The sequence below is a fragment of the Oncorhynchus nerka genome, linkage group LG25 (assembly GCF_034236695.1).
Source record: "Oncorhynchus nerka isolate Pitt River linkage group LG25, Oner_Uvic_2.0, whole genome shotgun sequence".
NCBI lineage: Eukaryota > Metazoa > Chordata > Actinopteri > Salmoniformes > Salmonidae > Oncorhynchus > Oncorhynchus nerka.
Window position 1 is genome coordinate 27015800 of NC_088420.1, and position 121776 is coordinate 27137575.

Here is a 121776-nt window from a genome sequence, read left to right on the forward strand (position 1 = left end):
CCTCCTCCACGTCACCTGATGTACTGGCCTGTCTCCTGGTAGCGCCTCCATGCTCTGGACACTACGCTGACAGACACAGCAAACCTTCTTGCCACAGCTCGCATTGATGTGCCATCCTGGATGAGCTGCACTACCTGAGCCACTTGTGTGGGTTGTAGACTCCATCTCATGCTACCACTAGAGTGAAAGCACCGCCAGCTTTCAAAAGTGACCAAAACATCAGCCAGGAAGCATAGGAACTGATAAGTGGTCTGTGGTTATCACCTGCAGAACCACTCCTTTATTGGGGGTGTCTTGCTAATTGCCTATCATTTCCACCTGTTGTCTATTCCATTTGCACAACAGCATGTGAAATTTATTGTCAATCAGTGTTGCTTCCTAAGTGGACAGTTTAATTTCACAGAAGTGTGATTGACTTGGAGTTACATTGTGTTGTTTAAGTGTTCCCTTTATTATTTTGAGCAGTGTATGTCCGCTGAATCGGTCATATCTCCAAATAGATGTAAACAGGCGTGTACGCAGTGGATGTGGATTAATGTAGTTTACAATCAAATTTACCTGCTCCCGTATATCCCCGATGTATGTGCTCAACTCTTTTTCCGACAGTTGCTCTCGGCATATCATACAACGCATCCATATGGCAGAGGGAGACACATTCATAACTAGAGTGCAAACGCCTGCATGTCCTCCCGCCATGGATGGAGCCCAATCTGTGCAAAAGCCCACCATTCGATTCCATGGATTCGTTTTTTCGTCAAAATAGCCACGCAGCTCACTTAACACCCCCTGTGCTGTTTCATGCTCGGGAATAATGAGACGGAACAATATGTCCTTGTGAATAGTACCCCACGTTATGTACAGCAAACAACAGCCAATGCATAGGCGTCTTAGCCCTCACAGCTAACATCCATTTGGAGAGCATAAGCTGGATAATATTTGAGTCATTCAGTCAGTTTCCTCGTGATTGCTAGCAATAGCATTCATTATTTTTTAACAGTGTTATCTGACAAATGTAAATAATGTAATGTAAATTTCTGTGTCCCACACATTGTTTTCATAATATCAATTTTAGCTGGTGATATCAAAGTCTGCAATAGTGTGTGGTTTCATAGCGTAGCGGACCAAGTCATTCACCGTGTGAATGATTCAAGTGTAATGGTAAAGTTAGGCCTTTTCCCATGATCTAAGGGCATACTGGTTGAATTTTCTTTTAGATTTGATTAATTGTAATTTGGATTTAAGGTTAACCACATTACAATGATTTTGAGATACAAATATGATATTATGACCCTTTTTGGTATATTCAGGATTTTGTCAAATTTTCCTCGACCCCATTTTCAAATCAGGCGAGCCCATATAAGGTCACGATCCCCCTATTTTGGGAACCTCTGGCATATAGCCTATTACTAAGCACACTATTGCAGTGAGGTAACTTTGGTTAACTGAGTCCAACTCGGGGTAACTGGTCATACAAGTTTCTTCTGAACTAACCTGCTCCAGGGCAGGCTAACTCACATTCCACATTTAGTAATGGCAGGATGAATTTGAAAGTTCACTGACAGTAAAACGTTTGTGATGATTGCATTGATAACCATGCCAAAGTAATATAGTAATGGTCTGTGTGACCTTGAGAGGGAGTGGAAAGGTATTGACTACTCTGGCATGTTGCCATAATGTTTCAGGGCAGTCACAGCACTATGAGGGTAAGAGAATAGAACCCTACCTGCTGAAATCACTGCCATGGAATGAGGGGGAGTGGAGAAGTGTTGATTAGGCTACTCTCTGTCTGTGACCTTGAGTGGAAGTCGGCTACTGTAAAAGTCTATTTCACACGATAGCCAGGTTGAATTTGTAAGATAACTTTTCTTTCATTTTTGGCACAAATGAAAATGTGGCACTGACTTGCCCATGGGTTGATGTTTCAGCATTGTCCCAATGAAGAGTTTGGTGTTAGACTAGCCATGTGTGACATGCACATGTAGTTAAGCCTGCAGGCGGATGACCAATCGTTTTCTATCTTGCTTTGCAGTATACCCCTCTGGTCTGCGCACCACATGTGTTGCCTAAATGCCCATTTGGGGATGTTATCATTAGTTCTGTTTTAGTAAAGGGAGGGTGCATTTGACCCTGCTTACACCCCACCTGTGTCTTGTATGGTTAAGAACAGGTTTAGCCTGTTATAGGCTTTTTTCTTTTGAAGACTGAAATATTCAACGGAAGTTTGTATGTCATTGTAAATATATCCACATTCTTGGAAACTCACCAGCGCTGTGTAAATAAAATCAACACGTTCACATACAGTAGACCTATTTGCATTTCTACCTGGCTGCCTCCCCCAAATCCTACCCCATAGGGTTAATGCACAGGAAGGGTTAAGAAAATAAGATGAAAAAAGCCCCACCTTCAGGGCTTTGCAGGGATGTGCCCTGCAAGGAATGTCATTTGTCTGGAGCTCAGAGGGACAAATATTACCCCACTCAGACAATTTCCTGCCGTTTTCCACCGAAGAGGAGGACATGGGAAAAGAATAGTGGACAAATGTACCTCCTAAGGTCTTCAAGTGTTTGGCTCCTCATTCAACACAGCAAAAAAAAAGCTATTTCAGACATACACAAGCTTAGTTTTTCATCTATAGTCTGAATAGTTGTTTTTTTCCTAATTACCAAACCCGGGTCACTGCAGAGAGCATTGTGAAGAAATACACTAGATATACAAAAGTATGTGGACACCCTTTTAAATTAGTGGATTCGGCTATTTCGGCCACAACCGTTGCTGACAGGTGTATAGAATCGAGCAGGCCACCATGCAATCTCCACAGACAAACATTGGCAGTAGAATGGCCTTACTGAAGAGCTCAATGACATTCAACGTGACACCGTCATACGATGTCACCTTTCCAACAAGTCAGTTTGTCAAATATCTGCCCTGCTAGAGCTGCCCCGGTCAACTGTAAGTGCTGTTATTGTGAAGTGGAAACGTCTAGGATCAACAACATCTCAGCCGCGAAGTGGTAGGCCGCACAAGCTCACTCACTACCAAGTTCTAAACTGCTCTCTGGAAGCAACGTCAGCATCAGGACTCTTCATCGGGAGCTTAATGAAATGGCTTTCCATGGCCGAGCAGCCGCACACAATCCTAAGAGCACTATGCTCAATGCCAAGCGTTGGCTGGAGTGGTGTGAAGCTCGCCGACATTGGACTCTGGAGCAGTGGAAACACGTTCTCTGGAGTGATGAATCGCGCTTCACCATCTGGCAGTCCGACGGACAAATCTGGGTTTGGCGGATGCCAGAAACATTCTACCTGCCCGAATGCTCAGTGCCAACTGTACATTTTGGTGAAGGAGGAATAATGGTCTGTGGCTGTTTTTCATGGTTTGGGCCAGGCCCCTTAGTTCCAGTGCAGGCATTTTAACGCTACAGCCTGCAATGACATTCTTGACAAAAATGGAAAGCCCTTTCCTGTTGCAGCATGACAATACCCCTGTGCACAAAGCGAGATCCATACAGAAATGGTTTGTTGAGATTGGTGTGGAAGAACTTGACTGGTCTGCACAGAGCCCCAACCTCAACCCCATCGAACACCTTTCGGATGAATTGGAACACCGACTCCGAGCCAGGCCTATTTGCCCGACCTCACTAATACTCTTGTGGCTGAATGGAAGCAAGTCCCAGCAGGAATGCTAAAACATCCAGTGGAAAGCCTTCCCAGAAGAGTGGAGGCTGTCACCGTAGCAAAGGGGGTCCAACTCTATATTGATGCCCATGATATTGGAATGAGATGTTTGACGAGCAGGTGTCCACATACTTCTGGTCATGTAGTGTACCTTGGTGTCTGACTATACCCTCTACTTGTGTAACTCCTGATCATTTATTTAGAATCCGGCCCTACGATTCAGTGGCGGTCGGTGCCATTTAAGATGAGGGAGGACGATACATTTTTTTATCTCAAATTACAGCATATTGTATGACTGTCATTCATATTGCATTCACTCAACTCAATATAACATCTAAGTTTAGGCTACTACATGATTCTCACATTTTCCGTATACCCATCATGCGGTTGCTACAACCTAGCCTATGAATGAAAGTGCACAAAGTATGTCCACAGTTCGAGAGAAATTGACATATTCAATACCGCCTTTACACACTTTTGCCTGCATCTAGCTGATCTAGGGTGTAATCATTAGCCCATCAGTTGCAAACAAGAGTTTCTATTGGACAAATTCAGATATGTTTATATATTTTTCGTTTATTTCCGTTTTGAGAAACGTTTTTCAACAGATTACAGCAATTGGTGACGTGAATATATTTAGTATAGTTTAATCTATAAAGGATAACTTTTTAAATGTTTCACTTTTTATGAAATTTACTGAGGATGGTCCACCCCATCCTCCTCTGAGGAGCTTCCACTGCTACGATCTCATATTGCACAATATGACATTCCACACCCTAAGTTTAGTCAGTCACAAGAACACAAATGTTAACGCACATGGGGAGACTTATTTCCCCTAATTTATTTCACAGTTCTCTATTTGTCTTCTTCCCTCATGATGTCCAGATGTTTTAATACCTACTGATATACTCCACTGAATGTGGGACTCATCATTCGTTAACCCAGGTATCAGAGTACTAAGCACGATGGTGGTTGGGCAGTTTGTGTGCATCGTGGCTAGGTGAAGTGGTGATCATCATTGACAGAGTGATGAAGGTACTGCTGCCTCCAGATGTGGAGGTTCTGCTTTCTCTCCCGGCAGGTGATCTAAGGGTGGGACTGACCTCTAATACAGGGTTGGTCAACATAAGGAAGTTAAAACAATCAACCATCCTCTGAATGCAGCCCACAGAGGGCCTGCCAGCGGGGGCGCAGGGAGGATCTGAGGCTGTTGCTGAGATTGCATGGAACATATGTTTGTACATAGTGTGGCTATTAGGATAAGGAGTCCCTTGAACAGCAATCCTTAAAACAATGAGAATAAGTAAATACAGTGACGCAACAAAATGAATGCTATACAAGCTCTGGGATGTAGGCTCACATTGTCTGAGGTGAGAAACTTACTCAGAAGTAGCCTAACATTCACTGCATCTTGAACAATTCAGCAAGTCCATTGAAAAATCAAGATAACAGAAGTCCCTATGGTCTCTGTGTGATGTGATTTGGACTGAGATCAATAAAGACATTTGATATTGCATTTTCTGATTGACAAAACAATGAACACAGGTTATTTTCTTCAGTTCAAAACAACATCTGAAGATCCTGTGAACAAAACATACTGGCATAAGAAGTGCCCAATCTACTGCCAACCATTCTCATAACCAAAGAGCCTGGACTATCCTCCTTTCATGTTTCAAGGAGCCAATTTCAGTTGAAGCTTCCATTCACATCAGAGGGGACTTCTAGTTCTCAAACCCTATTTATGAGAAACAGATTGAAATATCTGATAAACTAAACAAACTTTTGAGTTGAGGGGGAGAAAGAGCAGCTGGATGGGAGTTCTGAGAATGTCCTGAAGCTGCAAGTTCCTGTTTACAGTCCTAGTATGTGGGCTTTGGGAGACTGGTGGCTCATCTTTTGTTCTAAAAATATCCTCTTCAAACAAAGAACAAAAACCAAGAGTAGAAATTCTTTAATTAGACATTTTCTTTCATCTTCTAACTGCCATTCATCTTGTAACTTAAGGTCAGTGGAAAGAGGTCAGCTCAAGCATGAGGACCACAGACGGACATGATGCTTATTCCCATACTCTGAATGATAGCCATGTAGTCACAGAAATATTCACTCTGATCGCCTGTTCGTTTAACTTTGCCATTTGTTTTTACACCGTTCAAAGAACAGCTTCTCAAACTCTCCCACACAATAATGGGAAACCATGCAGCCTTTTGGGAGATATCACATCCCACTTTTATATCCCCTGTGGCGAACCATAATAAACACGAATAGGGGTCTGTTTGAATCAAGTTGAGACAACTCAAACCAGGTTTTCTAACATTTATAAACACCCACACCCCATTTCTCTGTTGTCTTCAAAGGTGCCGTTTAGCTCTTCTGTGGCGTTATCAGCCCTGGTCCAGGTCCTTATTGAATGTCTGGGCCTAGGCTCTTGTCTGATAGGGAACAATGGAGTGCAGCACAATTATTGTGGACAAACCTTTAAGAACCCAGAGCTCTGTGACATTGTTTCTGTTGCAGACCCTCAGCTTAGTTCATGTGTACTGCGTTCTGGCTTGAAATTGCAGCGAAGCATTACATGAGTGCATAACAGTGAAGAGGAACCTTCATGTAATTGTCTCTGGCCCCCTCCCAATTAGGGGGAGTGATGAGCTCTATAGCAGTCTCACAACTCAATCGCTGGTTGAAAACTGTTTTCTGCCCCTCCCAAAAGATAGTATTTGTAGATAATTGGCCCTCTTTCTGGGACTCACCCACAAACAGGACCAAGCCTGGCTTGCTGAGGAGTGACGGACTCCATCCTAGCTGGAGGGGTGCTCTCATCTTATCTACCAACATAGACAGGGCTCTAACTCCTCTAGCTCCACAATGAAATAGGGTGCAGGCCAGGCAGCAGGCTGTTAGCCAGCCTGCCAAAATAGTGGAGTCTGCATCTAGCACACAGTCAGTGTAGTCAGCTCAGCTATCCCCATTGAGACCGTATCTGTGCCTCGACCTAGGTTGGGAAAAACAAAACATGGCGGTGTTCGCCTTAGCAATCTCACTAGGATATAGACCTTCTCCATTCCTGCCATTATTGAAAGAGATCGTGATACCTCACAGCTCAAAATAGGGCTACTTAATGTTAGATCCCTGACTTCAAAGGCAGTTATAGTCAATGAACTAATCACTGATCATAATCTTGATGTGATTGGCCTGACTGAGACATGGCTTAAGCCTGATGAATTTGCTGTGTTAAATGAGGCCTCATCTCCTGGTTACACTAGTGACCACACGGTGACCACTGTGCATCCCGCAAAGGCGGAGGTTTTGCTAACCTTTACAACACAAAAAATGACTTTCGTCTTTTGAGCTTCTAGTCATGAAATCTATGCAGCCTACTCAATCACTTTTTTATAGCTACTGTTTACAGGCCTCCTGGGCCATATACTGAGTTCCCTGAATTGGACCTTGTAGTCATAGCAGATAATATTCAAATTTTTGGTGATTTTAATATTCACATGGAAAAGTCCACAGACTTACTCCAAAGGGCTTTCGGAGCCTTCGAGTGGGGTTTGTCCAACATGTCTCTGGACCTACTCACTGTCAGTCATACTCTGGACCTAGTTTTGTCCCATGGAATAAATGTTGTGGATCTTAATGTTTTTCCTCATAATCCTGGACTATCGGACCACCATTTGATTACGTTTGCAATCGCAACAAATAATCTGCTCAGACCCCAACCAAGGAGCATTAAAAGACTTGCTATAAATTCTCAGACAACCCAAAGATTCCTTGATGCCCTTCCAAACTCCCTCTGCCTACCCGAGGACGTCAGAGGACACAAATCAGTTAACCACCTAACTGAGGAACTCAATTTAACCTCGCGCAATACCCTAGATGCAGTTGCACTCCTAAAAACTAAAACATTTCTCATATGAAACTAGCTCCTTGGTATACAGAAAATATCCGAGCTCTGAAGCAAGCTTCCAGAAAATTGGAACGGAAATGGCGCCACACCAAACTGGAAGTCTTCCGACTAGCTTGGAAAGACAGTACAGTGGAGTATCAAAGAGCCCTCACTGCTGCTCGATCATCCTATTTTTCCAACTTAATTGAGGAAAATAAGAACAATCTGAAATGTATTTTTGATACTGTCGCAAAACTAACTAAAAAGCAGCATTCCCCAAGAGAGGATAGGATGGCTTTCACTTCAGCAGTAATGAATTCATGAACTTCTTTGAGGAAAAGATCATGATCATTAGAAAGCAAATTACGAACTCTTTAAATCTGCGTATTCCTCCAAATCTCAGTTGTCCTGAGTCTGCACAACTCTGCCAGTGCCTAGTATCAAGAGAGACACTCAAGTGTTTTAGTACTATATCTCTTGACACAATGATGAAAATAATCATGACCTCTAAACCTTGAAGCTGCATACTGGACCCTATTCCAACTATACTGAAAGAGCTGCTTCCTGTGCTTGGCCCTCCTATGTTGAACATAATAAACGGCTCTCTATCCACCGGATGTGTACCAAACTCACTAAAAGTGGCAGTAATAAAGCCTCTTGAAAAAGCCAAACCTTGACCCAGAAAATATAAAAAACTATTGGCCTATATTGAATCTTCCATTCCTCTCAAAAAATTTAGCGAAAGCTGTTGCAGCAACTCACTGCCTTCCTGAAGACAAACAATGTATATGAAATGCTTCAGTCTGGTTTTAGACCCCATCATAGCACTGAGACTGCACTTGTGAAGGTGGTAAATTACCTTTTAATGGCGTCAGACCGAGGCTCTGCATCTGTCCTCGTGCTCCTAGATCTTAGTGCTGCTTTTGATACCATCGATTACCACATTATTTTGGAGAGATTGGAAACCAAAATTGGTCTACACGGACAAATTCTGGCCTGGTTTAGATCTTATCTGTCGGAGAGATATCAGTTTGTCTCTGAATAGTTTGTCCTCTGACTAATCAACTGTACATTTCGGTGTTCCTCAAGGTTCTGTTTTAGGACCACTATTGTTTTCACTATATATTTTACCTCTTGGGGATGTCATTTGAAAACATAATGTTAACTTTCACTGCTATGCGGATGACACACAGCTGTACATTTCAATGAAACATGGTGAAGCCCCAAAATTGCCCTCGCTAGAAGCCTGTGTTTCAGACATAAGGAAGTGGATGGCTGCAAACTTTCTACTTTTAAACTCGGACAAAACAGAGATGCTTGTTCAAGGTCCTAAGAAACAAAGAGATCTTTTGTTGATTCTGACAATTCATCTTGACGGTTGTACAGTCGTCTCAAATAAAACTGTGAAGGACCTCGGCGTTACTCTGGACCTTGATATCTCTTTTGACCAACATATCAAGACTGTTTCAGGGACAGCTTTTTTCCATCTACGTAACATTGCAAAAATCAGAAAATTTCTGTCCAAACATTATGCTGAAAAATTAATCCATGCTTTTGTTACTTCTATGTTAGACTACTGCAATGCTCTACTTTCCGGCTACCCGGATAAAGCACTAAATAAACTTCAGTTAGTGCTAAATACGGCTGCTAGAATCCTGACTAGAACCAAAACAATGTATCATATTACTCCAGTGCTAGCCTCCTTACACTGGCTTCCTGTTAAGGCAAGGGCTGATTTCAAGGTTTTACTGCTAACCTACAAAGCATTACATGGGCTTGCTCTTACCTATCTTTCCAATTTGGTCCTGCCGTACATACCTACACATACGCTACGGTCACAAGACGCAGGCCTCCTGAAATGTCCCTAGAATTTCTAAGCAAACAGCTGGAGGTAGGGCTTTCTCCTATAGAGCTCAATTTTTATGGAATGGTCTGCCTACCCATGTGAGAGACACAGACTCGGTCTCAACCTTTAAGTCCTTATTGAAGACACATCTCTTCAGTGGGTCTGTGATTGAGTGTAGTCTGGCCCAGGAGTGTGAAGGTGAACGGAAAGGCTCTGGAGCAACGAACCGCCCTTGCTGTCTCTGCCTGGCCGGTTCCCCTCTCTCCACTGGGATTCTCAGCCTCTAACCCTATTACAGGGGCTGAGTCACTGGCTTACTGGCTTACTGGTGCATGGTCCATGCCGTCCCTAGGAGGGGTGCGTCACTTGAGTGAGTTGAGTCACTGACGTGATCTGCCTGTCCGGGTGGACCCCCCCCTCCCCCTAGGGTTGTGCCGTGGCGGAGATCTTTGTGGGCTATACTCGGCCTTGTCTCAGGATGGTAAGTTGGTGGTAGATAACCCTCCAGTGGTGTGGGGGCTGTGCTCTGTCAAAATGGGTGGGGGTATATCTTACCTGTTTGGCCCTGTCCGGGGGTATCATCGGACGGAGCCACAGTGTCTCCCGAACCCTCCTGTCTCAGCCTTTATGCTGCAGTAGTTTGTGTTGGGGGGCTAGGGTCAGTCTGTTATATCTGGAGTACTTCTCCTGTCTTATCCGGTGTCCTGTGTGAATTTAAGTATGCTCTCTCTAATTCCCTCTTTCTTTCCCTCTCTCGGAGGACCAGAGCCCTAGGACCATGCCTCAGGACTACCTGGCATGATGACACCTTGCTGTCCCCAGTCCACCTGGCCGTGCTGCTGCTCCAGTTTCACCTGTTCTGCCTGCGGCTATGGAACCCTGACCTGTTCACCGAACGTGCTACCTGTCCCAGACCTGCTGTTTTCAACTCTCTAGAGACAGCAGGAGCGGTAGAGATACTCTTAATGATCGGCTGTGAAAAGCCAACTGATATTTACTCCTGAGGTGCTGACATGCTGCACCCTCGACAACTACTGTGATTATTATTATTTGACCATGCTGGTCATTTATGAACATTTGAACATCTTGGCCATGTTCTGTTATAATCTCCACCTGGCACAGCCAGAAGAGGACTGGCCACCCCTCATAGCCTGGTTCCTCTCTAGGTTTCTTCCTAGGTTTTGGCCTTTCTATGGAGTTTTTCCTAAGCACTGTGCTTCTACACCTACATTGCTTGTTGTTTAGGGTTTTAGGCTGAGTTTCTGTACAGCACTTTGAGATATCAGCTGATTTAAGAAGGGCTATATAAATACATTTGAAATTTGATTTGATGTAATTCAAAGTGTTTGGTGTATTGAAGTGCTTCATAGGTACAAGCCCTGTAACTTCAGCATATTCTGCTACTTCAGTGCCTACTACTGCCCCGCATATCTCATAGCATGACAAGCCCAATGCTGAGTAACGACTAAAGACAAGTACCTTGTTCCACAGACAAACCATCTTTCTGCAATATTGACTATTGTACCCTCCCTCCTTTTCCCACCCTATTGAGGACATCATAAGAGACACATTCAACACGCCCCAATATGACCATCCTATAACATAACCACATGGGCTCACAAAATCAAATCAAAGACAAAGTCCAAAAAAAGTAAAAGGTGATGGCATGTCCCATAAAAGACTTGTGGTATTATATGGGAGATACAATCACCCTTACTTTAACTACATGACTTGGCCCAGATGAGTAACCCATTCCATAGTTTTCAAAAAGAAAGGAGGACCAAGGCACTCTTCATATAATTAATTAAAATGCTGTACTGCAGCGCCAGCTGTGCCACCAGAGACTCTGGGTTCGCACCCAGGCTCTGTCGTAACCGGCCGCGACCGGGAGGTCCGTGGGGCGATGCACAATTGGCCTAGCGTCGTCTGGGTTAGGGAGGGCTTGGCTGGTAGGGGACGCATGACTTTCAACCTGTGTCTCTCCCGGGCCCGTACAGGAGTTGTAGCGATGGGACAAGATAGTAGCTACTAAAGCAATTGGATACCATGAAATTGGGGGAAGGGGTCAAATTCACAAAAACTTTATTATTATTATTTTTTTAATGATGTGTTTCGGCTGCATGGACTTCATCAGGGAGTACAAAATAAAAATACAATGTCCTCTTTTGAACAGCTTTTCCAATTAGCCCTAATTGAAAGGAGTGGTTACAAAATTGATTGGGCACACCTAGTAAGCAATAATATACACATTAAAAGGTGAAATGCTGTAGCTATGTTATCATAAAGATACAACTCCAGGGCCTCCTGGGTGGCGCAATGGTCTAGGGCGCTGCATTACAGTGCCAGCTGTGCCACCAGAGACTCTGGGTTCGTGCCCAGGCTCTGTCGCAGCCGGCCGCGACCGGGAGGTCCGTAGGGTGACGCACAATTGGCCTAGTGTAACGGATGTGAAACGCTAGCTTAGTTAGCGGTGGTGCGCGCTAAATAGTGTTTCAATGGGTGACGTCACTTGCTCTGAGACCTTGAAGTAGTAGTTCCCCTTGCTCTGCAAGGGCCGCGGCTTTTGTGGAGCGATGGGTAACGATGCTGCTTGGGTGACTGTTGTTGATGTGTGCAGAGGGTCCCTGGTTCGCGCCCGGGTATGGGCGAGGGGACGGTCTAAAGTTATACTGTTACACTAGCGTCGTCCAGGTTAGGGAGGGTTTGGCCGGTAGGGATATCCTTGTCTCATCGCGCACCAGCGACTCCTGTGGCGGGCCGGGTGCAGTGCACGCTAACCAGGTCGCCAGGTGCACTGTGTTTCCTCCGACACATTGGTGCGGCTGGCTTCCGCGTTGGATGCGCGCTGTGTTAAAGAAGCAGCGCGGCTTGGTTGGGTTGTGTTTCGGAGGACGCATGGCTTTCGACCTTCGTCTCTCCCGAGCCCGTACGGGAGTTGTAGCGATGAGACAAGATAGTAACTACTAACAATTGGATACCATGAAATTGGGGAGAAAAGGGGATAAAAAAAAAAATGTAAACATTAAAAAAAAGATAACTCCAAGCTAGTTTTTTGAGAGTCACCCGGAAGATAGCTGTGGACTAATTTGTCATTTAGGGTAGGACATCTCTTAAAGCTTATGAATTATGACTTATGAATTCATTGTCTCACTGACTGAATGGACTCTTAATCATAACATCTTTATCTTTCAGGACCGTATTAAACAGGTCAAAGGGTGTGCCATGGGAGCTATACAGCCCTTCCTACGCTGGTTTGTACTTGGATAAATGGGAAAATAACTTCATTTTGGATCCTTCTAATAACCATTTCTTTGACCGGATTATATGGTGGGGACGCTATATTGATGATGTTTGCCTGTTTTGGTCCGGCTTTGAAGATGAACTTATTTCCTTCCACCAATACCTTAACAACATTAAACCTAACATCAAACTTACTATGGAGTACAGCAAGGATAACATTCATTAACCCTCACATCAAACTAACTATGGAGTACAGCAAGGATAACATTCATTTTTTGGACCTCGACATTAGTAAAAATGACAGGTTATTTGCACACATCAATCTTTAGGAAGCCTACAGATGGGAATACCATTCTGAGGGCAGACAGCTTTCACCCCAAAAGGCTAATATTCCATATGGCCAATTCCAAAGAGTCCGCAGAATTTGCGATTAGGAAACGGACTACAGTGTCAAATCTGCTGAATTGGAGAATCGCTTCTTGAATCGAGGCTACAGCGTTCAGGTCCTGAAAGATGCAGGTATAAGGGCTGGATTACTTGACAGAGAGAACTTGTTGCGAAGGGGAGTGCCTCATGACACATCAGAGAGAGTGTATTTTGTTACAAAATATAGCACTGAAGCAGAGAACATTAAAATAATCATTAAAAATAATTGGGGAATCATCCAAAGTGATATGCTTCTACGCCAAGTCTTTCCTGAGCCACCAGTCATAAGCTTTAAGAGATGTCCTACCCTAAATAATAAATTAGTCCACAGTTATCTTCCGGGTGACTCTCAAAAAACTTGGCTTGACCAAGTCTTTTAAATGTAACCATTGCAGAAATATTGCACAGAAGTATTTTGTTGACACAGCTTCCAAATTTGAGTTATTACGTCAAGCATTTAATTAACTGCAAAACCACTCATGTCAACACAGTGCAAGGTGTTCTACATTGGATGGACAAAGAGATGCCTTCAAGACCGTTTAGCGCAGGGGTCCCCAAACTTTTTCCTGTGAGGGCCACATAACTTTTCCCTTCTCTGATGGGGGGCCGGTGTCAGTTTGTAACAGAAAAAGTGTGACGATCGTAGGGGAGCTTAAAAAATTTATTGTTTTCCAGAAAGCCACACATAACCAAATAACCCTTTCCAGGTTCTTTACAGAAAAAAAGTCAGGAAACAAATAATAACACTATTAATGAAATAAATAATGACTAAATAACCCTCTCTGAGTTCTTCACAGAAAAAACAGGAAATAAATAATAACTAATTAACTCTCTCTGGGTTCTTCATAGAAAAAAAAGCCATGGAACATTAACTTTCTGTCGTGCCATGCACAATCTTAACAGATAAAAGTTCAGCTCAGTTGTCAGAGCAGAATCTCTCTGACACATATGAGCAGTCTCTTAAAGTTCTTGTGTTCCTTCCTTATAATCCTTTTGTAGGTTCCAGTAGGCTTGTAGACACCGCTGTTTGCAGCTCTCTCTCATCAACTTCCCTGTGAAAACCACAAAAGAAGCAGGTTGAGAAACTGAACTAAGTGATACAGCACAATACATTTCACTACCAGTATGGTTGTAAAGATGGATTTTATCCCAGTAGATTTTATTATGATTATATTTGTTTATGCTCAGAATTACTCATTCAAGTCAGAAAAGTGAGCTTACCTATGTATGTTCATCAGTGTGAACTGTGGGCCTGCATCTGGCTGGTGAGAAGTTGAATATCAGGTTCCATTCTAGTTATAGCCAGTCTCAAGCACTGATGCAAATGTTCATCTGTCAATCTTGATCTCATCGGGGTTTTCAGCAGTTTCATGCGAGAAAAGGTTTTCTCGCAGATATACGTGCTGCCAAAAACTGTGGACATTTTCATTGCGTGTTTTTTGATGTTTGGATATGTGTCGTTTGGGAGGGCGGCATAGAAGTCAATGAGACTGTTGGGCTTGAATGCGTCTTTCAGAACATCACAGTTCTGTAACTCAGCCAACTCAAACTGATATGAAGGCTGGGCTTCATCAATGTCGGCAACAAAGGGGTTCTGAAAAAGACGGATTTCTTTTGCATGAACATGTAGTTCACTGAATCGCACACCGAACTCTGCCTTCAGCATTTCCAGTGCTTCCACGCACTTTTCAGCTGGGAACGGGACCGCTGGGTTCTCTGTCGACAGGTTTTGGGTAGCAGGAAGATGGACGAAGTTGCGCTTTTTCACTTGTTCCAAAAGCAGCGCTAATTTCACCTCAAATGCTTTTATGTGTGAATACATGTCGCAAATGAGTTTCCCCTCCCCTTGTAGCTGCAAGTTAAGGCTGTTAAGTATTTCTGTCACGTCTGTTAAAAATGCGAGGTGCCATTTCCATTCTGGGTCGATCAGCTCTGGGACCGTTTTGTCTTTTAAATGAAGAAATGCGTTAATTTCGGGTAGCAGCTCGTAAAAACGCCTCAAAACTCTGCCCCGGCTCAGCCATCGGACCTCTGTAGCACATCTCCGTGCGTAGACTCCAGTTCAGACAGGAATTCTTGGAACTGCCTGTGTTTAAGTCCCTTTGCTCTGATGAAGTTTATGCACGACACCACAACCTTCATTACAGAATCCCACTTCAACACTTTGCAGCACAGTGCTTGCTGGTGAATTAGGCAGTGGACTCGTAGCGGGGCGGTGAGACCCCTTTTTTCCAACTCCCGGTTCATGCGTCCTATTAGACCGCGAGTTTCGCCCACCATGCTAGGAGCCCCGTCAGTCGTGATGCTAGCTAGCTTTGACCAGTCCAGGTCCAACTTCTCCATGGTTTGGCACACTTTGTCAAAAATATCCTCTCCAGTTGTAGTCCCTTTGAGACTTTGGAGGGCTGCCAGCTCCTCGCATATCTCAAAGTTTGCGCTAACTCCACGAATAAAAATGAGCAGTTGCGCTGTGTCTTGCACATCCGTGCTCTCATCCAGTGCTAATGAAAAAAAGTCAAATTCTTTCGTCTTCTGCTGCAGCTGGGCATATACATTACTCCCGATTTCTTCAACGTGTCTGGTGATTGTACTCGCCGACAGACTTACGGCATTAAATGCATCTTTCTTCTCGGGACACACCTCCTCCGCGACAGCATCCATACATTTCTTAACAAACTCTCCGTCAGTGAAAGGCTTACCGCTTCTTGCTATCAGTTTAGCAACCCGAAAGCTGGCCCGAACGGATGCCTGGTTCAGCTGAGCTTGGCGTACAAATGTATTCTGCTGAGATAGTAGTCCACTTTTTAGCTTTGAGAGTTTGTCTGCTCGTATTTGGCCTTGCAAGCTATCGTACTTGTCTTTGTGACGGGATTCATAGTGTCGGCGAAGATTGTATTCTTCGAATACCGCCACCGTCTCTTGACAGATGAGACAAACAGCCTTTTCTTTGCATTGAACAAAAAAAATTGTTTGTCCACTGCAGGTTAAATACCCTGCATTCTGAATCAATTTTTCTCTTACCTAACCTTTTCGCCATTATTCCGTTCTCTCTTTGACAGGGCCGGGCCTAGGATTTTTTTTCTGGAGGCCAAATAGGAAAAAAATTCGATAGCGTCTCTGGTATTGTTCAGAGGGCCGGGCCAAATGTGCTGACGGGCCGTATCCGGCCCGCAGTTTGGTGACCACTGGTTTAGCGGAACACAAGTACGCCATACGGGTAGGCAATGAAGACTACCCCATGGCATGGCACTACAGGTCCTTACACCATGGCAACCCTGCCTCCCTACAAGCTATGGGTATTGATTATGTTTCGGCCTCTATTAGAAAAGGGGACCGTCTTAAACAGTTAAACCAAAGGGAACGTTTTTGGATTTACAAACTACAGGCCACTAAATACCCTGATTTAAATGAAGATATGGATTTCTCACCCTTCCTGTAGGGTCGTGATGGGTCCATTTGCTGTCATCTAGTGGACATTTTGCTCAATTGCCATCAGCTATGTTTAGACTGTTGTTGTTCATGTTTTGCTGTGTTCTAGTGTACTATGGAATATATAGCTTTCTTATTCTTGACAATTCTCCCAGTCATATTTAAGGTTAGAACTACCTTTCTAAGTGTTCTGATACTTCTAGCTTGGAGTTGTATCTTTATGATAACATAGCTACAGCATTTCACCTTTTAATGTGTATATTATTGCTTACTAGGTGTGTCCAATCCATTTTGTAACCACTCCTTTCAATTAGGGCTAATTGGAAAAGCTGTTCAAAAGAGGACATTGTATTCTTTTATTTTGGTACTCCCTGATGAAGGCCATGCAGCCGAAACACGCCGGTTTTTAAAAAACTTTGTTTCTATTGAACATTCCATATTAAAGGCATTTTAATGAATTATATGAAGTGCCTTGGTCCTCCTTTCTTTTTTGATGACCAATTTAGCCCTTTTACCAAGGGGCACCTTATATCTACCAAAATGTACTATTGTGTACCTTAGTAGCGTTTCCCTTTCTTCCATTCCATAGTTTTTTTTAATAGCACCTGCACATCAAAATAAAATAGGCATTTCTTTATTATTAATCTTATATATAAACATTCTGTCAGCAAAGGATGTAAGGTCCATCCCTGTGGTGTTTTAGGCCTGTGGGACATGATAGTAGCACCACTTCCTGGTTGCCCAGCTGGACTGGGCCAATCCGGCACCTGGTGCAATAACAGGCCTGTTGGAAGAGGGGCCCCAACTTATCCCTTGAACCACAGCTCCTCAAGGCCCATGGGGCAGGAATGTGGCTGCCCGACGATCAAACAAATACAACATGTACTACAGCATACTCCTCTAGCCTCAGGAAAACACCTGCCAAGTAGCAAACAAAGAAAGGGGAAGTACTGCAAGTCGTATTTATGTAAAACATGTACACAGTGTACAAAACATTAAGAACACATGCTCTTTCCATGACAGACTGACCAGGTGAATGATAGGATCCCTAATTGATGTCACTTGACAAATCCACTTCAAATCAGTGTAGATGCAGGGGAGACAGGTAAAAAAAATATTTTTAAGCCTTGACACATGGATTGTGTGTGTGTCAGAGGGTGAATGGGCTAGACAAAAGATTGAAGTGTCTTTGAACAGGGTATGGTAGTATGTGCCAGGCGCACCGGTTTGCATCAAGAACTGCAACGCTGCTGGGTTTTTCACAGTTTCCCTTGTATCAAGAATGGTCCACTACCCAAAGGACGTCCAGCCAACTTCACACAACTGTGGGAAGCATTGGCGTCAACATCGGCCAGCAATATTAGGAAGGTGTTAATGTTTTGTACACATTGTATATCGATCGAGATCATTGTGCATACTAACTTTTACACGTTTAAAATAGGCATTGATGGCAGACACATTAAAATACAGCAGTTCACCAGAGGACATATTAACCAAGACTAATGATCAATTTTTAAAGTACATAGTCATTATAGTACAACAACATTTGTGTCCGTTTAGTATTTATCATTTGAAAACTATAAAAATACAGTTAAACGAATGGAAACCTCCCACTGGAGAGTATCATTTCAAATATTTAAAAAGGCAGATCATAACTAAACAGACCAAGACAAATGGAAGCTTGAAAAATAGGCCTCGTACCAGTTACAACAGAAAATAAAATCTCTCTACTTACCATCAAACCAATCAGCACCCATAAAAATGCCCACATGAAATGTATAACCATTCAGAACTGTGTTCAAATCCTCCCTGTACCCCAACATTGTTCCCCTAAACTCTGGTGTAACAAAATGCCATCTTTAATTTCATAGTGAACGCAGTGAAACAGGCAAGTGTCATTTGGGTATAGAGGGCAAGAGTCTTACGGTTCCTGTGTTTGGACAGTGCTGTACAGTTTTCAAAACAGGTTAGTGTCAAGCTACTTCTTCTCTGCAATTGACCTAGTGGGGAGAGGGCCAGGTGGCTCTTTCAAGGGAGAGGCCCCACAAGGGACAGTTTATACAGGAACATTGTTATTGAATGATCACAAAGACAACCATTCACTCACGTAATGCTTTATAGAACAAACAATACCAATGTTGCCTCAATGTCTGCTCCCTTTTCATTCCCTGTTTATAGAACAAACCAATCAATCCCTTTCTCCTCCAATCTTTTTAGCACCTAGTTCACATTCTCTGAACACTGCAAACTTAAGACCCTCCCCCCTCTCTTTATTCAATCACTCCCTTTCTTTGATGAAAATAGTGAAGCACTGGAAGGCACACCCAGAATACTGCAACTAGAAGTAGGCTAATGGAAAATAGGCAGCAAGGTATTACAATTGCTGTATCATGTTTCATGGTTTTGTGTCAACATGGGGAATAGCAGTGCTTATATTACAGTTAACCTTTTGGAACGCTATTAAAGCATAACATTAAGTGTAGTTATGTTTTAAAGTTGATGCATGTAGTTGGTTCCACTGTAATCCCTGTCCAGTTCTGCTGGGAACTTTAACATCTCAAATTTTATATATATAGAGAGATATAAAGTACAGAAAAAGCTTAAGTCTCAAGAAATTAAATACAAATATCAGGAGAATGATTCCTGTCTGTGTGCTTCTAAAAAGGCAAGTAAAAACCTACCGACCTCCACCAATAAATAAATAAATACAGAACCAACAAGAAACAGGTTAATGATGCATGATGTGATACCCTCTCTTAACTCTCCCAGCGCCTAAACCAGAAACGGGCAAACATACAAATTGACCGACTGTTAAGCTTGGTAGGGGCAGAATATTATCGATATGCGTTAGACCAGTAAGCCCCAACAGAATAGACACACTGCCATGAGCAATTGATCTATGAGAACAGAGGTGACCGCAATGTGTCAGTATGATGCATGAAATAGAAGGCACTATGGTAGATTCCTGTTTAGTAGAACAGAACAATTTGATTACAAGAGGAAATATGCTTAGACACCCATGCTAAAATACAGATGTTTGCTATATCAACAAAATAGTTCAGCATATTAGTTGTAACAAATGTCCCTGTGCTTATAAGGCCTTATAAAAGATGTCGATCCTACACATATGATTTTTACCTCTAAGTTACAGATAGTGAGATGTACATTCTAGTCCATTCAATAGACTATGTAATAAAATCAATCACAACTGCATCTAAAACATCTTTCAAAGCAATGAGCAACACTCATTTGTGCAGTTTGGAGCCTTAGCTAGGCCCAAATACAATGAACCAAATCTCTTCGGCTGTGTGCAGTAAACAAGTTCAGAGCTTAAAACCTTCAAACTAAACCCCACATCCATATATGGAGCCCCTTCACCTCAAATACTTTGTCAAGGAAGGAGAACAATTACTGCAAGAGTACTGCTCATACACAAGGGTGATATTCTTATGCTTGAGATTATTAAATCGGTGATAGTATAAAAGTACAGGTAACTGACAAAATAATGGAAACACTTGAGTAAATGAGGGAAACAAAGTATATTGAAAGCAGATGCTTCCACGGGTGCACTTCCTGAGTTAATTAAGCAGGTAACAGCCCATCATGCTTACTTAGGGTGATGTATTATTTTGGCTACGCCCCCATAGGATGACAATAACCCCATCCACAGGGCACGAGTGGTCACTGAATGTTTTGAGCATAAAAACGATGTAAGCCATATGCCATAGCCATCTCAGTAACCCGATCTCAACTCAATTAAACACTTATGGGAGATCCTGGAGGAAAACAAACAATTCTGGAATTTCTCATGGAAGAATGGTGTCGCATCCCTCCAAGACTTCCAGACACTTGTACATTAAAGCTGTGGTGGCCCAACACCCTCTTAAAGACAATACATGTTGGTGTTTTCCTTTATTTTGACAGTTACCTCTATTTCAGCATAATCCCTCATTGGTTTCTGGAAGCATTTCAAGTGGGACTGTTAAGGACTGAATAAAAAAAGGTTTACAACTTAAACATTCAGAGCATCTAGAAAAAAAAAATTCACCTAAGAGACAGGGGTTTAAAAAAATCTGTTAGCATAGACTACAGCAATACACTTGCCCTGTGTTGATGATGCCTTTCACTTATTGATAGGACAGCAGGCAGTGAGACAGCTGTCTAGTGCCAAGGATGGTCAACAAAACAGCTTTTAGATGGTGACATTGGAATTATAAAATCCCTGGCACTTAAGTGAAATCAGAGTGCTTTCTGAATGCATAAGCGTTTGGAAAGATGCCAGCAGTATGACTTCTGTAGAGTCAAACGTAAGACTTTGTTAGCTAAAAATGTGCTTCCCAGGGTATTGCATTATTTTGGTTTGAAGAGTCCAAGTTAGTCTCTGAGTAAAGGTCAGTGGCCTGTGTGTGGACCCTTTGCCGGTTGCTCCTCCTTCAGGAAGGGGGTAAACGAAGAACGCACAGTGCGGCCCTGCAGCGACTGCTGCACACGGAAGTTGTTGACCATGCTCTTCTGCACCTCCTCCTCTGCTGAGGTGAAGAGAAGGCTCCGAAACACAGCCAGCTGAGGAAGAGACCGGACAGGGAGAGAATGTGTTAAGCAGACATGGAACAGCCGAGTGAAGTCACTAAAGTGTAGTCCACCAGTAGTTCTAACATTCCTTCCCTTTTTACCACACACGCTCTCACTCACACACTAACCTGGTCATGGCTGACTTCGATGTGCTGCTTCATGATAATCCAGGTCACTGCTTCGGTCAGAGGAGGCGTGGTCAGTGACCCTGCATACGTCCAGTAATCATCAATGTTAGTGGGCAGTAGGCAGGCTGGGTCGAACCTAGTGAACTCAACAACACTGTCCTAAGGTGTAAAAAGGGAAAGAGGAAAGGGTTACATGGTGCTGCCAACCGTGTCATAAGTTATAATAATAATTGCCATTTTCCAACCTTAATGTGTGATGTATTGTTGTCTACCTTCTTGACCATTGTGCTGTTGACTGTGCCCTGTTTTCTGCTGCTACCATGCGGTGTTGTCATGTGTTGCTGCCTTGCTATGTTGTCGTCTTAGGTCTCTCTTTATGTAGTGTCGCTTGTGATGTGTGTTTTGGCCTAGATTTATATTGTATTTATTTATTTGAATCCCAGGCCCCAGTCCCTGCAGGAGGCCTTTTGGTAGGCCGTCATTGTAAATAAGAATTTGTTCTTAACTGACTTGCCTAGTTAAATAAAGGTTAAAAAAAAAAGAAAATAAATTGTAGAGGCATGTAATTTGACTCATGGCCACTAGACCGCAGTTAAAGTTGACAGTCTCCCCATCTCAGATCATACAGTAAGTTCCTTTGCAGTAATACTTCTGGAAGGTAACAAGGGGTGTGTGTGTGTGAGGGGGGGGGGGGGCTCTAAATAATGCTAATTTAACCATTCTCCTATGTGTTTAAAATGCAGTGGTAAATATGAAACGTACACCCCCAACTCTGTCATGGTTTAAACCATTTATTTCTGTGGCGGTGCTGTCCATCCAGTAGGCTAGTGCTGAATTTCAGCTTCAGCCGAGCTCCTTTCAGCATAGATACTTTGTCATTTTTCGCCATGAAGCCTTGATAAAAATAGCACATGTCTTTATTCCAATGCATTAGATTTATCCATTGATTTATCATTGTTTGCTTTTGTCAGTCAGCTGCTTAAAGCTCTCATTGCTGTTTTTTAGGTGTGCGCAGGTCCTGGTGTTCTCCCTGCCAACCGTGGCCAGAAGTACCAGACCATTTATTATTTTCTATCAATATTAGTTTTCTTTACTGGATCACCTGATGGTCGACAATATCACTAGACAACTAGCCTACAGCTAGACACCAATGCGCATCCAATCCAGCCAACAAGTTTACCTTAATAACAGTAGTTGACTCTTTCGGTTAAAAGCATTCGGTTTTGCAATGGCATAGGCCTACATTACTTTGGATTTGTGTGCCCATGAAAACTGTTTTCACTGTGAAACATCACATAATGAAATGTTAGACTTAGTGGACTTTCCCAGATCTCCAAGATCCATTATTTGTACAGGGTTTAAGTTCAATATTCTAATCCAATTGTTAAATACTTAATAAATAACAACACTGTCAAATGTCATTAACATAAGGAAAGGTACTGTTTTATGTCCCATTATCTGTGAAGACTCCAAACATTAACTCATGACAATTCATGAACTAGGGTGCAAAACATGTTTTGATTCAACTGTATTATATTGAATGTAAGCTACCTATTCTGCGTGTGTTTGAAATGGCCTTGGCTGAGGGGGTAGGCTACCGGTAGGGGTGTAGGCCTAGTGAAGGATAAACGCAAGTAAATGTTGTTTACCCACCTTTTTTTTTATTTTATGCATTGAGTGTGTTACTTTTTTTTCAATTTTAAACACTACATCACTGACTACTGGTAGGCATATTTGAAAATCATGCTAATACACATTACATTGTGTGACCATCCCATTTTTCCCGGGACAGTTTCAGCCCCATTTCAAGTGTCCCAACTTTTCAGGCTACAAAAAAATATCAATTTGTCAGCAAGACGCATCAATTAATGTAAGAATAATCAATGGAAATCGCAGAATGACACTAGGAACAATTTTGGTGCTTTGTAACAAATCTATTAACAGTCAAACAGCACAAGTATACATGCAGTTTGGATTAGAGGTCGACCGAGTAAAATCGGAATGGCCGATTAATTTGGGCCGATATCAAGTTTTCATAATAAATCGGAAATCGGTATTTTTGGACACCGATTATTATTATTATTTTTTTACACCTTTATTTAATCTTTATTTAACTAGGCAAGTCAGTTAAGAACACTTTATTTTCAATGACGGCCTAGGAACGGTGGGTTAACTGCCTTGTTCAGGGGCAGAACGACAGACCTTATCAGCTCGGGGATTCAATCTTGCAACCTTACAGTTAACTAGTCCAACGCTCTAACCACCTGCCTCTCATTGCACTCCACGAGGAGCCTGCCTGTTATGCGAATGCAGTAAGCCAAGGTAAGTTGCTAGATAGCGTTAAACTTATCTTATAAAAAAAACAATCAAAATCACTAGTTAACTACACATGGTTGATGATATTACTAGTTTATCTAGCGTGTCCTGCGTTGCATATAATCGATGCGGTGCGTATTCGCGAAAAAGGACTGTCGTTGCTCCAATGTGTACCTAACCATAAACATCAATGCCTTTCTTAAAATCAATACGCAGAAGTATATATTTTTTAAACCTGCATATTTAGCTAAAAGAAATCCAGGTTAGCAGGCAATATTAACCAGGTGAAAATGTGTCACTTCTCTTGCGTTCATTGCACGCAGAGTCAGGATATATGCAACAGTTTGGGCAGCCTAATTTGCCAGAATTTTATATAATTATGACATAACATTGAGGGTTGTGCAATTTAACAGGAATATTTAGACTTATGGATGCCACCCGTTAGATAAAATACGGAACGGTTCCGTATTTCAATGAAAGAATAAAAGTCTTGTTTTCGAGATGATAGTTTCCGGATTCGACCATATTAATGACCTACGGCTCGTATTTCTGCGTGTTATTATGTTATAACTAAGTCTATGATTTGATAGAGTAGTCTAACTGAGCGATGGTAGGCACCAGCAGGCTCATAAGCATTCATTCAAACAGCACTTTTGTGCGTTTTTGCTGTGCTTCAAGCATTGCGCTGTTTATGACTTCAAGCCCATCAACTCCCGAGGTAAGGCTGGTGTAACCGATGTGAAATGGCTAACTAGTTAGCGGGGTGCGCGCTAATAGCGTTTCAAACGTCACTCGCTCTGAGACTCGGAGTGGTTGTTCCCCTTGCTCTGCATGGGTAACGCTGCTTCGAGGGTGGCTGTTGTCGATGTGTTCCTGGTTCAAGCCCAGGTAGGGGCGAGGAGAGGGACGGAAGCTATACTGTTACACTGGCAATACTAAAGTGCCTATAAGAACATCCAATAGTCAAAGGTTAATGAAATACAAATGGTAGACAGAAATAGTCCTATAATTCCTAGAATAACTACAACCTAAAACTTCTTACCTGGGAATGTTGACGACTCATGTTAAAAGGAACCACCAGCTTTCATATGTTCTCATGTTCTGAGCAAGGAACTTAAACGTTAACTTTCTTACATGGCACATATTGCACTTTTACTTTCTTCTCCAACACTTTGTTTTTGCATTATTTAAACCAAATTGAACATGTTTCATTATTTATTTGAGGCTAAATTGATGTATTAAGTTAAAATAAGTGTTTATTCAGTATTGTTGTAATTGTCATTATTACAAATACATTAAAAAAATAATAATAATGAAAAAAAAAAATTAAAAGCCGATTAATCGGTATCTGCTTTTTTTTTGGTCCTCCAATAATCGGGATCGGCGTTGAAAAATCATAATCGGTTGACCTCTAGTTTGGATGCTGGAATTATTTTGGAGTGGACCAACATGCCTACTTTTTGAAGTGATTTGTTTGACAACCAGATGAAAATATGACTGGTTGTGTTCATGCCACATTAAAATGTCATTAAAAGGTAATTTATTAGGCCAATAAATTTGATAGAGAATCCCCCAAATAGCATGGTGTAATTCGCACTCCAATAGTCACACAAATGTCATGTGTGTGCCACCGGAGAGAGGCTTGTCTAGAATACCAACCTGAGTCGTACAGCACTGACTACTTATGTTCTTAAGATTTGGGCGGCCTTCTCAGAAACACAGCGACATATAACCCCTGCTTGAAACGTTCCCTCTGAAACCTTGGCAACAAAATCACCTGCATGGTTTAAGTGGTCAATCATTGAACTCACCTTGTGTCTGACAGCAGGTAGGACATCTACTAGTTTCTGCAGTCCCTCGTGTCTCTTCCCTATCTGAGGAGGAAAATAATCTGTGTCTGAGCACTGAGTCCTTCTGTCAGGCATGTGCTGTGTGTTTACATTCACTGCATGGGGTGTTTACATTTCAATGTCAGTAAATATTGAAATGGTGTGTATATGACGTGTACAGCTGAAGTCTGAAGTTTACATAAACCTTAGTCAAATACATTTAAACTCACTTTTTCACAATTCCTGACATCTAATCATAGTAAAAATTCCCTGTCTTAGGTCAGTTAGGATCACCACTTTATTTTAAGGATGTGAAATGTCAGAATAATAGTAGTGATTTATTTCAGCTTTTATTTCGTTCCTCACATTTCCAGTGGGTCAGAAGATTACATACACTCAATTACTATTTGGTAGCACAAACTTCTTCAGTTCTGCACACACATTTTCATTAGGATTGAGGTCAGGGCTTTGTGATAGACACTCCAATACCTTGACTTTGTTGTCCTTAAGCCATTTTGCCACAACTTTGGAAGTATGCTTGGGGTCCTTGTCCATTTGGAAGACCTATTTGCGACCAAGCTTTAACTTCCTGTCTTGAAATGTTGCTTCAATATATACACATAATTATCCTACCTCATGATGCCATCTATTTTGTGAAGTGCACCAGTCCCTCCTGCAGCAAAGCACCCCCACAAAATGATGCAACCACCCCCGTGCTTCACGGTTGACGTGGTGTTCTTCGACTTGCAAGCCTTCCCCTTTTTCCTCCAAACATAATGATGGTCATTATGGCCAAACAGTTCTATTTTTGTTTCATCAGACTAGAGGACATTTCTCCAAAAAGTACGATCTTTGTCCCCATGTGCAGTTGCAAACCACAGTCTGGCTTTTTAAATGGCATTTTTTGAGCAGTGGCTTCTTCCTTGCTGAGCAGCCTTTCAGGTTATGTCGATATAGGACTCGTTTTACTGTGGATATAGATACTTTTTGTACCGGTTCCTCCAGCATCTTAACAAGGTCCTTTGCAGTTTTTCTGGGATTGATTTGCACGTTTCGCACCAAAGTACGTTCATCTCTAGGAGACAGAACATGCCCCCTTCCTGAGCGGTATGACGGCTGCGTGGTCCCATTGTGTTTATACTTGTGTACTATTGTTTGTACAGATGAACGTGGTACCTTCAGGCATTTGGAAATTCCTACCAAGGATTAACCAGATTTGTGGAGGTCTACAATTTCTTTTCCTGAGGTCTTGGCTGATGTCTTTTGATTTTCCCATGATGTCAAGCAAAGAGGCACTGAGTTTGAAGGTAGGCCTTGAAATACATCCACAGGTACACCTCCAATTGACTCAAATTATGTCAATCAGCCTATCAGAAGCTTCTAAAGCCATTACATAATTTTCTAGAATTTTCCAAACTGTTTAAAGGCATAGTCAACTTTGTGTATGTAAACTTCTGACCCACTGGAATTGTGATACAGTGAATTATAAGTGAAATAATCTGTCTGTAAACAATTGTTGGAAAAATTACTTGTGTCGTCATGCACAAAGTAGATGTCCTAACCGACTTGCCAAAACTATAGTTTGTTGACAATAAATTTGTGGAGTGGTTGGAAAATGAGTTTTAATGACTCCAAACTAAGTGTGTGTAAACTTCCGACTTCAACTGTATATGGTCAAGTATGTATGACAGTGGTGGTGGGTTGCATGTGGTAGGGATGCTTCGCTATGTTAACAAGAAGCAATAAATTACCTTGAGGAAAACCCCGATAACAGCCAGTCCATTCTCCTCCATCACCGCCTCCTCAAACCGGCTGTACTTATCAGAGTTCCAGTGGACCATGTGGAGCTATCAACACAAAAGGCAACGCCATACATTAATTAGAACCTATTTATCCACACACCCAGAGAATTCAAATGCAATGTGTCACAGATTATATTTGCTGCTGGATAATTATGAATCTTTAATATCATTCTCAAGATAAACGGTTACCTTCGTGGTAGAACAATCAATTATCAAAACTGTAACAACAAAAAATTAGCAGATTCTGAATGAAAATCCTCCATCCTGAACAGACGGTTATCAGTAGCTATTAAATGCAGCTGCTCTTTGTTTTACTCCATCGGAGCGTCCAACCCAACCCTACCCATACTCACACCACAGATCCCTATTCACCCTGGGATCTGGGGACATTTCTATAAAGAATGGTACAACCCAATAAGTAAACTGAGAAGGATCCATTATCTCGGTTACCCACGGTGGTGTGCTCCTATTAGGCACACAGAGCGAGTTGTGTGCTGTAATCGTAACTTGAGCCTCTGTACACACACTGCACCTGGGGAGTGTTGAGAACCCTGACATGGTCAGATTCTCACAGCCACTAACACCAGCTTGGCATGGCACCCTCCCCCAGACATACAGTAGTACTCCCTCTATTGCATAAGTATGCTTTAGGTGAGTGGAAAAATATGAAAATAGATCACACATTAAAAGGTGGGCTTTAAGGATAGAACAGAATGCATTCTGTTTCTATACGTAGAGGTTTCCAACAGCACAATCCCCCTGTCACAGAAATTGCATGCCAATGTCGTCATGGATTGGCTAGGGCATCAGCATTGACTTGATAACTAAGCAGTCCCTACTATCTATCGTTCCATGCCACAGTCTCCTGAAGACTATGACTCTATTAGACTTGACATGTTAGGAGGTTCTTACTATAGCATAGCTAGAGTCATTCAACAAAGTTAACATTTAAATACAGACACTCTCTGTTAAGTAAGAGGACGTGCAGTAGCTACCTCAGCAGGGAAGAGGCGGCGGTCCACTGTGTGCTCAGAGCCCCATGCGTTGCTCTCCCCCCAATGGAAGTGGAACTGACACAGCCGGAAGTTGTCCTCCAGAGGACCCCCTTTAAGTGCTGAGAGGGAGAGAGCGACGAGAAGAAATCGACCACTCATCAATGTTGTGTTAGAGACGCATACAATAATGAGAAGAAACCGTAATTAATACACACAACAGCTGTGGCGAGTTAAACATGATTATATAAACATACTTGTTAAAACATATGTATCCTCTTCTTACACAAACACACATGAAAAGCAGAACTAAGAATTAAATGACAGAATAATTAGCCTACTGTTAAAAAAAAAAAGTGCCTCTTGGTATACATATTTATGTAAAGTCTAGCGGTTAATAAAATATACATTTCTGAAATAATATTGGATTGAAAATTAAAGTAATTAGACTGTCTAAACAATAAGTTAAGACCATGATGTTGAGAAATAAGCCAAGAGCAGGGATACCTAAATGTAAATCAAAATCATGTTCCACGTGGCAGGCATTGCAGTTTTAAATCAGGTCACGCAGCAGAACAGAAACTGCTTACTGGATTTGTCAGTGGTGTCATCGTACTCAACCAGGAATGAGTACCCGTTGTTCCATATCTGTGAACATGTCCTGGGGTCGTAATCCGGGGTCAGCGGCTTGAGATGCGGATCAAACACACTCTTGCGCACCCGAATATCGATCGGAGATTGTCTGTTGCCCCCAGGAGCAACAAGTGGTCCCTGCCACATCGGATGCACTGGAGTCAAAAGCATGAGAGAGGGGATTTAAATCTAGTCTGATAGTAAAATGTAAAACAGCAGCTTGTCTTTAGTAAATCACATTAGGTCCTATTGCTTAGCCTACTGTAAGAAATGCTGACACTTACTTTTCATAGTGTACTCTCCAGCTTCCTGCATTCTAAAATAGGCAATAAGTCAAATTCCCAAATAACATAAGATCAAATGTCTCAAAGTAGACAAGCAATTCTGAAAACTTTGTGAGACCAGTAGTCTAAGCCTCCTCCGTTCATTCCGTTTAAGATATGTAAAAAGCAGGAGGAAAAAGAGACACTTCCTTCAGTAACTCCTATTGAAAGGAAATTACAGGATAAGCCAAATGTGGGTAGGCTACAGAAACAGACTCGCGGAATGTATTGGCAGCCCACCAGGTCTACTCCGCAGCAGGAATGGGAGACACTAGTTCAGCTCTGAATGGAACGTTTCATAGATGTACATCTTCTGGCGTTAAAATAAATCTACTACGACTTCCTGGTTTTGCCATTGGGTTGCAAAACAATAACTGCCTATGATGCAATTTACATCAGTCACTGACCGCTCTGCCAATGGGACTGTGAATGCTTAACCTATGTGAATGCTTAACCTACGACAAAGGAAAAGGTTTGGAAAAGGTATTTAATGGAAAAATGTATTAACAATTATCCATTTTGCTACTGTACCTGAAAGAAAAGGGCCTATTCTTACTAGCATTATCTAAATTCGAACGAACCACCTGCAACTGAACACAGACCTATTAGAAGATATGTTTGACCGAATCGAGGACGAAGACAGTGTCGCCAAGTTAAAGTTGATCGAAAATTCTCTGTGATACGCCAAACAGTAGCTATCCTGCAATGACTAATAGATCACATTACTCGTTACAATCTGCTAGATATTCATGAAGTAAGTATGTGGACGGGTGTGGCTATTTCAGCCACACCCGTTGCTGACAGGTGTATAAAATTGAGCACACACCCATGCAATCTCCATAGACAAGCATTGTGTAAAACTTGCCGCCATTGGATTCTGGAGCAGTGAAAACACTTTCTCTGGGGTAATGAGTCACGCTTCACCATCTGGCAGTCCGACAGACGAATCTGGGTTTGGTGAATGCCAAGAGAGCATTACCTGTTCCAATGCATAGTGCCAACTGTAAAGTTTGGTGGAGGAGGAATAATGGTCTGGTGCTGTTTTTCATGGTTCGGGCTAGGCCCTTTTGTTCCAGTTGTGAAATCTTAACGCTACAGTATACAATGACATTCTAGACAATTCTGTGCATCCAACTTTGTGGCAATAGTTTAGGGAAGGCCTTTTCCTGTTTCAGCATGACAATGCCCCACTGCACAAAGCGAGGCTCATACAGAAATGGTTTGTCAGGATCATTGTGGAAGAAGCCCAGCGAACACCTTTGTTAATGCTTGTTTACGGAAGACAGAGGCGACCACCTGTGCTAAGCGTAACTGGGGAGAAGGTGTAGCGGAAGTGTAGTTTGTCAGCTGGATGCACACACAGCCATATGGATCTGTGCAAATCTGCTACATTAAGTGAACATATTTTTAAATATTATTTCTCGCTTATACAGTATGAAATAAATTCCATATGTTTCAAAAAACGTAATGCATGCAATGATTGATGGTTCTAAACATTAAAACAGAGCGCTGGGATTTTAGTTCACATGTTCCCACCGGTATGCAGTGCTTATATCTGAGAACCCTTGGAATAATGCATAATGTCTTGAGTAAAGACAAGACCATAAACCAAACATGCAGTGTAAAATAGGCCAAGTTAGAAAATAAAATACAAAAGATAAACATAAATTGTGATCACAGTTATGATCAAATTGACATGTGTATGTACACACCATAGTTACAATCAAAACCAGTACCCGGCCAGAAGTTTAGAATGAACTATTTCCCCCTGAAAATGTGACGCCAATTCACTCATGCAGAAATCCAGTCCTTGATTTCCATGTATTCTTTGTGCACCCGTTGCTATCAAAACAAGGCCATTAATGAACCCTTTAGTAATGTAGACATTGTGGATTTCGATTACAGCGTAGCCATTTATGTTACTATTGCTTGAGCGATTGAAACGGTCTTATTTCTCATGTAATCTCAGCGGCCAGCTGGACTGAACATTAATGTCATTGTTCTAGTCTTATGAAATGAAGAGCAAACAGCTAGCGAATTCAACTGCAGCTAATGATAATTCAGCTGTAATATGATGAAAGCTACCGTACTTTTAAAGTTTCGACACTTACACGCTGAAAGCACATATTTGCTTGAACATGCAGTGAGGTTGCATCTTCTCACAGGTATCAACCGTTGACCTTTAGTTTGCTTGATGACATGTCTCTGCAGATGCCGGGCAAGTGGGTTCACGATCGATGAGAGAGCCACCATGACCACGGTTCTTCGAATAGGCTACTCGAAGTTTGCGAGAGTCAATTGTGTTATCTTTTCAGGTAAGGCAAAACGTCGAATTAAAACTGCTCCCGTCTCCCGAGTCGTTCGGTTTCATATGTTTTCAGTCAGAAACAACAACAGGAGTTGCGTTATGGCCCCTCTTCTTCCACACTTGACAGTTTCGGATGGCTGCCGGCTGGCTCTCTCCACACTATCGCTTGATCGATCTGGAAAATAGACAAGCTTTCACACGATTGAAACATTCACGTAAATTCCAAAGGTTTACACTTGGCCTGTTGATGCGTGCTTACTTTAACACCGCGGCGGTTTATATTGGCTACCTACTGCTATCGCGCGCTCCGAATCAATGAAGGTGAAATATTGTTTGTAAAGTGTTAGCGATAATGTGGTTCCAAGAGGAAGAGATCGTTGAGTGGGGCTCGTGTAAGACTTTCGACCAATCGGCTTTATCCTCTGAGAGGCGTTTCAAACAACATGCGCTAGATCTAGACCCGTGACATAGATATTTGGTGTACTTTTTGCTTAGTTTTGTTGAAATGTCTGTGTGGTTCTTGTCATATGTCATAACAGCACAATTCATCTGAGCCTCATGATCTTCAATACGATACATTGTCAAATGTGCAGTGCTTTCTCTATAACAAAAACTCACTCATTGACTGTGTCGTTTCCAATTGTGGATGAACACACATGCATCTTTACAAACAGCCCAAGTGTTCTATTCTGATTTAATGTAAATTATTGGATAAGGTTATTTTGAATAACATGGAAGTCTTGCAAATGTTGTGCAAACATTGTGCTACTATGGGACTGAGAATATGTTCAGCTAAAGCTCCTTAGGAATGTCATGTTTATTGTAAACATGCTTATGTTATGGCTTTTCTTGTGTACTCCATTTACTGACAGGGCTGAGATTACTATTTTGGACTTTAATCCCTACACACACCTTCAGTTAGAAAATATTTGCTCTGAAAAATGTTTTTCCTTCAGTCCCAGGACGTTGGAAGACAAACATTAAAGGGATGTTATGAAACTCATTCGCTCTTTCGGCAAACTTGTAATTGCTATAATGAGGCCTTTTCTCAGTCTGAACCCTTTAGAAGACAACTGTGGCAAAAACAGATAATTTATTGTCAAACCAAAACCAAGCAATGAAAGGGCTTCATAGTCCCCCCTCCACCCCCAAAAAAGCACCACAAATAAGTGAGCAAATTGAAATTTGGTGGTGTGTCCAGTAAAAACAAGCCAAAGTACTGATGTTTCAAACAAATACTGTATACCAGTAATGATGTGCATGCTAAAGCTTAAGAAAACAATTTTGCGGTCATTAGATGTGTAAGTGTTTATTGTGTCGTTATCTATTTGGTCCAAAGGGAGGTTGAGGCCTGGATATGATGGCTCCAACTATAAACCACATGAAAGATTTATAAATAAAGTAACAAACTCCAGAACAATTTCTTTTTTAACCAGCTGTGACAAAGCAACTCACCCTGCAAGTGGTCAATGGTTAACAATTACAAAGAAAATTCAGTCAATGCTTGACTCAAAGAAATGATTGGGTTTGATCACTTTTTTTTACATTCCTTCAATGGAGGTGTAAGTTTACTGGATGAAATACACTGAAAAAACATTTGCTATTAAATGTTTCTTTCAGTCTCCCTACAAAAACCACACCCTGACTTGTGACATGACAAATATATTATAAAAAATACAAAAAGCTAAAAGTATTTTATCCACCTATGATGGACCAAAATTTTAAAAAACTGGTACACTTAACAGTTTTGTACAGTTATATTTACACATGTTTGGTAAGAGGAACAGCGTTTCATCCTTCTGAAGAGGGGAGGGGCCAGGAGAGACATACTAGTCTAGTGCAATGATGCCATCATCTTCCTCATCGGCAGCCAAAGGCTGATCAAATCAAATGTATTTATATAGCCCTTCGTACATCAGCTGATATCTCAAAGTGCTGTACAGAAACCCAGCCTAAAACCCCAAACAGCAAGCAATGCAGGTGTAGAAGCACGGTGGCTAGGAAAAACTCCCTAGAAAGGCCAAAACCTAGGAAGAAACCTAGAGAGGAACCAGGCTATGTGGGGTGGCCAGTCCTCTTCTGGCTGTGCCGGGTGGAGATTATAACAACATGGCCAAGATGTTCAAATGTTCATAAATGACCGGCATGGTCCAATAATAATAAGGCAGAACAGTTGAAACTGGAGCAGCAGCACGGCCAGGTGGACTGGGGACAGCAAGGAGTCATCATGTCAGGCAGTCCTGAGGCATGGTCCTAGGGCTCAGGTCCTCCGAGAGAAAGAAAGAGAGAATTAGAGAAAGCACACTTAAATTCACACAGGACACCGAATAGGACAGGAGAAGTACTCCAGATATAACAAACTGACCCTAGCCCCCCGACACATAAACCACTGCAGCATAAATACTGGAGGCTGAGACAGGAGGGGTCAGGAGACACTGTGGCCCCATCCGAGGACACCCCTGGACAGGGCCAAACAGGAAGGATATAAACCCACCCACTTTGCCAAAGCACAGCCCCTACACCACTAGAGGGATATCTTCAACCACCAACTTACCATCCTGAGACAAGGCTGAGTATAGCCCACAAAGCTGATCCAGCTGTATAGCTGATCCAGGCGTTGGCGCTTGGCTGAAGCCTTGCCTGTATCAGCATCATGGAGCTTCCTCTTGTGGCCTCCTGACTCCATGCAGACATCCATAGTGCTGGAGGACGGCTCCTCCTCGTCCGAATCAACTATCAGAACATCGTCCTGCTCAGCAGGGGCTAAGAGAAGAAAGGAAATCGAGAGAAAGTCAGACGAGAGACGATCGACATGTACCATTTTAGAGTTTACGTTCAGCTACAAAATAAACATAGCTACACATGATTCTCAGTACTATAAACAAAATGATTTAAAGGACAGGACCGGTGACTTCTGACCAGGATTTTGATTATTAGACCGTTTAAAACAGTCCATCTCTGTAGTCAATGTCAGTTTTGCTCACCTTTGGAAGAGGTGGACGGTTCTGCAGTCTTTGTTGCCGTTGGCAACATTCTTGTCCTCTTGTACGCTGGGTGGGGTTGGGGCTTTGTCAGGGGCGTCACCCACCACCTCGAACTCCACATCCTTCTCCAAGTCCTCACTTTTACAGACAAGCGCAGAAATACATTTACGTTAAGGAAACAAATTTGGATTAGTCATGCAAATGCAAAGGCCTATACAGCACAGATAAATACATCCTCTCTTACCAGTGAATCACGTTAACCAGGAGTGTGTAATCCTGCAGAAAGTCATCCACTTGCAGACGGCTACCATGTCGTATCCCAAAGTCAGACAGAAACTTGCTGTTGTTTGCTATAAGAAGAGAATGGTGCATGATCATAAATATGTATACCTGATGATAAGAGTATACCGTTGAGTACAATTTTGGGTTTAGCGATATTATGATAGTATCGTATATCGACGATGATCGACAGTCATTGCCAATGGTGACAATATTGTTGTGTGACAGACAACTTTTTTGCCCAGGGGTCTCCAACCCTGTTTCTGGAGAGTTACCGTCCTGTAAGGTTTTTAAACCAACCCTAATACTTGGTTGATAACCTGTACCAGGTTAGTTACAACTGGGGTTGGAGAGAAAATGACAGTGGCTCTCCAGGAACAGGGTTGGAGACCCCTGGTTTAGCGTATTTGAATTTGACTAGCGCCGCGCAATAAATAACGGAGTCGGGCAGGGCAGCTCGGTGACATTCTGAGTAATTTGTCTATTCCTATTTGCTATAATCTTGTTTTATGAAAGGATTCATATTAATAAAGGCTGGCCTGTTTCAATAAATATGTTATACAGAACGCAAGAGGAATGTAGGCTAGACAGAGCAGAGTAGTACACCAAAGCAGCGCAAATTGGCCATTCAGAGAATATTGTCTCTCCCCCCTCTCGCTGTCGGATGCTTGGGGCTGTCGGCCTAAACCATGTTATATATATATATATATATACACAGTGCTTTCAGAAAGTATTCATACCCCTGGACTTATTCCACATTTTGTTGTTTACAGCCCGAATTCAAAATGGATTAAATAGATTTTTTCCCTCTCACCCATCTATACATAATAACCCATACTGACAAGGTGAAAACATGTTTTTAGAAATGTTAGCAAATTTATTGAAGATTAAATATCTCTATTACATAAGTAGTCACACTCGAGTCTATATTTTGTAGAAGCACCTTTGTCGGTGATTACAGCCTTGAGTCGTCTTGGGTATGTCTGTATCAGCTTTGCACATCTGAATTTGGGTATTTTCTCCCATTCTTCCGGTGAACAGCATTCTTCAAGTCTTTCCACAAACTTTCAATAGGATTCAAGTCTGGGTTTTGGCTGGACCACTCAAGGACTTTCACATTCTTGTTCTGAAGCCATTCCAGCATTGCTTTGGCTGTATGCTTGGGCTCATTCGCCCAACCGAAGGTTGTTTGCACTCTGAAGCAGGTTCTCATCTAGGATTTGCCTGTATTTGGCTCCATTCATGTTCCTTCTATCCTTACCAGTCCCACAGTTCCTACCGCTGAAAAGCATCCCCATAGCATGATGCTGCAACCACCATGCTTCACGGTAGGGATTATATTCGAGGGGTGATGAGCTGTGGCCTAGTTCTCCCCAGACGGCGCTTTGCATTCAGGCCAAATATATTGAACAAAAATATGAAACACAACATGTTGGTCCCATCTTTCATGAGCTAAAAAAAAAGATCCCAGAAATGTTCTATGCTCACAAACAAGCTTATTTCTTTAGAATGTTGTGCATGAATTGGTTTACATCCCTGTCAGTGAGCCTAGACAATCCATCCCCCTGACATATCAATAAGTCGATTAAACAGCATGATCATTACACAGATGCATCTTGTGCTGGGGACAATAAAAGGCAACTCTAAAATGTGCCGTTTTGTCACAACACAATGACACAGATGTCTCAAGTTGAGGGAGTGTGCAATAGGCCTGCTGACTGCAGGAATGTCCACCAGAGCTGTTGCCAGATAAGTGAATGTTCATTTTTCAACCATATGCCACCTCCATCATTTTATAGAATTTGGCATAACATCCAACTGCAGACCATGTAACTCCAGCCCAGGACCTCCACATCTGGCTTCTTCACCTGCGGGATCATCTGAAACCAGCCACCCGGACAGCTGATGAAACTGAGGAGTATTTCTATCTGTAATTAAAGCCCTTTTGTGGGGAAAAACTCATTCTGATTGGCTGGACCTGGCTCCCCAGTGGCTGGGCCTATGCCCTCCTAGGCTCACCCATGGCAGTGCCCCTGTCCATTCATGTGAAATCCATAGATTTAGGGCCCAGTGAACTTATTTAAATTGGGTTCCTGGCCAAAGTCCATCAATGCCCGGTTGCTCAGTTTGGTTGGACAGCCACTGTGCTCTTGGAAACTTTCAACACTAGAAATAGTTTCCCAGATATATGCCCCAGCATAATTATATCTCAGTTCCTTGGACTTCATGGTATAGTTTCTGCTCTGACATGCAGCCCAAATGTTCTATTCTGATGTAATGTAAATTATTGGATGAGGTTATTTTGAATAACATGGAAGTCTTGCAAACATTGTGCTACTATGGGACTGAGAATATGTTCAGCTAAAGCTCCTTAGGAATGTCATGTTTATTGTAAACATGCTTATGTTATGGCTTTTGTGTACTCCATTTACTGACAGGACTTTAATCCCTACACACACCTTCAGTTACAAAATATTTGCTCTGAAAAATGTTTTTCCTTCAGTCCAAGGACGTTGGAAGACAAACATTAAAGGGACGTTATGAAACTCATTTGCTCTTTCGGCAAAATTGTAATTGCTATAATGAGGCCTTTTCTCAGTCTGAACCCTTTAGAAGACAACTGTGGCAAAAACAGAATTTATTGTCAAACCAAAACCAAGCAATGAAAGGGCTTCATAGTCCCCCCCACCCCCAAAAAAGCACCACAAATAAGTGAGCAAATTGAAATTTGGTGGTGTCCAGTAAAAACAAGCCAAAGTACTGATGTTTCAAACAAATACTGTATACCAGTAATGATGTGTATGCTAAAGCTTAAGAAAACAATTTTGGGGTCATTAGATGTGTAAGTGTTTATTGTGTCGTTATCTATTTGGTCCAAAGGGAGGTTGAGGCCTGGATATGATGGCTCCAACTATAAACCACATGAAAGATTTATAAATAAAGTAACAAACTCCAGAACAATTTCTTTTTTAACCAGCTGTGACAAAGCAACTCACCCTGCAAGTGGTCAATGGTTAACAATTACAAAGAAAATTCAGTCAACGCTTGACTCAAAGAAATGATTGGGTTTGATCACTTTTTTTTACATTCCTTCAATGGAGGTGTAAGTTTACTGGATGAAATACACTGAAAAAACATTTGCTATTAAATGTTTCTTTCAGTCTCCCTACAAACCACACCCTGACTTGTGACATGACAAATACATTATAAAAAATACAAAAAGCTAAAAGTATTTTATCCATCTGTGATGGACCAAAATAAAAAAAACTGGCACACAACAGTTTTTGTACATTTATATTTACACATGTTTGGTAAGAGGAACAGCGTATGAAAACACAAACACAGAGTTTCATCCTTCTGAAGAGGGGAGGGGCCAGGAGAGACATACTAGTCTAGTGCAATGATGTCATCATCTTCCTCATCAGCAGCCAAAGGCTGATCCAGGCGTTGGCGCTTGGCTGAAGCCTCGCCTGTCTCAGCATCATGGAGCTTCCTCTTGTGGCCTCCTGACTCCATGCGGACATCCATAGTGCTGGAGGACGGCTCCTCCTCGTCCGAATCAACTATCAGAACATCGTCCTGCTCAGCAGGGGCTAAGAGAAGAAAGGAAATCGAGAGAAAGTCAGACGAGAGACGATCGACATGTACCATTTTAGAGTTTACGTTCAGCTACAAAATAAACATAGCTACACATGATTCTCAGTACTATAAACAAAATGATTTAAAGGACAGGACCGGTGACTTCTGACCAGGATTTTGATTATTAGACCGTTTAAAACAGTCCATCTCTGTAGTCAATGTCAGTTTTGCTCACCTTTGGAAGAGGTGGACGGTTCTGCAGAGTCTTTGTTGCCGTTGGCAACATTCTTGTCCTCTTGTGCGCTGGGTGGGGTTGGGGCTTTGTCAGGGGCGTCACCCACCACCTCAAACTCCACATCCTTCTCCAAGTCCTCACTTTTACAGACAAGCGCAGAAATACATTTACGTTAAGGAAACAAATTTGGATTAGTCATGCAAATGCAAAGGCCTATACAGCACAGATAAATACATCCTCTCTTACCAGTGAATCACGTTAACCAGGAGTGTGTAATCCTGCAGAAAGTCATCCACTTGCAGACGGCTACCATGTCGTATCCCAAAGTCAGACAGAAACTTGCTGTTGTTTGCTATAAGAAGAGAATGGTGCATGATCATAAATATGTATACCTGATGATAAGAGTATACCGTTGAGTACAATACAGGATTTAGCGATATTATGATAGTATCGTCTATCGACGATGATCGACAGCCATTGCCAATGGTGACAACATTGATGTGACAAACAACGTTTTTGCCCAGGGGTCTCCAACCCTGTTTCTGGAGAGTTACCGTCCTGTAGGTTTTTACGCCAACCCTAATACTTGGTTGATAACCTGTACCAGGTTAGTTACAACTGGGGTTGGAGAGAAAGGGACAGTGGCTCTCCAGGAACAGGGTTGAGACCCCTGGTTTAGCGTATTTGAACTTGACTAGCGCCGTGCAATAAATAACGGAGTCGGGCAGGGCAGCTCGGTGACATTGAGTAATTTGTCTACTCCTATTTGCTATAATCTTGTTTTATGAAAGGCTTCATATTAATAAAGGCTGGCCTGCTTCAATAAATATGGTATACAGAATGCAAGAGGAATGTAGGCTAGACAGAGCAGAGTAGTACACCAAAGCAGCGCGAATTGGCCATTCAGAAAATATTGTCTCTCCCCCCTCTCGCTGTCGGATGCTTGGGCCTTACGGCCTAAACCAATTTTAATTTTTATACAGTGCCTTCAGAAAGTATTCATGCCGCATGACTTATTCCACATTTTGTTGTTTTTATTTGATTTATTTAACCTTCATTTAACCAGGTAGGCTAGTTAAGAACAAGTTCTCATTTACAACTTCGACCTGACCAAAATAAAGCAAAGCAGTACGACACAAATAACAAAAGTTACACATGGAGTAAACAAAAATACAGTCAATAATACAATAAAGTCTATATACAGTGTGTGCAAATGAGGTAGGATAAGGGGGGGGCAATAAATAGGCCATAGTAGCGAAATTACACTGGGGTGATAGATGTGCAGAAGATCAGTGTGCAAGTAGCGATACTGGGGTACAAAGGAGCAAAATAAATCAAATAAATAACAATATGGTGATGAGGTAGTTGGATGGGCTATTTACAGATTGGCTATGTACAGGTGCAGTGATCTGTGAGCTGCTCTGACAGCTGGTGCTTAAAGCTAGTGAGCGAGATACGAGTCTCCAGCTTCAGTGATAATTTGCAGTTCGTTGCAGTCATTGGCAGCAGAGAACTGTAAGGAAAGGCGGCTGAAGGAGGAATTAGTTTTGCGGGTGACCAGTGAAATATACCTGTTGGAGTGCGTGATGTGGGTGCTGCTATGGTGACCAGCGAGCTGAGATAAGGCGGGGCTTTACCTAGCAACGACTTACAGATGACCTGGGGCCAGTGGGTTTGGCGAGGGATATAAAGTGAGGGCCAGCCAACGAGAGCATACAGGTCGCAGTGGTGGGTATGATATGGGGCTTTGGTGACAAAACGGATGGTACTGTGATAGACTGCATCCAATTTGCTGAGTAGAGTGTTGGAGGCCATTTTGTAAATGACATCGCCGAAGTCAAGGATCGGTAGGATAGTCAGTTTTACGGGGTTATGTTTAGCAATATGAGTGAAGGATGCTTTGTTGCGAAATAGGAAGCCGATTCTAGATTTAATTTTGGATTGGAGATGCTTAATGTGAGTCTGGAAGAAGAGTTTACAGTCTAACCAGACACCTAGAATATGTGGACAACTACAAATACCTAAGTCAGAACCGTCCAGGGTAGTGATGCTGGACGGGTGGGTAGGTGTGGGCAGCGATCAGTTGAAGAGCATGCATTTAGTTTGCATTTAAGAGCAGTTGGAGGCCACGGAAGGAGAGTTGTATGGCATTGAAGCTCGTTTGTAGGTTAATTAACTCAGTGTCCAAAGAAGGGCCAGAAGTATACAGAATGGTGTCGTCTGCGTATAGATGGATCAGACAATCACCAGCAGCAAGAGCGACATCATTGATGAATACAGAGGAAAGAGTCGGCCCAAGGATTGAACCCTGTGGCACCCCCATAGACTGCCAGAGGTCCGGACAACAGGCTCTCCAATTTGACACACTGAACAGGGTCAGGGAAGTAGTTGGTGAACCAGGCGAGGCAGTCATTTGAGAAACCAAGGCTGTTGCGTCTGTCGATAAGAATGTGGTGATTGAGAGTCGAAAGCCTTGGACAGGTCGATGAATACAGCTGCACAGTACTGTCTTTAATAGATGGCGGTTATGTCGTTTAGGACCTTGAGCGTGGCTGAGGTGCACCCATGACCATCTCGGAAACCAGATTGCATAGCGGAGAAGGTACGGTGGGATTCGAAATGGTCGGTGATCTGTTTGTTTAACTTGGTTTTCAAAGACCTTAGAACAGTGGTTCTTAACCTTGTTGGAGGTACTGAACCCCACCAGTTTCATATGCGCATTCACCGAACCCTTCTTAATTGGAAAAATAAAATATGATTTTTTCAAATTCAAAACATAGGTATATATTTTACTGGTGCACAAAATGAACCGTGCATCAACATCACTGTGTTCAAAGAACAAAATCATCAAAACATGATTTTCACACAAAAACAAAAACATAATAATGAATATTTACTGCAAATCAGTGTGACTTCTGCTGTTGCCTTTCAAAGACCAGTTCAGAAATGCGCGGCTTCACCCTGGCAAGTGCCACTCTCATGTCATTTTCGCAACAAAGTCTGTTCCTTTTCTTCGTTTTTATGTCCAGCATCCTCGAAAAGGATTGCTCGCAAAGATATATTGTAACAAACGGTATGAAAATCTCCAGAGCTTTCTTAGCAATAACAGGGTACGTTACCATTTGTTGACACCAAAACGTTGAAAGTGTTGTTGTTCTGAAGAGTTGCTGTTGAACCTGGCTCTGCTGATTTCATTGAGGTATTCATCATTGACATCTGTTGTCTCAACACTAAACGTGAACGGCTGTCTCACCCATGCTGGATATGACTCTCTTGTAGGGAAGTATCCGTCGAGAGACTTTGCAAGCTCATCTAAGTGTGTGGCAATTGCTTGCTTCAGTTCCGCGGGTACAGAAATGTCTCCGATTCCAGATACATCTTTGATCTTACTGACACAGTCGTCCAGCAGGGGAAAGTTTGCGAAGTTGTCGTTCTCTGTTCGTCGTTTCCATAACGGTAGCTTTTTTTGAAAAGCCTTCAGGTTTTCCTCCGCTTCGATGATGTTGACTCCACCGTCCTGCATCTTTTGATTGAGATGATTGAGAGCTGCGCAGATATCAGCCATGTACGCTAAAATGAGAATGAACTCAGAATTTTTGTAGCAATCTGCATGACAATGTTGGTGCTCTTGCAAAAACAGGGCTAATTCCACACGCACGGCAAAAACATGATTCAGCACCTGTCCCCGGGATAACCACCGAACGTTAGAATGGTACAGAAGTACCTCGAATTCAGAGCCCATTTCTTTACACAGCTCACTGAAGATGCGGTGCCTCAGAGCACTAGTTCGCACATAGTTCACGCATTCCACTACAATTTTTAATAGTTCTGCCAGTTTTGGAGGCAAGGTTTTTGTTGCCAACGCATGCCTGTGCAGAATACAATGCGTAATAATGATGTGTGGTGCATCGGCTTTCACTAGCGCACCAAAACCAGACTTTCTTCCCTGCATGACTGGAGCTCCGTCCGAACAAACTGCAGAAACCATATCCCACGAAAGATTGCTGTCTTTGAAGAAGTCATCCACCAGTTTCTTCACATTGGCTGCCTTAGTTGTTGTTGTAAGAGGCTTACAAAATAAAAAATCTTCCTTTATCACGTCGTCTTTCACATAGCGCACGAATACAGCAAGCTGGCTTAGATTGGAAACGTCTGTGGTCTCGTCGAGTTGAAGGCTGAATTTTGCCGGGCTTGAAATCAGATCTGCAACTACTTGAGCAAAGATGTCTTTGCTCATGTCCTCTATTCTGTCGCTGATGGTGTCATTTGAAAGAGGAATTTGGGATAACTTAACTTCAGCCTCTTTTCCCAGCATGATATTCGCCATCTTCAACACAGCTGGTTTTATGAGTGTTTCGCAACTTCATACGATGCTGTGAGGATCTGTTTGTTGATAGGTACAAAGCCGAGAACAGGCAGAGTAGCCTTTTCATCGAATCTGTCTCTCTTCACCTTGAATTCAGCGAGCGTTGCGTTCTTGTATTTTCCATCTCTATGCAGCTTAAGGAAGTGTTCTCTTAGTTTTGCTGGTGCTAGACTAGAATTGCTCAACTTGGCATTGCAAATCATGCAGTTAGGATGCTGACTCCCATCACGTTCCGTTATACATGTGAATCCATATTGTACATATTCGTCCGACCACTTTCTTTTTTTGCTCGACATAGTAAGTATGAAGGGATTAAAATATTAAGAAAGAAATCACAAGACGTACCATCACGACAGTCACAAGTCGACTACTGAACGGACCAAATTCCCTGCAGCACAGATAGGCCAAGCGATGTAGTGTGATCATCTGCAGCCAATGATGGCCAAGCGGGGCGTGTCATCACGAATCATATCAGTCCGATGTGTGTCTTGACCTCCGCCGAACCCCTGAGACTGACTCACCGAACCCCTGGGGTTCGATCGAACCCAGGTTAAGAACCACTGCCTTAGAAAGACAGGGGAGGATAGATATGTCTGTAGCAGTTTGGGTCTAGAGTGTCTCCCCCTTCCAATCTTTGGGGATCTCAGACGATTCGAGAGGTTGAACAAGCTAGTAATAGGGGTTGCAACAATTTCGGCAGATAATTTTAGGAAGAGAGGGTCCAGATTGTCCAGCCTTGCTGATTTGTAGGGGTCCAGATTTTACAGCTCTTTCAGAACCTCTGCTATCTCTATTTGGGTGAAGGAGAAATGGGGGGGCCAGGGCAAGTTGCAGTGAGGGGTGCAGGGCTGTTGACTGGGGTAGCCAGGTGGAAAGCATAGCCAGCCGTAGAAAAATGCTTATTGAAATTCTCTATCACGGATTTATCGGTGGTGACAGGGTTTCCTAGCCTCAGTGCAGTGGGCAGCTGGGAAGTGCTGCTCTTATTCTCCATGGACTTTAGTGTCCCAGAACTTTTTGGACTTAGTGCTACAGGATGCAAATTTCTGTTTGAAAAAGCTAGCCTTAACTTTCCTAACTGACTGTGTATGTTGGTTCCTGACTTAACTGAAAAGTTGCATATCGCGGGGGCTATTCAATGCAGTACGTATGATCAAAATGGATTAAAAATATTTCTCTCTCACCCATCTATACATAATAACCCATAATGACAAGGTGAAAACATGTTTTTACAAATGTTAGCAAATGTATTGAAAATTAATTATCTCTATTACATAAGTAGTCACACCCGAGTCTATATTTTGCAAAAGCAACAGCCTTGAGCCGTCTTGGGTGTCTGTATCAGCTATGCACATCTGAATTTGGGGATTTTCTCCCATTCTTCCAGTGAACAGCATTATTCAACTCTTTCCACATAAGTCTGGGTTTTGATTGGACCACAAGTAATTTCACATTCTTGTTCTGATGCCATTCCAGCATTGCTTTGGCTGTATGCTTGGGCTCATTCGCCCAACCGAAGGTCGTTTGCACTCTGAAGCAGGTTCTCATCTAGGATTTGCCTGTATTTGGCTCCATTCATGTTCCTTCTATCCTTACCAGTCCCACAGTTCCTACCGCTGAAAAGCATCCCCATAGCATGATGCTGCAACCACCATGCTTCATGGTAGGGATTATATTCGACGGGTGATGAGCTGTGGCCTAGTTCTCCCCAGACGGCGCTTTGCATTCAGGCCAAATATATTGAACAAAAATATGAACCGCAACATGTAAGTGTTGGTCCCATCTTTCATGAGCGAAAAAAAAAGATCCCATAAATGTTTCATGCGCACAAAAGCTTATTTCTCTAAAATGTTGTGCATAAGTTTGTTTACATCCCTGTTAGTGAGCATTTCTCCTTTGCCAAGATTATCCATCCACCTGACATAAAGAAGTCGATTAAACAGCATCTTGTGCTGGGGACAATAAAAGGCAACTCAAGTTGAGGGAGCGTGCAATGGGCATGCTGACTGCAGGAATGTCAAACTGTGTGACCTTATATAGACAGGTGTTTTTCTAAATCATGTCCACGCAATTGAATTGGCCACAGGTGGACTCCAATTTAGTTGCATTGGCATCTCAAGGCTGATCAACGGAAATCGGATGCCCTTGACCTCATTTGGAGTGACATAGCAAAGGGGTGTGAATACCAATGTAAATAAGATTTCTGTATTTCATTTTCAATGTGTAGAAATGTCTAAAGACATGTTTACACTTAGTCACTATGGGGTATTGTGTGTAGATGGGTTAGATTTAAAAAAACATTTAATCAATTTTGTATTCTGTTCGCTGCTCTGGCCCCCAATGGTGGAACAAACTCCCTCACGATGCCAGGACAGCGGAGTCAATCACCACCTTCCGGAGACACCTGAAACCCCACCTCTTTCAGGAATACCTAGGATAGGATAAAGTAATCCTTCTCACCCCCCCCCCCCCCCTTAAAAGATTTAGATGCACTATTGTAAAGTGGCTGTTCCACTGGATGTCTTAAGGTGAACGCACCAATTTGTAAGTCGCTCTGGATAAGAGCGTCTGCTAAATGACTTAAATGTAAATGTAATGTATTCAGGCTGTAACACAAATGTAGAATAAGTCAAGGTGTATGAATACTTTCTGAAGGCACTGTAAATACGGACAGTCCTTAACCATCTTGTGGCTAGGCATTTAAAAAAACGTAGGCTATATTCCCGTCTCTCTCGCCATTCGATAGGCTTTGAATATGACTTTGGGTTAGGCTATGCTTTCATCGTTTTATGCATGCATGCCGTTCTCCTGATCAAACAATGAATGCTGAATGCTAGCTGAGTTACATCACAAAGTAGTTTGAATAGCCTAAAAATGTAAGGTAGCCAGAGGACTAATGAGAGATCATCAATAGCCTATAGAAACATTGAATGACAAGTTTAAGCTTATTATGAAATAAATCCCTCCATGTGAATCTGAATGGCCAATAAGCTAAACTCAGCAAAAAAAGAAACATCCTCTCACTGTCAACTGCGTTTATTTTCAGTAAACTTGTATGAACATAAGATTCAACAACTGAGACAAACTGAACAAGTTCCACAGACACGTGACTAACAGAAATGGAATAATGTGTCCCTAAACAAAGGGGGAGGGTCAAAAGTAACAGTCAATCTGGTGTGGCCACCAGCTGAATTAAGTACTGCAGTGCATCTCCTCCTCATGGACTGCACCAGATTTGCCAGTTCTTGCTGTGAGATGTTACCCCACTCTTCCACCAAGGCACCTGCAAGTTCCCGGACATTTCTTGGGGGGAAATGGTCCTAGCCCTCACACTCCAATCCAACAGGTCCCAGACGTGCTCAATGGGATAGAGAGCCGGGCTCTTCACTGGCCATGGCAGAGCACTGACATTCCTGTCTTGCAGGAAATCACGCACAGAACGAGCAGTATGGCTGGTGGAATTGTCATGCTGGAGGGTCATGTCAGGATGAGCCTGCAGGAAGGGTACCACATGACCATGACGGACCCTCCACCTCCAAATCGATCCCGCTCCAGAGGACAGGCCTCGGTGTAACGCTCATTCCTTCGACGATAAATGCAAATCCTACCAGCACCCCCAGTGAGACAAAACCGCGACTCGTCAGTTAAGAGCACTTTTTGCCAGTCCTGTCTGGTCCAGCGATGGTGGGTTTGTGCCCATAGGCAACGTTGTTGCCGGTGATGTCTGGTGAGGACCTGCCTTACAACAGGCCTACAAGCCCTCAGTCCAGCCTCTCTCAGCCTATTGCGGACAGTCTGAGAACTGATGGAGGGATTGTGCGTTCCTGGTGTAACTCAGGCAGTTGTTGTTGCCATCACACCTGCGGGACAGTTACAGGATGTTCGGATGTCCCGATCCGGTGCAGGTGTTGTTACGTGGTCTGCCACTGCGAGGACGATCAGCTGTCCGTTCCGTCTCCCTGTAGTGCTGTCTTCGGCGTCTCACAGTACAGATGTTGCAATTTATTGCCCTGGCCACATCTGCAGTCCTCATGCCCCCTTGCAGCATGCCTGGCACGTTCACACAGATGAGCAGGGACCCTGGGTATCTTTCTTTTGGTGTTTTTCAGAGTCAGTAGAAAGGCCTCTTCAGTGTCCTAAGTTTTCATAACTGTGAACTTAATTGCCTACCGTCTGTAAGCTGTTAGTGTCTTAATGACCATTCCACAAATGCATGTTCATGAATTGTTTATGGTTCATTGAACAAGCATGGGAACATTGTTTAAACCCTTTACAATGAAGATCTGTGAATTTACTTGGATTTTTACAAATTATCTTTGAAAGACAGGGTCCTGAAAAAGTCGAGAACATTATCACTTTTATACAAACAGGTTACCAACATATTCAAATAATGATTGCCATATTTTAATTTAAAAGGTTTTGATTGATTTATTCATACCATTTCATCCTTCGAAAAGATATAGTCCCGACACAAATCTAGGGTTGCTACCCAACCGGCTAGTCGTTCGTTCTATTGGTTCGGTTGCTAGAGACACGACCAAGTCATTCAGTCATTTTGTTCTGTATCTATGGACACGACTCAGTCGTTCGTTATAAATGTTCCATTGCCATACTGGCTGGCAATGTTCTTATCCGCATTTGCATTCGTTTAAGCTGTTTTCCAGTGACATTTATTTGGATACATTCATAACAATGAGCTAATGAGGCACGATTTCGTCTGGCATAGAAAATGTGCTCACTCGTTAGGACACTGTTGTTCAGAGGAGCTAATCAACAACACAGCTAACACAATCACTTCAAACGGAAGCTGGAAAGACTGCAAACTAGCTGCGTGTCGATTCACCTTTTTTCAATTGACATTTCTTTGTATAAATACAAAAATGATGCCAGCTGATTCATGATTTCAACTGGCTGAGAAACGCTACCGGACTGTCTCGTCCCGACACGTTCATTACTATGGGAATGCTGAAGATTGAAATTCTATATTGAGACAATGTTGCAAATGTCGGTTAATACAAATCTCCTCTGTTGAAAACTAAAATGTTAGTCTAAAAGAAATGGGAGATAATGTCTAGATGCTTTTTATAGTAGATATCAAGTTTATAAATTGTCTGGCTGGGCTGATGAGACAGTGGATTGTGCAGTCAGATGGAACAGAGTAAATAGGCATTTTAACGTCAGATTTAGCCGGTGGGAACTTGTGGAATAGACACCGGCTGGGAATTCTGTTTTCACCAATCAGCATTCAGGATTAGACCATTGCCATATATAGATCTGTGCCATTCACTTTGAACTGGACTTTTTGCAGCATCAGCAGTCGAGAATAGATGCACTTGTTTTGAGATCAAAGCAAGAGCTTCATGTAGGGATGTGTGTACATTTGTTCATATCCTTCGCTAGTTAGTGAGTTATTAGCCCAGTTATAGATAATTTGTAGTTAGCAATGGGGAGTGACTGATTCCAAAAAGAGCACAAACGTGTGCATTTCAAGACCTCTTTGAAACGTCATTCAGGTAAAGAGCTTTTTTTTGTCTTAAAGGGGCAACGTATTTTGAGACAGGCTTGAATAAGCTAAGTGGCCAATAGGCAGAGGGTAGAATAATGTCTGATTCACTGTAATAATGGTATGGGAATAATGATGCATTTTATATTGTAAAGTGGTTTCTTGCATCAAACAACATGTTCAGTCACCTTGTCTGAAGGTCACGTGGATAAACAGTTTCTCAATTTTTTGAATTGAACCTTTAACTCTTGCACTGAGATGCAGTGCAGTAGACCGCTGCACCACTCAGGAGTGGCACCGCCCTGGTTAATGTTGCCAAACATACCCTTGTAAAACTGACCATCCTACAGATCCTCGACTTTGGCGATGTCATTTACAAAATAGCCTCCAATACCCTACTCAATAAATTGGATGCAGTCTATCACAGTGCAATCCGTTTTGTCACCAAAGCACCATATACTAACCACCACTGCGACCTGTACGCTCTCGTTGGCTGGCCCTCGCTTCATACTCGTCGCCAAACCCACTGGCTCCAGGCAATCTACAAGACCCTGCTAGGTAAAGTCCCCCTTATCTCAGCTTACTGGTCACCATAGCAGCACCCACCTATAGCACGCGCTCCAGCAGGTATATCTCTCTGGTCACCCCCAAAACCAATTCTTCCTTTGACCACCTCTCCTTCCAGTTCTCTGCTGCCAATGACTGGAACGAACTACAAACATCTCTGAAACTAGAAACACTTATCTCCCTCACTAGCTTTAAGCACCAGCTGTCAGAGCAGCTCACGGATTACTGCACATAGCCCATCTATAATTTAGCACAAACTACCTCTCCCCCTACTGTATTTATTTTGCTCCTTTGCACCCCATTATTTCTCTCTCTACTTTGCACATTCCTCCACTGCAAATCTACCATTCCAGTGTTTTACTTGCTATATTGTATCTACTTCGCCACCATGGCCTTTTTTTGCCTTTACCTCCCTTATCTCACCTCATTTGCTCACATTGTATATAGACTTATTTTTCTACTGTATGTTTGTTTACTCCATGTGTAACTCCGTGTTGTTGTATGTGTCTAACTGCTTTGCTTTGTCTTGGCCAGGTCGCAGTTGTAAATGAGAACTTGTTCTCAACTTGCCTACCTGGTTAAATAAAGGTGAAATGTTTTTTTTTACTTGATCAACATTGTAAGCTAAACAGTCTGATCTGTTGCACCGAACTCATTGCTTTTCGGATTTTTGCTACTCCCGCAATAACATCAGCTAAATAAGTGTATGTGACCAATAAAATGTGATTTTTTTATTTTTACATGTGCAGTGGTTGTATTTTGAACCGTAGACATTGTTTATCGTCCCAGGGACAATGGGACACCCTTAATTTCAAGCCCCGGACGGAATTATTTTATAAACCAAAAACGTATTTGGTTTTACTTGTAATGTTGCATTATTTTATAGGCTACGAAGGGTGGCCAACCATTTTTCAGGAGAGCCTTAAAGAGGCAGAGTGTAGGCTTGACTATGCAAAGAAGCCAATAAGCAGTGTGTAGCTAGCCTACCTTTTTGTCTGATTCTCGAGGTTAAAAAAAGATAGTAATGCATTTTATTTGTAAAGTGGCTAAAAATGTTAATGTCAAGGCCTACAGTCACCATGGGAACAGGTTGGCATCCTCTACTGGTCTCCTTGGGAACAGTCTGATATTATTCTGTGATTGTCTTATACCTTCAGTTTCACCCTCCTCAGAGGAGATGAGGATTGTCCCTTTCCCATCCTCGATCTGCACATCTGGCGCCACCATCCCAAACTTCTCCTTTAATATCTAACAAAGAAACAAGAATCTTTAGCGGAACACAGATATGCTGATCACTTTTCACTGTGTTGTGGTGGTTGCAACAAACAAGCAAACCAGTTTGGTGTTGTATAGATCAACATGCAACTCTCTAAGCAGTCAATATCCATCTGGCTTCATCTCTGCCTCTATGGTCAAAAATGTCCGTACCAGTCTGTGTGTTTGTCTTTATCAGTCTGATTGCAAGCATGGTCACATGCATACAGGAGCCAGAGAGGCATACATTACCTTGTCTTGAAGGGCCAGCACAAGAGTTTTGTGCACATTCAGTTTGACTGTAACCTCTGGCTTGCTGGCGCACACATAACAGTTGGCACTGGGTGGGTCCAAAGCACATGGAACAAGCAGCTTTTTCCTGGGGTTAGGCTGCTTGTTCAGGAAGATCTAAGAAGACCATACAGGAAGGAACATTGGAAAATGTTTCAGAGCACAGTAGGCATACACCAAACATTCATAATCTATTAAATTATTTACAAACATCATGGCTACAATTAGTGAATGAAATGCTGGGCCAAGTAAGTGATATGCTGAATTTTGAAAATAGTGCCGCATTCATACTGTCAAAGCTTCCCCGAATGTGCAGACTAGGGGCAGATGATCAAAGGTAGAGTACCACCCTCTAAGAGTAGAAGGGATCACTCCTGATTTCTCACCGTGCGACACTGCTCCACATCTCCAGACAGGATCTTCAGAGCCTCCAGCACAATGAGGCCAGCAATGACTGCATTGGTTGTGGCGATTGCTGGGATGATGTTTCCTGCCATGGCTGCAAGGAACAATTTACAAAATCAAAACACCTTCATAGGTATCAGACTTAGAAACATTTAAATGCCCAGTGCAGTCAAAAACATGATTTATATACATTTCCACAATATGAAGGTGGAATAATACTGTGAAATTATGAAAATGATCATGCTCTTTTTAGTGTAAGAGCTGTTTGAAAAGACTGCCTACAATTTCTGCCTGTTTTGGTGGGATGGAGTTTTGGCCTGCCTTGTGACATCAAGTGGTACATTAGTTAACAGACCAATAACAAAGAGTTCCAAACCTCTCAGCCAATAACATATAGTTTTCAGTTTCCCCCTGCCCACTCAGACCACTCCCATACAGTCCTAGCCATATTCTTGCTTGAGAAATTGACCGTTTTAATTCAAAACTAACAATCACAGTAAGGTACTTAATTGTTCTTAATTGGTAAGCAGAAATTATTTGATATCAAGATAAAAAAAACAGCAGCATTGGAACTTTAAAGCAAGAAAGTAAAATCAATTGTATGAATCTGTATCAATAATAAATTGTCACAATAAGAACTTAACAGCTCGACATCTTTCACCCAAAATACCCACACTTGATGTCAAAACGGCTCTTCATGTTCATGCTAAAGATGTGCATGCGCAAGTTGGCGGCTGCTGTCACAAAGTCCATCGCTGGAGGGTCATCCTAGCAAAAGGAGGAAAATGTTACTCAAATGCAATGCCAAAAGAGCATAATCTTCCCAGGTCTATTTTCTATCTCCACCACAATATTTTGTTCCAGTGGGGCAGTGTTGATTCTGCAATGTCCCATCCTTAGGTCCTCACCTTGTCCCACACAAGTTCTGCTCCATCCCCTTTGTCAGCCAGCATGGAGCGCAGGGTTTCCACGCTGCGGGAGAAGAGCTGGGAGTAACCTGCCACACCCAACACCTGTTGGTCCTTCAGTCCCGTCCCAGTCACCTCCTGGGGACACGCTATCGCACAACCAGAAAGAGAGAGAGAGAGACAATGACAAAACTAAACTACCACAACAAATCTTCTAAATCAAATTGGTCCACTGCACTCTCCAGAAGCTTGGAGCAATATAATATATACTGAACAAAAATATAAACTCAACCATTTCAAAGATTTTACTGAGTTACAGTTCATATAAAGGAAATCAGTCATTTGAAATAAATAAATTAGGCCCTAATCTATGGATTTCACATGACTGGGAATACAGACATGCATTTGTTGGTCAGATACCTGTTAAAAACGTTTTAATGTAGGGGCATCGATCAGAAAACCAGTCAGTATCTAGTGTGATCCCCATTTGCCTCAAACAGTTCGACATCTCCTTCACAGAGTTGATCAAGCTGTTGATTGTGGCCTGTGGTCCCACTCCTCTTCAATGGGTGTGCTTAGTTGCTGGATATTGGCGGGAACTGGAAAACGCTGTCGTACACGTCAATCCAGAGTATAATTCGACCGATTAAATCGGCATGGCTGATTTCAAGTTCATGACAATCGGTCATCCGCATTTTTGGATGCTGAATATGGCCGATTACATTGCATTCCACGAGGAAACTGCGTGGCAGGCCGACCAACTGTTACGCGAGTGCAGCAAGGAGCCAATGTAAGCTGCTAGCATTAAACTTATCGTATAAAAAACAATCAATCTTAACATAATCACTAGTTAACTACACATGGTTGATGATATTACTAGTTTAACTAGCTTGTCCTGCATTGCATATAATCAATGTGGTGCCTGTTAATTTATCATCGAATCACAGCCTACTTCACCAAACGGGTGATGATTAAACTAAAGCGCATTCATGAAAAAAAGCACAATCGTTGCACGAATATACCTAACCATAAACATCAATGCCTTTCTTAAAATCAATACACAAGTGTATATATATTTTAAACCTGCATATTTAGTTAAAAGAAATTCATGTTAACAGAAAATATTAAGTAGGGAAATTGTGTCACTTCTCGTGAGTTCATTCAGAGACAGGTTAAATACAACAGTTTGGGCCGTCGGGCTCGTTGCGAACTGTGAACTAATTTGCCAGAGTATTACATAATTATGACATAACATTGAAGGTTGTGCAATGTAACAGCAATATTTAGACTTAGGGTTGCTGCCCGTTTCATAAAATACGGAACGGTTCCGTATTTCATTGAGAATAAACGCTTTGTTTACGAAATTAGTATTTCCGGATTTGACCACAATTATAATATTATATTATAATTAAGTCTATGATTTGATAGAGCAGTCTGACTGAGCAGTGGTAGGCGGCAGCAGGCTCGTAAGCATTCGTTCAAACTTTAATGCATTTGTCAGCAGCTCTTAGCAATGCTTGCATCACAGCGCTGTTAATGACTTCAAGCCGGTCAACTCCTGAGATTAGGCTGGAAATACTAAAGTGTCTATTAGAACATCCAATAGTCAAAGGTATATGAAATACAAATGGTATAGAGAGAAATAGTCCTATAATTCCTAGAATAACTACAACCTAAAACTTCTTAACTGGGAATATTGAACCACCAGCTTTCATATGTTCTCATGTTCTGAGCAAGGAACTTAAACGTTAGCTTTTTTACATGGCACGTAGAGCACTCGTAACATCTGCAAATCGCTCTCCCACACGACGCCATGCACGTGGGCTGCCGCTGTGAGGCGAGTTGGACGTACTGCCAAATTATCTAAAACGACGTTGGAGACGGCTTATGGTAGAGAAATTAACATTAAAATCTCTGGCAACAGAGCTGGTAGGCATTCCTTCAGTCAGTATGCCGATTGCATAATCCCTCAATTTGAGACTTCTGTGGCATTTGTGACAAAACTGCACATTTTAGAGAGGCCTTTTATTGTTCCTAGCACATGGTGCACCTGTGTAATGATCATGCTGTTTAATCAGCTTCTTGATATGCCACACCTGTCAGGTGGATGGGTTATCTTGGCAAAGGAGAAATTCTCACTAACAGATTTAAACAAATTTGTGCACAAAATTTGAGAGAAATAAGCTTTCATTTGATTTCTGCTCATGAAACATGGGACCAACATAATACACAATGCGTTTATATTTTTTGTTCAGTGTAGGATGCTAATTTCTTACCAAGTTTCTGAATCTCAAGCCAATCCAGAGGGAGTGGTGCTTTCCTCTTCTTCCACAGCTTGTCCATGGTCAGGAGGTACTGGATGTCATCTTTGAAAAGCTGGAGGACCACACAAAGCAAATGGCTATTAGCCAAAGTCAAGGGGCTAATAAGCTTGTTGACAACAAGACAAGGGGACACTTTCACTTAAGCAGTCCTTTAGTGAATGCTTGTTCACACTAAAGCCTACCTTGTTGAAGAGTTTGACTGCGTCGTAGCCTGTGGATCGTGCCCAGTCCTTGGTGGACACCCGTTTGATGTCTCCATCCTGATCAGACGCTGTGGCCCGGGCTTCAGTGTCTGCAGGGTTCCCTGAGAAAAGGAGACAAGAGACCTCAATGAAAACCAGTGTGTGTACACAGCAGCCTTTTACTGCATACGTGTCAGTGCATCTCACCCCTCTGGTCTATGGAGGGCAGGGAGGTGGCAGTATTAGAATTCTCTAGTGTTGCGCTCTACTCACATGAAAGCTCTGGGTCAGCGGTGTCAGGGGACACCTCCTGATCTGCATCCTCCTCTCCAAAGAGCTGGCTGAGGTGGAGATTAAAATAAAACCGGATTGTCATTATCATGGGCTTAATCTCAACCTCCCAGCAATAAAACATATCTCTGCAAGCAACACCAACACTCACTTAGGATGAAGATAACAATCACAACCTATTCCTCATTGGTTTACAACTAGTGAGATACATAAAAGTTATCTTCCAAGATGGCGCAGCAGTAAGACGCGTTTGTTTTCGGCCCATGTAAATATTCAATATTTTTCTGGGGTTTTGTGTACAATTCAAATCCCTTTTTTCCCCATTTCGAATTAAATATACCTACCGCGATATGCAACTTTTCAGGGAAGTCGGGAACCAATAAACACAGTCAGTTAGGAAAGCAAACAGAAATTTGCATCCTGCAGCACTAAGTCCAAACAGTTTTGGGGCACTGTAAAGTCCATGGGGAATAAGAGTACCTCCTCCCAGCTGCCCACTGCACTGAGACTAGGAAACACTGTCACCACTGATAAATCCACAATAATTGAGAATTTCATTAAGCATTTCTCTATGGCTGGCCATGCTTTCCACCTGGCTACCCCAGCCCCGGCCAACAGCTCTGCACCCTCCGCAGCAACTGGCCCAAGCCCCCCCCCCGGCTTCTCCTTCACCCAAATTCAGACAGCTGATGTTCTGAAAGAGCTGCAAAATCTGGATCCCAACAAATCAGCTGGGCTAGACAATGTGGACCCTCTCTTCCTAAAATTATCTGCCAGCACTAGTCTGTTCAACAACTCTTTCGTATCGTCTGAGATTCCTAAAGATTGGAAAGCGGCTGCAGTCATCCCCTCTTCAAAGGGGAAGACACTCCAGACCCAAACTGTTACATACCTATATCCATCCTGCCCTCCCTTTCTGAAGTCTTCGAAAGCCAAGTGAACAAACAGATCACCGACCATTTCAAATCCCACCGTACCTTCTCCGCTATGCAATCTAGTTTCCGAGCTGGTCACGGGTGCACCTCAGCCACGCTCAAGGTCCTAAACGACATAACCGCCATCGATAAAAGACAGTACTGTGCAGCCGTCTTCATCGACCTGGCCAATGCTTTCGACTCTGTCAATCACCACATTCTTATCGGCAGGCTCAACAGCCTTGGTTTCTCTAATGACTTCCTCGCCTGGTTCACGAACTACTTCTCAGATAGAGTTCAGTGTGTCAAATCGGAGGGCCTGTTGTACAGACCTCTGGCAGTCTATGGGGGTTCTTCTTTGGACACTATTTAACAAACCTCCAAACAAGCTTCAATGCCCTAACAACACTCCTTCCATGGCCTCCAACTGCTCTTAAATGCTAGTAAAATGAAAGGCATGCTCTTCAACCAATCGCTGGCCGCACCCGCTCACCCAGCATCACTACTCTAGACGGTTCTGACTTAGAATATGTGGACAACTATAAATACCTAGGTGTCTGGCTAGACTGTAAACTCTCCTTCCAGACTCATATTAAGCATCTCCAATCCAAAATTAAAATATAGAATCGGCTTCCTATTTCGAACAAAGCCTCCTTCACTCATGCTGCCAAACATATCCCCATAAAACTGACTATCCTACCGATCCTCGACGATGTCATTTACAAAATAGCCTCGAACACTCTACTCAGCAAATTGGATGCAGTCTATCACAGTGCCATCCGTTTTGTCACCAAAGCCCCATATACTACCCACCACTGCGACCTGTATGCTCTCATCGGCTGGCCGTCACTACATATTCGTTGCCAAACCCACTGGCTCCAGGTCATCTATAAGTCTTTGCTAGGTAAAGTTCCACCTTATCTCAGCTCACTGGTCACCATAGCAACACCCACCCGTAGCACGTGCTCCAGCAGGTATATTTCACCGGTCATCCCCAAAGCCAACACCTATTTAGCCACCTTTCCTTCCAGTTCTCTGCTGCCAATAACTGGAATTAATTGCAAAAATCACCGAAGCTGGAGATTCTTATCTTCCTCACTAACTGGAACGTCAGCTGTCAGAGCAGCTTACCGATCGCTGCAGCTGTACACAGCCCATCCAACCAACTACCTACCTCATCCCCATATTTGTTTTTCTGCTCTTTTGCACACCAGTATTTCTACTTGCAAATCCTCATCTGCACATATATCACTCCAGTGTAAATTGCTAAATTGTAATTACTTCGCCACTATTGGCCTATTTATTGCCTTACCTTCTTACCTCATTTGCAGATACTGTATACAGAATTTTCTATTGTGTTATTGACTGTACATTTGTTTATTCAATGTGTAACTCTGTCGCACTGCTTTGCTTTATCTTGGCCAGGTCGCAGTTGTAAATGAGAACTTGTTCTCAACTGGCCTACCTGGTTAAATAAAGGTGATATAAATAAAAAATACATTTTAAAAAGCACTTCAACAACACTTACTTGAACAGGTACTTGGCCCACACAATGCAGTGTATAGGCTCAGAGGGGGTGTTGCGAATGGTACAACCAGGGAAGGTTTTCTGTGTGGGTTTGGGCTGACACTCATAACACTCAGTAAGACCCTATAGTGTGGGAAGTCAAGGAGAGGTGATTATTTCACTCTGTATCTAATGAATTTCCACTGCACTGAACATGTCCATGCTTCTAATTGGCATCCACAGGTTGTTTTCATCCGGGTCTTACCTTCTTAATAACGGTCACCTGCCCAAGGTAGCCAGCTGTGCCACTCTCAATAAGGGGAATGTCAGCTGCAAGACACATCCTGTTCACATGGTTACGAGCCGCTGCAAGGAAGAAAAGATTCAGCTGGCGCTAAGACCAGGACCACACCAGGGAAAAGATACCAAACGTACTCTACAGACAGACTAGGGGTAGGGAAAGCGGGTGTAATTAGGGGGAAGTAGATATTACTATACCTCGATTGTCCAAAGCATTCATGACAAGCATGAAGTTCCTGAAGAATTCCACATTGTACTCTGGGCTGTGAAGGACAAACATACCAAACATTAAACAGGATCAAGGACTAAGTTCTCACACCAGCAACTCACAACACAAGTTGACTTACTTCATGATGCTGTCATGATAGGCTGTAATGTTGGCAGTGGGACAGAATTGGAGCACACTCTCTTTTGCCACCTGCAAGACAGACAGCCGTAAGTTCACAAATAGTATTTAGATTGTGTACAGCATACACTGAGTGTACAAAACATTAGGAACATCTACTCTTTCCAGGTGAAAGCGATGATCCCTTATTGATGTCACTTCTTTAATCCACTTCAAAATCAGTGTAAATGAAGAGGAAGAGACAGGTGAATGAAGGATCTTTAAGCTTTGAGACATGAATTGTGTATGTGTGCCATTCAGAGAGTGAATGGGCAAGAAAACATATTTAAGTGCCTTTGAATTGGCTATGGTTATAGGTGCCAGGCGCACCTGTTTGAGTGTGTCAAGAACTGCAACGCTGCCGGGTTTTTCACACAACAGTTTCCAGTGTATATCAAGAATGGTCCACAATCCAAATGACATCCAGCCAACTTGACACAACTGTGGAAAGCATTGGAGTCAACAAGGTCCTGCATCCCTATGGAATGCTTGACACCTTGTAGAGTCCAATGCCCCGACGAATTGTGACTGAACAGCCTCAGGGCAAAAGGGGGTACAACTTAATATTAGGAAGGTGTTCCTAATGTTTTGTAAACTCAGTGTATTTTAGAATGCAAGACCAAGTGATCTCATGTTTGTGAAAGAACAACAAAGCATCTGTCCCCTACCTGCGCCTTGGACTTTCCCACATGTTTCTTCTGGAACAGGAACTGTCTGTTCAGGTTGCTCACATCAATAGTGTCCAGATCAATCTATAAAAGAGACACAGCAAATCGAAGTTAAAACACAATTACTGATACAAAAATTGCAATTAATAAGATCAAGACAGGTTCACAAAAAAGTTGGACGTGGTATGAAAGACTTTGCTACAAACTGTATAACGTTAGCTACCTACCTACCGTACGTTATTATATATCTAGCTAGCTGCATTGTAGTTTACATTGCTTATCACAAATCACCAGCATTGCTAGCAGCTAGCTAATTAGCCTTCAAGCATACCGGTATGGACAGCTTAGCATTGTCTAGCTAACGTTAGCAGACCACAAAGAGGTCGGGACAACATGGCGCGCAATTGAAATTCTGGACGAAGTGACCTAAATGTTGTGTGTTTTTATATACATGCACGTAACTAGCTAGCTATATAACTACATTGCTAACTCCACCACTTACATATAGCCAGGCTCATGTGAAAATGTTCTAATATATACACTTATTTCAGACTAGCTAGCATGCCAGGCCTTTCACACTTCAGCCTGTAGGCTGCACAAAGACCCAGCAAATGTCCGCCCCCTGCACGACTTACCACTTCTATATTTTTGAAGCCGGTGAGTACAAGATTTTTCAAGAGCTCGCAACCAATTCCTCCAGCTCCGACCACCAGCACCCGGCAAGCGGATAAGGAATCAGCGAGCTCTTTTCGGAGAGACCCCACTAGTTGTACCATTGTTGATCAGAAAAATACAGAAACTGCAGTAGACCAGAAGAGAGAGGAGCTAGCTATGTGGCTAGCAGCAGGCACCACCTCCTCACTCCGATAAGGGGGCCCTTCGATATAAGCGCACAAAGACTGATCAAACACTCTGCCTATAGTGCCGCCTTCTGGACAGGCGAGGTTTAGGCTTTTGAGTTGAGTTCGTTGAGTTTCCTTTGACAGACAGTACAGTGCTGAACTACACACCAAAACCATGACCAAAATAGGCTTTGTTTCTGCCTTTCTCACTATGTGGGTGGGAAAATATTGTGGGATACCAGTTTTGATGATATAGCTAGTTCAAGATGATATAGCTAGTGTTAGCAATTGGATATGTAGATGGGTGAGCCGGTCAAGGATCGATTCAGACTAAGTGGTAAATTTTATGACAAGTAAACAGTTTATTCAGAGTGAAAATATGTATTACAACGTAATTACGGCTCTTCCGTTAGTTCGTGTGGAACGGCAGGCAGAGAGCGTAAACAGTCAGCACAGCTCTTATATACGTCACAGAAAGTAGGTTGACCCTAGGAAGATCGGATCTCCGGATTGGTTCAGCTGGTTGTAGTCTGTAGTCTTCCGCCATTGGCTCAGTTGTCTGTCCATCATCGTAGGATCTTCTTCGGGCAGTGTTCGGTTAAAATTAAAAGGAGATTGTGTGTAATGTGGGAGCTATCCTGTAGGGGACCCCACAGGCTTTACTGTGAGTTGTAGCCATGTAATTAGCAGTAAGTTAGTCACCTGCATACGAAATAGCAATTCCTTACAAAACCCTCTCTTCACGTCTCACCAGAGACGTGACACAACCTAACTGGATCCAGACACAAAGAGAAACTTCTCCCATAAGGACTATGAAATAAGGCACGGTATTAAACAGAAATAGATATTTATGTATTACCATCATGTTCTCCATTCAATCCCACTATGTACTAAGTTGGCTACCAGCCACCTAGGAACTTACAACCCTCATTTAACAGAGCGGAGAACAGCTCAAAATAAAAGTAAAATGATTGTCCACATTAGCCAACTTTTTCCAGCAGGAAAAAGTTTCTGATACCCTCTCTTCACATCTCCTAAGAGATGTGATATAGTCCAGATACATTACTCCAAGCAAAAACGAAGACATAATCCAAAAAGGAAAAATATCCTAAACTAGGTATGTCTATCCGGAAATGGCCCACAAAGAAAAATAATTTCCCCCTCTTCCCATCCCAGATGGGACACGACATACAATGGAGAAGCTTAATCAATAAAAGCAACTGGATCCCCCTTTTTACTCCTGCTAGGGTGTCACTCAATTATCCTTTATTTCAGCAGTCATAGCATTTCATGAAAATAATAAAAAGTTTATTACTAATAACAAGTTATATATGCCTTTGTTGTATGCCTTTGTTCCCCCCAAGGGTGTCACTTATCAAAAACAGGATAAAACTTTATTGTTATTGACATGTAAGATGTAGGATAAAACTTTGGTCATGGAAAACAGAGTAAAGAATTATTAGAAACCATCTGGTCCTCTCAGCTACTTCTATCCTGTACCAAGTGGGCTCCTTGCCACCCAGGGACTCCAAACCATGTGTCATCATCAGTCAGTCCCATCCTCCCCTGAAAGCATGCTTCCGTATCGGCATCGCCAACTGGAGCATCAAGCAAAGGCATCATGCCTGAAGCCCTCACCACATCTGTAACAGACTTGTCAAAACACAGTATGATGCAAGCAGCACATCACATCAATAACAAATAATACAAGAATTAGGGTCAGAAATCCAGTAACCATCCTACCAGTGCACTTACCAAACCAGGCCAAGAGAACAGACTCCTCCCCCCCCGTGGACCTCATCTTAGCAGATAGTGCATCAACCCCGCCTTAGATTGTGAAGTTTAAAAACTATCATCTGGACTGGTATTAGGAATATACGTGCAACATTGTTTACCGAACATCTTGCAGACGTCCCCCTGACTGGCAAGAAGCATATCCAAGGCAAGTCTATTCTGTCTGGAAACCCCAAATGTGGCCTCAAGCTGTTCAGACATACTAGTGAGTGCATCACGGGAGTAATTCACAAAACGCTGTTGATCATAGTAGATATAATTAATCCATGCAGTCTGTCCAGCATCCACCATGGCTGGACCCATAGTAGGTAGTAAGTGCCAGAGTCCATCATTCCTACCCAAGGCCTGAAACTCATGAGGAATCCCCACTGACACTCCCAACAGGTTAGTGTGTATGTCAACTACATCCTCTGTCCATGGAGCACTACTACATCTGTCTCCCATGGGATGGAATGTTTTCAGGTCCCCTGGTTACAGAACTCAGCAGCTGTTCAGCAACAACATCAACAATGGTCAGTGGAATTATCAAACTGGTCAGACCACACGTACCTTGCCATTCTCCTCTAAGAATGGGTCTCAGCCCTCTTTTGGCTTCACTCATCCACCATACATCAGCCAGACCACTAGTTTGGTTTAGGCCTGTAACTGGCCAAGTGGAATTAATGGTTATGTTACTCCTGCAATCAGCTTCAGGCAATCTCCCATAATCAATGCCATTACCTGTACCCGTGATGCACTCGTAATTGCCCCCATATGCCTCAACACCCCAAGAGGCCCGATGAGGAGGTACTGCAGGAAACACAAGGCTCAAAGAGGAACAGAGGGTTGAATTGGGCTTAACCTGGTAAAAACTTCTCAAAATACACAACCACCCCTCTCCTTCTCCTACAGCAAATGGGTGTAGCCAGAACAGGTCTAGCATAACTTCAAATAATACAGTCCTTTCCTCTCAGGGTTTTAGCTGTGTACCTCATATAAGACAGCCACAAATTGTCCCTACTATCAAAACCAGTCTCAGTTTCTAATTAATCAATAGCCGAATAGTCTCTAACATTAATTACCTGAATGGTATTTTTAACACAGTGGTGGTAGAGGAGTGTGTCCGGTTACCTCTGGTCTTGGCAGTACCTTGATAGAAAACACACCCATCATGTCTGTCCTCGTCCTTTGTAGTCCGAGGGTGTGAGTGCCTGCATCAGAGAGCTTAATAGTTTTGATGGTTAGTAGGATTTCATCACCTTTACAAAGTTCAACATTGCTCCCAGGTTTCCCCATATCATGGAAAACCTATCCACCCTTGTGGGATCCTCCATGCTATAAGGATACCCTCTTCTCCAATCCTAGAACTGTCCGAAGTCGGTTATCATGTAATCTCTACTCTAACTTCTTGTCTACCCAGATCTAGGGATTCTTATGCTTATTTTGGAACAAAATACACATCACTTAGCCAGAGCCAGACACATCTTCACTTCTATGAACAAAAACAGGGGTGATAGGACAGGTAGGGTTACTTCATTCGAGAGTTGGCCCCCGGAATTCTGTTAATTCCAGTTCTTCTCCCGAACTCTGTTTATTGTCCGACAGTGAAAAAATGTCTTACCCTTCCGCCGTGCGATATGAATCTGGGTAGCTCTTTCAGCTAGCTGTCACCAGGGGTCTTCTATGGTCCCCAAGCCTCTGGGACTGGATTGAGTGACTTCACCTGTAGTTCACCTGTAATGCATACAATCCTGGACATACAGGCTTGGTTAACAAACAATTTCTCATATGTTTTATCTGATTATATCTTTAACTTCTATTCCCAATTGTTAGCTTACATTTTTTTTTTTTTTTTTTTTTAGTTTCCTATCCAATAAGCCCCATCCTATCCTAGACCACAATTTACCCATCCCCCTTTTGATACCTGACTCTGCCCAGGTATCAACCTTACCTACTCTAAATACTGACTTAGGTAAGATTAGTATATTATCCTTATGTCTGACATCATGAAGGAGCCCCTTTTAGTTTTCCACATGTCCAATTCTCCCTTGGGCGTCAATCCAGTACCAATTCCCTGTCAAGTTTCTTATCTACTTAAGAACTATCTGCGCTACTTATATATTTTCTTAAATATATATTTACCAATTTAAACCTTTTCTCTCATATTTCTCAAATACCACTAAGCTTCTAACTGTTTGACTTTATCCAAAATCATGTCTATGAGTGTCAATCTCTAAAGTCCTTACATTTCCTTAATCCATCTAACAATAATCCTAAATCATCACAGATGTCCTATATACCTGTTAAATTTAATACTATTTTTTTTTTTTTTTTTTTTTTTTTTTTAAACCCCTAATGGTCAAAAAAAAATTCAAAACAAATGCTTATCATATCAAAATCCTTCCTTCAAGGACTCTTAGTATTCTATCTGACAATAACATGAATTTAATATATGTTGCAGAGTGCAGAATTCCTTGTCTACAGTGATTTATCACCCCTAAGAACTGAAACTTATTTTTCTATGTAATTCCCTGCCCTATTGGCTTAATATATATCCTATCCTAACCTCATAACCTAAACTCCTTTATAATGAATTTACCTTAAAACTAGTACTCAATATGACCACATTCATTATACCAATGACTCTCCCCCAAGGCTGATCAGACCTTAGAAGACAGTGATGATAAGGTCCATGAGTCAACCCACCCTTTTATAGTCAAGTTCTATACTACACCAGACATATTAAAGAACCCTTTATCCTTAAAATCCAAATTCACTTGTGTAATTTAAAACTCATAAAATAAAAACTCATAAAGTTCCATATTTGAGCGTGTCTCTTTAAAATACCTTTGCACCAAAACAAATAGTCCTAACAAATGTTTTATGTGTATATATTTGCAAACCTTAATGATTAATCAAAACTTCCAGGCCTTTCCAATTTGGTCGTTTATGGCCTCATTCTCCCAATATTATAATCCCTGATATTTAATAAAAATAACGTATTTTCCCTTGGCTCCTTCAACTCACATTTACATCTCAATAAAACAAAACACCATCTGCGTGCTCCTCAAGGAAAAACAACTTGCCCCTGTTACGTATCAAGGGAAATGTTCAAATAACCAAATTCAACCTCGCTAGTTTACCGAAACATGTACAATTATGTTTTACCATAGAGGTTGCTTTTCACCATTAATACCCTGACACCGTTCCACATAATGGAAACAGTGCTCAAATTCACTGGTGCTATTCAAACGATCAAACCAAAAATCAACAACCATCAGAATCCACCATCACGATGTTTTATGACTCAGACATCCAATCCTCTCTCTCACGGCCCAATTACAGTCCAAATAAACGCCACAAATCAATGATACCCACCCAGCGAATCAGCTGCTAGTTTTTAGCATCTTTCCTGACGATTTACATACTCCTTTTAAAGGACACTAACCATTTTCTCTGTCACCCCCAGTCAAGACATCATTTCCGTGGCGACGGAAACCTCGCTAGTGATGTCATCAACAAGCGCTCAATCTTGACTTATTTCGCAACGATTTTCAACTCATTGTAAATAATGGTTGGCTGTCTGCAACAACAGTATTTCGGGTTCGATAAACCAAACCTAATTTATCACATCTGTTGAATCCTGAATTAGAGTTTACAACATCAATCAACATCTCTCAATTCGCTAATCTTATAAAAACATTTCGATGGACACAAATCTATCGTAATTGTTCCCTCGTTATTATTCAGAATTAATTTGATTCAAGTCACTGTCTTCTCTATTGATACAGTAATTTAAATACGACCCAACTCTCAATACATTATTCCAGCAGATCATCTAGTGAACAGATATCGTCTTGCATCGGAATTCGCTTCGTTATTATTTTAAATTGAAATAGTCTATCAATTTAACCTAAACAATCTATTGAAAATGTTCAATTTATCTCTTATACAACACTAGCGACCATAACTTTCCAGGCAATCATTCAAATAGATTATTTACAATCAAAAACTCTGAATTCAGCCAGCGCCATGACTGGGAATGGAACTCGGGCCTCCCGCGTGGCAGGCGAGAATTCTACCACTGAACCACCAATGCTATTGTGAATATCTAAAATTACTCCGGATATAAACCCCATTTACAAAGTAAAATCTAAACAAGTCACTATCGGTAATTCCCAGAAAAATAATAGCCCAATTTTAATAGTACGAACGTTACTCCAGCTATGATTCTCCAATTCCAAATTGCACATATTAGCAATCAAAGAATAAAATCGACACTAATGACTAGGAAACAGATGCGCCTTTTAATTGAAAGTAGATTGTTTACTTATGCAACGTATTTCAGTTACTTTACTACTTCACATTAATCACGCAATGATAATTAGTTTGATGGAAAACCTTAGGCTTTGTACAACATTATAAATTACATCGAGCATCCCTCGAATTCTCTAACTTTATGGAAAACAGTTTATTCAATAAATCCCGCAACTTCTCTCATACTGGGAAGAAAAATTATTACATGTTCAGACTTTAAGGGCAGTTTAATTTAACATGTTTCACCCAGACGGAGATAATCCAATATGCGTTCTATAGTTACATCGTTAGGGTAAGATAACCAGAAGTGGACACTCTAATCAGTTTCTAGAGCTCAATTTCCCAGATTTTGTAGATTATTTTAATAGTGCTTAAAAACTTCATCTTTACTATAACTTTCTCTGCAAAACAACCAGTTCAATTACAACCAAAAACTCAGATATATATAACTATTCTTTACACCTCAGCTGGGAACCGAACCCCGGCCTCCCACGTGGCAGGCGAGAACTCCACCACTGAGATTCTCCGCAAATAGACCCAATTTTCAGTTATCTGCATGTGTTACTCCGGCATCTGAACAACAGAAAATAGCACTAATTTAAACGCCCAAAGTTTTCCCTCAATTAGTATTCTCATTAATCTCGCTCCTTCGTATCTGACCCTTCTTTCTTAAATACGTGAATTTTGTTCTTTTCTGCCTCTTTCTCTCTTAACCCACATTCCATTGTTTTCAGCTGAACTGCGGATGGCGGTTCCCCTCCTAAATGACCTTCCTGTGTCCATTTTAGCTTTAATCCCTCCCAAACTTTCTTCATGTGCTTCCATTGTTTCTTTCCCCCTGATCTATATTCTATTTTTTTGTTCTAGGAACTCAGTAAACCTCAGCTTTGGAGTATTGAGGGTCGCCATTGTGAATTTTTAATCGTGATTTTATTTAATTCAATCGGAATTTAATCGTAGTTTTAATCGGAATTCTCTCCTTCTATCTGAATATAGTTAGCATATACTTCGCCCGACGTTGATTAATACCCACGATGTACTCGAAGAGACACTGCTGCACGTGCTCTGTCTTATCTCTGAACCTCTCCTTTGTATGTTTTAGTTCGAGAAAAACGCATGAGTCGGTATGGGATTTGTGGAGCGCACAACCAAGGGATCTATTCAACTATTTAGTCTCAATATTTAAATATTATATTCAGATATTATTTCAATTATACATCAGTCATTTTGTTCCTGATTATACATTTAAATTTGAGCGTTTCTATAGCAATCTCTTTAGGCAATATCAACAGGAATGAAAAAAGCGAAAATCAGTGTTTTAGCCCGGCGGCTGTCAATCAAGTTTGCACGGTCATTCGACTACTGAGATGGCCTTGTCTATCAGCACGTGTGCATAATAGCCCAGTTACGTATCCCAACCTAGCGGTTTACTCCGCGACAAACGTTTCTCTCAATTTAATTTCCCCGGTCTCAAAATCTCTAGTCAACTCTGGTTATATTATGTTATTGTTTGATGTGCAATGGTCACATCATTCCCGATCTCTGTCTAGTGGAACGCCAAACTCACACATCCTACATCCACTCGACTACACCTCTCACATAACCTGTTAAATAGTAGACAGCTTTTCAACAGGGCATTTTTCATGCAGATTCATTCAATCCAACCACACCTCAACAAGACCTATTCGTTATCAATACGACATTTTACTTGCAGATTCGGTTCATCTATCATTTAACTATAACCACACCTCCACAAGACCTATTCGATAGTACACAACGTATCAATAGGACATTTTACATGCAGATTCGGTTCATCTATCACCACATTCATTCGTATGAAATTCTCATTGAATTTCCAACATTCATAATCGTGTCCTTTACATGTTAAAACACAGCCTCTGCTTTCCCTCACCTCTATACACAACCCAATATATATATAATTAGGACAGTTTTCTATGCAGATTTCAGAACAAACAGGGTCCCGAAGGAATTTAACATATTGGTCAATCACAATTCACTCATTCCTATTAAAATAACTCAGTATAGGCCAATTAATAAAATTCTATAACAACTGTCAGAACACAGAAGTCATAGGTACATATTAACAGTTACAAATAGACAAAACATACAAATACTGGTTATATCTCTGACCTCTATTAATTCAATCCCTATCAGACCGAGCTAAGCGGATTTACTGGATAGAATTCAACTCTAGAATCCAACTCTATCCCCTACTGATCCCTATCGAATTCAACCCCTATCAGAATTAATACACGTTAATACACGATCTCTCTGACCCCTGAAAGCCGAATCCCTATCGGCGAATCTCTCTATTCCCGATCCCTATCGCACTAACCCCTATCAGCATTGATGCGCATGTCCAACCCCTATCGGAACTTAATTTATATATATATCCGATCCCTATTGGAACTTGTTAGGCCTTTAATTGATCTTTCATCATTGAAAGCTATCAGACTGTGACTGATATCTCATCATTGATTCATATCACACCAGCCGTCGCTGGCTTGTTTCTACATATCTTCACTTACACTGTTCTTTTCGACTCGTCAGCAAATTATAAATTTACACAAGAATTCATACTTACTCGGAAATACTGATCAAAATTTAGGCAGACTATACGACAATATGCAAAGTTTGATTTAACAGGTTTTGCTTACCTTATTTATGGTGCACCTTTAGATCAGTTTCCCGAGTTGAGTAGAATTGTTGTCCACCCCCCGAGAATCAAATCACCCGTCCTTCTCGAATCTCCCTCTCCACGCGCTCAACCCTCTCTCACATCCAATCTGCCCGCTTCGACTGGACCGTTAGTTAACCATCCTCTGCTACCATTTCTGTTAGCAATTGGATATGTAGATGGGTGAGCCGGTCAAGGATCGATTCAGACTAAGTGGTAAATTTTATGACAAGTAAACAGTTTATTCAGAGTGAAAATATGTATTACAACGTAATTACGGCTCTTCCGTTAGTTCGTGTGGAACGGCAGGCAGAGAGCGTAAACAGTCAGCACAGCTCTTATATACGTCACAGAAAGTAGGTTGACCCTAGGAAGATCGGATCTCCGGATTGGTTCAGCTGGTTGTAGTCTGTAGTCTTCCGCCATTGGCTCAGTTGTCTGTCCATCATCGTAGGATCTTCTTCGGGCAGTGTTCGGTTACAAAGGAGATTATGTGTAATGTGGGAGCTATCCTGTAGGGGACCCCACAGGCTTTACTGTGAGTTGTAGCCATGTAATTAGCAGTAAGTTAGTCACCTGCATACGAAATAGCAATTCCTTACACTAGTTCAAGATGATATAGCTAGTTCAAGATGATATAGCTAGTTCAAGATGATATAGCTAGTTCAAGATAGTGCAGTGGCAAATGAATTCCATTCAGATTGACAAAAACATCCAGTCAAGCTAAAACAAGTAGTCATGATGAAAATGATTGAGAGAGCCAGAGTATCACTGACATAAAACTAGTTTATTGCTTTGAGTGGTGGTAAACATATATATTGAAGTCCACTTTTGCACTAACTCTCTTGCACTGACTATGCACACCCACTAGACTCTACCCACATACTCACACTGACACCCCAACACACACACAATTCACACTCACCATATATGCCGCTGCTACTGTCTATTATCTACCCTGTTGCCTAGTCACTTTCATTGAATAGATGGCTCATTCATCACAAAGCACACTGATATTGCAAACTACTTTATTGACTTTTTCATTGGCAAGATAAACAAACTTAGGGATGACATGCCAGCAACAAATGCTGACACTACACATCCAAGTATATCGGACCAAATTATGAAAGACAAGAATTGTACTTTTGAATTCTGTAAAGTCAGTGTGGAAGAGGTGAAAAAAGTATTGTTGTCTATCAACAATGACAAGCCACTGGGGTCTAACAATCTGGATGGAAAATTACTGAGGATAATAGCATACGATATTGCCACTCCTATTTGCCACATCTTCAATTTAAGCCTACTTGAGAGAGTGTGCCCTCAAGCCTGGAAGGAAGCTAAAGTAATTCCACTAACCAGGAATAGTAAAGCCCCCTTTACTGCCTCAAATAGCCGAACAATCAGCCTGTTACCAACCCTTAGTAAACTTCTGGGGAACAATTGTTTGACCAGATACAATGCTATTTCACAGTAAACAAATTGACAACAGACTTTCAGCATGATTATAGGGATGGACACTCAACAAGCACAGCACTTACACAAATGACTGATGATTGGCTGAGAGAAATTGATGATAAAATGCTTGTGGGGGCTGTCATGTTAGACTTCAGTGCAGCTTTTGACATTATCGATCATAGTCTGCTCTGGAAAAACGTATGTGTTATGGCTTTACACCCCCTGCTATAATGTGGATAAAGAGTTACCTGTCTAACAGAACACCGAAGGTGTTCTTTAATGGAAGCCTGTCAAATATAATCCAGTTAGAATCAGTAATTCCCCAGGGTAGCTGTTCAGGCCCCTTGATTTTTTAAATTTTTACTAACTACATGCCACTGACTTTGAGTAAAGCCAGAGTGTCTATGTATGTGGATGACTCAACACTATACATGTCAGCTACTACAGCGACTGAAATGACTGCAACACTCAACAAAGAGCTGCAGTTAGTTTCAGAGTGGGTGGCAAGGAATAAGTTAGCCCTAAATATTTCCAAAACTTAAAGCATTGTATTTGGAACAAAACACTCACTAAACCCTAAACCTCAACTAAAGCTTGTAATAAATCATTTGGAAATTGAGCAAGTTGACATGACTAAACTGCTTGGTGTAACCCTAGATTGTAAACTGTCATGGTCAAAACATATTGATGCAGTAGTAGCTAAGATGGATAGAAGTCTGTCTATAATAAAGCAATGCTCTGCCTTCTTAACAACACTATCAACAAGGCAGGTCCTACAGGCACAAGTTTTGTTGCACCTTGACTACTGTTCAGTCGTGTGGTCAGGTGTCACAAAAAAGGACTTAGGAAAATTGCAATTGGCTCAGAACAGGGCAGCACGGCTGGCCCTTGGATGTACACAGAGAGCTAATATTAATAATATGCATGTCAATCTCTCCTGGCTGAAAGTGGAGGAGAGATGGACTTCATCACTACTTTTATTTATGATAGGTATTGACATGTTGAATGCACCGAGTTGTCTGTCTAAACTACTGGCACACAGCTCGGACACCCATGCATACCCCACAAGACATGCCACAAGAGGTCTCTTCACAGTCCCCAAGTCCAGAACAGACTATGGGAGGCACACAGTACTACATAGAGGCATGACAACATGGAACTTCTACACCTGCATTGCTTGCTGTTTGGGGTTTTAGGCTGGGTTTCTGTACAGCACTTTGAGATATCAGCTGATGTAAGAAGGGCTTTATAAATAAATTTGATTTGAAATTTGATTTGAACTATTTTCCACATCAAGTAACTGACGCAAGCAGTAAAATTAGACTTAAAAAAACAGGTTAAAAAAACACCTTATGGAACAGCGGGGACTGTGAAGCAACACAAACATTGGCACAGACACACACGCACTCAACCCGGCCCCTGCGCACACACACACACGATAACATACATACATACACATGGATTTAATAATGTAGATATGTGGTAGTGGTGGAATAGGGGCCTGAGGGCACACAGTGTGTTGTGAAATCTGTGAATGTATTGTAATGTTTTTTAAAATTTTGCTGGACCTCAGGAAGAGTCGCTGCTGTTTTGGCATACATCCAGTCACTACAAAGACAACTCAGTTGACGGAGAGGAAGTAAACCGCTCAGAGATTTCATCATGAGGTCAATGATGACTTTAAAACTGTTATAGTTTAATAGCTGTGATAAGAGAGAACTGAGGATGGATCAAAAACATTGTAGTTACTCCACAATATTAACCTAATTGACAGAGTGAAAAGAAGGAAGCCTGTACAGAATAAAAAATATTCCAAAACATGCGTCCTGTTTGCAACAAGGCACTAAAGTAAAACTGCAAAAAAAATGACCAAACAATTAACTTTTTGTCCTGAATACAAAGTGTGTTGTATTTGGGGCAAATCCAATACAACACATTACTGAGTAACACCGTATTTTCAAGCAATAATGCTGGCTGCATCATGTTATGTGTATGCTTATAATTGTTCAGGACTGGGGAGTTTTTCAGGGTAAAAAATTAACAACATGGAGCTAAGCGCTGGCAAAATCCTAGAGGAAAACATGGTTCAGTCTGCTTTCCACTAGACACTGGGAGATGAATTCACCTTTCAGCAGGACAATAACCTAAAACACAAGGCTAAATCTACACAGTACTCTTAGAAAAAAATATGCTATCTAGAACCTTAAAAGGTTCTTCATCTGTCCCCGTAGGATAACCCTTTTTGGTTGCAGGTATAACCATTTTGGTTCCAGGTAGAACCCTTTTACAGAGGGTTCTACCTGGAACAAAAAAGGGTTATCCTATGGGGACATCCGAATAACCCTATTGGAACCCTTTTTACTAAGATTGTGGGGTGGCTGACCAAGAAGACAGTGAATGTTCCTGAGTGACCGAATTACAGTTTTGACTTAAATCTACTTGAAAATATATGGCAAGACCTGAAAATGGCTGTCTAGCAATGATCAACAACCAATTTGACAGCGCTTGTAGAATTTTTAAAAGAATAATTGGCAAATGTGGCACAATCCAGGTATGGAAAGTTCTTAGAGACTTACCCAGAAAGACTCACAGCTGTAACCGCTGCCAAAGGTGCTTCTACAAAGTATTGACTCAGGGGTGTAAATACTTATGTCAATGAGATATTTATGTATTTAATTTACAATAAATTAGCAAACATTTATAAAACATGTTTCCACCTTGTCATTATGGGGGTATTGTGTGTTGATGGGTAAGAACATTTCATCCATTTTGAATTCAAGCTGTAACACAACAAAATATGGAATAAGTCAAAGGCTATGAATACTTCTGAAGGCACTGTACATAGCTACCTCAATGACCTCTTACCCCTTGGGACTGGTACTCCCTGTATATAGCCATGTTATTTTTATAAATTGTTATTCGTTCACTCTGTATTTATTCCTCTTGTCACTATTTTGAAAAATTATTTAACTCTGCATTGTTGGAAAATGACCTGTAAGTAAGCATTTCACTGTTCGTCTACACCTGTTGTATACAAAGCATGTGACAAATACAGTTGTATTTGATTTAATGTGAAATAATTCTCTACCATTAATCAAGCCTTTTACAGTGTATTGTGCACATGGCATCAGAGCAGTAAGCAAGGTATTAATCTTCATCCTCCTTAGTCATAGTGGGCTGTTTTTTCTGCAGCACTGCTGTTTCTACTGAAGGTCCTGGGTCTCCTACAGATATATTATGTATTACATTATACTGTATAACAGCAATACAGACCAACATTAGAAAAATACAGACATATCTATCAAAATTAAAACCATCTTTTATAAATGTATGAACTAAGTAATACTACATCTTTGTTTGTTTTTGTCAACGACACATTTTTATGACACAGTTATTGTCTGTAAAGAACCCTTTAGTTCTTTAGATTTTATCCTATGTTTATCTGACTATGGTATGTTTTGAAGTACCCTCTCAAAACGAGCATGTATGAGGTTGGCCTTATCGACAAGCCACTTCTTCAGGTCAGCTGTATAGCAGCCTGTCTGGTCAGGTTCTCTGGGTCACCCAGCTGGGCCTGAAACGGTGCTAAGATGTCCAGCTTCTTCACCGTCTGTCGAAGACGCTCCTCTTTGGCCATCCTCTCCTGGACATGACATGATGTAGAGAGGAAATACTGTAGGGTAAGAAGGCGGCACAGAGTGTCAGTCAGCCTTCTGTGATGAGAAGGTGAGTGTAATTCTTACTAGTGCCTCTCAGTGACAGCGTGCTCTCTCATTCCTCACTGTGTTGTAGATGGAGATGTAAAGCTCAGTACTGCCCCTTCTTGTTATCTTACACCCAGTATTTCCCTCACCTGAGTAAAAATACTAAGTGCTTATTACTTTGATATTTCTCTAATTTGAAGACATGTCGGAAAAGGTCTAGTAATTCATGCCAAAGTACATACACAACACATGCACACCTCTTTCTCAGACTCCTTGATTGTACCACATTCTCCTCCTCCATCATATGGACTAACATTTCATACAGATTCTTACTTGGCTTCTAAAATGGATCTTCCTGAAAGCACATACATAAAGACCATTGGACAAACACCATAGTTACTTAACCCACATAACGGAAGAACATTTTATCTCAAATTGCTGGTGGCACCAAATAGATGATCTAAGCCAGGTGTAAATTCTGTAGATTGTTTAGCTACTGTTTATTGCTCCTGAAGAGTACACCTGAAAGGTGGATGCCAGGTGGATAGGTGGGAGCCATCTGAAGGGTGAAGGAGTGTGGGTTCTGGGAATCCCCTGAATCTCTGGGCTTGAAGTTTCTCCAAGCAGGAATAACCTGGTCATCCTCCCTTTGGTATGTCACTTGGATCCTGTCCTCAGACACCAGGAAGATCCATTCTGCTACATCCTCCCCAGCTGTCTTGGACCCGTCTCGATTGAACCACTCCACCACCTGCTGCTCATAACCTGTACAGCCTGAATTTAAAATGGATTCAATTGAGATTGTGTTACTGGCCTACACACAATACCTCATAATGTCAAAGTTTGATTATTTCTTTGTCATTTTTACATGGACTCACTCTGTGACCAACAATCGAGTTTAACATGATTTTTTGAATGACCACCTCATCTCTGTACCCCACACAATTATCTGTAATGTCCCTCATTCGAGAAGTGAATTTTAAAGGATACAAAGAGTAGTGCAAACGGCCCAGTACATCACTGGGGCCAAGCTTCCTGCCATCCAGGCGGTTTCAGCCCATAAAATTGTCAGAGACTCCAGTCACCTAAGTTATCGCCAAGTCTAGGACCAACAGGCTCCTCAACAGCTTCTACCCCCAAGCCATTAGACTGCTGAACAATTCATAAAAATCGCCACCGGACAATTTACATTTTCAATTGCTAGACTAATGGTCATGAGCACTCACCTCAATTTAGCTAACACTTCCCAGCCTAATTGTAACCAAGCATCCAAACGGAGATTCAGTGAAAACAATAATCTGACATTGATGGATTTTGTCAATACCATGCTTTTCTCAAAGCAGGACAATGGCGCTGTCCCAATCAAAACGGTGCTAAAATTATAGTTGGCACACACAGCGATTGCTTTACCTTTATTAGAGTGGTGGATTACTTTGGGAGTTTCACGTAAGCACGGCTATGAACTAAGCTGCGCATTCAGTTGACTACAATTTTTTTGCACCAGCGCAAAAGATTCGAGTCTGACCCAAAATCATTTGATCAAGAATGGTTCACAGCTTCTACCCCCAAGCCACTATCTCACAGTCATGTCCCAGCCACCATTCACAATCACACTTATCTTTGTCTAAGTTTGACCATCCTAAGGTGCCTCTTTTTTGATATATATGGCATGTCCTTATAGGGAAATTGGGATTAAGGAACAGTTTGATGATAAGTAGGTGACATTATAGCCCAATTCTGTAGGCTAAGTTATATTCCACAGTGGGGGCAAGCTGTAAATCGAGGGAGCGTGTGTCCGAGTCCATGGTTGTATTCTCTTTCCTTTCTTTGGAGCCTCATCGTTGCCTCGTTGATCCTCAAAGAGGCTTGTGAATTGAAATATTGGTGTTGCCATGCCAGGCAGTCTGCTGCCTTTTATATACACAGGCAAAGGTGTTTGAATATTGGATTCCCTACATACACTACTTGACCAAAAGTATGTGGACAACTGCTCGTCGAACATCTCACTCCAAAATTATGGGTGTTAATGTGGAGTTGGTCCCACCTTTGCTGCTATAAAAGCCTCCACTCTTCTGGGAAGGCTTTCCACTAGATGTTGGAACATTGCTGCAGCAACTTGCTTCCATTCAACCACAAGAGAATTAGTGAGGTCGGGCACTGATGTTGGGCGATTAGGCCTGGCTTACAATTCATCCCAAAGGTGTTCGATGGGGTTTAGGTCAGGGCTCTGTGCAGGCCAGTCAAGTTCTTCCACACCGATCTTGACAAAACATTTCTTTATAGACCTTGCTTTGTGCACTGTAGCATTTCCCCTGCACTGGAACTAAGGAGCCTAGCCCGAACCATGAAAAACAGCCCCAGACCATTATTCATCCCCCACTTAATTTTACAGTTGGCACTATGCCTTGGCATCTGCCAAACCCAGATTTGTCTGTTGGACTGCCAAACCGTGAAGCGTGATTCATCATGCCAGAGTACGGGTTTACACTGCTCCACAGTAAAATGGCGGAGAGCTTTCCAGCCGACCCTTGGCATTGCGCATGGTGATCTTAGGCTTTTGTATGGCTACTCGGCCATGGAAACCGGTTTCATGAAGCTCCCAACGAACAGTTGTTGTGCTGATGTTGCTTCCAGAGGCAGTTTGGAACTCTGTAGTGAGTGTTGCAACCGAGGACAGACGATTTTTACACGCTATGTGCTTCAGTATTCGGCCGTCCGTTCTGTGAGCTTGTGTGGACTACCACTTTGTGGCTGAGCTGATGTTGCTCCTAGATGTTTCCACTTCACAATAACAGCACTTACAGTTGACCAGGGCAGCTCTAGCAGGTCAGACATTTAACGAACTGACTTGTTGGAAAGGTGGCATCCTATGACGTTGCCGCGTTGAAAGTCACTGAGCTCTTCAGTAAGGCTATTCTACTGCTAATGTTTGTTGATGGAGATTGCATGGCTGTGTGCTCGATTTTATACACCAGTCAGCAAAGGGAGTAGTTGAAGTAGCTGAATCCGCTATTTGGAAGGGGTGTCACACACTCATGTATATATAATGTACTTCCATTCATTTTTTAAAACCGGTACCGTTTACCTCAGACAAGTCCTGTGAGACTTGTGGGGGTCGTAGATCAAAATGGAGAACACCATCATGTCCGTGAGAATCTCCCCTTTCCACCATGGGGCTAGTTTGTAACCCAAATGGTTTGGATGCTACAGATGTTTTCGGGATGTCTCATGGTCTGACAAACACCGTTCTAGCTCTAACACCTTTCACCGCATATGCAGAAGTGATAGGCAGATGTGGTGGATTGAGATGAATTCAATGGAAAAAAACATATCTCCCACTTAACCTGACAGATTTCTACGAGGATTTTTCTTTACGTTACGTCAAGCAACTCTAGGAGGTTATCAGCTACCAGAAAGTAAAGCTCATCGTAAATATTCATAGTTGATATTTCCACCTATTATATCTCTGTCTATATTTCCAAGATGAAGAGATCTTAATTATTTTTGTTTATGTAGGGCAGACAACTGAATACTTGTATTCCAAATGTTAGCAATATTCGAACTTGCAATATTTGGTTACATGCGCTTATGTGGGCCATCCCCACTCCACCCAGGCATTATTCTGCACTTTGAGTTTAGGGGGTGTGATGATGCACAGAAATACAATACTATCACGACTCAGGATATGACCCAGATTAAAACACGGAAGGCGGACAGTACAGTTCTCAGATGATTTATTAGAAACACAGGGCAGGTAGAGGTTCGTAATCAGGTCAGAGTCAGACAGGTACAGGACAGCAGGAAGGCTCAGGGTCAGGGCAGGCAGAGGTTCGTAATCAGGTCAGAGTCAGACAGGTACAGGACGGCAGGCAGGCAGAATGGTCAGAACTAGCGCAACAGGAAGGTGGGAAAGAACCCTGGTAAGATGAGATGAACTGGCAAAAGACAGAAATACACAGGGGATAATGGGGAAGATGGGTGACACAAGCACAAAGACAGGTGAAACAGATCAGGGTGACACAATACATCACAAAACAACAAACAGGGTGTCTTTCAATTCTGATCTGCATTTTTAAAAATTATTTTTCTTATTGTTTTATTATAAACATTTTAATATTTGTCTAGTGATTTAGCAATATCAGAACTTCGAATATTTGGTTACATGACCTTATGTGACCCATCCCCCCCAGGGAGGTTTTCCAATACCTCGTTAAAAAAGGGCACACATTTGTAAATGGGTAAAAAATATATTTAAAAAAGCAGACATTGAATATCCCTTTGAGCATGGTGAAGTTATTAATGACACTTTGGATGGTGTATCAATACACCCAGTCACTACAAAGACACAGGTGTCCTTCCTAACTCCGTTGCCGGAGAGGAAGGAAACCGCTCAGGGATTTCACCATGAGGACAATGGTGACTTTAAAACAGTTACAGAAGTTAATGGCTGTAATAGGAGAAAATTGAAGATGGCTCAACATTGTGAGGTAATTCATTTTGAATTCAGGCTGTAAGGCAAAATGTGGAATCAAGGGGTATGAATCGTTTGACGGCACAATTGTTCTACAAACATTTCAAGAAAAATGTAGTAGTTAGTCCTGAGAAACTTCAATTAACAACCCTCCATGTTCCAACACAAACTCTGGACATCAAAGGGTCTGGTTAGTTTTATAAAGAGGAATGACGAACCACACACATGCAAAGAACTCTGAGCCCTGTGTTTAGTAAGTACCTTCTTGTCATACTTGAGTAAAAGTAAAGATACCTTAATAGAAAAATAAGAGTCACCAAGTAAAATAATACTTTAGTAAAAGTATTTGGTTTGAAATATACTTCAGTATCAAAAGTAAAAGTATAAATAATTTCAAGATCCTTATTTTAAGCAAACCAGATGGCACAATTTTAGTACATTTACATTTAAGTCATTTAGCAGACGCTCTTATCCAGAGCGACTTACAAATTGGTGCGTTCACCTTAAGACATCCAGTGGAACAGCCACTTTACAATAGTGCATCTAAATCTTTTAAGGGGGGGGTGAGAAGGATTACTTTATCCTATCCTAGGTATTCCTGAGAGGTGGGGTTTCAGGTGTCTCCGGAAGGTGGTGATTGACTCCGCTGTCCTGGCGTCGTGAGGGAGTTTGTTCCACCATTGGGGGGCCAGAGCAGCGAACAGTTTTGACTGGGCTGCGCGGGAACTGTACTTCCTCAGTGGTAGGGAAGCGAGCAGGCCAGAGGTGGATGAACGCAGTGCCCTTGTTTGGGTGTAGGGCCTGATCAGAGCCTGGAGGTACTGAGGTGCCGTTCCCCTCACAGCTCCGTAGGCAAGCACCATGGTCTTGTAGCGGATGCGAGCTTCAACTGGAAGCCAGTGGAGAGAGCGGAGGAGCGGGGTGACGTGAGAGAACTTGGGAAGGTTGAACACCAGACGGGCTGCGGCGTTCTGGATGAGTTGTAGGGGTTTAATGGCACAGGCAGGGAGCCCAGCCAACAGCGAGTTGCAGTAATCCAGACGGGAGATGACAAGTGCCTGGATTAGGACCTGCGCTGCTTCCTGTGTGAGGCAGGGTCGTACTCTGCAGATGTTGTAGAGCATGAACCTACAAGAACGGGCCACCGCCTTGATGTTAGTTGAGAACGACAGGGTGTTGTCCAGGATCACGCCAAGGTTCTTAGCGCTCTGGGAGGAGGACACAATGGAGTTGTCAACCGTGATGGCGAGATCATGGAACGGGCAGTCCTTCCCCGGGAGGAAGAGCAGCTCCGTCTTGCCGAGGTTCAGCTTGAGGTGGTGATCCATCATCCACACTGATATGTCTGCCAGACATGCAGAGATGCGATTCGCCACCTGGTCATCAGAAGGGGAAAGGAGAAGATTAATTGTGTGTCGTCTGCATAGCAATGATAGGAGAGACCATGTGAGGTTATGACGGAGCCAAGTGACTTGGTGTATAGCGAGAATAGGAGAGGGCCTAGAACAGAGCCCTGGGGACGCCAGTGGTGAGAGCGCGTGGTGAGGAGACAGATTCTCGCCACGCCACCTGGTAGGAGCGACCTGTCAGGTAGGACGCAATCCAAGCGTGGGCCGCGCCGGAGATGCCCAACTCGGAGAGGGTGGAGAGGAGGATTGATGGTTCACAGTATCGAAGGCAGCCGATAGGTCTAGAAGGATGAGAGCAGAGGAGAGAGAGTTAGCTTTAGCAGTGCGGAGCGCCTCCGTGATACAGAGAAGAGCAGTCTCAGTTGAATGACTAGTCTTGAAACCTGACTGATTTGGATCAAGAAGGTCATTCTGAGAGAGATAGCGGGAGAGCTGGCCAAGGACGGCACGTTCAAGAGTTTTGGAGAGAAAAGAAAGAAGGGATACTGGTCTGTAGTTGTTGACATCGGAGGGATCGAGTGTAGGTTTTTTCAGAAGGGGTGCAACTCTCGCTCGTTAGTGTTTAAAAAAAATATATATTTACGGATAGTCAGGGGCACACGCCATCACTCAGACATAATTAACAGAGAATTTAGCCAGATAAGAGGCAGTAGGGATGTTCTATTGATAAGTGAGTGAATTGGGCCATTTTCTGTCATGCTTAGTGTAACAGTATAACTTTAGACTGTCCCCTCGCCCATACCCGGGCACGAACCAGGGACCCTCTGCACACATCAACAACAGTCACCCACGAAGCATAGTTACCCATCTCTCCACAAAAGCCACGGCCCTTGCAGAGCAAGGGGTACTACTACTTCAAGGTCTCAGCGCAAGTGACGTAACCAATTGAAACGCTATTTAGCGGGCACCACCGCTAACTAAGCTAGCTGTTTCACATCCGTTACATTAGCATTTAAAAAGTAACAAGTACTTTTGTGTTTCAGGGAAAATGTAAGGAGTAAAATGTACATAATTTTTTGCTAATGTAGTGAAGTAAAAATTGTCAAATAGAAAATGGTAACTTAAAGTACAGATACCCCAAAAAACGTAAACATTTTTACTTCACACCACTGGTGGTGGCTGAAGAGGCGGGTGTCGACTGCTGTGGCCATCTGCTACGCCCCACATGGGAGACTTCCTTAAAAAGGGTGAAGACCTTTGGCCAGGTGGCAAACTTCTGAGCAAACTCCTTCATGGAAAGCTTGGTCTCTGTCTCACTTTCCATGAGAGTGAGACGCAGAGAGAACTAACTTAGGCTCTTGAAACACATCCGTGCCTTGTTTTGCTTTGAGTGAGCATGTGGTTTTCATTATTACAATCTCCCAGAAGTAGCCAGCCATCTACACTGAACAAAAATATAAACGCAACATCAAATCTAAATTTGTTGCATGCGCCGAATCCCACACAAAAGGGACTCCTCAGCACCAATGGGATTGTTTGTCAGCTCTTAAAACATGGGACCAACACTTTACATGTTGCATATATCTCTCTCGCTGCAGTCCTGCAGCACAACCCAGATGAACAGAGGCTCAGGGAGAAAGACAGAGCTGCTTCCTGTACAGACACTCTGCTGAGAGGTGGGGAGAGTGGGGGAAGAGAGGGAGAGAGTGAATAAAGTTAGCACAGCAGTAACAGTTACCAATGAATTATTGGCCTTAGCATGTATCACCATAGCAGTGTTGATAAATATGTAGGAGGCCGGAGGATGTGGCTGCCATTTTATGGGCTCTTAACTAACCTTGCCATTTTGTTAGTAACTTATTTTGTACATAATGTTGCTACTACCGTCTCATATGACCTGAGGGGTGTGGTATATGGCCAATATACCACAGCTAATCGCTGTTCTAATGCACCACCCAATGCAGAGTGCCTGTACACAGGCCTTAGCTGTGGTATATTGGCCATATAGTACAAACCCCCAAGGTGCCTTATTGCTATTTTAAACTGGTTACCAACATAATTAGAACAGTAAACAAATAATTTTGAGTCATAAATGTAGTATACCATGGCTTTCAGCCAATCAGCATCCAGGAGCCAAACTACTCAGTTTATAGTAAGGTTTTAACTGATGGTTGATAGGGATGTCCCACAGCCAGGGGAGCCGCCAGGGATTTTGGGACTCATGAAAAGATATCACATTGGGCCCCACCACTACAGGTCACATCAACCCTGCGCAATTGCTGTAGCCACACCTCCAGAACCCAATTGGCCCATTCAAAGCTTTAAATAACTCTACCTTTGCAGGCTTGCAGGCTCTTGTAGTCCAATATTTACTGACATTGAGCTGTGAAAATATAACACTGTGCAGACATGCACACAACATTCTGCATACAGTGAAATTCACCATTTGATGCAAGATTGATACCCTTTATAAGAAATGTGCCCAAGGTAATCTTTTACAGTCTAAATGTAATTTTAAATGGTAAAAATCTTGAATGGAAAATTCTCTTAACATTAATGAATAACTTAAAATAAATATAGCTTATATAACCTCCCTCTTATATTAACCTCTTCAATTAAAATAAATAAACATTATCATCTTTGAATGATATAACAAAATCAGCAGCAGATTTTTGAACTAAGTATACATACCAACTAGAAGATAAGCAGCTGTAAAAGTGGAAATGGAAAACAAAATGAAAAGGCCTGATGGTGGCGCTAGAGGAACAGTCAAGTGGTCACAAAATCAATAGGTTTCTTCCACTTGAGGTCTTGATTGTGCACAACAATTTTTTGGGCAATCCAGCTTTTACTTTGAGTTAAATATTGTTCTCAGCCTGTGGGTATCATGTGTGTAGTGATCCAATATCCATGCCAATCAACAGTTATCACTGGCCCTTCCTCAGCCTTACTCACCATTTGGACTTTTGTTACGCACGCCTCTATGAAGAGGGAACGCAACACCCTGCTACAACTCAACTCTCCGTGAAGTGAAAAAGGTATGGACTGTAGGCGTAAGCAAGGATGACAACAGGCAGAATGTGGTACCGTTTACAAGGACTATTCCTTTACACGGTATTATGGGGAAAGGGGCTGGACGGAACCAAAGCAAAGAAAGTAAATCTCAAAGCCCCCTCTCCTATCTTACCTGCCTAACCAATACTTACCTAATTTAGCACCACCTGGTGCCCTAACCAAAACACAGGGGGTGGTCCACCCAGGTCTTACCTAGTGTGCCTAGACAGTGAATATACTACGGGTATATGTATGCCCACGGGCCTCTTGCCTAAGCACTCCCTAGGTGCCTTCCCCTTCCCCCCTGGGAACAAATGAAACAGGAGAACAAATCATTTCTCAAACAAACTAAGAAACAAAGGAAATAAGCTCTATCTGAGCAACAAACCCACTGAACATACCAACTGCTACCAACAACTAACATAGTAAATTATCCACAGCCATCAGCCTCCTCTCCCAGCAATGATCTCCCAGCAATGACTCTCTGCAAAACAGAACACTGGCTTTATATATAGCTTCAGAAGGAATAGGTCATTGGAGACAGCTGTGTCTTGACGAGGGGGCGGGGTCAGCTCTCCAATTAGCCATGGAGTTGACCAATCAGCTGCTTGAGGGATTTCAGGAAGCCATTTCCTGAAATAAACACATGCAAATACACAAACTACAATACATAAACTGGGGAACGTAACACTTTACAGCCCAAGTGTTACAGAGAATACTGAATCAAATCAAATTTATTTATATAGCCCTTCGTACATCAGCTGATATCTCAAAGTTCTGTACAGAAACCCAGCCTAAAACCCCAAACAGCAAGCAATGCAGGTGTAGAAGCACGGTGGCTAGGAAAAACTCCCTAGAAAGGCCAAAACCTAGGAAGAAACCTAGAGAGAAACCAGGCTATGTGGGGTGGCCAGTCCTCTTCTGGCTGTGCCGGGTGGAGATTATAACAGAACATGGCCAAGATGTTCAAATGTTCATAAATGACCAGCATGGTCGTATAATAATAAGGCAGAACAGTTGAAACTGGAGTAGCAGCATGGTCAGGTGGACTGGGGACAGCAAGGAGTCATCATGTCAGGTAGTCCTGGGGCATGGTCCTAGGGCTCAGGTCAGTTGAAACTGGAGCAGCAGCACAGCCAGGTGGACTGGGGACAGCAAGGAGTCATCATGTCAGGTAGTCCTGGGGCATGGTCCTAGGGCTCAGGTCAGTTGAAACTGGAGCAACAGCACGGCCAGGTGGACTGGGGACAGCAAGGAGTCATCATGTCAGGTAGTCCTGGGGCATGGTCCTAGGGCTCAGGTCAGTTGAAACTGGAGCAGCAGCACGGCCACGTGGACTGGGGACAGCAAGGAGTCATCATGTCAGGTAGTCCTGGGGCATGGTCCTAGGGCTCAGGTCAGTTGAAACTGGAGCAACAGCACGGCCAGGTGGACTGGGGACAGCAAGGAGTCATCATGTCAGGTAGTCCTGGGGCATGGTCCTAGGGCTCAGGTCAGTTGAAACTGGAGCAGCAGCACAGCCAGGTGGACTGGGGACAGCAAGGAGTCATCATGTCAGGTAGTCCTGGGGCATGGTCCTAGGGCTCAGGTCAGTTGAAACTGGAGCAGCAGCACGGCCAGGTGGACTGGGGACAGCAAGGAGTCATCATGTCAGGTAGTCCTGGGGCATGGTCCTAGGGCTCAGGTCAGTTGAAACTGGAGCAACAGCACGGCCAGGTGGACTGGGGACAGCAAGGAGTCATCATGTCAGGTAGTCCTGGGGCATGGTCCTAGGGCTCAGGTCAGTTGAAACTGGAGCAGCAGCACGGCCAGGTGGACTGGGGACAGCAAGGAGTCATCATGTCAGGTAGTCCTGGGGCATGGTCCTAGGGCTCAGGTCAGTTGAAACTGGAGCAACAGCACGGCCAGGTGGACTGGGGACAGCAAGGAGTCATCATGTCAGGTAGTCCTGGGGCATGGTCCTAGGGCTCAGGTCAGTTGAAACTGGAGCAGCAGCACGGCCAGGTGGACTGGGGACAGCAAGGAGTCATCATGTCAGGTAGTCCTGGGGCATGGTCCTAGGGCTCAGGTCAGTTGAAACTGGAGCAACAGCACGGCCAGGTGGACTGGGGACAGCAAGGAGTCATCATGTCAGGTAGTCCTGGGGCATGGTCCTAGGGCTCAGGTCCTCAGAGAGAGAGAAAGAAAGAGAGAAGGAGAGAATTAGAGAACGCACACTTAGATTCACACAGGACACCGAATAGGACAGGAGAAGTACTCCAGATATAACAAACTGACCCTAGCCCCCCGACACAAACTACTGCAGCATAAATACTGGAGGCTGAGACAGGAGGGGTCAGGAGACACTGTGGCCCCATCCAAGGACACCCCCGGACAGGGCCAAACAGGAAAGATATAACCCCACCCACTTTGCCAAAGCACAGCCCCCACACCACTAGAGGGACATCTTCAACCACCAACTTACCATCCTGAGACAAGGCTGAGTATAGCCCACAAAGATCTCCGCCATGGCACAACCCAAGGGGGGGCGCCAACCCAGACAGGATGACCACAATGAAGAGGTTCCCGAGCCGGTGTAGTGATCTGAAAACACATTTGAATCTGACTGAAGGAGTATAGTGGTTTACTTTTAAATATTAGAAGTACTGTATATATTTTTCACCTTTCCCTTTTCCCCAATTGTGCGTTCAAGTTAAACCGTTTTCATCCCATCCAGTAGGTGGCGGCATGCACATTTAGTGTTGTTTGCGGACCGTCATAATACCATAGAAGAAGGTCAATAGATTGATAAATTATCTGTTGCACCCCTGCTTTCAACATCTGCGCAGTTTTGTTTTCATGTTATGAAATGTGTGTCAGCAAAGGGATTTATTCGTGTTGATAAACACCCACATTTCCTCATCAGGGGAAACAGCGTTATGAATGGGAGAAATGGTATCCTGTGGTTTGACTATCCCAGTGCTCTTTCAGCTGTGTTTGTTGTTTTTGGCACCATACATTAACGGCAGAACATTTGAGAATTGTCTCACGGGCAAGTCATGTCGATCGGAAAGACCTCCCGTAGTCCTAAGTAAGTGACAATTGTTTATATTTGTTGGAGCTAACGTTAGCTAGATAGCGCACCTATTTTTATGTAGTCGGTACTGTGCAACAGATTGTGTAACAGATTGCCTCGCCAGCTTCTTGGCTAACGTCAGACAGGTAACGTTAGGCTAGTTAGCAGAAACTCTTGACCTGTTACTCAGCATCAGATTTGTTTTGATGTCCCTCGAACAGCAAAGCATAGTTTATTTGCTTGATTAGAGAGCGGGTAAAACTAGCTAATATACATACGTCGTTAACTTAGTCAATCTATCCCTGTGCACATTAAATTTATTACTCCAATTTTACAATGCAGTTCGGTCTCCGATTGTTTACTCATGAGCAGTGTGATTCAGGCACGCTAGGTTCGAGCGACTGGTCATATGACGGTCATATGACTACCAAATGGAACAAAATGTGACCGACACTTTGTAGGCCAACATGTTTCCCCACGCGTTGTAATGCATCTTACCATTTAACCAACTTGTAAATTCCCTAATGCTGTTTCTTATGTCACCTTTATTTTCACAGCTTTTTAATACACATTGAGAATAAAAATACACATTGCAAGCCTAGAAGCCTGTGTTCCAACAAAGGGTATATTCTGTTTGACAAGTTACAACCCTAGCAGTAGGCTATTTGTTTTTCGCCATACATGGCAGTGATAGTAATCAGTGAAGTTTGCCCCAAGGTCTCTTCTCTGGTTACGGCTTTTAACTTGTGGTTGCCTCAGTCACTCAAGGTTGTATGTAGTCACTGCCTCACATGTTGAAATTTTAAGTCCAGCCAGAGTAAACACTAATCTCGCCATTCTAAAGACCCCACAAACTGAGTTGTCATTAGTTAATAAATGTTAACTCATTGATTGTATCACACTCAATTGATAGTGTTCTGCCTTTGGTCAGTCTGATTGGTCATCCTCAACCTATTGTATTGTCCCACAGTTCCTGGAGACCTAGGGAATCAGTTGGAGGCCAAGCTGGACAAGCCCAGCGTGGTTCACTACATATGTTACAAGAAGACTGATGTATATTTCACATTATGGCTCAACCTGGAACTGCTGGTGCCGGTGGCCATCGACTGCTGGATCGATAACATAAGGTTAGCACTTAGTTCTATGTGAGGAGGAAAAGCAGGGTGTTGGGTAGTTGGTTAATATGAGCTTGGTAGAAAGCTACTGATAACATCTCTACTACTGGCAACTTAATAAAATACTAGTTTAATACTACTAAGTAGCTGGCTGAGTAGGCATGCGCTAGAACTGTTTCTGTAGCCTAGGTTGAATAGGTCATCTTCTGACCATTGTACAAATTGACCTCTGAATCCCCTTTAATCAATTAGCCGGTCTCTGAGCTTAGTGTATTTAATAGAAGGCGTAGTGCACAACCAGTTGAGTTCAAATCTCGTCAGACATTTTAACTACGTTTTAACTACTCATCTAACCTTAACACATTTAACTAACCCTTCCCCTAAATGTTTAAACTACTAAACTTAACTCTAAGCTAACATTAACCACTTAGTTAGAATTTGTAACCTATTTAGCAATGGTACTTTTTGCAACACTAGTACGTTTAGCAAATACAAAATGGTTGGACAAACAAATTAATACATACCATAAGAAATGTAACATCCTAAATGGAGTGTCCCGGGTTTACAGAATACAAAATGCTCCGAGACCAGGTTGTTTACAAGGACAAGTTGCAGATAAATGGGTAATCAATATTTATTGAAAATGACAAGGCTCGCTTACCATGGTTGCTTTTCTTCAATTATGAAATTGATTGCACCTCAACTCACGTTGGTTGACCACCCTCCACTTTCATTAAACATTTTAGACACTAGTCTAATCATATTTAATTTACTAGGAAAGATAACATTCTATACATGCATAGGCAGCCTATTCGATTTCATTGAGACCACACATACAGTGCAGTCGGAAAGTATTCTGATCCCTTGACTTTTCCCATTTTGTTATGTTACAGCCTTATTCTAAAATTGTTCTCATTGGCACACCTGTATTTGGAGTTGCTCTCATTCCTCTGCAGATCCTCTCAAGCTCTGTCAGGTTTGCTGGGGAGTGTTGCTATACAGCGATTTTCAGGTCTCTCCATGTTTGATTGGGTTCAAGTCCGGGCTCTGGCTGGGTCACTCAAGAACATTCAGACTTGTCCCAAAGTCACTCCTGCGTTGCCCTGTTGGAAGGTGAACCTTCAAGCTGAGGTCCTGAGCAGGTTTTCATCTGTACCCCCCCCCCAAAAAATCCTGTCTCATAGCTATTTTCCTCATTTCCTTCAACCTCATGGCTTGGTTTTTGCTCTGGTATGCACTGTTAACTGTGGGACCTTATATAGACAGGTGTGTGCCTTTCCAAATCATGTCCAATTAATTGAATTTGCCACAGGTGGACTTCAAGTTGTAGAAACACCTCAAGGATGATCAATGGAAACAGGATGCACCTGAGCTCAATTTTGAGTCTCATGGCAAAGGGTCTGAATACTTATGTAAATAAGGTATCTGTTATTTGTAATGAATTAGCAAAAATATCTAGCCATGTTTTCACTTTGTCATTATGGGGTATTGTTTGTAAATTGCAGAATGTATTTATTTAATCCGTTTTAGAACAAGGCTGTAACGTAACAAAATGTGGAAAAAGTCAAGGGGTCTGAATACTTTCTGAAGGCACTGTATACTAGGCGCACTTGATCTCGCACGCCCAACTAGTAGAGGAGAGGTAGGCTAACGCATACAAGGCAGAAAGACGTCCATTTCCAAATAATCTGTGGGACAACAAAAATATTTAAAGTTCTGTCTGACCGCCCGCTCCCAACCACAGCATGAAGAATGCTGACCGTTCCACAATGATCTCTGCAGGGACCCGCAGGTGCAGCCCTCTATACTGAAATTAATTGAAACCGGTGTTGCTTGTGGGGTCTCTAACCAAAATAACCACATGTCAGTGTGCTGTGGGTTTATTTCAGGAACAACTCATGAATTAAGTGAAGTGAAAGTTTCCAGTTCTATCCAATGTTATCTTCATAATACTTAGAATGTATACTGTAATGAACTTTTCTAATATTCTGGCATCTGTCTGTATTAGACTGATTTACAACCGCACAACAAGGCAGACAGAAGCTCCTCCGGGGGTAGATGTCAGGGTGCCTGGCTTTGGACAGACCTTTTCTCTGGAATACCTTGACCCCAGCAAGCGCAATGTTGGTGAGTGGGCCCATCGTAGCGTGCCTAAAGTATTTATTCAACGGTCTATCTAATAGTGTTAGTATCTCAGTCGTTGCTTGTGTGTGGGTTTGACTAAGCTACTACTGTGTGTATTGCAGGCATGTATTTCGTCACCATAGTGCAGTCGCTGGTAGAATGGGGATATACAAGAGATGATGATGTTCGAGGGGCTCCGTATGACTGGCGTAAGGCTCCAAGTAAGTAGCCTACACCCCTTACAGTCCATTGCATTCTGTTACATTTGCGGTCTGATGAACTGAGCTTGTTGGCAACAGGTCTTTGGATGAATTGCATGTCCTTGTGTTAGGAGCTAGCTATGTGTTATTGCCGCCAACCTTTATAGTGTTGTTGGGTAGATTTTAGCCTGTAAGTTGTATTACTTTGTATCTAGTCATTGGAATTATGATCAACATTTTAATACAGAAACAGAATGTCAATTTAGACCTTTTAGATGTATTGTTTGCTTTAAAATATTGTTCTAGGAATCGCAGTAGTTTAGAATGACCCGTCTCATGCAAGTTTTCTCCCTTGCTTTTATATGATTTTGACAGATGAGAACAAGGCCTACTTTTTGAGTCTGCAACAGATGATTGAAGAGATGGCAGAGAAGGCTGGATGTCCAGTTGTACTGATTGCCCACAGCATGGGGAACATGTACACCTTGTATTTCCTAAACCATCAGCCTCAGGCCTGGAAGGATCGCTACATCAAGGCCTTTGTGTCCCTGGGTGCTCCTTGGGCTGGAGTGGCCAAAACCATGAGAGTTGTGGCTTCTGGTAAGAGTCTGAGTAGGCTTTTTGGCATGAAGTTACATAGGAGTCAGACACAATAGTGGAGTTACTGTGGGCTGCATACCAATCATAATGTCTAGCAACTATGTACTTTATATTAACTATTGCAGTGGTTTATATTGGGTCTTTCCTTATAGGTGATAATAACCGTATTCCAGTCATCAGTTCACTAAAAATCCGCTCACAGCAGCGCTCTGCAGTCTCAACCACATGGCTGTTCCCATACGCACATTCCTGGCCCGTTGACCAGGTCCTGATCCAAACACCCACCACCAACTACACCGTCAAGGACTACCAGCGCTTCTTCAAGGATATTGATTTCGAAGATGGCTGGGAGATGCGTCAAGACACTGCGCCACTGGTCAGTGCACTGGAGCCCCCTGGGGTGGCCATACACTGTCTGTACGGCAGTGGAGTTCCCACAGCGGAGGGTTTCCTCTATACCAACTTTCCTGATACAGACCCCACACTGATTCTTGGAGATGGGGATGGGACAGTCAACCTGCTGAGTGCCACCCAGTGCAAGCGTTGGATAGGCCACCAGAATCAGCCTGTCCATATGCTTGAGCTGGAAGGGAATGAGCATGTGGCAATGCTGCTTAACTTTACGACGGTCGCCTACATCAAGACTGTCCTTTTTGGCCCTTGAGCGACCAACTAGATGAGATCTTAAGAGAGTCACAAACGTGAAAAACTGTGATGGTACAAAGAAGATGAACGATAGGCTTGTGGATAGATTATGACCTCGGAGCCTGATGAGGAAATGTTTTACCCTATTCCTGATTTTATTTTTTTATCCCCTCAGCAGACATTGTTTTTTTCCCCCATAGTGTCAATCCAAATCTGACAGTTAATTGATATTATAAGTAATGATTCAGTTTTCTAAGATCTTTTCCAATCCATTTAACTCAGATTACCAGATTGTTTCCTGTTGTGCTAAACCAAAACGCGTTGTGATTTTACATACAGATTTGACCATATTATATGTAAAGCATTGGGGGCATAGCTACAATAAGTCAGTAGTATTTGTACCATTAACATCAGTGATTTTACTGTACACATTAGCCATGTGAACACAGAAATAATAACTTTTGTATTCATTTTTTTTATTCAGACCTTTTCTGCTGTTACAAAGTGTTACATTTTGTTTTGTTCTGTAGGTCACCGTATGTATAGTATACCGGTTCATATTCTGTATGTATAACATAAGGAAATAAATGACGGTAATGCCTGTAATTTTGTTCCTAAAACATGTCAGCTATTATTAACATTTTTTTAACACTTCCAATCTAAATCAAACCAGGTTAACTGTTTAATATGTGATCCTCAGAAGTAGCAGTATGTCCAGTATTGAGCTGTGATTAATGCATAAATTCAGGTCCTTTTGTCAAGGCTAGATTGTTTACTGGGACAGAACAGGAAGATGCTGTCCGATCAGCTTGATTGTAACTGTGCCATTGCGCTATGGTTGGGCTTGACCAATATGTTATTGCTGGTACTATCATGATATGTTTGTGTCCTGCCCTGTGACGATTAAGTAAAATGTAATGTTGAACATTGCATTAAGCTGGCCTTCTGTGGGAGCTCTGTTAAAGTAAGAGGGAGTGAAAATTGGAACTCTGTTTCATCAGCCTCAGAGGTTCCTCTTCCATAGTCTCTTCTCACAGCTGCCGTGGAGCGTTGCATGCAGCGCGCCCATTGTCTGGCGAAAGAGACTACCTCTTCCCCTCAGATGTCTTAACACATCTACTTCAGTAATTTCACTGATCAAACAGGACCTACCATATGCACCTGTAACACTTAATCAGGGTTTCTGAACTCATCAGAAAGCCACGAGTGATTGCGCCATAAGTCATTGGGTCCTGTCGTCTGGAGTGTTAGTTCAGGATTATTATATCCTCTAATCAAAAAGGTTCATTAATGAATTATATCCTTCTAGTTCACAAGTACCACTTTAAAAATGGATTTAGGCCTGTAAGCCTTAATCTAACAAAAGCTTTAGTTGACAACTACTGTTTCATTCTGTAGGTCAATTATGAACATTTGTCAGGTTTCACAACATTACAGTTGACCACAGAATGAATGAGAACTGGTTGTCAGTGTAGCGACTAGGTCTTGTTCCCAGACTAACGTTGCAACTCTTGACAGTCCAGTCTCAACAGGAAGGCTCCATCCTCATGGGAGTCAACCAAACCCTAACTGGGGAGAGAACAAGAATTTAGTCTCTGTGAGACACTGGGGCTGTTTCATTTACTTGCACATTAACATCTATCACTCCAGTGTTAATGCTAAATTGTCATTATTTTGCCACTATTGTCTATTTATTACCTAATCTTACTACATTTGCACACACTGTGTATAGATTTTTCTATTGTGTTATTGACTATATCTGTTTATCCCATGTGTAACTGTGTTGTTTTTGTCGCATTGCTTTGCTTTATCTGGGCCAGGTTGCAGTTGTAAATGAGAACTTGTTCTCAACTGGCCTACCTGGTAAAATAAATAAACTCCCCTGATAGGATTAGATAGCTGGTGAGATCAATATGGCAGAAACTACATGAAGTTAGCCTATTGCTTGCATTTATAATTTTTAATAGGATCCCCATTAGCCGACGCCAATGGCGACAACTAGTCTTCCTGGAGTTTAACAAAAAAAGACTACATAAATACTTGACAATTTACATACAGTTGAAGTCAGAAGTTTACATACACCTTAGTCAAATACATTTAAACTCAGTTTTTCACAATTTCTGACATTAATTCTAGGAGAAATTCATCAGGTCAGGTCAGTTAGCATCACCACTTTATTTTAAGAATGTGAAGTGTCAGAATAAAATGTGAAGTGTCAGTGTAATAGTAGAGAGAATGATTTATTTCAGCTTTTATTTTTTCACCCAGTAGGTCAGAAGTCTACATACACTCAATTAGTATTTGGTAGCATTGCCTTTATCGTTTATCTTGGGTCAAATGTTACAGGTAGCCTTCCACAAGCTTCCCACAATAAGTTGGGTAAATTTTGGCCCATTCCTCCTGACAGAGCTGGTGTAACTGAGTCAGGTTTGTAGGCCTTCTTGCTCACACACACTTTTTCAGTTCTGCCCACAAATGTTCTATAGGATTGAGGTCAGGGCTTTGTGATGGCCACTCCAATACCTTGACTTTGTTGTCCTTAAGCCATTTTGCCACAACTTTGGAAGTATGCTTGGGGTCATTGTGAATTTGGAAGACCCATTTGCGACCAAGCTTTACCTTCCTGACTGTCTTGAAATGTTGCTTCAATATATCCACATAATTCTTCACCCTCATAATGCCATCTATTTTGTGAAGTGTAACAGTCCCTCCTGCAGCAAAGCACTCCCACAACATGATGCTGCCATCCCTGTGCTTCACGGTTGGGATGGTGTTCTTCGGCTTGCAAGCCTCCATTTTTCCTCCAAACATAACAATGGTCATTATGGCCAAACAGTTCTATTTTTGTTTCATCAGACATTTCTCCAAAAAGTACGATCTTGTCCCCATGTGGAGTTGCAAACCGTAGTCTGGCTTTTTTATGGCGGTTTTGGAGCAGTGGCTTCTTCCTTCCTGAGCGGTCTTTCAGGTTATGTCAATATAGGACTCGTTTTACTGTGGATATAGATACTTTGGTACCTGTTTCCTCCAGCATCTTAACAAGGTCCTTTGCTGTTGTTCTGGGATTGATTTGCACTTTTCTCACCAAAGTACGTTCATCTCTAGGAGACAGAACGCGTCTCCTTCCTGAGAGGTATGACGGCTGCGTGGTCCCATGGTGTTTATACTTGCGTACTATTGTTTGTACAGATGAACGTGGTACCTTTAGGCGTTTGGAAATTGCTCCCAAGGATGAACCAGACTTGTGGAGGTTAACAATAAATTTGTGGAGTGGTTGAAAAATGAGTTTTAATGACTCCAACCTAAGTGTATGTAAACTTCCGACTTCAACTGTACATTTAAAACAGACAGGACGGAGACACACATATACATACAATCTATACACATATACAATGAATTCTGAAAGTATTCAGACCCCTTGACTTATTCCACATTTTATTAAGTTACAGCTTTATTCTAAAATGGATTGAATAAAAACAATACCCTCATCAATCTACATACAATACCCCATAATGACAAAGCGAAAACAGGTTTTCGCAGCAACAGCTACTCTTCCTGGGGTCCAAACACACCAAAGCTCCCACATTACATTTAAAACATAGATAAAGATGAAACTGAACTGTTTGTACTGAATGAGCTAAAGATAAAATAGTACATCATAACACCTACACCACCACATATCCACAAAACAAGATGTTCAATACCACCATACAACAATATCACAATGTGTGCGTATGCATGTGTCTGTGCCTTCATCAAACAACACTGTTTCATGACGCATCAGTGACATGGCAGGAGATGTTTTGAAACAATTACTGCTTCGCAGTCAACAGCTCCCGGTATGTGTCCGTTACGTTTATGGGGGGTCAATTAAGGAAGACATCCTCTTCTGCAAACCACTGGAAACCCGGACAACAGGAGAGGATATTTTTAAAGTACTGGACAGCTTTGTGACATCAAATGGACTTTGAGATGTGTTGGTATCTGTACTGATGGCGCAAAAGCCATGACGGAGATATGAGTGGAGTGATAACGCGCGTGCAAGCAGTTGTTCCCGACACCCCTTGGGTACACTGCAGCATCCACCGAGAGGCTCTTGCGGCCAAGGGAAGGCCTGACAGCTTGAAATACGTTTTGGACACTACAGTGAAAATGGTTAACTTTGTTAAAGCAAGGCCCCTGAACTCTCGTGTATTTTCTGCACTATGCAATGATATGGGCAGCGACCATGTAACACTTTTACAACATACAGTAGTGCGCTGGTTATCAAGGTGCACAGTATTGAGAGACGAGCTTAAAGTTTCCTTTACTGACCATAATTTTTCACTTGTCTGACCGTTTGCATGATGACAATGTTTTTTTCGCCTGAATGATCTGAATCTAGGATTATAGGGACTCTTCGCAACTATATTCAATGTGCGGGACAACATTTAGGCTATGATTAAGAAGTTGGAGCTCTTCTCTGTCTGCATTAACAAGAACAACACAGGTCTTTCCATCATTGTACGATTTGTATGTGTGGAAATGAACTCAAGTTTACGAACAATGTCAAATGTGATATAGCGAAGCACCTGAGTGAGTTGGTTGCACAATTACTTAGGTACTTTCCTGAAACGGATTACACAAACAACTGGATTTGTTATCCCTTTCATGCCCTGCCCCAGTCCACTTACCGTTATCTGAACCTCATCGAAATTGCAACAAGTGGTTCTGTGAAAATTTAATTTAATCAGAAGCCACTGCCAGATTTCTGGATTGGTCTGCGCTCAAAGTATCCTGCCTTGGCAAATCGTGCTGTTAAGACACTGATGCCCTTTGCAACCACGTACCTATGTGAGAGTGGATTCTCGGTAGGGCTGGGCGATATGGCCAAACTATCATATTACATTTTTGACGGTATGATGGTATTTGACGATATTTTATGTTTTTGATTCATAAAAGTTCTACATTTGCTTTATGAGTAGTGCGTGACCCTAGGGTGGCAACACATATGTTCTAAATGATTTCAATGGGTCTTTCTCCATTAGAATACTTTTATACTGTTCAATTAAACTTCAACCTAAAATAATTTCCTGCATTCGTTTGAGATCATTTCCACACTGCCACGATATGGGGGGAAAAACTAGGCCTTGTTTTTAACCAAAAGTTGCAGTTGCAATTGCAATTGCGATTTAGATCAAAACACTTGGGTTAACTTTTGGAATCATGGAAATATAATGTTTATTCTAATTCTATAGTTAGAATATAAACAATAGTAGGCACTTTGAATACAGTGTTTGACATGACAACGAATGGAAATGCCATGGACGAGTAATTGTGGCAGGGTAGGAACCAAAATGATGCTCAGTGTTTCCTAGGGGACCCTATAATCTTTGGCTACTGTTACGGATACAGTTATCCTGTGTGTGTGTGTATATCCTGTGTGTGTGTTTCTTTTCTCTCCTTCTCCCCTCACAGGTGAAAATCATCACTCCCCAATCAGTCAACAATCAATCATCAATCAGAAGACACACCTCCTCCTATTTCCTACCCTATCACAGTTCCTTCCCCATGGTTTAAAAACCCCATCATTTGTTTGTTCTAGAGCTCAATCTCTCTGTAAATGCCATGTCTGTAGGTCTCTGTGTTTCACTCTTGCTTTGTGTCTTAACCTCTCTTTTGTTTAAACACCTCATAGCACTTTGTCATCACCTGTGAGTATTGTTTTTGGTTATGGTGTTTGTTTGTTGCTGGTGGGAAAAGGGGGAAACCAAGACAAGTCGCCCATGGGCATACACTACCCGTAGGTGAACTTTGTTAAATACACTAGTTAGAACTGGGCGGACCACCCACTGTATTTTTGGTTAGTTAGTTAGCTGTTGTTTAAAGTAGGCTAGTCTAGCTTAGGGGTGTTTTTGAATACTTATTGTTTCTTTCCTTGGGTCCAGCTCAGCCCCTTTTCCTGCTCCCCCCATTACCGTGTGTTTATAAATAAACCTAGAGTTTGACGGTAGATTTCTGTTGTCGTGGTTATTTCGTGCACACTTTTACTTTGTCACAATAATAATTTGCATGAGTTATGTTACGGGTCTCATTACCATCCCCCCCTAGACTGTCGGGCCAAAAGGGATTCGTAACAGCTACATTCAATCTTTATTCATGTAGCCAACATATAATTATTCGATTTAGAAGATACTTTTGCATAAACAACATGCTGATTTAGGCTTCCACCTTGACTGGTATTAGCTGGCTACGTTAGCACTGACTTAGCCACTAATGCTAATCGCTAGTTTATAAAAGTACTAACACAATTTAGCTTAACCTGCTAAGAAAATACAAACTAGCTGTTTGCAGATGTAAGAAACACACTAATATTGTAATTATAGAACGCTTGTGGATTTACATTAAGATCAACATTGTTGCATGAGCTGCATTGACCATGCAGAGTGAACAAAAGTGTCTCGTGGTAAAGCAACAACGCATTGAGTGACGGGGTGGGACTAGGTCTGTGTATAAAGTGACAGAGTTACACACGGCGTAACACATTTAACAAACCAAACATTAAAATACCATTATAGAAGGTAAAGTAAAAACCCAAACCGGTCTGTGCATCAATACCGGTATATAGTAAAATACAGTATGCCCAGCCCTAATTCTCAGCCCTCACTAGCATAACTAAATACAGGTACAGATTGTGTGTGGGAAATGATTTAAGGCAGACTCTCCAATACAACCCAACATTGCAGAGTTATGTGCATCCTTTCAAGCACACCCTTCTAATTAACCTGTGGTGAGTTATTCACCATTTTTGATTAAAAAAAATCAAGTTTATGTGTAAGATGGCTAAATAAAGAGGAAAATTATTAGTGAGTGTTGCAATCGAGGACAGACGATGGTATGCACTCGGCGGTCCCGTTCTTCGAGCTTGTGTGGTCTACCACTTCGTGGCTGAGCCGTTGTTGCTCCTAGATATTTCCACTTCACAATAACACTTACAGTTGACCGGGGCAGCTCTAGCAGGGCAGACATTTGACGAACTGACTTGTTGGAAAGGTGGCATCCTATGAGGGTGCAACATTGAAAGTTACTGAGTTCTTCAGTAAGGCCATTCTACTGCCAATATGTGTCCACGTATTTTTGTATATCTAGTGTAGTCCGCTACCATCCTCAGTTCCTTTATCTTAAGTTGTGTTATTGGATTTTTATGAATAATGACTAAATTATGTATACATTTAACTTAGAACTATAACGAAACAGAATACTATGTTACTGTATGAATCTTATTATAATCATAATACTGAATATAATATGTGTAGTTTTAGTCAAGAATTAGAACAAGGACTTTCTGTTCCTTGTTAGAAATTAATGGAGCTATCGTCAGACCGGCTGGAATACTGTGTTCCTTACAGGACATTCTGTCCCTACCCAGGGAGGGGAGAGACCTTGGGCTTGTAGTAGATCGTTTAACAGGTGGCAGACAATGTGAGAATGCTTGTGAACTATATTGCCATTGTATCTGAGAGGAGGAGAGACATTTATGACGAAATGTGAGGTATATAAACCAATGTATATGGTATTATGACCAGAGCTTATGACCAATTTGCATCTATCAAGTCACAGGTGAAGGATCCAGCTTTCTGTGATGGGTTTCACAGCCATGGATGCTATCAATAAATTAGATTACCAAATGAACAGACAATTAGACAGAATAAACAAATAGGAAGAGGTCATACCTGCAACTCCTGCAGACACTCTTTGCGAATGTGTTCCGTGCAGTCACCAACACACCAGGTCAGACTTACATGGAAGGAAGGATTCTAGAAGAAAAGTTAAAGTTCAGTATTCACTCTTCATCTCATACAACAGTATAACGGTTTATTAAGCATTCTTTGCTAAACAGTAGTGTTGTCACGATACCAGAAGTTTTACTTTGACACCAGGTTTAGTATCACAATACTGAATACCATCACAATACTCGATACCAACGATACCACAGCAAAAAACATAGACATAATAGCCAAAGTCATAGAATGGCATTTGATCCAGACAGAAAAACTCAGCTATCACTCTGTTCAATCGTTTGGGCATCTTTTGATTCCATTATCATTACATTTTAAATGTTTTACGTCAGAATTTTCCTGAGACAGCCATGTATGCATTAATGAACCAATTATACAATCGACCAACATAATGGTAATCATTTATTTGAATAGTAAATCTCTATTGATAAACTGGGTAAATCAAGATGTACCCTAGGTCTATTCATAATACAAGTTCATGCATATTTAATAGGAGTGTGTGCATGCATTGACATATTGAGCTTCTGTTGGCTAATTTCATGGGGCTACAGATGACAATCTGTTTCCCTTCCATGTGGCACTTATTTTATTGTACTGATCAATAACATTTCTATAGAAGTTGCTTATTTTATTAAAGTGGGCTGTCGCTTTAACCAGTAATGACGTCATTCACAGAGGGGTTCGGCATGTCGGAGCCAATGATGTATATAAACCCTCGATTGCTGATGCTACTATGTATTGGTCATTGAGGTGCTTTGACGCCACCGGTTGGCAATATTGGCAGTCCTCCATAGGAATGAATGGCATTCTACAGTACTTCAATAAAATGTTTCAAGGAAAAAATGACATGTATTTAAGTATTGTGTTGTTGTCGTGGGGACAGTAACATTAGTAATATAAAACAAATACAATAAGAAATGTTTTTATATAATATTTATTTGTATAGTACGCTTAATAATTTAAAAGTATGCATTAAGGTGTCTGTAATAGAATAAACATCGCAGAAACAAATGAATAAATGCATTTCTATAGCTTTTACAATGGTGAGAGTGCCAGGATGAAGGAACGGTGGCTCCAACATCTAGTGTATATATAAATTATTGGTCGGAGCTGATGGGGTCACCTTAGGGTCATGATAGGGTCTGCACCAAATGATTGACGTATTATAATAATTGATTATGCTTATGTTGTATTAATAGAAGGGGAAGGGCTATAAGACCCCCCCATCCCCCCACTACATTTTATAGGGTCCTGGAATACACAGATTGTATTTGTAATACGCTATATGGTTTTGTGTTCAGACCTTGTAAAAAGTGTGAAGGGTGAACTCCTCCATGGTGCCGTCCACTGCTTTCATAAGCTCTAGTAGCTGAGCCTGTCCTGTGGAGACTTCCATAGCCAGTAATGTCCTGTAGGGGAGAGCAGAATACTAGATCGTAAGACTATGATCTTGTACATGATCATGCTGTCAAATCAAGAAAATAAAAATAGGTGTTGACTACCGTGAAATGCTTACTGACAAGCCCCTTCCCAACAATGCAGAGTTAAAGTAACCTAAATTTGCTAAGTATAAAAGGAAATAGTGACAAAATAACAAGGCTGTATACAAGGAGTATCAGTACTGAGTCAATGTGCAGGGGTACGAGGTAGTTGAGGTAATATTTACATGTAGGTAGGGGTAAAAGTGACTGGGCAATCAGGATAGATAATAAACAGAGTACCAGCTGTGTATGTGAAGATTGTGAAAGTGTGTCTGTGTGAGTGGCGTCAATATGCATGTCTGTGTGAGTGTATGTAGTGTGTGTTGGAATGTCAGTGTAGTATGTGTGAGTAGAGTCCAGTGAGTGTGCATAGAGCCAGTGAAATGCAAATAGTCCAGGTAGCCATTTGATTAACTGTTCAGCAGTCTTATGGCTTTGGGCTAGAAACTGATCAGGAGCCTCTTGGACCCAGATTTGGTGCTCCGGTACTGCTTGCCGAGATGTAGCAGAGAAAACAGTCTATGACGGGTGGCTGGAGTCTGACAATTTTTAGGGCCTTCCTCTGACACAGCCTGGTATAGAGGTCCTGTATGGTAGGGAGCACAGCCCCAGTGATGTACTAGACCGTACGCGCTACCCTTTGTAGCGCCTTACGGTCGGATGCCAAGCAGTTGCCATAACAAGTGGTGGTGCAGCCAGTCATGATGCTCTCAATGGTGCAGTTGTAGAACTTTTTGAGGATCTGAGAGCCCATGCTAAATTTTTCCAGCTTCCTGAGGAGAAAGAGAAGTTGTCATGCCCTCTTCACGACTGTGTTGGTGTGTTTGGCCCATGATAGATCCTTAATGATGTGGACACTGAGGAACTTTGAAGCTCTCGAACCGCTCCACTACAGCCACGTCGATGTGAATGGGGGCATGCTCGGAACAGGCTTGGCACATGGCAGGAGGCCTGTCTCACTCATCGTGATAAGAGATCCTACTATACCTGGTTTTATCATCATTAGAGTAGACCTTCAGCTTCTCAGCCAAAGAAATGAACCTATAAAAAAGATTGCAATCACTTTACCTCATTCAGACTATTTAGCAGAGTATTTGTTTCCTGCCAGTATACCTCTGGTGACATGCATCATCTTACCAAAATATAACAGAGAATAGTAACACCAATTCCACAAACAAAAGGGACAAAACATAAATGTTGGTTGTACTATAGCAAACCTCCTGCCATGTGCCAAGCCTGTTCTGAGGGACTGTATGAAAGGCTGGATCCAATGATGCCTCAGAACCATTGTCTTAGACTGAGGTGAAACTCGTCTGTATGAGTGAGGGAGATGTCATGGGATCCTGCTACTTTAGTCATCTCATCAAGCAGCTCCAAGAATCCTTCCTCTGGGATGTCTAAGGAGGGACATAAGAAGTAGTGGGATGTTAAGACAGAGAGCAAACAACTCTTCAAGACAAAAACATTGTGCATGTGATGTGAGTGTATGCAGCTCTGAAGATAAGGCATTTATGTGGAAAGTACACTTAAGTGGCCCAGTTTCCCCTCTCCTCTCATGTTTGAAAGAGCGAATCCGTCCACCATGTTGTATGTTGTCCAGTCTGTGGGTCATCATCTTCCTCTGTAAACATGTCCAGCACACTGCCAGGAAGAGGCAGTCTGGACTTGGAGTCATCTTCCTCCCGATGCACAGAGACACTTGCTGAGATGGGATTGTGATTGCAGATACACATGCATGAAATCATTTAGGACAATGCAAGTTAAATCAATGAGACAGCCTACTATGAAATCGCTCAAACTAGTATATCTAATTGATAACAAAGAATAGTTTAAACAATGTTCGGGAAAGGATGCTACCTTGTTTTGGTGGTGTGTTCCTCTGATTTGTGCATTCTTCCTTAATGAGTTGTCATCTCTGTGCCAGTATCGTAGCCTTTTTGTTACATCCTCTAATAGCACATTTTCTATTTCCTCTTCAGGGCTGTTACTGTAACTGACTAACATTCTAATATGTAAAGCTTTCAATTACAAATTCATAAATAAACGTTCTTGATTTCTGTCATAAAAATAAGAAATGGGAACCTTGAATTTTTTTTTGAGGAACAAGTATATATAGATGATATACAATGGACAGTCGAGCTTGGGGGTACAATATCACATTACAATTACACAAGGACCTTAAGGGACATACATACACTTACAATTCTAACAGCTTTTTTTGTTAGTAGAACATTGGACCAATGAACGGATTGCGCAGGCTTGCGATATACTTCCGATAAAAACAAACCGTTGCTGTGGTCATTTATGTCCCCCTGAAACAAAGTACCGTTCAAATTGGTTCCATATTCAGTGACGTTCTGAAAACATTTTCACAGTAGACTATATTGAATCATAATGTACATAATGGTAGTATAATTTAAGTAGCTGCTTGTGTGGTATATTTTTTATTTAAACGTGATTATCAGAACACAAGTGATTATCTGAAACAACCTCTTCATATCAGCATCTTCATGGGGTTACAAAACATAGCAAGGCACCACACATTTATATAGCTTTCACTTACTTACAATCAATATTATTTGCGAAAATACACAACAATATTACTGTACTGCATAGCTATAAAAATGTATTAATTGAAGAAAGATAAAAGCTATTCGTTGCAGGTTCCGGGTGTATGTGAGCGTGCCAATTAAACCTTGATTATTCATGTTCCCGTGCCTGGGAAGGAACTCTGAGGCTAGTCAGTTAGCTAGCTAGCGTTTTATTTAAAAACATAAATCGCCTTTTTAAGCGGGGGGAGTATGGCCTAGTGATCACATTCTATGGGCGTTGACAAAGTTAACCATTCTGGGCTAAATAGAATATTACACATTTAGTTGGGTCATTTAGAACGACACAAAAGCTCTGAATTTTTCGGCCCTAATGCCAAACCCGCTTGACAAGAGAGCGGACAGATATTCCGACTGACCGAGGCTGAATGCGGATATGAAAAGAGGTATTATTGGGCCTACGAATACTTTTTCTGTCAAAATCGTCAGACGCTACAAAAAACTCCGCAAAACGTTAAAGGTATGTTACCAGCAATAATGTCCCAAATATGTTACTCATTTATTTACTGCGTCTATAGATCAGTTTAATACAATAGCTGAATATTTTCCAATCGCAACATTACAAGCAAACGCAACGTTAACTAGCTCGCCATACAGATATATGCAGCTATGCTTCTGCAAAATGAGACAGCGACTGCCGCCCGGCTCCGTTAACAAATTCTGGGCTGTTTGCTTTTCTCTCTCGTGTGGAAAATGCAATGGCGTAACTAGCTAGGTAAATCGAGTTGTTTTTCTTCGGTTTACATTCGTGCGCAAACACCGACCAACTGGATGCTTATTGATTGCGCACGCTGTGGATGATTTGAATATGCATGTCACCAATAGTGTAATTATGGGGAACACCGATCGTAAATCAACCCAAACCAATATGATTGACATATTCAGAAAGGAGTAACGTTAAGAGCATTACTAGACATTAGTGCTCACCCGATAGAATGTTTTGAAAAATAGCCTGATGTACTCGGACGCACCAGTTTAAATATTGTCTGTCTCCCTATAATACATATAAATAACAACCTGGACTCAGTGTTTCCCTCCATTTAGTATGATATGTTTCGTATGGTATGCATTATGCATTAATTTGTGGATGTCCATTGTTACAAATAACAATTCATATGTTACGAATTCCAATTTGTAAAATATGTTACGAATTTGTAAATAGGTATGATACGTTAGCTAGGTGGCTAATTTTAGCTAGGCTAGGGGTTAGGTTTTTATTTTTTTAACATTTATTTAACTAGGCAAGTCAGTTAAGAACAAATTCTTATTTACAATGATGACATACCGGGTAACCGTGGGTAAACTGTCTTGTTATAAGGGGCAGAACGTCAGCTCGGGGTTTCAATCCAGCAACCTTTCAGTTACTGGCCCAACGCTCTAACCACTAGGCTACCTGCCGGGTTAAGGTTAGATGAAGGGTTAACAAACATGCTAAGTAGTTGCAAAATAGCAACCCAGCTAGCAATGAGGAATCGGCCCAGAAGCGCCCTCTTCCGGGGAGCTGGAACTGATTGCATCGACCCGGAATTGGGTGTCGGACTCTGTCCGGAATCAAAATGAATGACTGCCCAGAATCGGATCAAGTACATTGAGCCATTTCCGTCTACCAACTTTGCCGGCATCTTACCAGAATCGCCCCAATGCAAATTTAAATTAATGTATACAAAATTACCCAATTTAGTAATTTTTAATATTACTATTATATATTTTATACATACAAATTATACCCATCCACAATTATTTTTTTTTGTCTCAGTGGAAACACCACACACCTGGTGACCGTGTCAGCGTGCATGCGCCTAGCCTGCCACAGGAGTCGCTACAGCGCAATGGGACAAGGCCATCCCTCCCCTACCTCGTGCCGACGCTGGGACAATTGTGCGCCCCCTCATGGGTCTAATGGTCACGGCCGGGAAGGGTCTCGAACCAGCGTCTGTAGAAACGCAGTTTGCACTACGATCCAGTGTCTTAAACCGCTGCGCCACTCGGGAAGTTCCAGCCACAAAGTTTTTAATGCTTATCAACTGCCTTGCAAAAAGTATCAAAATGCTACACAGGACTCTTAAAGAATTTAATTTAAATGTTAATTGTATTTTTTTAATCACAGAAACAATGAGGGGGGAAATTAAATAAATAATGAAATGTTAATTATGTATAGCAGCCTGTGTAATCATCTGCCAGGGAGCAGCCCCGATCGGCCGAGCCCCAAGTAAAACATTTGGGCCAGATAACTCACTGGAATTGTCCCGAGCCCCAAGTAATATATTTGGGCCAGATAACTCACACCGGAATCAGCCCAAGCTCAATCCCCGCATCCTAGCCATAAGTAATACTGCTGAAGGCGGCCCAAACTCTGACTCTCAGCTGAGTGCCCCGACTCTCACCTGGAATTGGCCCAGATCCACTGTGCTAGCTGGGTACAAAGTAGTAAGTAATGTTGTCCGAGATGAGATTCAAACATGCCGCCTTTGGGTTGCCAGACGTTTGCGTTTTATATGCCCACCCATCCTCCCGGACCAATCATCCTCCTTTAGTTTTTGCCTGAAGTAACCTATTTTATGTAACCATACCAAACCTAACATATCATAGTAATTTGAGTGTAGCGGATTTACATTTTACTATGTTATGTCTAGTCTATGAGACCAGGTTGAATGAAAATAAGGGGTTTTGATTGTTTGGATATGGCTATCTTGTTGTGTGTTTGTGATGATGGATCATTAGACAAGTAAGCAGGAATGAAGTAGCCCTCTACAGCTGCTTTTAATCTGATGGAAGGATATAGTAGTAGCAGTGTTTTCTGACCTGCTTCCTCTGAAGTCTGGGGCGGCAGGTAGGCTAGTGGTTAGAGTGTTGGACTAGTAAACTGAAAGGTTGCTCGGTCGAATCATCGAGCTGACAAGGTAAAAGTCTGTCATTCTGCCCCTGAACAAGGCAGTTAACCCACTTTTCCTAGGCCGTCATTGTAAAAAATAATTTGTTCTTAACTGACTTGCCTAGTTAAATACATTTTAAAAAAATGTAGTCTATCCTTTTGGGCTCTGATAATTATTCTGTTGTCTCAGGGAAAGTCTCTGAAACTGAGATATTGCACTTCTTCTAGGATGCCATACCGCACACAGTACTAGTGAATAGTTTAATAATAATTGTTCCCTTTTTCTGCAGTCATCAGAAGAGGACTGAAGACTCATGGAGACAGTGGGTTAAATTTTTCTAAATTTAAATGTCTTTGCAGCAGGTGTTCTTCCTCTGCATATACTTTTCAGACACCCAATCTATTGCATCCTAAAAACAAGCCTTTTTTTATATGTATATATTTTTATATTTAGTGATGTTCTCCACCGAAATGGCAGACTAAATTACTGACTTTCCACCCTACCCACCTGTCCACCAATCAATGTACCTTTGATTTTTCTTCATAAAAGCCCCCACTACGATACAAAACTGAATCCCTACACAAGAGCCAGGATGAGTGAGGCGTGGCAGCAGCATGCTGTTGCTCCCCCTCCAGTGGTGCACACCATACCACCGGGGGCGGAGAATGCGTTGGGCTGCGCCGTCTATGGTATTGTCCTGCAGCCTGACCCCACTCTGCAGCAGTCGCAGCAGCAGCACCAGCATGGCCAGCAGCACAGCCAGCAGCACAGCCAGCAGCAACACCCTACCCAGGTACAGCAGCCCTCTCTGCAGGTAGGGGGCGAGGGCGGTCACAAGTGTGGAGCATGCGGCCACGACATCTCCCACCTGGCCAACCCACATGAGCACCAGTGTATGGTGAGCCAGGACCGCTCCTTCCAATGCACCCAGTGCATGAAGATCTTCCACCAGGCCACTGATCTGCTGGAGCACCAGTGTGTGCAGGTGGAGCAGAAGCCCTTTGTGTGTGGTGTGTGTAAGATGGGCTTCTCCCTGCTCACCTCGCTGGCACAGCACCACACCTCGCACAACAGCACCAACCCCATGAAATGCTCCATCTGTGAGAAGACTTACCGACCGGGCTCCTCTGGGAACACCACACCTTCCTCCTCTGCCACCAACCCTCAGCAGCCATCTGCTGATGGAGCCTCTTCCAGTGGGAGTGTGGCAGTGGGATCCTCTTCCTCAATTACATTTCCATCGGCCCGTGACAGGCCCTACAAGTGTTCCGTCTGTCAGAAGGGTTTCAGGCACCTGTCAGAGCTGGCCCGCCACGAGCGTGTGCACACTGGAGAGAAGCCTTTCAAGTGTGACACGTGTGACAAGAGCTTCAGCCAGTCCTCTCACCTGGCCCATCACCAGCGCACCCACAGCTCTGAGCGCCCATACAAATGTGCTGTGTGTGACAAGAGCTTCAAGCACCGCTCCCACCTGGTGCGCCACATGTATGCCCATTCCGGAGAGCATCTGTTTAAGTGCAACCTGTGTGAACTGCACTTCAAGGAGTCTTCGGAACTGCTGCATCATCCATGCCACCCACAAGGGGCACGCCCCTTCCGCTGTGCAACCTGTGGAAAGGGCTTCAAGCGTCCATCAGACCTGCGGCAGCATGAGCGCACTCACTCTGAGGAGCGTCCCTTCCACTGTGAGGAGTGCCAGATGAGTTTCAAACAGCAGTATGCCCTGGTGCGCCATAGGCGCACGCACAAAAACCCATCTGACCGCCCCTTCAAGTGCAACCTTTGTGACAAAGGCTTCTTGCAGCCATCGCATCTGCTGTACCACCAGCACGTCCACGGCATGGAGAACCTGTTCAAGTGTGCATCCTGCCAGAAGGAATTCAGTCAGTCAGGAGAGCTGCTGCGCCACAAATGCGGTGAGTCGTCCTCTTCATCTAGGGAGACAGACAAGCCTTACAAATGTGACGTGTGCGGCAAGGGATACAAGAAGAGTTCGACACTGCAGCGACATCAGAACTCGCACTGTCAAGAGAAGCCCCTAAAGTGCTCCCTATGTGACCGCCGCTTCCTGTCATCCTCAGAGTTTGTGCAGCACCGCTGCGACCCATCCAGAGAGAAGCCCTTAAAGTGTCCCGAATGCGAGAAGCGCTTCAAGTACTCGTCTGACCTGAATAGGCACAAGCGTGTCCACACCGGGGAGAAGCCCTATAAGTGTGCTAGCTGTGATAAAGGCTTCAAGCAACGGGAGCACCTGGCCAAGCATCAGAGTGTGCATTCCAGAGATGCCCAGTTCAAGTGTGTTTGGTGTGGAGAGCGCTTTGGAGACCTGGGAGCTTTGCAGGAGCACACAGTCCAGCACACAGCTGAAGGAGGGGGTTACCCTGTGCCACCTTGCATATAGTCACGCCCCTCCGCTCTGTACAAGTTCATAGCAAACGTCCCTGTCTACCATTAATTTGCAGCACCCAGCTTAACACACTTGAACTGGGCATCTCTGGAGTGCACACTCTGGTGCTTTCCAGAGATACCCAGTTCAAATGCTTTGGAGACCTGGGAGCCTTGCAGGAGCACACAGTCCAGCACAAATCTAAAGGGAGGGTTACCCGATGGTAGGTTACTCTGTGCCACTTCTTATCGAGTCCATAGCGAATGTCCCTGCCTACTCTTAATTTGTCCCCAGCATATACAATCCATACCCTCACTTCCCATCTGAAAACTGATACCAGTCCACTTCCCCACCCTAAGAAACCCATACAATTTATAATTGTTAAAAACAAAAAATAGAAGTCACTGCCAAGTGTCACTGCTTTAGGGCTACTGTCTGAAGGACAGAGGAGACACCAACAAGGATATGTCTTTCACTTCAAACACTAGGGTGGATGTTCTAGCCCAGGTCATTTACTCTTATCTATCCTTACCTTCTTGAATCAACTTCCTTGCAAGTGGGGAAAAAAATAAATGTAAATCACCACATTCGCCTACATTTCTGTCTATGAAAAGCTTTGCATTTGTACATAAATTACCTTGTAGATTAAAAAGAAAAAAGGCGATGTGGACCAGTTCCCCTTGTGATGACCTGCTTGACTGGTGTGTTGCACCATGACCCAGAACTATTCTCTTGCCAACAGTGGTTGTCACTCTAGAATGCATCTACAGAGATCCTGCATGCATTAATTTTCCATTCTCTTACCCAGGATACTCAAGACTTTTATGATTGCTAAGTTTCAGCAGCTGCTACAGTCTACTGATGGCCTCTTGCTTTAAAAAAAATTGGAATCAATGATGCTGTATCAACTCTGATATAAATTGTTTTGTTTGGTGGGTGGAGGGTTGAAATGATTGTGTATTGGTTACTTTTCCACAACCTAATCACTGTAGTAGCAGTGTATGTATATCAGGAAATGGAACCGGTTCAGGGAACAGAACCAGAAATATCACTAAAACAAAAATGATGATCAGAACTGGGAACGGAAGTGATCTATACTGTTCTGGAACAGAACCGTTATTTTAAAAGCACGGGAACCGGTTAATAATGTTATTTTACATTCCAGGTATTTTTTTACAGTCCCACAAACGCAACAATGCGCCTATGCAAAGCCCTCACTCTGTCACTCAGAAAATCTTTGTGCGTGTAGTTTACCCGTCCCTCCCCCTCCGAAGCACTGTAGCCTACTGACGTTACATGCGTGATTCAGAAATGTAGAGATTTTTTATTAGAGAAGAATGGATTAACTTTATCAATGCTGGTTAACTATGGTATCCTTATCACGTTTCTCATAGGATTTATTAACTACAAAAAGGTAAGATGTTTTTTATTTGAATTCTGATGCCGCACTGCACACACAAGTTTGTTAGCTAGCTCTCGTCCAACTTTAAGCCAACTCTTTTCAAGTTCAAAGACATTCAAAGTTCCTTCATATAAGCCGCTCCTCCGTAGGTATAATTCTGTGGGCCTAGTTCAGATAATGCATGTCATCACAAGATGCCCAGCACTTCAAGCCTCCTCCTCCAACCTCTCGATCTTTCCCCACCTGGAAAATGTCAATCGCATCTCGCGCCCTACACTTGTTTACACATGCAGTAGATGTCAGACAACTATTGCTTGCCCGTGCCATAGCAAGCTGCTCTATCCTCACTGATTGGTGAAGTCATTTAATGTTGAGCTAAATGTAGCGGTTTAAAAAGGAATGATATAAATCATTACTTTCTTGGGTCGAACCGGTTCAGAACATTAATTTGGCTGGTGGGAACAGTGCAACATAATGTAAAAAATAATGGTTCTGTTCTTCAGAACGAAACAATTGGAAAATAATTTTGGTTCCAACCTCTGACGCATATACAATAAAATCATACACCTCTACTCTTTGCTTAAATATTTTTATGATTTTTTTTTATGTACACGAATCAACTCCAACTAGAAGTGGTTTATTTTTTAATTGTTTTTGTGCTATTGTGAAATATTACAAAAGTTTGTGACTGTATGTGGACGTATATGTGGCCATCATTGTGGCAACTATAGTTTGTACCAAAACACCATTGTACTGCAGCAAATCCCAAAGGTGTGGAGATTAACAAGCTGAAGTATCAAGACATCTCACTGGTATATAGAAATATATATTTCACACATATACAGTTCATATTCCTACAGAGATCAGTGAAGAGTATCTGTGCTGAAAATGTCTAAAACCTGATCAAGCTTCCTCTTACAGTACAATATGTATGTGAGTATGTTTACCAGTTTGGTTACAGAAGTTGCATAACTATTGTTTCTAAAACTGCATTGGCTGTTTTGTATGTTACAACTTTTTATCATATGAGGACTTGAATTGTTTTTCATATTTTCAAGTCATTGTTATGATAGTGCTATATGTTGCAAGTTTCCAAGGAGAACATTCTGTCTCTAAGCCCTACAAGGATTCTGACCCCTGGTGCTCCTTTGTGTTTATTTGATGAATGATTGTTGAATCATGTCTGTGAAAATGGAATCCTGGCTGTGAAGTGGATTGTATAAAACATACATCTGGTGTAGAATTTTGTCAGGTCTGTATAGTTTAACCCCAGTTATGTCAAACTTATCTGCAGTAGATTTGTGCAGATCATTTTAACTTCTGGATTTTATAGCCTTTTTTTTAAATTTTTATAGCATCCTTACCAAAATGGGCTGCTTAAGCTTGATTGCAAAAGTTATGGATTGACTCTTTATAGTCTGTAAGTGGTAAGACGACTAATAAGGCAAAAATCTGTGTCAACTTTGAGGGCAAATCAATGTGGCTCAGTGTTTTTTTAGTGTGTGTGGGTGGGGGGGCTTTTTTTCAAAGGAAGTATTTCAAGGGGATGTATTTGGTTGTGGTTTGAGTGCAGTATTGAAAAACTATTTTATGATAAGGTAATGCTAACTTTGAGGAAGGTTATTTATAATCAGTTTCAGTAGACTGTTAAACTGGGGTCAGGGTTATTTAGAAACCACCCATTCTACTCCAGAACTGACTGCCTCAATGTTGTTGCTCTATTTCTTGTACTGTGCTGTGTTTTTTGTTTCCTCCATCGTCACCTGAGGTGGGCTAACAGTTTGTCATTTGTCTGTCGTCATTCGTCTTTCATCTGACATTAAGACCACATCAAAAAGCAGTTGCGACTTGAATTAAAAAGAAAAGTACTGTGTAAGTTTAGTTTATATACATTTAAAAAAATGTTTTTTAATCTATATGAATATTTCCATTCTTGGGAGGAGGTAACAGGGTCTTTTAGGATGTAATGGGAGGAGATGTTTGATTGATGGAAGGGTCATTAGGACTGTGATTGACATGACTTTTCATCCGGTGTAGTGTATAACAGTTAGCCCCAATTGACCCTGCTTTCTCTGTTCTGTGCATGCCTGCTGTGTTAGTTCCTGTAATCTTCCCTAGGTATTAGTGTTTCAGATGGCACTTATTCCACATAGCTTTTTTCAAATTGTTATGTGAAAAAAATATTTGTGACAATGTACAGTATGTGTACATTCATGCTAAAATATCTGTATGTAGCATTCATTACACACAGCACTAACAAATAAACTTTTTATAAAGGGGGGGGGTGTCATGTATGTTTTAATTGCAGAGGGGACTGGCATGTATTCTTTCAGGGTTTTTAAGTATGTAGATTAGGTAGTTAAACAATATGACAAGATGTGTACATTCACTAAAATCAAATGTTCTAATTTGTAATAGGGTGTGTAATGCTTGCTTAAATATAGACTGTAACATGTCCTTTATGCCGCCCAGAAGAAATACACTGCACTTACCATTGATAATGTAATGTACAAATATAACACTCATGTAGTTCATTGTAATCTCTGTTAACCCAGAACCAAAATCTTGCATAATTTGGTCAGATGCTATTTGTTTATAGAGTCTGTCAACAGTAGAGTGGTTACGCTGCAAAATGTTACTCAAGCGTTCACTAAAAGCAACAAGTTTGGTACAGCTGTATACCCTGAAAATATTTAGATATGGAGCCACTGCAGATATGGTCCCTGGGGGGGGGGGCAGGACCAGCTGTTTTTCAAAGTGGCTATACTTAATATACAATTTATATAGAGGACTGCTTTGTGGTAAAGGAACCAAATTAGTCAGAGCTGAAAATATTTAGATATTGAGTCACCCCAGATTTGGGCCATCTCACAACATGGCTGCCGACTAACTATTTTACAGTTCAGAAGGACTATTTTGAGAAATGCATTTGGTAGAGAAGTAGATTTACATAGCCTGAAAATATTTTGATGCGGTGCCACCATAGATTTGGCCCCTGGGGGCTGTGGCAGCCATCTTTGAAAATTACTGCCTAGCAGTACCAATATTTTACAATGACTATTTCAAGAGATGTCCAATCAATTGAATTTACTAAAGGAGTCCAATCAAGTTGTAAAAACATCTTAAGGATGATCAATGGAAACAGGATGCGACTGAGCTCAATTTCAAGTCTCATAGGAAAGGGTCTGAATACTTATGTAAATATAAGGTATTAATGTTGTTTTTAATTTTTTAAATATAAATTGGCAATCAATTCTACAAACCTGTTTTCACTTTGTCATTATGGGGTATTGTGTGTAGATTGAGGGGGAAGAAATAATTTAATACATTTTAGAATAAGGCTGTAACGTAACAACATGTGGAAAAAGTCAAGGGGTCTGAATACTTTCCGAATGCACTGTAATTATCTTAAAATATAGCTGCAAGCAGAAATGAATGGGGTTCCCAGGATAACAAAGGACACAAGACCAGTTGGATAACAAAGCAAGCACTATCATGTAGGAACTATCTTCCTTTATGTGCATTCATGAGTCTAAATAAAACGTGCTAATATTCATCTACTTGTATAGTTTGGCCGTCTTTGAATGCATCAACACTATTTTTTTCAAACTCTTCAGGGACCATTGTGATGAGACCAAATTTGGAGTGAATCAGACTTATTCCATGACAAGATTATTTTAAGCAATAGCGTTACATTGTAAAAAAAACTGAATTGCTAATATACTGAACAGAAATATAAACGCAACATGTAAAGTGTTGGTCCCATGTTTCATGAGATTAAATAAAAGATCCCTGAATTTTTGTGCACAAATATGTTTACTTCCCTGTTAATGAGCATTTTGCCTTTGCCAAGATAATCCATCCACCTGACAGGTGTGGCATATCAAGAAGCTGATTAAATAGCATGATCATTACACAGGTGCACCTTGTGCATGGGACATTAAAAGGCCACTCTAAAATGTGTAGTTTTGTCACACAGCACAATGCCAGCAGCATACCACTGCTGGCTTGCTTCTGAAGCTAAGCAGGGTTGGTCCTGTTCAGTCCCTGGATGGGAGACCAGATACTGCTGGAAGTGGTGTAGGAGGCACTGTTTCCTCTTTTCTAAAAAATATCCCAATGCCCGAGGGCAGTGATTGGGGACACTGCCCTGTGTAGAGTGCCGTCTTTTGGATGGGACATTAAACGGGTGTCCTGACTGCGGTCATTAAAGATCCCATGGCACTTATCGTAAGAGTAGGGGTGTTAACACTGGTGTCCTGGCTAAATTCCCAATCTGGCCATCAAACCATCACGGTCACCTAATAATCCCCCTCCTCTCCCCTGTAACTATTCCCCAGGTCGTTTCTGCAAATGAGAATGTGTTCTCAGTCAATTTACCTGGTAAAATAACAGATAAAATGCCACAGATGTCTCAGGTTTTGAGGGAGCATGCAATTTACATGCTGACTGCAGGAATGTCCACCAGAGCTGTTGCCAGAGAATTGGATGTTAAATTCTCTACCATAAACTACCTCCAACATCGTTTTAGAGAAGTTGAAAGTAAGTCCAACCGGCCTCACAACCGCAGACCAATTGAAACCACGCCAGCCAAGGACCTCCACATTCGGCTTCTTCACCTGTGGGATTGTCTTAAGGCCAGCCACCTGGACAGCTGATGAAACAGAGGAGCATTTCTATCTGTAATAAAGCCCTTTGTGTGGAAAAACTCATTCTGATTGTCAGGGCCTGGCTCCCCATTAGGTGGGCCTATGCCCTCCAAGGACCACCCATGCCCCTGCCCGGTCATGTGAAGTCCATAGATTAGGGCCTAATGAATTTATTTAAATTGATTGATTTTCTTATGTGAACTGTAACTCAGTCAAATGTTACATGTTGCGTTTTTATATTTTTTGTTCAGGATAGTTTCCTTATTTTTTAAGATATCAATGCCAAAAGTAACATGGTTCATCATGGTAATGTCTCTGATGACCCTAAAATAAAGGTTCAAGTTAATAGGCCATTGTGAAGTGGATGTACAAAGGATTGAAAAGAACACATAAAATCTGATTTCTGGATTTATCAATAACTCCGCCATATCTTATTAACCAATCCCATAGCTTTTCTCAAATAAAGTAAAGAGATGTACCATGGGCCTACGAATTTGGTGTTATTTGGACATAGTTCATGAGAAGAAGATTTCTAAGATGGAGGAAAATCTATCCTGATGGGTTCTTGAGCCAAATTTGTTCAGCATGAGGAAAGATGCCCACATCCAAAGTTTAGGCCAATCGGTGCCATTCATTTTGACCAAGTTACTTATTGCCTCTAGTTTCTGTGTGTCAAATTAGAAAAAAAGTTGCCAATCTATGTATACATTATTTGACCAAGTGAAGGAATGTTTTAAAATCTAAGAATAACAATAGGTTTCACAACTTTGCTGTGAACCCCTAATGATGGTTTTGGAGGTCTCTCGGATCAACAATCACCACCAAAATAGTGGTACAGTCTGGGGACATTTAGTAAGATGGCTGCCAGGGCCAAATCTGCAGTGGCGCCACATCTAAATATTTTAAGGGTATCTAAGGCTACCATAGTGTTACCATTGGCAACCATTTTGTAAGATGGCCTCCACAGCCCCCAGGGGCCAAATCTGTGGTGGCTCCATATCTAGATCTTTTCAGGGACCATAAATCTAGGGTCTATGACAAATTTGGTGCCTTTACCTCAAAGCAGTCCTTCTGAATTGTAAAATGTTGTTAGTTGGGGGCCATTTAAAAAAATGGCTGCCACACCCCACAGAGGTCAAATCTGGGGTGGCTCCATATTGAAATCTTTTCAGGGTACATATTTTGTGTTTTTATCAAAAAATGAACGATTTATCAGCTTAACCACCCTACTACAAGCGATAAGTTCAATTGTGACTTAAAACATGATTGTTCAACCATTCTACAAATGTTCCATATACTGAAAGTTAAAAACAGCTAAAACACATGAGTTACTTTATAAGGGCATATCTCCGCTAGTTTACAAAAGAGACTGATGGATTTTTGACTGCTTTGGATGATTGAATATTTGCAGAGAATATATTTATTAGGAAGCATGTGCGGATTCACCGGGCTGTGACTGGTCCTGCTCCTGCAGCTTCCTTCAGCTTGTTCCAGGTCTTGGTGTGTGTCTTCAGAGCCATCTGTATGGATGGCATGGAAATCAGGAACTTTCTGGTTCTATAATGATAATTTCAGAACTGCATGTCCCTTACCCAACATGATAACATTACTTAAAAAGGGTACCTATGTAAGGACTTTGTAACATTTACGAATTCATAAGCAGAACAGAAGCCAATTGCAAAACAACATGAAAATATTATTATCAATGTGTTATGAAGTATGTACTTACCTTCTGTAGGTACCCTTCGTAAGTAAAGTTATATCTAACCTACAACTTTGACTCTCACCTCAGATATCTCAACTTTTCGCTCCCAGGCTCGGACACTCTGCTCGAGTTGGCTATGGGAGGCCTTAGCTGTGATGTATTGCAGCACGTGGGGAACACGGAAATCTGCCAGCTGGCCTCGCAGCTTCCTGTTAAGAGTCTCTGCCTTGGCTCGCTCCTGCCCAAGAAGGACACAAAGAGGGGGATATTTATTAGCCTACGCACCAGCAGTGTTGCAAACATAGCTGAATAGTTGGCTACAAAAATCGTATGATTTTGGTTAAAAACTAAACAGGTGAATGTTAAATTGACCTCTTCTGCCTGCAGTGTCTCCTCCTCGATCTTCAACAGCATCTCCTTACGGGAGGTGATGTCACTACTAAGCAGCTTTGACTCACATGTCATGCTCTGCAGCTTCTTCTACAATGGGAAAAACAACACATTTCCTTATCAAAGTCCCAAACCCCCACGTACGTACTAACACAACAAAGGTCAAGTACCTTAGTTGGGCCTGGGTGATGAAAATAAGCCTAGAGTTTTATCAGTTTATCTCAAGGGATCTACCTCTCAAGTTCAGATTCCCCAACCAGGAATATATCATTCCGCTCTCCTGAACCTGATCACACCCCTGATGCACAAGAAAAGAGATGTACAGTGGGGCAAAAAAGTATTTGTGGTGAGTTTGGGATCATTGTCATGCTGAAAGAACCAGCCACGTTTCATCTTCAATGCCCTTGCTGATGGAAGGAGGTTTTCACTCAAAACCTCACGATACATGGCCCCATTCATTCTTTCCTTTACACGGATCAGTCGTCCTGGCCCCTTTGCAGAAAAACAGCCCCAAAGCATGATGTTTCCACCCCCATGCTTCACAGTAGGTATGGTGTTCTTTGGATGCAACTCAGCATTCTTTGTCCTCCAAACACGACGAGTTGAGTTTTTACCAAAAAGTTATATTTTGGTTTCATCTGACCATATGACATTCCCCCAATCTTCTTCTGGATCATCCAAATGCTCTCTAGCAAACTTCAGACGGGCCTGGACATGTACTGGCTTAAGCAGGGGGACACGTCTGGCACTGCAGGATTTTAGTCCCTGGCGGCGTAGTGTGTTACTGATGGTAGGCTTTGTTACTTTGGTCCCAGCTCTCTGCAGGTCATTCACTAGGTCCCCCCGTGTGGTTCTGGGATTTTTGCTCACCGTTCTTGTGATCATTTTGACCCCACGGGGTGAGATCTTGCATGGAGCCCCAGATCGAGGGAGATTATCAGTGGTCTTGTATGTCTTCCATTTCCTAATAATTGCTCCCAGTTTATTTATTCAAACCAAGCTGCTTACCTATTGCAGATTCAGTCTTTCCAGCCTGGTGCAGGTCTACAATTTTGTTTCTGGTGTCCTTTGACAGCTCTTTGGTCTTGGCCATAGTGGAGTTTGAAGTGTGACTGTTTGAGGTTGTGGACAGGTGTCTTTTATACTGATAACAAGTTCAAACAGATGCCATTAATACAGGTACCGAGTGGAGGACAGAGGAGCCTCTTAAAGAAGTTACAGGTCTGTGAGAGCCAGAAATCTTGCTTGTTTGTAGGTGACCAAATACTTATTTTCCACCATAATTTGCAAATAAATTCATAAAAAATCCTACAATGTGATTTTCTGGATTTCTTTCTTCTCATTTTGTCTGTCATAGTTGAAGTGTACCTATGATGAAAATTACAGGCCTCTCTCATCTTTTTAAGTGGGAGAACTTGCACAATTGGTGGCTGACTAAATACTTTTTTGCCCCACTGTACATACAATAGTGTTTGAATAGGAATCAAACCTTGTAGGAGTTGAGAACCTGTAGGGTGTTTCCTGCCAGGAGTTTTAGGCGCAGAAGGTCCTGGTTTCTTTCATCAATGCGTTCGAGATACTGGCTGTTCTCGATCTTCAGCTGCTGGAAATCCACCTCGTGCAGGGCTTCACCCATTTCCTCTTTCTGCCGTAGCTGTAACTGCAACTTCCTCTTCTGCACATGGAGAGCTGCATTCTTCAACCGCAACTTCTCAACCAGTGTGTCCTGTAGGATGATGTAAAGGTAGCAGCAGGATGAGACAAATAGGTGATGAGGTCAGAGAAACAGGGCAGCAGTCGGTAACAGTGAATGCTGATATTGAAGCTTGCATTACTTCCAAGATTTGTAATTCAAGTCAGGAACCAAATGTGATTTAAGATCTCTGACCTGACCACCCTGCCTGACATGCAGCTTGCTTACCTTTGCTCTCATCCTGTCCTCAAAATAACGAATGACCTTCTCTGCACCCATCATGACACCTCTCTTCTCCCTCAACACCTTAGCGACATCACGGTCAAACTCATAACTTGCTTTCTTGACCTCCACAAGTCGAATATCTGCTTCCTCCAGAGTTGCCTAATATGGGGAAGGGCCCAGAAATGATTGGTTATCAAGCTTTTGATACAATGTACAGTACCAGTCAAAGGTTTGGACACACCTACTCATTCAAGAGTTTTTCTTTATTTTTACTATTTTCTACATTGTAGAATAATAGTGAAGACATCAAAACTATGAAATAAAACATGGAATCATGTAGTAAACAAAAAAGTGTTAAGCAAACCAAAATATAATTTATGTTGAAGATTCTTCAAAGTAGCCACCTTTTGCCTTGAGGACAGCTTTACACACTCTTGGCATTCTCTCAACCAGCTTCACTGGGAATGCTTTTCCAACAGTCTTGAAGGAGTTCCCACATATGCTGAGCATTTGTTGGCAGCTTTTCACTCTGCAGTCCAACTCATCCCAAACCATCTCAATTCGGTTGAGGTCGGGTGATTGTGGATGCCAGGTCATCTTATGCAGCACTCCATCACTCTCCTTCTTGGTCAAATAGCCCTTACACATCCTGGAGGTGTGCTGGGTCATTGTTCTGTTGAAAAATAAATTATAGTCACACTTAGCGCAAACCAGATGGGATGGTGTATCGATGCAGAATGCTGTGGTAACCATGCTGGTTAAGTGTGCCTTGAATTCTAAATAAATCACTGACAGTGTCACCAGCAAAGCACCATCACACCACCTCCTCCATGCTTCACGGTGGGAACCACACATGCAGAGATCATGCGTTCACTTACTCTGCGTTTCACAAAGTCACGCCGGTTGAAACCAAAATCCTCAAATTAGGACTCATCAGACCAAAGGACAGATTTCCACCGGTCTAATGTCCATTGCTCGTGTTTCTTGGCCCAAGCATGTCTCTTTGCTGCTATTTCTGAGGCTGGTAACTCAAAGTAACTTCTGCAGCAGAGGTAACTCTTGAGTATTCCTTTCCTGTGGCGGTCCTCATGAGAGCCAGTTTCATCATAGTGTTTGATGGTTTTTGAGACTGCACTTGAAGAAACTGTGATGGAAATGTTATACATGTGCTTTTCTAATAACCTATTTCTGTGTTCATGCAAGTGAGTGATTGAACGAATCCTCATTTATCAGTATCTGCAATTTTGCAGTATGCCCAGACCTTGTTTTGAGAACGAAAGATATCTCAGTTTCAAGGTCTCAGCTTAGAGAGAAGAAGCCTCGTGAAGTATTGGTTTGTCACATGTTATGAACCAGTATTGGTAGGTCACATGAATGAAAAACGGTAATGCTGAATGGATTATGCAAATAAATTATGCAAATAAATAAATCATGCAAATATAACTTGTCTGTATATAGCTGTATATAAGACAACTGCTGGGACTGCCGCAGCAGAGCTCCTAACAGACATTCACTATGGCACATCGGGTTGGTTGGAACCTCTCCAGCGCTCTGATAATAAACAATGATTAATTTATGATTGACTTTGAGTGTCCCTGTGTAAGAATTTCCACAACAAAACTTTCAAAGTTCTTGAAATTTTCCAGATTGACTGACCTTCATGTCTTAAAGTAATGATGGACTGTCGTTTCTCTTTGCTTATTTGAGCTGTTCTTGCCATAATATAGACTAGGTATCCTACCAAATAAGGCTATCTTCTGTATACCACCCCTACCTTGTCACAACACAACTGATTGGCTCAAATGCATAAAGAAGGAAAGAAATTCCACAAATTAACTTTTAACAAGGCACACCTGTTAATTGAAATGCATTCCAGGTGACTACCTCACAAAGCTGGTTGAGAGAATGCCAAGAGTGTGCAAAACTGTCATCAAGGCAAAAGGTGGCTACTTTGAAGAATCTCAAATATTAAATATTTTTGGATTTGTTTAAAAAAAAATGGGTTCCTACATGATTCCATGTGTTATTTTATAGTTTGATCTCTTCACTGTTATTCTACAATGTAGAAAATAGTAAAAAATAAAGACAAATCCTGGAATAAGTAGGTGTGTCTAAACTTTTGACTGGTACTGTAATAATGCCAGAAATCTGAATGGGTTTCAGTGCATCTTAACTACATAGACCACAACTAAACCAAATCACAGATTCCTCTGCAGGTTACACAGATCCAGAATAGTCTTTCTCTATCCATTCCCTCTATGTTTGTATATTGTGTTTACCTTATAGTTGTGGAGCACTCTTTCTGAGCTCTCCTTCAGTTTCTCCAGGTCCTCCTTGGTTTCATCTAACTCTCTCTGTGCCACGTCACACTTTTGCTCCAATGTCAGACGTTGTAACTGCTCCAGAGCTGTTGTCCGTGTTTTCATCTTTCTCCCACGGCCCTAAAGCCACAGAAATACAAGCATTCAAACATGCAGTAAAAACCCTTATTTTTCTATGGTAATAACACACACACTTTGTATTTCCCACCCAAGCCTTAGCCAACCATCTCCTCATTGGTTTATAGAAGCAGGTACCCAAGTGCCATCTCCTCATTGGTTATACCCAAGTGGGTGATTGAAAGACGAACTTTGTTGCTGGTTGTCGTGGTAATACAATAGAAGTTTAGATGCGATCACCATATAAGTTCAAAGATGAAAAACCCTGGAAGGAGGAGAGATGACTAGAAACGATTCGGTTGGCCGTTTATGTGTGGATTAATTTGTCGGAGTAGAGGACCTTGTGCAGTTCAGGTAAAATAACAACTCAGTGTTTATATCCCAGGACAAATTAGCTAGCAACAGCAAGCTAGCTAAATAGGACAAATTTGCTAGCAAGTGCAAGCTAACTAGCTAAATTGCCATACATGTTTAATGCTTTTCGACCTGTCCCCAAATTAATATCATTGGTTCAGAATTCGTTTTGATATTTTAACCTGCATGTCGTGATCGCGTTTGGTGTAGGGGGATAAAATACATTTATGTACGATAGTGCACGCGCGCAGCCGTTAGCCCTTGGCGACGCAGAAGCTCGTTGGCGCGCGCGAGCAGTGCGGGTGGAATATTTGAATAACATGGATTTCTAAATTTATTTTTGCGACGCGTGTCCGGTCTGGTCAGCATGTTAAACCTACGAGGTTATAGTGGACGACGAGACTATGGTGCATGAGTCAATCACGAGAGGTCAAAGAACATATAGGGTAGGGAAATCCATTTCATTCAACACATTAAGTTTGTGGAAGTTGTGCAAGATGCTTTGTCATACCCCTCCAATCTCCAACTGTGATGCTGCAGCTGCCCCCAGAGAATCTGATAAAGGCTGAGGAACCAAGTCCCTGGGGTCCAAGCGGCTTATATACCGCTCATACATATCAGTTTCTGCCCGTAGCACCGCATTGGAGCGTCTGGAAAAAGAGGCAGTGAGGGACAAGGCCTTTTGTTTTTTTGCGGCCACAAATTGCTACTCTATGTAGCAAATCTATGAGTTAAGACAAGAGTTAAGAAGTGTTGAAACTGAAAAATATCTTTATACCTGAGTTCTTTGACGAGTTCAACGAGATGTCGCTTATCTGCTTCAGAAACATCTTGAACCGTCTCTGCCATGGTTGCTAAGGTAAACAAACAGGTGGGAAGGCGGTTGCTGCGTCTGCTCAGACCAGCTATGGACGGATAGAGTTCTAAATTACGTGACTAGCACACATAAAATCTGATCATTTATAAAAGGAAATTGTTGCAAATTTTAGAAAATCTGTGCCAATTGGATGGAAACCAATTATATAAATATATATATAGTAGATATGTTTCCATCCAATCAGCGATCGATTTTCATGCAAATATTCTCAAATCTGCATAAAGAAAACACACGTATTTTCCCACCAGTGGTGTTTCCACCAAACAGATTTGTTGCAGATTAAAGTAAGTGCATTATGAGGTAGTGCACATAAAACAATTTCGCTAAAGTTTTAATGTACAGACCAAAAAATCTAAAGTTCAATGTCTTTCCATCATAGTAATGAAACAGGCAGGGAGCAGTTCTCGAACCCTCGACCTTCGAGCCCGAGGTCCGGCGCGCTATCGACTGTGCCGCAAAAGCGTGCACGTGCGGCAGAATCGATTTCCGCCCATATAAACCCAGGGTCGTTACGATATGTTCAACTCTAGGGTTAGTTTTGTCACAAAAACTGTTGCGTTAAATAGTATACTGCCTACTCGGGTTTCGGCAGATGGCTCAAACCAACAGTTTGCAGATACAGTGCGGGTTGGCTAGTCTGCATGATAAGATTATTATGGATAACAGCGATAATATTTGAGTTTGTCAAACGGCAGTCAAGCAACTATCATCACGTCACAAGAATAAGACTTTCGATATTTTTTGGAAAGGAGCATCAAGATAACCGTGCACTTTCACCACCCCGTGAAGTTAATCATAATTGTATTTAATCTGTAGACTAATAACTGCATGGTCATAGTGGGAGGACCACACACCAATCGCGTGACTCCAAATGTACTTTGATATGATGGTTATTATATTAATATTTGCGCATAAAGGCGTTTCCATCACATAATTAATTTTACCGACACAAATAGACCCCACCGTATCAAATGAACAAATTATCTGTTGCCATTTATACAATTTTACAGAAACTACCTGTTTCCACCACAGCTGTGGTGATTTTTTTTTTTTTAAGTGTATGATTTTCATCGCATAAAAACTGGATGTGAACGTGGTGAGTGATGGAACAATAGTTTCCAATGCATTTGTATACCCTACACTCTAGAAGGCGCTGTAGCCTTGGCTGAACC

The 121776-nt window shown here is 42.1% G+C and overlaps 6 protein-coding genes across 14 annotated transcripts; 2 read left to right on the top strand and 4 right to left on the bottom strand.

Moving 5' to 3' along the window:
• Window positions 1-17446: 17446 nt before the first annotated feature.
• On the bottom strand, window positions 17447-31784 carry LOC115109288 (carbonic anhydrase 5B, mitochondrial-like). 3 transcript variants are annotated; one of them, XM_029634039.2, is made up of 8 exons: window positions 31661-31784; window positions 31205-31576; window positions 28728-28925; window positions 28141-28259; window positions 27095-27190; window positions 25326-25388; window positions 21199-21357; window positions 17447-21061 (listed from the first exon to the last, which is right to left on the bottom strand). In XM_029634039.2, the coding sequence occupies exons 2-8, from the start codon at window positions 31344-31346 to the stop codon at window positions 20891-20893; spliced, it is 948 nt and encodes a 315-aa protein (XP_029489899.1). In that variant the 5' UTR covers window positions 31347-31576; window positions 31661-31784; the 3' UTR covers window positions 17447-20890. The 3 variants fall into 3 exon arrangements, with proteins under 3 accessions (XP_029489899.1, XP_029489898.1, XP_029489901.1); XM_029634038.2 differs by having other exon boundaries at window positions 31205-31784; XM_029634041.2 differs by lacking the exons at window positions 31205-31576; window positions 31661-31784 and adding an exon at window positions 29055-31190.
• A 910-nt stretch (window positions 31785-32694) lies between these two features.
• LOC115108889 (SUMO-activating enzyme subunit 2-like) lies at window positions 32695-34803 on the bottom strand. Its single transcript, XM_029633449.2, has 3 exons — window positions 34630-34803; window positions 34386-34523; window positions 32695-34164 (listed from the first exon to the last, which is right to left on the bottom strand). The coding sequence occupies exons 1-3, from the start codon at window positions 34761-34763 to the stop codon at window positions 34155-34157; spliced, it is 282 nt and encodes a 93-aa protein (XP_029489309.1). The 5' UTR covers window positions 34764-34803; the 3' UTR covers window positions 32695-34154.
• Window positions 34804-37498: 2695 nt separating this feature from the next.
• LOC115109289 (SUMO-activating enzyme subunit 2) lies at window positions 37499-59211 on the bottom strand. Its single transcript, XM_029634042.2, has 17 exons — window positions 58978-59211; window positions 58343-58426; window positions 57637-57707; window positions 57488-57552; window positions 57255-57355; window positions 57012-57133; window positions 54552-54619; window positions 54279-54400; window positions 54049-54148; window positions 51773-51921; window positions 51539-51632; window positions 50846-50958; window positions 50421-50576; window positions 50066-50162; window positions 38725-38830; window positions 38479-38618; window positions 37499-38257 (listed from the first exon to the last, which is right to left on the bottom strand). Exons 1-17 carry the CDS (start codon window positions 59116-59118, stop codon window positions 38052-38054), a joined length of 1935 nt encoding a protein of 644 aa, XP_029489902.1. The 5' UTR covers window positions 59119-59211; the 3' UTR covers window positions 37499-38051.
• A 25560-nt stretch (window positions 59212-84771) lies between these two features.
• LOC115109291 (phospholipase A2 group XV-like) lies at window positions 84772-90350 on the top strand. The gene is made up of 6 exons (XM_029634047.2): window positions 84772-85075; window positions 86031-86187; window positions 88184-88302; window positions 88422-88520; window positions 88875-89099; window positions 89252-90350. Exons 1-6 carry the CDS (start codon window positions 84928-84930, stop codon window positions 89761-89763), a joined length of 1260 nt encoding a protein of 419 aa, XP_029489907.1. The 5' UTR covers window positions 84772-84927; the 3' UTR covers window positions 89764-90350.
• Window positions 90351-93162: 2812 nt separating this feature from the next.
• cfap263 (cilia and flagella associated protein 263) lies at window positions 93163-120625 on the bottom strand. 4 transcript variants are annotated; one of them, XM_065009703.1, is made up of 12 exons: window positions 120506-120625; window positions 120239-120377; window positions 119215-119376; window positions 116939-117094; window positions 116507-116743; window positions 115000-115107; window positions 114710-114865; window positions 100861-114442; window positions 100528-100705; window positions 98826-100400; window positions 97457-97540; window positions 93163-96784 (listed from the first exon to the last, which is right to left on the bottom strand). In XM_065009703.1, exons 1-8 carry the CDS (start codon window positions 120574-120576, stop codon window positions 114365-114367), a joined length of 1107 nt encoding a protein of 368 aa, XP_064865775.1. In that variant the 5' UTR covers window positions 120577-120625; the 3' UTR covers window positions 93163-96784; window positions 97457-97540; window positions 98826-100400; window positions 100528-100705; window positions 100861-114364. The 4 variants fall into 4 exon arrangements, with proteins under 4 accessions (XP_064865775.1, XP_064865776.1, XP_029489909.1 ...); XM_065009704.1 differs by having other exon boundaries at window positions 98826-100044; window positions 100221-100705; XM_029634049.2 differs by having other exon boundaries at window positions 93163-93643; window positions 98826-100705.
• Window positions 101910-110552, top strand: LOC115109290 (zinc finger protein 319-like). Of its 4 annotated transcripts, none has more exons than XM_029634045.2 (3): window positions 101910-101998; window positions 104775-104807; window positions 105035-110552. In XM_029634045.2, exon 3 carries the CDS (start codon window positions 105078-105080, stop codon window positions 106884-106886), a length of 1809 nt encoding a protein of 602 aa, XP_029489905.1. In that variant the 5' UTR covers window positions 101910-101998; window positions 104775-104807; window positions 105035-105077; the 3' UTR covers window positions 106887-110552. The 4 variants fall into 4 exon arrangements, with proteins under 4 accessions (XP_029489905.1, XP_029489903.1, XP_029489904.1 ...); XM_029634043.2 differs by having other exon boundaries at window positions 101984-102072; XM_029634044.2 differs by lacking the exon at window positions 101910-101998 and adding an exon at window positions 103952-104039.
• Window positions 120626-121776: the final 1151 nt, after the last annotated feature.

Coding starts and splice junctions, on each gene's coding strand:
- LOC115109291 (XM_029634047.2), top strand. CDS start 84,928: ATGGGAGAAATGGTATCCTGTGGTTTGACTATCCCAGTGCTCTTTCAG. Junction 85,076..86,030: donor AAGACCTCCCGTAGTCCTAA/GTAAGTGACAAT, acceptor ATTGTCCCACAG/TTCCTGGAGACCTAGGGAAT. Junction 88,521..88,874: donor TGACTGGCGTAAGGCTCCAA/GTAAGTAGCCTA, acceptor TGATTTTGACAG/ATGAGAACAAGGCCTACTTT.
- LOC115108889 (XM_029633449.2), bottom strand. CDS start 34,763: ATGATCATGCACCATTCTCTTCTTATAGCAAACAACAGCAAGTTTCTG. Junction 34,524..34,629: donor CTGGTTAACGTGATTCACTG/GTAAGAGAGGAT, acceptor TGTCTGTAAAAG/TGAGGACTTGGAGAAGGATG.
- LOC115109290 (XM_029634045.2), top strand. CDS start 105,078: ATGAGTGAGGCGTGGCAGCAGCATGCTGTTGCTCCCCCTCCAGTGGTG.
- LOC115109288 (XM_029634039.2), bottom strand. CDS start 31,346: ATGGTGGCTCTCTCATCGATCGTGAACCCACTTGCCCGGCATCTGCAG. Junction 28,926..31,204: donor CAAATATGTGCTTTCAGCGT/GTAAGTGTCGAA, acceptor TTTTGACTCCAG/TGCATCCGATGTGGCAGGGA. Junction 21,358..25,325: donor TACCTGCTGTCAGACACAAG/GTGAGTTCAATG, acceptor TTTACACCTTAG/GACAGTGTTGTTGAGTTCAC.
- cfap263 (XM_065009703.1), bottom strand. CDS start 120,576: ATGGCAGAGACGGTTCAAGATGTTTCTGAAGCAGATAAGCGACATCTC. Junction 117,095..119,214: donor GAGTGCTCCACAACTATAAG/GTAAACACAATA, acceptor TCCCCATATTAG/GCAACTCTGGAGGAAGCAGA. Junction 114,866..114,999: donor AGACACTGCAGGCAGAAGAG/GTCAATTTAACA, acceptor CTTCTTGGGCAG/GAGCGAGCCAAGGCAGAGAC.
- LOC115109289 (XM_029634042.2), bottom strand. CDS start 59,118: ATGGTACAACTAGTGGGGTCTCTCCGAAAAGAGCTCGCTGATTCCTTA. Junction 54,620..57,011: donor TGGGCCAAGTACCTGTTCAA/GTAAGTGTTGTT, acceptor TCTCCACCTCAG/CCAGCTCTTTGGAGAGGAGG. Junction 54,401..54,551: donor CGCTGACCCAGAGCTTTCAT/GTGAGTAGAGCG, acceptor TCCTTTTCTCAG/GGAACCCTGCAGACACTGAA.